General features: G+C 42.0%; 1 protein-coding gene across 1 annotated transcript; it reads right to left on the bottom strand.

The window, feature by feature from the left end:
- Nucleotides 1–35,537: 35,537 nt before the first annotated feature.
- P2RX2 (purinergic receptor P2X 2) lies at nucleotides 35,538–107,337 on the bottom strand. Its single transcript, XM_077461190.1, has 12 exons — nucleotides 107,038–107,337; nucleotides 106,682–106,832; nucleotides 104,651–104,722; nucleotides 99,657–99,732; nucleotides 98,164–98,260; nucleotides 88,998–89,078; nucleotides 82,804–82,936; nucleotides 65,343–65,470; nucleotides 55,365–55,455; nucleotides 48,805–48,870; nucleotides 45,632–45,709; nucleotides 35,538–39,282 (listed from the first exon to the last, which is right to left on the bottom strand). Exons 1-12 carry the CDS (start codon nucleotides 107,178–107,180, stop codon nucleotides 39,082–39,084), a joined length of 1,317 nt encoding a protein of 438 aa, XP_077317316.1. The 5' UTR covers nucleotides 107,181–107,337; the 3' UTR covers nucleotides 35,538–39,081.
- Between the last annotated feature and the right edge of the window lie 8,642 nt (nucleotides 107,338–115,979).

The following is a 115,979-nucleotide window of genomic DNA, read 5'->3' as shown; positions in this document are numbered from 1 at the left end:
TTGCTTACTGGGCACTTAAACCCCCCTCAGTCCCAGACCAATTTTCAGCTTTCAGCGCTGATGCACTTTGAATGACAATTGCGCGGGCATACAACACTGTACCCAAATGAAATTTCTATCATTTTTTTCCCACAAATAGAGCTTTCTTTTGGTGGTATTTAGTTACAGCTCGGAGTTTTATTTTTTGCTAAACAAACAAAAAAAGATGCAAAAAAAAAAAAAAAAAAATCATGTTTTAATAGTTTGTTATAAAATTTTGCAAACGGGTCATTTTTCTCCTTCATTGAAGTGCGCTGATAAGGCGGCACTGATAGGCTGCATTGGTGGGCACTGATGGGCTGCATTGGTGGGCACTGATAGGCTGCATTGGTGGGCACTGATAGGCTGCACTTGTGGGCACTGATAGGCATAGTTAAGGCGGCACTAATAGGCACAGATAAGGCGGCACCGATGGGCACAGATAAGGCGGCACTGATGGGCAAAGATGGGCACAGATAAGATGGCACGGATGGGTGGCACGGATAAGTGGCACGGATGGGTGGCACGGATGGGCACTGATAGGTACCACAGATAGATGGGACTGATGGGCACTGATAGGTGGCACTGATAGGTGGCACTGCTGGGCACTGATGGGCGGCACTGATGGGCACTGATGGGCGGCACTGCTGGGCACTGATGGGCGGCACTGGGGTGCAGCACCTTTGAGGCAGATTGGGTGGCACTGTGGGTGGCACTGTGGGTGGCACTGTGGGGTGGCACTGTGGGGTGGCACTGTGGGTGGCACTGTGGGGTGGCACTGTGGGCATTATGGGCACAGACGGGGGGCACTTACTTTTACTTTGTTATATTTCAGGATGGCACTGCGGGAGGCAGGTGGGCACTGGCAGGTGGCATGTGGTGCCTTTCATTGCTGGCCGTGATCGGGACTGATGTCCCGATCACGGCCGCCGGTGATCGGCTTTTTTTTTTCTCCTCGCGCTGTCAGCGCGAGGAGGAATAATAGCCGATTACCGGCTCGGTTCTATCACATGATCAGCTGTCATTGGCTGACAGCTGATCACGTGATAAGGGGTCGGGATCGACCCCTTACACGGATCGGTGATCAGGCGAGTCTCACGGACTCGCCGATCACAGAGCGCGCCGCGCGTGCCCCTCAGGGGGCGCGCAGGCCGCTCGTAACCAGGACGACGTCAATAGACGTAGTCCTGGAAATCTAGGTCCGCGCTAATGCCGTCATTCGGCAATAGCGCGGTACCCAAGTGGTTAAAGTAGCTCAGTGCCAAATAGCAATAAATGGCCTGGTCAGGAAGCAGGTGAAACCTTCTGGAGTGCAAGTGATTAAGTAACTGTTAAGATTTTTACAATTTTATTTTTATTTTCTTCATATTGTACCAAAAAGGCTTTCCTGTATACACTGCTATGCTGCTGAGGTACTGTCAACAGATTACCTATGACAAGGCAAATCATTTTAAAAAGTGGGAAACTTAATTAAATATAACATAGAAAAACGAAGAATGAACAGAAAATATGTTAAAGGTAGAAAATGTGTACTAAATGATGAAACATAGAGGCTTCCTCTGTTGGCATATTCTCAATACTTAACAAATCAGGAACATCACAGAAAGATCAGAATTCCTTTTATATATATATATATATATATATATATATATATATATATATATATATACTTGTTCCAAGCCAGTAACGTATATACGTCCAACATAACTGTATATTACTGTACTATAACCATATCCCTATGCCCTTCTATTTGGTTTGATATATAGAGCTTTATTAAAAAATTTACTAATTAAAGCAGTATTGAACCAAAAACCAAAAATGTAATGCATTGCAGCTTACCAAATCATTAGACGTTTTGGCTGCATTGGTCCCCCCTCCCCCCCCCCTGTCTTTTTACCTGGTGATCTGGCCAGTAACACACCTACTGCATTAGAGATCCCCTACTGTGGATGGAAGAGCACAGGGGGCATCTTTGGATAGCAGTATTGTCAGTATTGGGGAGTGTTAGATGCTTCAAATATTAAAATCTACTTGATCTCTAATGGTAATCTAAAACAATTCGATATGCTAAGAGACGAATTTGGACTCCCGGTCTCGCTATTTTTCCATTATCTTCAGCTTCGTCACGCAATTCTCAGCAGGTTTTACCTCACTTGAAGTGAACCTCTTTGTGGCCGAAATATGTAGCTTGGATCCCAAAAAACTGATATCTATATTCTATAATATGTTAATCAGTGCAGCGAGCAGGTCAGCTTATGCACTGGGAGTAAAATGCTGGGGCACTCGAAGATGAGGAATGAAGTGAAGCCCTAGACCATTGCAAACTGGTATTCCCCCAAATTTTCAGATCACCTCACACAGATATACATCACCCATCAGGCATACAACTAGAGAGTCTAGGTACAGACAGGACCAAACTGCCAACTGTCCCATGTGCACTCTTTGGGCACATTCTACCATCTGATCTGGGATTGTCCTAAGATGCAGGGCTTTTGGGCACAAGTAGTTCAATTCCTGCACAACACCATGGGCTTCCCCATCACATTAAACTCCAAATTGTGCCAACTAGGCATATACCCAGAACCAGACATCAACAAATTCATCAAGATATTCCTAAATGAAACGCTGTTCTCTGCTAGAAAAACCATAGCAAAACAGTGGATGAGGCCTACCCCACCTGAGTTTAAAATGTGGCTAATGGAAGTAAATAATGGTTTAAAATACAAAAAACAAATTTATCTACATAGAGGTTGTCCTTCCAAATATGGTAAAATTTGGGATAAGTGGTTACAAGCCCCAGAGACTATATAATGAAGCCCCCTCCATATACTTGTTTTTTTTTTTATATACAAATTGTCAAGCTCCTAATATCTCTCTCAGTGGAGTGGGAACCACGAGAAGGATGAATATTTGCTGTACCAGGCAAGCTATGTTTCTATATTTTCTGTCGCATTACCTTCTACTGTAAACCCCCTATTATTTCTAAATGCAATCTCCTCTCTACATGGGATGTCTTCTTCTATGCCTCATAATGTAACTATTGTCACCCTCACTGACATTTACTGTGATAATGTTCTTGCTGTATACTTTGTTGAATGTACCAATAAAAAGCTGGTTGAATTGAAAAAATATTAAAATGTAAAAGTAATTAGATGTAAAATGTCTTTCTACAGCAATAAGGTGACAGACCAGTGCTGCTTTGATGATATTTTTAGTAATAGCACATAACAATAACAGCATACCTATTTTCCCTTGCCTTTTGCTGTAAAATAAATTAGATTTGACCAGGATATATTATTAGCAATATTTACACTAGCGGGTATAACTGCAATTAATGGTCCCATCAACTTTGCTCTTGCCAGTCATTTGTGTAGGTTTTGCCAGGATGGGAGGACACATGGGATTTATATCTTAAGAGATCTTTCTGTAAACGAGTGCTGTAAACCTCCTGAGTCACAATGAAAGGTAGCAGCACTGGAAAGACAAATGATTATCAATTGTAACTAAATTACCATATTCAGTGCATTTCCAGGATATCATCACTTTCACTGATCTCAACCAGTTATTGAGAATTAAAATTTGTTTTAAAAGTTTTAGGGCCTGGTTTACTAAAGCTTTTCCTGTATTCTGTTGCAATTATCATTCTATGACCACCAAATTGTATCCTTGCTGTATGTGCTAGGGGAGTGCCCACAGGCTACAGCCAGGGACTCACCTGCACTCTGTATTTTACATATTCCTGACCACTGCACTCTGTACATTACATACTCCCAGCCCCAGCATTCTGTATGCTACATAGCTGACCACTGCACTCTGCACATTACATATTCCTGGCCCCTACATTATTTTGTACATTACATTCTCTTGGTCTCTGCATTCTGTTACATACTCCTGACCCACATTGTTCATTACATACCACTGTGCTCTATCAGTAGATTACATCCCTGTGCACTACTGTATATACACTATGTTGTACATTACATAGTACTGACTCACGCTCTGTGAATTAAATACTCTTGACCTCTGTTCTACATACACTTTGTTGTACATTGAATATTCCTGACCCCGACAACTCATTTTGCTATATTTTACATTACATATTTCTGACCAAATATTAGTGTCCCTGTACACATCATGCGTTGGTATGCATTGATCAACCCATGCCATCGCACATACATTGTAAAATGTATATATTAAAATAGGAGCAGTTTACACCACACTGATCTTTACTGCCCTGCGCTAAAGTGTAACCCGTGTAAATGCAGGTAAGTGCACCTCAACACGCATAATGGAAGTTGAAATCCCCCCTCCTGGACCATACCAGACCACATGCCCTCAACATGGGGGGGTGGGTGCTTTGGGGCATGTTGATGAGAACAAGGGCCTCTTCCCAACAACCCCGGGTGCTGGTTGTGGGGGTTTATGGGCAAGGGGCTTATCGGAATCTGAAAGCCCCCTTTAACAAGGGGCCCCCAGATCCCGGCCTGCTCCCTATGTGAACGAGTATGGGGTACATTGTATCAATATCCATTCACCAAACAAGTATCAAAATAAAATAAAAACAGTACACAGATTTTTGACAAAGTCCTTTATTAAAATTTAAGAATGTCCTGGAGGAAGAAGACATCACCAGTGGAGGGAGAAGAACCAGAGGAGGGAGAAGAACTGGAAGGAGAAGACAGACGTTGGAGCTACGACGGGGGACATTCTTCATTTTTAATAAAGGACTTTGTCAAAAACCTGTGTACTGTTTTCATTTATTTTTAACACTTTTTTTGGTAAATGGGTAGGGGTAGAATGTACCCCATACTCATTCACATGGGGGGTGTCGGGATCTGGGGGGCCCCTTGTTAAAGGGGGCTTCCAGATTCCGATAAGCCCCCTGCCCTCAGACCCCCACAACCACGACCGAGGGTTGTTGGGGAGAGGCCCTTGTCCCCATCAACATTCCCCAAAGCAGCCACCCCCCCGTTGAGGGAATGTGACCTGGCATGGTCCAGAAGGAGGAGGTACTCACTTATCCCCCCCTTTCCTGACGTGCCGGTTTTCATGCTTGGATAAGGATCTGGTATGGATTTTGGGGGGACCCCACATTGTTTTATTTTTATTTTGTCATGGGGTTCCCCTTAAAATCCATACCAGATCTGAAGGGTCTGGTATGTTCTTGGGGTGGACCCCACACCATTATTCAGGTCAATGAGCTGAAATCGTGCCCAAGCCAGACCAAAGTAGTGCAGGGAGCATTTTCAAAGTCGGAGTGACACTGGAAGTTGGAGCGCATGTGGGACCAGTGTGAACTGACCCTTACACATACTTTGGGGGTGTGAATGGTCCCTTAATTGTCTCAATGTTTGCTGGTTACTAAGTAGTCCCTAACTATTATAATGAAGTTCTTCTTTAAAGTAGGATCTGACAAAGTGTTAGTATAATATTCGATTTGCAGAAAAGCATATGCTATTAAAAAGTTTAATTTAAAAAGAAGATTGTGCTGAGTTTTATGTGTCTGTGAGGCTGTTGCTTGTGGTACAGTTACTAAAGTATATTTGATTGATACAAGGGCTGGGGCATATGTGTGCTGTACAAGAAGGCTCTAGTTCTATTTAATTATGCCTTTTTATGGCACCTTACACTTGCATTTACTTTGGCACTCTACACATGCCACATTGCTCTGTTCTGTGGCATTTTTGCCTTTGCACCATTTTCTGAATGTACTTAGTACTTAGGCAAGTATGGGGTTCTATACCTGGCCCTTGACTTTATTAAAGGCCCATGTGTTCCTTTTTATTTTTATGTTATCATGGCATTTGCATACTCCCTATTTATTACTGCAAAAATATTCTATAATGTAGTGTACTCTATTTATGCATAAACATGTGTAGTAAATAAATATTCATAAAAGACTATTAATGCAAAAAGGAGAAGGACAGTATAGAATTGACAGTTACCCCAGGTGCCCTTTATAGGTAAAGTAGTTTAAAGAAAGTATATTTTAAAACTGAAATAAAACCTATAACATTAAAAAGCAAAGTTTAGCTTATGCATCAGTTATTACAAACTTTACAAAGAATCACAGGTTTTAATTCATTAGGAAAATCAATGACACTGCAACATACCACACATAGAGGCATGTGTTGACATGCATTTTGTGTATTAACGCATGTTATTACAATGCACTTGTCAAACTGCAGGCCCTTAGAATAACTCATGCAGCTTAGCGAAGTGTCCCTCATGTCTGTAAAGACTCATGAAATAGCATTTGTGGAAAATGTTGTGCTTCTCATTGGTTGTGATACATTTTTGAAAAGTAAGTACAGGTGTATTATAACAAACTAGGTACCGAATACTGTTACATTGCTACTATCTCATTATTTTGACTTTTGGAATAGTGAGAAATTAGAGTTACACTGTAAAAGAAAGGCAATGTCCAGCACTCGCTTTGTATAAAGAAAAACGTAAACACTAAACAATATCACGCTCTATGCACACTACATATCCCATAGTCCCTAGTCCAACTTGGCAGTGAGGAAGGCTGGCTACATGAAGTCAGATAACAGCAGCTAAAAAAAAAAAAAATGGTTGAGGCTGAGAGCAATATAAATATATCTTGTATAGATTTATTTTCTTTAAAACAGAGGTTAATGTTACTTTAAGGACTCCTAGCACTATTATGTATAGGCAATTATATATGAGAATGACATCATTCTGTCGGACATTCCGATCGTGTGTGGACTTCATTTGACTTTTTCTTTATAAAATTCTGACGGACGGACCTATAAATAGAACGTTTCAAATCTTTCTGCCGGAACAAGTTCCTATCAAGAAAACTGTTCGTCAGTATGCTGTTCTGACAGACCAAAAATGACGTAAGGGCAGCTATTGGCTACTGGCTATTGAACTTCCTTTTTCTAATCCCGTCATACGTCATCGTGTTCTAAATGATTGGACTTTGGTGTGATCGTGTGTAGGCAAGTCTGTTTTGTTGGAACTCCGTTGAAAAGTGTTTCAGAGTTCAGTCCGACGAGAAGTCTGCTCGTGTGTACGCGGCATTAGACTATATACACAATTAGAATAAATGTCTTATCCCTACATGTACATATCAGTTCCAGGTCTTGGCTCCATTACATGCGCACTAAGGTGATCTGTAAGAGTGCCTGATTTGGAATATTACATCAAAAGCCTATGTAACAGGAGTGTAATTAGTTTATGGGAGCTTACGGTTATCAGAAGGAAATAAGGCACAGGACACAGTGAAATGGAGAAAATATCTGCTTAAATGAAATTAAATCTCAGAATTATCATGCCAGAGCAAGAAGCAACCGTAGCAGTTACTAGAGACTGGAAAGCACATCTAGATAGTGTCAGATTTATCCTCTGGTCAAATAGTTACACAGTAACTGCATTTCACACTAAGATAGAATAATAATACAAAATATTAAATAGAATAATAATAATAAATTATCTCTATCTATCTATCTATCTATCTATCTATCTATCTATCTATCTACAGGCGGTCCCCGGGTTACGAACAAGATACAAACTGTAGGTTTGTTCTTAAATCAAATTTGTTTGTAAGTTGGAACTGTACATTTTAAAGTGTAACATCAACCAGTGCAGTGATGTGGGATGTGCCGGGCGCTTCTATGTGTGCAGTTGTGTTATTTGGGGCTCTTGTGGCCATGCAGTACTGCAGTGTGGGATGTGTTTGGCGCTGCAAGATGGCTGCTCGTTGTTATCCAGGATCAGTTTGGAGTGCAAGCAGCCAGCACTGAGATCACACCACCTCCATTCGTAAGTAGGAGTCATTCACAACTCGAGGACTGCCTGTATCTATCTACACACACAGTGCACTCATAAATTATTCAAACCCCCTTCATAGTTGTTTAAATTAATTTTTTTTAAATGTTTGCAAATGTATGAAAAAGGCAAAGCTGAAATGCCACATTGGCATTAGTATTCAGACCCTTTGCAACAACACTTGAAATTTAGCTCAGATGCCTCCCATTTCTCTTGATCATTGCTAAGATGTTTCTATACCTTGATTGGAGTCCATTTGTGGTAAATTACGTTAATTGATTGGCCATAATTTGGAAAGGAACACATCTCCCTATAAAAGGCCTCACAGCTGACAATACATACTGTATCAGAGCAAAAGCCATGAGGTCAAAGGAACTGCCTACAGAGTTCAGAGACAGGATTATTGCAAGGCACAGATCTGGGGAAGGCTACAAAACATTCCCACTGTACTGAAGGTTCCCAAGAGCACAGTGGCCTTTACACAGTGGAACGACCAGGACTCTTCCAAGTGCTGGTCGCCCGGCCAAACTGAGTAATTGGGGTAGAAGGGCCTTAAGTGGGGTACACAATATAAGAAAATTTGGCAAATGATCATGTGATTTTCCTCGTTATTTCAGATAGTCAGAACCGAAGAACGAAAATTTGTACAAAAATTATTGTACGACAAAGGCTTTTTTTTTTGTTGTTTATTGTTTCTGATCATGCACAGTCTTTCTTTTCTGTTTTTCTTGTATGAAAATCGTAGGAAAATGGTACACATTAAACGAAAATCTAATATAAAGAAAATAGGGTAATCCCTTGCGCCACTAAGTGAACAAACAAATCAAATCAAATATATAAGTGAATAGAATATGCGTGAAAATTGCTCAAAAAAAATAAAATCAAATATAAGTGAATAGAATATAATCAAATTTAAGTGAATAGAATATATGTGAAAATTGCTGCTAGACCTATATGCTGTGTACACGCGGCCAGACTTTTCGACAGCAAAGGTCAGATGGAATGAATCGTACAATTTGACCGTGTGGGCTTAATCGAACCTTTGTTGTGTAAAAATCAGACGGACTTTAGATTTAGATTTAGATTTGAAACATGTTTCAAATCTTTCCGACGGACTCAAGTCCAGTCGAAAAATCTGTTCGTCTGTATGCTAGTCCGATGGCTGAAAACCGATGCTAGGGCAGCTATTGGCTATGAAATTCCTTATTCTAGTCTGGTTGTACGTCATCAAGGTTGAATCTGTCGGACTTTGGGCTGATTGTGTGTAGACAAGTCCGATTCAACGAAAGTCCATCGATACTCAGTCGAAAAGTCAGACGGAATTTAGTCCGTCAAAAGTTTGGTCATGTATACACGGCATAAGTGTACACAGTGCACAAAAAAATGGGTATAAATGTAATAGTGATCAGTGCAACTTCCTATAATTGAATAACATACACTGAAATTATTATTGTGACAAAGTCCATCAAAAAAAGCACAAAAATTATAATGATAATGATCGGTCAATTGCTGTGAAAAAAAATCCGTTTCAAACAATGTGCCAAATTTCGTGTGATCTACAAATCTTGTGAAAAACAATTCTTGTAATGAATGATTCTTCTATATGTGATCTTCTAGTGAACTTAATGCTCCCAGAGCTCTTACCTCAATGAGGAATATAAATCACCTTAACGATCTCCCTGGGACAGATCAAATCTCCATCTCTTGATCCCACAAGGACACTGTGGTTTCTGATAATGCTGGACACGGCTACAGGTTTTCCACCATTGTCTCCGACTTTCCAGGCTCCCGATTGTATGATGGTTCCAATGTTGTCAGATGTTATAAGGGGACAAAAAAAAGCCTCCCATAGCGTAAAAAACTTTTAACTAAACTCAATTTATTAAAGGCCAAAATGGACTCTTACATTAAAAGCAGTAATGGTGCAAACAGTTTGTTGTAGACAGCATTAGACACCTCTTACATCACTTCCTGGTTTGTTCAGTATATCCAGCCACTCCCTACGTGTTACATCACAACATGTGACTTCATCAGGAGACCCCTGATGAAGTCACCCAAGGACATCATATGACGTCCTGGACTTTCAGTGGGAATATCTGAATGATGCCTGCAGCTACAGGCATCATTCAGATATCCTTGTTTTTCTCCGGCGATTCTGTGCACCATAAGAATGATCATAGCGGCAGTTCCGCTGCTTGATTGTTCTTACAGGCGACAGGAGGGGATATTCCCCCCCTCCCGCAGCCACCCGGTGTTTCTCTGAGCTCTCCCGTGCCATCGGGGACCCGGAGAAGGAATTGCCCACGCCGGATGACGAACATAGAGATTTCCAGTGACCAGATCTCTATGACCGTTGGAGGCCTGGACGTGAAATCAAAGTGCTTGTAAACAAAGCCACGATTGTGGCTGTGAATGCAGGGAAAATTATTGCGCTAACCTTAAAAAAGTGAACCAAGCTGCTACACACGAATGTGACAAAATTCATATACAAAGAGAAACTATAATGTAGCGCTAAAAAAATGACACAATGAAAAGTGATAAAAAGCTAAATTAAATGGTGAGGTGACTAACATCCAAAAAAATAAATGTATATATAACATTAAAGTCCCAAGAGTGAAATAAATCAGTCCTTGGAATCCATGTGAAACTCGGATGTATTGATTCATACAGTGCGTGAGCCAAAGGATAATCCAGAAGACATTCAAGGCACTAACATCAGAACAAAGTATGGAAAAGGTGGGTACTCTTACCAGAGCCATGGGACCTGTATATGAGCACCAGGTCAAACGAGCATACACAAGTGGATCCTCAACTCCACAGGAACTGTACGACAAATCACAGATGGTCCATCAGCCGATAGAGGGGCTGTAGGTCTTCTAATCAGTAGAGGAGCGATCGACCCCATCTCAAAGGTTCCAATCTTCCTTCCAGAGGTCCCAATAAAGGAAAAACGGTCTCCGACCAATAACTCAACAATGAGGAAAAAACTCACGGAGGGAATCATATGTAAGACAAAAAGAACAACGGCTGGGTATTTCGTGTTGCTCTACTCCAAGAGGAGCCACTTGGTATGATGGGTCTTCTGTTCTCTGCCACAACTCTTTAAACCGCTCGGTCCCCTCTGATACACCTGGTTATAAGTTGAAGGCTGCTCTCACCTGTGTAAATTAGGCGTTAGTATGCTACCACTATTTGTGGTGTTTGAGTTGATCAGATCCAAGGAAAAAATGCCCCTGTCCCTGGTAGCGCGTCCTCAGAAGCGAACGCACGCGTTAGTCTCGCCCACATATGTAAACGCCGTTCAAACCACACATGTGAGGTATGCGTTAGAGAGCGAGAAACAATTCTAGCACTCGACTTCCTCTGTAACTCTAAACATGTAACCTGTAAAAAATTTGAAAGTGTCTCCTATGGAGATTTTTAAGTACCGAAGTTTGGCGTCATTCCATGAGTGTGCGCAATTTTAAAGAGTGACATGTTGGGTATCTATTTACTCGGCGTAACATCATCTTTCACATTATATAAAAAAATTGGGCTAACTTTACTGTCTTGTTATTTTTTAAATCATGAAACAGTTTTTAAAAAAAAAAAACATTTGAAAAATTGTTTCGCAAATACCATGTGAGATAAAAAGTTGCAATGACCGCCATTTTATTCCCTAGGGTGTCTGCTAAAATATATATATATATATATATATATATATATATATATATATATATATATATATATATAATGTTTGGGGGTTCTGAGTAATTTTCTAGCAAAAAAATTATGATTTTTACATAGAAGATGAGTGCCAGAATAGTAAAATGATAAGGAAAATACAGGCGCTCAAATTATATTATATAATGGTGTGCTGCAATCAAATAAACCACTCCTTTGAAGTGGAAAAAAATGTGACAAATTATGGATTGCTCAAACTACCCAAACAAATATAAATAATAAATCTATAATTGGTAATAATGGGTTATCCTCGCGCTACAATGGTAAATTCAAGAAGACTGGTATGGTTGCAGCAAAAACACCGGCAGAGGTGCAAACCCTCCCCTCAAGTGATAGTAAGTAAACAATAAATGGTGTTGCGCGCCACACAAAATTAATTAAATCTAATAACAAAATTGATAAATAATCGCATAAAATCTTAAAGACGCACTCATGCAATTAAAATTACTTTAAATTATAACTACAAACTTTTGTGCTAAAATTTATACCAAGTGATTAATAGGGTGTTCAGAATAAAACTTGTTCCTAGTGTTATTCATAAAAGAGAGATCTAAATGATCTATACAATCATAATAAAGTGCAAGTGAAGTAATACAGATAAAAACGCAAATCCTGATAATAACACTTCAAAAGAATCGTGACATCAAACAAATGTGTGACAGTCCATGAAAGTGCATCCAAGTGCCAACGTTTATGTAATAAATTCAAACGTTTACAGCTAAAAACAACGAACGGCTTCCTCGTTCGTACCCCGGACGTCACTTCCGGTGTCCTCCTAGGCCTTGAATTTATTACAGAAATGTGAGTACCCAGGACTTGGTCCTTTTTATAATAAAGTATTTGTGTGACGTACTTCACTATTGGAGCCCCTTCTTCTCTTTCTTGGGTCTGACTTGTGATCCTTTGCGGAGTATCTGGAGGAAAAGTTTTGGGGGCGCCTACACTGCATTTAGGATATACACCACAAATCATTGGAGTGTTCCTATACCTACTGAGGACATACATCCCAATTGAGGATACATCTGCTATATTGGAGCATATTGCTGTCTAACTGACAGCAGTGAGGTAAGGTACCCACTGCACTCAGTGTGTGAGCACCCACGTTTGAGGAGCTGCAAGATCACTGGTGGAACTATCCCGGGGTTGTTCACAGGATTAACCCTTCACATAGCACAGCGTGGATTCACTTTATTTTTTGGCATGAACTGAATTACTAGTCCTTTATGTTAATTAACCACTTCAGGACCGCCGTATTGCCAATGTACGTCAACACAATGGCACAGGCAGGCACAATCACGTAGATGTACGTGCCTGCCTTCCAGCGGGTGGGGGGTCCGATCGGACCCCCTCCCGCTGGATACGACGGTCCGGTTCGGTCCAGGAGCGCTCCGTGATGAGGGGATGGCCGTTGGTTTTCGGCCACCCCCTCTGGATCGCTCCTGGCCAATGAGAAGCTTCCTCCCACTGTGTATTGTTTACACAGGAAGGAGGAAGTGATGTCATTCTCCTTGGGGCGGTCTTTTTGACCGGACTACGAGGAGAAGACTAATAGTAAGTGTGCACCAACACTACACTGACATGTAGGTACACACAGGCACACAAACCCCCCCCCCCCCCGATCCCCCCCCCGATCCCCCCCCCGATCCCCCCCCGCCCCCCCTCCCCCCCCAGTCACAGTGTCACTGATTGCATTGATCATTTCTTTACTGATCAATGCATTCAGTGTCAGTTGTGACAGTAAAAACTGTCAGGACAGTTAGTGTTAGGTCCAGGGTAGCCCCCTATCACCCCCCAATAAAGATTTAACCCCCTGATTGCCCCTAGAGTTAACCCTTTCACCCCCTTTTGCCAGTGTCACTAAGCGATCATTTTTCTGATCGCTGCATGTGTCGCTAGGTAGCTAGTTATTTTTTTTAGGTTCACCACCAGATTTTTATATCGCTAGGTACCCCGATATACTACCCAATAATGGTTTTAACCCCCTGATTGCCGCTAGTTAACTCTTTCACCCCCTTTTGCCAGTGTCACTAAGCGATCGTTTTTCTGATCGCTGCATTAGTGTCGCTACAGTCGCTAGGTAGCTAGTTATTTTTTTAGGTTCACCGCCAGGTTTTTATAGCGCTAGGTACCCCGATATACTACCCAATAATGGTTTTAACCCCCTGATTGCCGCTAGTTAACCCTTTCCCCCCCTTTTGCCAGTGTCACTAAGCGATCATTTTTCTGATCGCTGCATGTGTCGCTAGGTAACTAGTTATTTTTTTAGGTTCACCGCCAGGTTTTTATAGCGCTAGGTACCCCGATATACTACCCAATAATGGTTTTAACCCCCTGATTGCCGCTAGTTAACCCTTTCACCCCCTTTTGCCAGTGTCACTAAGCGATAATTTTTCTGATCGCTGCATGTGTCGCTAGGTAGCTAGTTATTTTTTTAGGTTCACCGCCAGGTTTTTATAGCGCTAGGTACCCCGATATACTACCCAATAATGGTTTTAACCCCCTGATTGCCGCTAGTTAACCCTTTCACCCCCTTTTGCCAGTGTCACTAAGCGATCATTTTTCTGATCGCTGCATGTGTCGCTAGGTAGCTAGTTATTTTTTTAGGTTCACCGCCAGGTTTTTATAGCGCTAGGTACCCCGATATACTACCCAATAATGGTTTTAACCCCCTGATTGCTGCTAGTTAACCCTTTCACCCCCCTTTCACCAGCGATCACAGTATAAGTGTCACTGGTGACGCTGGTTAGCCAGTTAGTTATTTAGGTTCCCCGTCAGGTTTTTATATAGCGCCAGGGACCCCCATATACTACCTAATAAAAATTTGAACCCCCTGATTGCCCCTAGTTAACCCTTTCACCACTGATCACCGTATAAGTGTTACGGGTGACTCTGGTTAGTTTGTTTTTTTATAGCATCAGGGCACCCACCATTTATTACCCAATAAAGGTTTAACCCCCTGATCACCCGGCGGGTGATATCAATTAGGTTTTAGGGTCAGGGTCTGCGTCGCCCCAGGCAGCGCTAGGTTAGTGCCAGTACCGCTAACACCCACACACAAAGCATACACCTCCCGTAGTGCTATAGAATCTGAACAGATCAATATCTGATCTGATCAGATCTATACTAGCGTCCCCAGCAGTTTAGGGTTCCAAAAAAACGCATTGTTAGCGGGATCAGCCCAGATACCTGCTAGCACCTGCGTTTTGCCCCTCTGCCCAGCCCACCCAAGTGCAGTATCGATCGATCACTGTCACTTACAAAACACTAAACACATAACTGCAGCGATCGCAGAGTCAGGCCTGATCCCTGCCATCGCTAACAGGTTTTTTGGTAGCATTTTATATTTAAATCCGGAAGGCAGTGCTTGGTTTTCGGGGTTCCGTACGTAGCTAGGCTCCCAAAAAGTCCCCCACATGTGGTATCCCCGTACTCGGGAGAAGCAGCAGAATTTATTTTGGGGTGTCATTTCACATATGCCCATAGCATGTGTGAGCAATATATCATTTAGTGACAACTTTGTGCAAAAAAAAAAAAGTTTGTAATATTCCCGCAACTTGTGGCAAAATATAAAATATTCCATGGACTCAACATGCCTCTCAGTAAATAGCTTGGGGTGTCTACTTTCCAAAATGGGGTCATTTTGGGGGGTTTTGTGCTATTTTGGCATTTTATGGCCTTCGAAACTGTGATAGGTAGTGAGGAGTTAAATCAAAAATTTGCACCCTTAGAAATCCTGAAGGTGGTGATTGGTTTTCGGGGTGCCGTGCGCGACTAGACTCCCAAAAAGTCCCACACATGTGGTATCCCCATACTCGGGAGAAGTAGCGGAATATATTTTGGGGTGCAATTCCACATATAACCATGGCATGTGTGAGCAATATATCATTTAGTGACAACTTTTTGTAAAAAATTTTTTTTTTTTTTTGTCATTATTCAATCCTTTAGGACAAAAAAAATAAATATTCAATGGGCTCAACATACCCATCAGCAATTTCCTTGGGGTGTCTACTTTCCAAAATGGGGTCATTTGGGGGGGGTTTGTACTGCCCTGCCATTTTAGCACCTCAAGAAATGAGATCGGCAGTCATAAATTAAATGCTGTGTAAATTCCAGAAAATGTACTCTAGTTTGTAGACGCTATAACTTTTGCGCAAACCAAAAAATATACGCTTATTGACATTTTTTTTACTAAAGACATGTGGCTGAATAAATTTTGCCCTCAATGTATGACTAAAATTTAGTTTATTCGATTTTTCTTATAACAAAAAGAAGAAAATATCTTTTTTTTTCAAAATTTTCGCTCTTTTTCCATTTATATCGCAAAAAAAAAAAAAAACGCAGAGGCAATCAAATACCATCAAAAGAAAGCTCTATTTGTGGGAAGAAAAGGACGCAAATTTCGTTTGGGTGCAATATTGCATGACCGCGCAATTACCAGTTAAAGCAGCGCAGTGCGAAATTGCAAAAAGACCTCTGGTCCTTAAGGTGTTTATTGGTCCGGAGCTGAAGTGGTTAAGAGACACTTTTAGGAACCCCCTCTTTTTGGATTATTGTCTTTTTACTTTTTGATATATATTTTTTTACATATTTTTCTATATTCTTTTATTGTGTATTTATTTTTCTCTTACACAAGTTTTCTGCACACACGTTGGCACTTGGATGCACTTTCATGGACTGTCACACATTTGTTTGATGTCACGATTCTTTTGAAGTGTTATTATCAGGATTTGCGTTTTTATCTGTATTACTTCACTTGCACTTTATTATGATTGTATAGATCATTTAGATCTCTCTTTTATGAATAACACTAGGAACAAGTTTTATTCTGAACACCCTATTAATCACTTGGTATAAATTTTAGCACAAAAGTTTGTAGTTATAATTTAAAGTAATTTTAATCGCATGAGTGCGTCTTTAAGATTTTATGCGATTATTTATCAATTTTGTTATTAGATTTAATTAATTTTGTGTGGAGCGCAACACCATTTATTGTTTACCTAATAAATCTATAATATATAAATATCTACTGGTATCAGCTGTACTCAGTATTATACATGAATCACATGCAAAACCGTGATAATACCAACTGTGTTATTTAACTAAATTACCTGCTATTAAGTGCTCCAAATCAATCTCAAACAAACATAAAAACCCTCAAAAAAAAAAAAAAAAAAAAAAAAAAACAAGAAAAACCCCCAATGAGTCCGTGTATAACCTCAATTCCAAAATATATGTGTGAAATGGGGTGCAACTCCCCATCACAATTCAGAGTGAAAAACGAATAGGCCCGGTATGGAAGTGGTTAAAAACTGATCACACTGTGCATAGGAGAGCACATCTGGTCAGTTCTCTAGCCTGCTCTCGTCCAATGATCAGACTTGTCCTGACATGCCCCCCCCCCCCCCGCCCCCCCCGCCCCCCCCGCACAGCCATTTACTAGGAAGCTCAGTGAGCAGCTGCCTCTCGTCCCCCAGCTAATATATAGCTGAGAACAGAGATTATGTATCACTTAGGAAAAAGGGAGAAAAAAATTGTTTTTTATTTTACATTTTGTTTATATCTATACATAAATATATATATATTTTAAATCTATACATAAATATTTTGCCTTTCACTTCTATTTTAAACTGAATTTGTTGTTTTACTCTGTGATTGTTTACAATCACTATAAGTATATGTGATAGTTCAGTTTTTTATTTTTATTAAATTCACAGACATTTCTAAAATTCTGTTTTCACTTAAAGTGGAGGGCCACCCTGAAAAAAAAAATACATTAAAAATGAGAATAAAATCAGAAAAAAAAAGAATTTTTTTTTTTTTTAACTTATCAGAAATGCCTGTTGCTAGGCACATCGTCCTAATCTGCCTCTTCCTCCTCCGCGGAGATCTTCTATCTTCTCTCCTCCGTGGGGCGTCTTCAGGGTAATGGGTCGCGCTGTGTTCTGGGAACTGTGTGTCCTAGAACACATCGTGCCCCATTCACAAAGCGCTGCACGACTCGCGCATGCGCAGTAGGAAACGGGCAGTGAAGCCGCAAGGCTCCACTGCCTGTTTCCCTTAGCCAAAATGGCGGTGCCGGGACCCGAGAGCCGAGGGATGGGTCAGCCTCGGGCGGCCGATATCGCGGGCACCCTGGACAGGTAAGTGCTTATTAAAGCGGAGGTTCACCCTAAAGTGGACCTTCCGCTCATCGGAACCCTCCCCCCCTCCGGCGCCACAATTGGCACCTTTCAGGGGGGAGGGGGTGCAGATACCTGTACAGTACAGGTATCTGCACCCACTTCCGGGATAGCTCTCTGCGGAAAGGGGCGTAGATTACGCCCCTTTCCGCAAGTGCCCCGCTGCCTGCTGGGAAACACACAGATCCCAGAGGCAGCGGGGACCGTCCTTATTGAGCAGCGCGACTCGCGCATGCGCAGTAGGAAACCGGGAAATGAAGCCGAAAGGCTCCATTTCCTGATTCCCATACCCAAGATGGCGGCGGTAGCACCCGAGAGACGATCTAGAGATCGGCTTCAGGTGCCGACATCGCGGGCGCGCTGGACAGGTAAGTGTCACTATTTTAAAAGTCAGCAGCTGCAGTATTTGTAGCTGCTGGCTTTTAAAAAAAAAAAAAAAAACGCGGAGTCCTGGCGGACTCCCGCTTTAAAAGTCAGCAGCTACAGTGTTTGCAGCTGCTAACTTTTACGTTTTTTTTTTTAAACTGTCCCTCCTTTTTTTAAGGGGTACTGAGTGTAGATTAATGAGAAAATAAATACAGTTAAACAACCGTAGTATCAAGCTGCAACATAACAAAATTGAAAAAGTAAATGGGGTCTTTATGAATGTACTGTATATGTATATTTGGGGTGTAATAGATTTCTCCATAAAAAGGACCTGTCATGCCCATGCTTTCACAAGAGATGTTGTCCATCACTTGTGAAAGCAATAAAGTTGATAAAAAATAAATAAAGAGAAAATGTAAAAAAAAGTTTCATACAAAATAAATAATTAGAAAAAAAAAATCCCCCCGTGTAACTCTAAATTGGTAAACTGTATAAGCTTGTAAAGTGCCACTAATGGAGATATTTAAAAAAAGAAAAAAAAAAAATATATATATATAGATATAGATATAGATCTAAATATCTATATCTATATCTATATCTATATCTATAGTGTTTGGGGGTTCTTAGTAATTTTCTAGCAAACAAATACAGATTTTTAAATGCAGGAGAGAAATGTCAGAAATGAATTTAGCCTGGGGGGAGGTGGTTAAACACTAATTGAACTACACTGTTGAAATCAGGTCCCACATTCCTAGTTCTGATCTGCATTTGGGCAACCAGTGGGTGGCAGTGTAGGGGTTAAGTGTTCCTAGGGGTGTGTTACTAACTGTTGGGGGCTGGGCTTTAATTTAGTGAACACTGATCTCCTGATCTCTGCTCCAATCACATGGAGCAGAGATCAGCATCACTAGTTGCTAGGCAGAACGGGGAAATGCTGTTTACAATGGCATTTCCTCGTTCAGCCGCCCCGTGAGACGATCGCGGGTATGCCCGCGGCGATCGAGTCCGCGGGACACGCGACCGGACTCACGGGGGTCCCGACCAGCACGCGAGTGCGCCGCCGGTGGAGCACTTGCGATGGCAGGGCGGAAAATTTAAAGGGACGTACAGGTACACCCATTTGCCTGCCCGTGCCATTCTGCGACGTACATTGGCGTGCGCTGGTCGGGAACCAGTTAACAGCATTGCTTCAATACATTCATTTAATCTGCCACCAGTTGCTTGGCCTATTTCCTGTGTAGTGTTTTAATGTAGCATACTAACGCTTAAGTTCCACAGGTGTGAGCGGCCTTCTACCTATAACCAGGTGTGTCAGTGGGGACTGAGCAGCTTTAAGAGTCGTGGCAAAACAGAGAACCCATCATTATCAGCGGCTTCTGTGGGAGTAAGTGCTACAAATAATTTGTAAAAATGCTGACGGTTGGCAATACTGATCCTATTCAACTCTGAGTAGACCAGGCATCACTAAATGGCGGACTGTGGGCCGAATCCGGACCCATTAGCAGCTCTATATGGCCTGCAGCCTCGCCAAATAGTTGCCTGAGTGTTCTCTCCCCTCTGCCGGCTTGCCTGCCCGCCGCTACCGCTAACACCGGATTACATGCGAGGCGCGGCAGGTCTCTCCTTTACATCATTGCATCACTCCCCCTCCCCACACTGCCCTACCTTATTCACACAAGCCTGGAAGCGCTGCAGGTCCAGACAAAGGGCGGGACTTTTTAAGTTTCAACGCAGGTGATTGGTTGCTAGACAGTGGGTCGGTCCCAGCAACCAATCACCCCGCCTTTAACTTGGGGTCTGTGATGGAGTGGGGTCTGTGATGGAGTGTTGTCTGTGATGGAGTGGGGTCTGTAATGGGAGGAATCTGTAATGGGGAGTTTGTGATGGAGTGGGGTCTGTAATGGGGGGGTCTGTGATGGAGTGGGGTCTGTAATGGGAGTGTCTGTGATGGAGTGGGGTCTGTAATGGGGGGATCTGTGATGGAGTGGGGTCTGTGATAGATTTTGAAGTCTTCATGGCCCAGATGGAGAAGGCTTTCAGGAAAGAGATTGAGGACTTGCAGGCTGATACTGACCATATTGGAGGATGGGTGGAGACTCTAGAAGCCACGGTGGAGGACATGCAGCCCACCTTATAAGCCCTTCAAACACGCTGTACAGCACAAGACCAACATATTGACTCCCTACTAGACCAGCTTGATGATGTGGAAAACAGGAGCTGCAGGGTCAATATATGTATACGAGGCTTGCCTGAAACCACAGGGCCAAGAGACATTATCCCCACCCTTCGAGGAGTATTTACACAGATCGTGCCCATCATGCCCTCAGACCCCCCCTCTGATGATCCAGATAAACCATGGGACATTATTTGCAAGTTGCACAAATATACCCTAAAGGAATGCATTATGTACCATGTTAGAGGGGTTTGCTACGTGGACTTTGATGGGGCCAAGCTGTCTTTGTTTCCTGACCTGTCCAGATGCACGATAATGCAACGCAGGGCTCTTAATTCATTACTGGAAACCCTGCAGAATGCTCACTTGGTCTACCGCTGGGGATTCCCCTTCAGTCTTTCGGTTACTAAAGGGGGGCAACAAGTCACCCTACAGAATAAATCAGACCTGCCCATGGTGGACATTCCTGATTGGCGCTCCTCAACGGCTATCCGAGTTCTGGCTTGTCCAGAACCTTGGCGACAGGGTCGTCGCAGACGCCGCAGGCAACACCAGGATGATCCCGCTGGCACTGCTAGGCGAGAACCGCCTGCCTCCTCACCTGCACACTGAGTGTTATCCGATCCCAGCTCTCAAGAACTTAGGGGCCTTTTTCCCCCTGTTGCTTCCATAATCTCCTTTCTGTTTTATTTTTTCTTTGTCCCAATGAGTTAATTTTTTTTTTAATTGCAAAGGTTCTTAATTCAGATGTTGCTTTTGTCGGGACTGTTTTTTCTGTGATCATGCACTAGAGCGGGTCCCTTAGCAGGGCTCCCCCCCTTGATGTCTCCCCACTCACCCCCCATAGGTGAACTCCTGGGAGTTATACCCCTCGGCCGAGGAAATCCACGGTATATGGTTGACCTAAACCAGGTGTCACTTAGGGAAAAATTATCTGACTTACTAGAAAAGTGGACTAGGGATAGACTGAGATATGTCTCATAAATTTTATGAGTTTGGCAACAAATGTGGTAGACTTCTGGCTAGGGCCCTTAAACGGCAATGTGCATCTGGCCACGTCCATGAATTGCAAACCACTACGGTCCCTCCAACGGAAATTCCCTCTAAAATCACAGCCGCATTTCGGGAATACTATGCCCAACTTTATCAGCTTCCTGACACACTAGCGGGCCACACACCCTCGCATAAAGCAGAACTTATATCACAATAAGAAGCCTTGGCCCCTCAAATATCGGCACAATTCAGCGAGCAGCTCGATCGGCCTGTGGCTGTTACGGCTGTTACGGGCGCTTCACTCCCTAAGGAGGCACTGCTAGCACATATCGTGGTCCTCCTGAAAGATAGGAAGGACCCATCCGTTCCTAGCAGTTACAGGCCGATCTCGCTGTTGAACACCGACATTAAAATATTGGCGAAAGTTTTGGCCAATCGACTCAAACCTATCCTACCCACAGTAATTCACTCGGACCAAACGGGATTTATAATGGGAAGGGAGGCCAGGGACAACTCCAATCTGGCTATCCAGCTAATTCACTAGGCGGAACAGCGGTGTCCCCGTTCACCCTATCTTCTACTGTCCACAGACGCTGAAAAGGCATTCGACAGGGTGGACTGGGCTTATCTCCAGGCGGTGTTATCCAGATTGGGTCTGGGGCACAACATGCTAGGCTCCCTATACAGCTCCCCGGTAGCCCAGGTTAAAGTGAACGGGATACTTTCTGACCCCTTCCCCTTGAGGAACAAGACAAGATAGGGGTGCCCCCTATCCCCCCTGATATTTGCCCTCACCCTGGAACCACTACTCAATAGGATACAACCCAACCCCGGCATTAAGGGACTTACGGTGGGGTCGACAGAACACAAACTTTCGGCATACACCGATGACGTTTTATTTTACGTCACTGAGCCACTGGTTTCCCTTCCCAACATTATGCCGGAACTACGGAAGTTCCACTCTCTTTCCAATTTTAAGATCAATTACAATAAATCGGAAATATTCCCTCTGGCCATCCCCCAGTGATGCGCTCCCAATTGCAAGCATCCTTTTCATTTACATGGTGCACTGTGTCCTTAAAATACTTAGGTATTTACCTGTCTACTAAATATGCACAATTATATCAATAAAAAACAGGAGTATCTACTCAAATATTTGCGTACATGCACCTGTCCCCAGCGCTCATGAATGAGACTAAAACTCCCACCACGGGATAACAATAAAAACTTAAAGCGGGGTTCCACCCTAAAGTGGAACTTCCGCTGATCGGAACCCTCCCCCCTCCGGTGTCACAATTGGCACCTTTCAGGACGGAGGGGGGTGGAGATACCTGTCAAAGACAGGTATTTACACCCACTTCCGGGCATAGACTCCCGTGGGAGTATACGCCATTTCCTGTACTGCCGCGCTGTCTGCTGGGACACACACGGGTCTCAGAGACAGCGCGGACAATTCCTATTGCGCTGCGCGACTCACGCATGCGCAGTAGGGAATCGGGAAGTGAAGCCGATTCGCTTCACTTCCTGATTCCCTCACCTAGAATGGTGGCGGCAGCAGCCGAGAGCCGAGCGATCGATCGGCCTCGGCTGCCGGCATCGCTGGAACCCGGGACAGGTGAGTGTCCATTTATTAAAAGTCAGCAGCTGTAGTATTTATAGCTGCTGGCTTTTAATATTTTTTTTGTAGGTGGAATCCCTCTTTAGGCAGCTATTATATATATAAAAGCAATAATATAACTCAATGTGGTTGACCTAATTACATCAAATCAAACACTAACAGCGCTTTTACTGCATATTCAGAGAACTACCAGTCCTCTGTTGTTCCCACCATGCAGTTGACCTTGGTCATTCCTTTGTTAATGATTGCTAATAACCAACAAAAATACAAATGAATGAATAAATCACAGTTCAGTATTAATGAGTCCAGGATAAAGTAAATAGCAGGGTCCTTTCCAAGTGTCTGTGTAGTAACAACATGCGACAGAGATGATCTTCCCGTATAGGGATGAGCTTCGAGTTCGAGTCGAACTCATGTTCTACTCGAACATTGCCTGTTCGCCTGTTCAGCGAACAGTGAACAATTTGGGCTGTTCGCAGCAAATTCGAAAAGCCGGAACACCCTATACAAGTCTATGGGAGAAATCTAAAGTGCTAATTTTAAAGAGTAATATGTAAGTTACTGTCCTAAAAAGTGTTTGGGGACCTGGGTCCTGCCCCAAGGGACATGGATCAATGCAAAAAAAAGTTTTAAAAACGGCCGTTTTTTCAGGAGCAGTGATTTTAATAATGATTAAAGTGAAACAAGGGTCTGGTATGGATATTTAGGGGGACCCCCACATCAATTTTTTTCAAATTTGACAGGGGGTTCCCCTTAATATCCATGTCAGACCTGAGGGGCCTGGTAATTTAATTTAGGGGAACCACCACGCTTTTTTTTTTTTATCAATGAATGAATGAATTGTCGGCTAATACAGAGAACACTCATTGAGTGTTCTCTGTATTACGGGGAGCCGACAATTTAGCCGCAAGTGATTTTAAAAGACTTTTTTTCCTGCACAAATGACACTTTGTGCAGGGACAGTTCTAAGCACCAGAAACATGTGCCCCTTCACAGGCATACTATAGATACCCCCCAGCTACGAAATTTAAAGGAATATTACACTTTTATTGTTTCACTTTAATCATTATTAAAATCACTGCTCCTGAAAAAACGGCCGTTTTTAAAACTTTTTTTTGCATTGATCCATGTCCCCTGGGGCAGGACCCAGGTCCCCAAACACTTTTTAGGACAGTAACTTGCATATTACCCTTTAAAATGAGCACTTTAGATTGTGAACGTTCGAGTCCCATAGACTTTAATAGGGTTCTAAAGTTCACACAAAGTTTAGGTCTGTTCGCAGGTTCTGGTGCGAACCGAACAGGGGGGTGTTCGGCTCATCCCTATTCCCGTATCAAGAGATGTGAGTAAAGACAATCCTACACCTTCACCACTTTGCACCTCTATGTGTATCCACACAAATGGCAGCTTACCAGAAGCTGACTGTTTAAGAGCCTATCTCCGCTGCATGAGCTCCTCCTGTCTGTTCCTGTCTCCTCCGTTTGTATTGCACTCGTTGTGCATAGGCATGTAAAAGATGCAAGGGGTCTAATATAGTGTTATATCCTTTATTAACAATAGCCCTCTCCCCCCTTAGTAAGCGCATTTTGTAAGGGGGGAGAGGGCTATTGTTAATAAAGGATATAACACTATATTAGACCCCTTGCATCTTTTACATGCCTATGCACAACGAGTGCAATACAAACAGAGGAGACAGGAGGAGCTCATGCAGCGGAGATAGGCTCTTAAGCAGTCAGCTTCTGGTAAGCTGCCATTTGTGTGGATACACATAGAGGTGCAAAGTGGTGAAGGTGTAGGATTGTCTTTACTCACATCTCTTGATACGGGAAGATCATCTCTGTCGCATGTTGTTACTACACAGACACTTGGAAAGGACTTTTGTTGGTTATTAGCAATCATTAACAAAGGAATATTGCAATGAACCAAGGTCAACTGCATGGTGGGAACAACAGAGGACTGGTAGTTCTCTGAATATGCAGTAAAAGCGCTGTTAGTGTTTGATTTGATGTAATTAGGTCAACCACATTGAGTTATATTAATGCACAATTATATACATGTAACTTCGCTCTCCTAATTAACAAAATTAAAGCGGATCTCTCGCAATGGGATTGCACCACCTTTTCGTGGATGGGCCGAGTCAGTATCCTGAAAACTAATGTGCTGCCAAGAATTTTGTTCTATCTTCAGATGGTGCCTATAGCGCTTCCCAGATCTTTGTTCTCAGCTTTCAACAGTCTGTTTCTAAGATTTTTATGGCAGGGTGGGATGCCCCACCTGGCTCTCCGCACAATGCAACGTCCAAAGTGGTGTGGGGGATTGGGAGTCCTGTCCATACGTAGGTACTACGAGGTGGTGGCCCTACAGAGGATTCTTGACTGGCAACACCATACTGCAACAAAATCCTGGGTACCCCTTGAAAAGTTCCTAGCTGGTCGTAACTTGTCACATGCCCCATGGCTCCCCCGGGATTGCAGAGGTCTCTTGGACTTTGTGTTCCCGGTCTCTGTCCACGTGCTGAGGATAAGGGATACACTGAATACACGGGAGCAGTTGTCACAACCAGTATCTCCACTCGCGCCTCTAGGAGGCTTCCCCTGGTTCACTCCGGGGGAACATCTCTGCTGCTTTGGCATGCAGGCAAGGGACGGGGAGACACCATGTGGGAGGTTCATACATGAACAAGGCCTAGTCTCTTTGGACTGACTACCTTCCCAATTTGGCCGCTTCCTGATGGACGAGTGGCGCTATAGACAATTACAACACAGTCTGCCCCACCGTGTTAGGCCACCTTCCTCTATGACTCCATTCGAAAAGCTGTGTAAACCTGCTGATCCCTCATTCAATTTCAGTACTATACGAGATGTTGCAGTGTGCAGAATCCTGAGATAAGCCAAAGTACATACGAGAGTGGGAGAGACCTGCAGCATACGTTTACAGAGGCCCAACTAGACCATCTGTATCAACTGACTCACAAGAGCTCAGTGGACACTAAGATGCAAGAAAATAGCTTTAGGCTACTGACCAAGTGGTATAGAGTTCCAGCAACTTTGGCTAAGATATACCCAACAGCCTTGGCTGTATGCTGGAGAGGCTGTGGGCTTCGCGGCACCTTCCTACACATTTGGTGGGAGTGCACGCTGCTGCGGCCCTTCTGGCAAGATATCAGGATACAGATAAAAACTATTTTAGATTTTGACTTGCAGGACTCCCCAATGGAGTTCCTGTTGCATGTGCCGTCCATTCCTCTAAGCCTCTACCGTAAATCTATCCTCCCTGAAGTAACTGATCAACTCAGTCTAGTCTTATTATTATCAGTTATGTATTCCTTTGTTTAGTCCCTATAGTTCAGCTAATCTATCAATCTATTACGCCGAGCACATGTTATTGTTAATACCACAATGCTACCACCCTTGGCTATGAAATCAATACACGTCTAAAGGTCAATTAAATCTTATTTATTTCCCAAGGAAATAATACAGCGTGCATAAGGTATCAATAGAAGTTACAATAATACATAGCATACAATCAAAGTACAATATAAGCCATACTTATCGGACCTTCGCCGCTAGGCCTCATGATGGAATAAAAAAGGGCAGAGCTCAGGTCGCAACCCTTTTTGTCAAACATACCTCAGCCATACCACACCCCATAGCCCATCCTACTCTTTCCCGTAGACCAATCAGCGTCTCTGGGGCGTCTCCTCCCCCAGGCTAACAGTCCTGCCATACTTGGCCTCTGGGGGCAGTGTTTGCCCATGAATTGCAACTGCTCCGACTGGATTGCTATCTCGTGGCTTGATCTCGGACGCCCCACCAGCTGTCCCCTGTTCTTGCAGACAAGCCGGCGCCATATCATCTTTGAAGTTCAGTACATTCCAGGGGGGCTGAATAGAAACTCATTCTGCTATTCAAATTGTGTCACATTCCTTGCTTTCACACACGTGAAACTGCCTGGCATCACTATGGCTGAGTTCGGCTGTACAAACAGCTGTGTAGATGTATAATAATAATTCCTGTCTGATTCCAACATATTCCGCTTTGCGCCTAAAAGGCGCATACCACCCTTCTTCAGACACGGCTCCTTTTGAACAGTCCATAACTGTCTTAACGTGTGTGGTTCCCCAACATGTGCTTCCGAACCAGTACCTGTGGCACAGTCCTTAGCTTGTGTAACGCGTGGTTGTTTCCAACGAGCGCTCCAGAGACATCTCTTATGGAACAGTACACAAGTGTCCTTTTTCAACGTGTGGAGAAACAGGTCCTATGGAGCAGTCCATAATTGTTTTACCACGTGATGTTTCCCAACACGTGCCGCTTTGCCACTGAGTGACACATCTCCACCATTCTTCAGCGACAGCTTCCATGTCACCATTCTGCATCTTGGGTATCTTCAGGATGGCAGTACAGGAAAGGGGTGCCCATTCATTCACCATTCACCAGCACCCATTCAGAGCGACATATCACCCAGCTTTCAGACCCAGAGTCTTGAGGAGGGCCTTTCTTGCCCATATTACTAGCCCACAATACCCATAGGTCACACTCTACCACAAACATAAATCAACTTATTACCATAATATATACATATATATGTATTACGCACCCCGCTCCCAACCTCCTATAACCTTTTACTGTAACTACGGGTCGGGATTAGGCAGGCTTGCTCGCAGCGGCGTTGCAGGGCTCTGACTTGGCAGCAACGTCTCCAATTTGTACACAGAGAGCTCACTGTCAAATCGTCCCTCAACTTGCATAGACAACTGGGAGACCCTTCTAGATAAATATCGCTTAACTACACATATAAGTTTACAACAATTACCAAACCCACACAATTCCACCCCTGTACCTGGATTTCAGAGATCATGCCCATTGTGTACCATGCACCTCTACCTACGGTTAGGTTCAAGGAACCCTCGAGTCCCATGACTAACACTACACCGGTATTCTTTAGGACAAAGAAACAAAAACTCGCCTATGTCCTAAATAATACCTGGGTGCCTTCTTCCCAGCAATGACCTCTCCATCCAGAATACAGAGAGAAATAACTTCCCAACATTACTCGTTCATCCCCATGTATTGATCTGGCCTACAAAGGACATCATGGTCATGCTTCCGACAAAGGGCAATATCAACCTGCCTCCAGCGTTCATCTTCTCTGATCACATGTGTGATATAGCCTCAAATGCAACAAGATAGAGTCCCCAGTCAGTAAGCCCATTGATGCCACCAAATATACAGACCAAGTCTGCACTTCTGTATATGAGAACATACAGCATAACACCTTTCACAATCCAACTTAGTACCACCCATACAGGCATTCGACCACTACTTTGGATTAGTATAAGCAACGTGTTTTGGCAAAATCTTACTGAGCGGTGATGCTAACTCATCAGGCCACTGCCCCTCATACAGAGATGGTACAATCAGCTTGATGTTGGCTGATATTTCCACCTGCCACAGAGTGCGCGCCAGAGCCAATGACAGATTTCTGTCTTCCCTACCAACCTCTCAACATGGTTGACAAAATCCAGAGCCACTCTAACCTGAGTGTTTCTGTGACTTCATTGAATGTTATCAAGGATACCACCAATCTCCCGGGGTAACAAAGTCACGCTCCTTCTCTGAAGCTATGGCTGTGAGTTCGTTCCTCAGGAGGCTGATGTCCCCTCCATTAACAACACCCATCCCAGCTATTGTTCCCCCCCAATATAGTGCTGAATACATCCCTCCTCTTTCGGGTTACTCCTCAGAAATAAGCATCCTGCATGGACCTCATTCTCATCTCTGGGAGTAAGTCACTGGTACAATAACCGCACCTGATTCAGTGTATACTCAGCACATATAGGGTGATAGGTTTTTGTCAACCACCATGAGATGTTGCAGCACCATGTGGTGAAGTCCTACGGTACCCTGGTAGCCAGCGTTTGTTCCCTTTATTTTAACAGAGCATGCTCCTGTGTGTATTCACTGGCATTATCTGTGCAGGGTTTCAACCTCTCAGGTGAGACACCAACCGGGCGTATCTTCCTCGTGTCTAGTTCTGGTGTCCCGCATGTCCTGTAACCGAAAGCTTCTCTCTAGGACCGCTAGGATTGAGACACCACCCCTACGAGGAAGTTTTCACCCCATTGATGTGTCACCTGGCACCCTTTAGTCTGATCCACAGCTACCTTATTATGCATAAGCGCCAGTATGCCTCCTGGGTACCTGCACCATATTAACTCCGTTACACCAATACATGTAATACATTAAAACCTTTCTTCTTTCAATTCCTCCTTCCAACAAAAAACCACATATTTTACATTTTCATGTTTTGACGGATTGGATGTGTCATAACTCTTCCCCAACCTCCAACCCATTGCACATGTATAAATAACATGTTTGCATTCATCAGGAGAGACTTCACCAAAAATATTTCACAAGTTCTCTTGCTAGGCACAGTCTTTCAGATTCAGCATTAGCACCAAATTGTCCATACGAAAAAAACAGGTATTAATCTGAATCTTTCAGTTTTCCTTCTCTCCTGATGTTTATTGGAACTAATTTGTGGTATGGTGTGGCACAGACAAACTGCCAACCAGATGATCATCTGTCATCCATGTTCCAGAAGCCTCTCCAATTCTCGCTCCACTTGGATTCTGGAAGTGAAAAACAAGAGCAGTATCAAATTCTTATCCACAATATCTGCTCGCTTACCATGTTTACTTATAGTTCCCTCCTTGGAGCCCAGGACCTCAGTATTCCTGGCTTCTGCAACTCTGACCAAACTATCCAAACAACCATGACCTCTTTAGGCTACACCCACTGTAAAATGGATCCCCATGGTATGATCAAAAACGTTTAAAACTGAACGTCAGTGTTGCTTCTCAAAAACTTCAAATTTTACAAACTAAAAAAAACAATGCATCTATCTGTATCTTTACGATGTATGCACTACCCCTTTTCAGGTGACTGGTTCTAACTGAGGGCATTGTCAATTCCCCCCCTTTCAGGTGGATTAGACCTACTACTTTTCCACCTGAATAAAAATATAACTAACATAGAGGACTAAACCAATATCAACAAAAAAAAATTTTTTAGAAGAAAAAAAAATAAAAAATAAATAAAAATGAAGATAAAAATAAATTTTTTTTTTTAAAAATTAAAAATCTGGCCATGATCACACAAACAACATGACAAGACAACCATCATAAAACAATGACAAACACTCAACTTTTAGTTAACAACATCCATGGACTTTTCTCCTGCAAAGAGTGCTTATTCCAATCTGAAATACAATTAGTTAATGGGGAAAACAAAAACAAAACAAAGCATATGTATCATCACAACATTTTAGCTTCATTTGTAACTCTTTTAGTACTATTATTTTTCATTGTTTGCAAACAATTACTAACTAATGAGCTCATGGTACCATGCGATAATCGATTATGCATTTACACTAACCTAACCCATGTTCTGCTATATTTTACCACTGTTGTTACTTTGAGAGACCTGCAAACAAATGCAAATGTCCGTATACGAACCAGATTAACTTCTTCCTGGTCTCTGGAAAAAGGAACACACAAGTGATTACACACAATTCTTATGTTAATCAGCAGTATTGGATACTACTCAGGAAAAGTTTACAAAGACTGACAATAAGAGAAGAGTAAAGAAACACAAGATTAAAAAAACTCATAACAGAAACATCTTTTAACCACACAAAAGAAAAACCACAATACCAATTCAGGGGTTTATCCCTAAAAGTACAAAACAAAAAAAAATGTATATCTATATCCAGGTCCTCTATCATATTCTGAACTTGAAACTTACATCAAACCTTTTTCATAGCCGGGAAACATTGACCAGAATATTCTTACCATGCTTGCAGCTCACTAAGTTCTGCTAACATTGTTTCCCCCAGTGCTATATTTGAGTAACCATGCGTCTATCTCCATTTTGACTCTAAGCAACTGTCCTACATATTGCTTTTTAGTTTCTAGACCCCGCATTTGCGTTTTACACGGGAAATGGGTTTGATTACTATGGGTTCCATGCTGTGGATGGCTACCCCACCTGGCTGAATAACACACATGAAGCCTTGGGGTCGTTTTCGGGTATAATTTCCTTTCGATATCATTATTCGCCGCCCGACAATATTTTGAAATGTGACCCCCCCTTTTACACAAAAAACATTTTAGTTCTGGTTTCCCTGCATAGGCCATTTTTTTAGCATATGGCGCTGGAAACCCACATTGCTGGATAATATTACTGCGATTGGAATGCACAGACTTTACACTTTCGTTGTCTGAGGAGTCATCCGAAGTGTCAACTCCTGAGTCAATTTCAAGTGCAGTTATCCCACCTTTATTTGCTTCTTCCACATCGATTCCCATCACATTACTATCATTTGCAGTGATAATAGCACACGGGTTTTCTTCATATTTCACTTCTGGCTTTTCTATACACTGAGCATGTGTGGAGGGTACCTCCACTATTGCACACTTGGAGGATAATTCCATTATGGCTGCTTGTGCCTTAAGCCTTGTGATACCCTGCAAATTCTCAGCCTCCCTTTGATTCAAAGAGGCAATGCAACTTTCTCTCAATTTACACGTTTGTTCTAATTCATCTAATCTCTGTTGCAATACACATTTCTCAGCCACTAATTGTTTAATCCGACTACAAGCATCCGCATCAGCCTTTTCAATCCTGATTGATATATCACTTACCTGTTCCATCACTTTTTCTCTATCAGCAAACCATTCTAATTCTTTTTGTTCCGCAATTTCTTTCATTCTCATTAACATGGATAAGGCATTGGCCATTCTCTGTTTCCTGCCTTTTTTTGATCTATTAAATATGCGACTGTTATGTGTATTACATTGTTTTAAAAGTTCATTAAACTGATATGTTAATTTACCTTCGTGAGTAAATTGAAATCTAATCCCACCATGCTTGCTAATGAAACCTTCAATGGCTTCCATTGATATGCTAATTAGCCTATCCACACTAGATTGCTCAACCAGTTGCTTAGACAAAAGAAAACAGATAACAAATGGACAAAAAAAAAAAAAAAAAAGATACGAACCGTTTAAATTTCCAGTGACTTGTGGTTCTACAGCATACAAGACACAAGGCACACTCTTAATCAATGCCTTGGTCTTCTATTGGACCAGAGCTATTTCACTCTCACGTGTGTAGAAATAAAAACCTATATTTCCCCCACTTTTTCCTCAAAGATGTATGGTAATTCCTGCCACTCTCTAACCAACACTGTGCATTAGCGATACACTAAACAATCAGATACCAAACACACAAAGACACAGAGGAAGCTGTTTAGAAGCTAGCTTTGACCTGTAGTCCCACTGCACATACAGACAAAAAAAAAAAAAAAAAAAAACAAATACAAATCCGTTTACCCACGAATTTCTTTAGGAGAACACACTCTTATTCAATGTCCTTCTACCCGATAGCAGGTCATAGGGAATTTCTTTTGGGACAGAACGCTTTTTCACAATCACGTGGATATTTCCACTTTTCCCTCAAAATTGTATGATTTATCCTGTCAATCTGCGGTTATATCACATAACCAGGGATGATCAGTCCCTTATCTCGCCAGTGCGCCAATTTACCCTCTGGTTACAGTTTCTGCAGCAAACACAACAATAATGTACATATATATATATATATATATCCGTCACAATTCTCACCAGGTTTTACGCGTGCGTTTATACCAGTGAAATATCTCACAGAATTTTCCTGCTCATCCAAGCGTGGTTTCAGAATTCGCGAGCCAGCGCCAATATTGTCCACACTAGAGATGACTTTCAGTTCTGGGTGTCTGAGCATCTGTGCTTACAGGGACTCAAACAAAAATACTTTAGATTTTTGTGGATTCTGTGTAAAAATAAGTTTTACACGCCTTCTGGGGTGCCAAATGAAGTAACTGATCAACTCAGTCTAGTCTTATTATTATCAGTTATGTATTCCTTTGTTTAGTCCCTATAGTTCAGCTAATCTATCAATCTATTACGCCGAGCACATGTTATTGTTAATACCACAATGCTACCACCCTTGGCTATGAAATCAATACACGTCTAAAGGTCAATTAAATCTTATTTATTTCCCAAGGAAATAATACAGCGTGCATAAGGTATCAATAGAAGTTACAATAATACATAGCATACAATCAAAGTACAATATAAGCCATACTTATCGGACCTTCGCCGCTACAGAGCTCAGGTCGCAACCCTTTTTGTCAAACATACCTCAGCCATACCACACCCCATAGCCCATCCTACTCTTTCCCGTAGACCAATCAGCGTCTCTGGGGCGTCTCCTCCCCCAGGCTAACAGTCCTGCCATACTTGGCCTCTGGGGGCAGTGTTTGCCCATGAATTGCAACTGCTCCGACTGGATTGCTATCTCGTGGCTTGATCTCGGACGCCCCACCAGCTGTCCCCTGTTCTTGCAGACAAGCCGGCGCCATATCATCTTTGAAGTTCAGTACATTCCAGGGGGGCTGAATAGAAACTCATTCTGCTATTCAAATTGTGTCACATTCCTTGCTTTCACACACGTGAAACTGCCTGGCATCACTATGGCTGAGTTCGGCTGTACAAACAGCTGTGTAGATGTATAATAATAATTCCTGTCTGATTCCAACACTCCCCCACCTTCTGAATGCCGCCCGGCATCTGATTCCCATACACTGGAAGTCAACCCAGGTCCCGGGGAGACCCGAATGGGTACGTGTACTCAATTTTATTATGGCGGCAGAGGAATGGATGGCAAAATGCAAAGATAGGTACGATACATTTTATGCTATATGGGCCACCTGGATACATTATACATCTTCTAAAACTCAAACAACATATGTTGCCACGCTGGGGCAAATAGCTCAGTATACCACATATGATTGAAAAGGATGAGACCAAGGTATCCCATTGTCCCCGAACTCCGATGCCAGCTGATGACCCAAACCTACCACTGTTAGCCCTTGTACACACGGTCGGAGATTCCGTCGCAATGTGTCTGATCGGAGCATTTTGTCGGATATTCCGACTGTGTGTGTTCTGCATCGGACTGTTTCCGTCGGAATATCCGTCGGACCAACTTTTCCAACTTGCCGGAAATATTTTCCAGCAAAATGCTCCGATCGGACATACTCCGATCATGTGTAGAGAATTCCGACTGGACAAAGTGCCACGCATGCTCAGATCAAATTCCTAGACCAAAGCTATTGGCTACTAGCGTGAACATAGCCCCGTCGTAACGAAATAACGGCATCATGTCAGATTTTCTGACAACTTTGTCCGACTGTGTGTATACAACAGTTTCTGACAAAATCCGTCGGACAAAATCCGACGGATAAAATCCGACGGATTTGGTTGTCGGAATCTCCGACCGTGTGTACAAGGGCTTATACTAAGCGATAAGTTATAGACATGCCCATTCCTCCCCCTCCCCCCTTTTCATACCTGTCACTTTGGGTCATGCGAAAAACAATAGGTGAAGTGCTGTACTCCACAACTAAACCATAATTCTGTTAAGCGATAAAGGTCCCTGAATCACAAACCCCCCTGAGGTGAGGGAATAACTTGATGAAGTCATATGGAACAAACTGTCTATATGTATCAGGGACCCTTTTCATGCATGTAACCCGAAGCCCCTTACTGTTGTCTTCTTTTATTTCTTGTAACAGTTATGTCGCACTCTGTTTTTCTTCTGACAAAATAAAATAAAGATTATATAAAAAAAATAAAACGCTACAAGTAAATAATTATTATTACTGTTTTTTATTTAATAAATATTCAGATGCAGTTTTAGTAACAATTGCATTAATCCATATAAATATCTTCCCACAGACAACACAGTTATCCACAACTATTTCTTAAAGTTCACAAATGTCAAAGTACAATGCAGTCTTTGCCTAAAACTCTACCAAAAGCATTAGCTCAGTCTTAATACTAACATGATATCAAAGGTATTGAATTACACTATTGATACTGTAGCATTTATAGAAAAAGCTCATTTTATAATTTTAGATACACCATTTAAATTATGGTTTACAGATGTTCCTCTGTATATAACTGCTACTAGCAAACCAATGACATTGGTACCGACGTCCTAATATATGCAGAGTAAACAGATTTCCAAAAAATAAAATAAAAAATCTAAATTAAAAAAAAGAGTTTCTTTATAACCCCACTGTGCAAAATTAAAGGCATTTCCCAATATGGAAAGCATTACTAAGGCTAGGAGCTGCAGCTTACCCTTGCAGAATAAATGTTTCACCATAACACCCAATAACTCCTCACGTGTGACAGTAGGCTGATTTACAACTTTAGAGCAAAAGTGAAGAAGTTGCACTTTGCAACCAATTCCAATTTTTGTTTCATTTTTCAACAGAATGAAAGGTAAATCCTGATTGGTTGCTCTATCTGCCTTCGCTGTGGTTTAAGTAAATCAGCCCCACTGAAAGTTAGCAGATGGATTGCTAAAATTTGTGAACAAATGACAGATGTATGATTCTCTGCTTCTGTCCAGGTCTGAAAGAAATCTATTACTCCAGAATAACATATACAGTATCTCACAAAAGTGAGTACATCCCGCACATTTTTGTAAATATTTTATTATATCTTTTCATGTGACAACATTGCAGAAATTACACTTTGCTACAATGTAGTACTAGTGAGAGTGCAGCTTGTATAGCAGCGTAAATTTGCTGTCCCCTCAAAAAAAACTCAGCACACAGCTATTAATGTCTAAACTGCTGGCAATAAAAGTGAGTACACCCCTAAGTGAAAATCTCCAAATTGGGCCCAATTAGCAATTTTCCCTCCGCCGGTGTCATGTGACTCGTTAGTGTTACAAGGTCTCAGGTGTGAATAGGGAGCAGGTGTGTTACATTTGGTGTTATCGCTCTCACTCTCTCATACTGGTCTTTGGAAGTTCAACATGGCACCTCATGGCAAAGATGACCTAGGCCAGTGATGGCGAACCTTGGCACCCCAGATGTTTTGGAACTACATTTCCCATGATGCTCTGGCACTCTGCAGTGTACTGGAGCATCATGGGAAATGTAGTTCCAAAACATCTGGGGTGCCAAGGTTCGCCATCACTGACCTAGGCTATACAAAGATTGCTAAGATCCTGAAACTGAGCTGCAGCACGGTGGCCAAGACCATACAGTGGTTTAACAGGACAGGTTCCACTCAGAACAGGCCCTGCCATGGTCGAACAAAGAAGATGAGTGCACATGCTCAGCGTCATATCCAGAGGTTGTCTTTGGGAAATAAACATCTAAATGCTGCCAGCATTGCTGCAGAGGTTGAAGGGGTGGGAGGTCAACCTGTCAGTGCTCAGACCACATGCTGCATACTGCATCAAATTGGTCTGCATGGCTGTCATCCCAGAAGAAAGCCTCTTCTAATGATGATGCACAAGAAAGCCTGCAAACAGTTTGCTGAAGACAAACAGACTAAGGACATAGATTACTGGAACAATGTCCTGTAGTCTGATGAGACCAAGATAAACTTATTTGGTTCAGATGGTGTCAAGCGTGTGTGGTGGCAGCCAGGTGAGGAGTACAAAGACAAGTGTGTCTTGCCTACAATCAAGCATAGTGGTGGGAATGTCATGGTCTGGGGCCGGATGAGTGCTTTCGGCACTGGGAAGCTACAGTTCATTGAGGGAACCATGAATGCCAACATGTACTGTGACATACTGAAGCAGAGCATGATACCCTCCCTTCAGAGACTGGGCTGCAGGACAGTATTCCACATGATAACGACCCCAAACACACCTCCAAGATGACCACTGCCTTGCTAAAGCAGCTAGAGGGTAAAGGTGATCCAGACCTAAACCCTATTGGGCATCTGTGGAGCCTCCTCAAATGGAAGGTGGAGGAGCGCAAGGTCTCTAACATCCACCAGCTCTGTGATGTCATCATAGTGGAGTGGAAGAGGACTCCAGTGGCAACCTGTGAAGCTCTGGTGAACTCCATGCCCAAGAGGGTTAAGGCAGTGCTCGAAAATAATGGTGGCCACACAAAATATTGACACTTTGGGCCCAAATTGGACATTTTCACTTAGGGGGGAACTCACTTTTGTTTCCAGCGGTTTAGACATTAAAGCAGAGTTCTGACCGAAATATGACTTTTAAGATAAAAATAACCCTAGAATACTCATGCCTCGTGCAATGTAACAAAGGTATGCTGTAAACTATGCCCAGTTTTATATTTGTGCAGCATCGTTTTCTTGCACAGCGTGACCACCTCAAGAGTGGGCATCTGAAGTCACAGTGTCCTTTTTCCTGGATTCCGTGCATGCTGGCTACCTAGCATGTACCTGTCGATCTTGCGCATGTGCAGTGCGGTATGGCAAGCTGACCAAGATTTTCCATAGACACCAATGTTAAATGTTACTGGAATAGTGCCATGCCAAGCTGACTATGATTTTCCATAGACACCAATGTTAAATGTTACTGGAGCCATGCCATGCCAAGCTCACCAAGAATTTCTATAGACGCTAATGTCAAATGTTACTGGAGCAGTGCCATGCCAAGCTGATCAAGATCTCCCAGGAGCCAATGCAAAACCGGAAATTACGCACGGCACCGTGGCGGCTAAAGGAGGAAGTGAAATTAGATGTAGGCATAAATCATGTAAGTGAACAGAAAAAATAAAAAGAAATTGCCAATTTATTTTAAGAATGCACATTAGTACTGCATGGTGGGGAATGAAAAATGTGGGTGGAACTACGCTTTAATGGCTGTGTGTTAAGTTATTTTGAGGGAACAGCAAATTGACACTGTTATACAAGCTGTACACTCACTACTTTACATTGTAGCAAAGTGTAATTTCTTTAGTGTTGTCACATGAAAACATATAATAAAATATTTACAAAAATGTGACGGGTGTACTCAATTTTGTGAGATACTGTATACTTAAATACTGTTCTGCTTTTTACATTTTTTTATATCTTGAATTAAACAACCCAGTGATGAAAAATACCGCTTAAATAACTGCCTTTTAATATAGATCCTTAACCTTCTATATGGTAGATGCATTTGAAGCTCTTTCAATGACCATTTATTCTGCTAATTAGAAGATCACATATTTTCCACAGGATGATCACTTCAGCATGTCGATATTTTATCCTATACCTAGCTCAGTCCAAAACTGAATTTTGAAGAATTTTACTTTTGGTCAATGTTTACAATTCAAACGTCATGTTGAATGTACGGAAACATAGCATGTATTCAGAGTGTAATGACATCTATAGTTTATTATTTTGCATGGAAGTTCATTATAGGCACTCTAATACCACAAGGATTCTTATAATTGATTTAAGTACACATCTCGGCACTTACAGACAAGAAGAAAGAAGTAAGGGAAGGGCAGTGAGCAAATAAGGAGGTAATGGAGGTAAATCTGAGACCACAAAGTCCAATCCTTATAATAATTACTGTGAAATCTTGTTATCTACTAAGAGAGATCATTACTCTTCACTTCCCTGCTCATGGATCCCAAGAGAGACATGGAGTCCAGTACTTAACAAAGAGAAAAGAATAGAAGCAGAGTACATAAAAGGCTGTTTGATATAGTATCATAAAAAATTAGGGAGTGAAGCCAGCGAACTGCAAAATAACGGTCCTACAAATTATAAACGCAAAAAGATTACAAAAGAACATCAGAGTTAAAGGAAAACACAGGTTATTGTCGAGAATGAGAACCCCACGTAAGTACTATGTATCCTGCACTAGAAAGATAACAGGTGGAACGTCAAGATGCTAAGGATGGGACAGACCTTTTTTATTTTTTATTTTTTATAAATCAACCCTACTGTAAAATAGGCTATGGGTGTGAAGTTAGAAGAGAATTGTTTGAAAAAGAGAAATAAGAATGGTCATCTCCTCTCATTAATGCTGGTGGTCCATTTTTAAGTGCACTATTACTACTGTCTCAGCCCAGAGGATTACAGTATCCTTTCTGACTCATCTGAGTGCTCTTTTATCCTTATATCCAGCCCCCAATACTTGTTAAATAGTTCATTTTTCTCATCTGCAGTATGCCTCCCTCTTCCACCTTCAGACTCCTCAGCCTTTTGATGGACTGTACATAGCTCCAGTCCTTTTCCAAAATGCTTGCAATTTCCTGAGTTTTATGTAAATGTTTTCCAGTAAAACATTTTGGCCAACAGTTCAAGAGGCAATAGAGGGACTTGGTGTGAAATATCAGCTCCCAGGTACAGACTCTGTCCTCTCACTCCATGCCTGTTGTTGTCCATTTTCCTGAGTGTTGCTTTCAACTCTTGGGCTGTTGTCCTTGTATGGAGGGTCATGATTAGTACAGAGAGATTCAGAAGAAGCTGGCGAGTCTTGTGGGGAGCTGGCTGTAGTAACTGTTGCAGTATGGGTCTCTTCCAGTTTCCAGACCTGCAGTATAATTAAAATATGAATGCTGGGTCTGTGTGAACATTACATTGATAATTGTAACCCAAAAACTTTTCTGTTTCAATAGTTTTTATTCGTTTTTAACAAGTGGCTAACAGACAAGGTTATTGCAGAAGTTAGCTCACAAGGAAAGAAAATAAGAAAAAAAAAAGAGAGCTAACACAACACGAGTGAATAAGTACTAAGGGTCCTGAAGATGTTCCCCACAACTATGGGGCATCCCCTGGACCAGAGGCGCCCCCTGATCCATGCGCCTGGACCCTAATCTACATGCAGGGTGCATGGATTCCAATGGATTATTTTTTTTTTTTTAGGAGTACATAATTAGAGCACAAGGCTCTAATTGGCTTCAAAAAAGGGTAGACTCGCGGCACGGAGCACTCATGGACTTTCTCGGAGCCTCTGGCCAACGCTCTTACTAGATGGTGTTTGGACTGTAGCTGGAAGAGGACCTGTCACTGGCAGCAGACCAAGGTTAGTGCATGTAGCCCTGTGTGTCACTTGTCAGATGGCACCAGGCTGAATAGCTGCCCAGTGCCCTGTCTAATTAGCAATCTGTGCTGGTGACAGAAGAGCTGTGCCTTTCATCTGGGACCTGACCGCTGAAATTGGGGCATGGGTTATGTTAAGTTGGGCATGCACGGATCAGAATGAAGAAGAAAGTGGGTTGCCAGCAGTAGGCATCCCATCCTGCCACTGACCCCTGTCATATGTATACAAGTGATAAAAGGGAATGGGAACTACTAATAACATTGTATACATTTTTTAACAGGTCATCTTCCAGTCCACTCTAACATTCTTCATTATGTTTCTATAACATGTTGGATCAGCAAGGATCTATAGGAACTGAGCAAACAATATGGATCTTTATTAACATACATGATTACTGTATCAATACTTTGAGTCATATAGCATTGTGCAGCTGTGCCTAGATCTGCTGGCTTCACATATAGAAATATATGTCTGTGGCTGGCGATCAATAGCAGAATCTGGACCATTACTTGTAAATCTGAATTATCTATCAGTGTCTCTGACATTTTATCCATGCCAAAACTTCAACAACTGCCCCTTAACTTGTGGATGGAAATTTTGACATACATAAAGCACTTCGCCCTGAGCCCACCCAGTTGTGTGACAATAGCCAATTAATATTCGCTATTGTCTTCCTGATTCTCCTCCCAGCCAATCAGGAAGCTTGTCCTGAGATCGGATTGGCCTAAGCGGTCTCAGGACGCACTTCCTGTTCAGCTGGGAGGAGAAGCAACAGCCAGGCTCTTCCTTCCCCCTGCCTCCTAAGGTTAGTCCATCAAAGGGCTGTTCCCGTCTGCCCTCCGTCCAGGATTTTCAGTCTGCCTTTGTTGCCAGCCTTAGGTGTAAGTTCCTGCAAGCACATTTGTGATCTGCAGGGAATCCCCAGTTCTGCTATTTTTAAGGAGATTGCTAGCATTTTGTTTGCTGTTCCCCACCCCTCTGTGGGACTGCTTTTGAATATCCCGAGTAGGGATGAGCCCACGGTTTGAGTCAAATGTAAGTTCGACTCGAACATCGGGTGTTCGTTTGTTCTCAAACTAACTGAACATATTGGGCGTTCGCAGCAAATTAGAGCACTGCAGAATGCCCCATAATGCACTGCGAGTTCGCAGTGCATTGACGTGTGAGGATTGGCCAAAGCATTCCCCCTGACCTGCATGCTTTGGCCAATCACAGCGCACTCTACTACGAGAGCCCCACACTATATAAGGCTGCTTACACTGCGGCCACATATATGTGTGTGGACAGAGATAGATTGAGCTAGATTAGGCAGGCAGGTTAGTTAGTGGCGTGCAGGCAGTGTACAGTGTCTTGCAAAAAGTATTCACCCCCCTTGGCTTTTTGCCTATTTTGTTACATTACAGAATTTAGTTCAATGCTTTTTTAATCTGAATTGTATGTGATGGATCAAAACACAATAGTCTAAGTTGGTGAAGTAAAATTATATATATACACACACCTTTTTGAAAGGCCCCAGAGGCTGCAACACCTAAGCAAGAGGCACCACTAACCAAACACTGCCATGAAGACCAAGGAACTCTCCAAACAAGTAAGGGACAATGTTGTCGAGAAGTACAGGTTTAGGTTATAAAAAAAATATCCAAATCTTTGATGATCCTTAGGAGCACCATCAAATCTATCATAACCAAATGGAAAGAACATGGTACAGCAGCAAACCTGCCAAGAGACAGCCACACACCAAAACTCACGGCCACACACCAAAACTCACGGACCAGGAAAGAAGGGCATTAATCAGAGAAGTAGCACAGAGACCTAAGGTAACCCTGGAGGAGCTGCAGAGTTCCACAGCAGAGACTGGAGTATCTGTACATAGGACGACAATAAGCCATGCACTCCATAGAGTTGGGCTTATGGCAGAGTGGCCAGAAGAAAGCCATTACTTTCAGCAAAAATCAAAATGGCACGTTTTGAGTTTGGGAAAAGACATGTGGGAGACTCCCAAAATGTGCAGAGGAAGGTACTCTGGTCTGAGGAGACTAAAATTTTACTTTTTGGCCATCAAAGAAAACGTTATGTCTGGCGCAAACCCAACACCACAGTGAAACATGGTGGAGGCAGCATCATGCTGTGGGGATGTTTTTCAGCAGTTGTGACTGGGAAACTCGTCAGAGTTGAGGGAAAGATGGATGGTGCTAAATACAGGGATAATCTTGAGCAAAACCTGAACCACTCTGTGTGTGATTTGAGGCTAGGACGGAGGTTCACCTTTCAGCAGGACAATGGCCCCAAACACACTGCTAAAGCAACACTTGAGTGGTTTAAGGGGAAACATGTAAAAGCCCAGACCTCAATCCAATAGAAAATCTGAGGTCAGACTTAAGGATTGCTGTTCACAAGACCAAACCATCCAACTTGAAGGAGCTGGAGCAGTTTTGCAAGGAGGAATGGGCAAAAATTCCAGTAGTAAGATGTGGCAAGCTCATAGAGACTTATTCAAAGCGACTTGGAGCTGTGATAACCGCAAAAGGTGGCTCTACAAAGTATTTTTTTATATTTATTTTTATATTTTTAAAGGGTGAATAGTTATGCACATTGACATTTTCTGTTATTTTGTCCTATTTGTTGTTTGCTTTACAATAAAAAAAAATCTTCAAAGTTGTGGGCATGTCCTGTAAATTAAATGATGCAAATCCTCAAACAATCCATGTTAATTCCAGGTTGTGAGGCAACAAAACACGAAAAATGCCAAGGGGGGTGAATATTTTTGTAAGGCACTGTATTTTATATATATATATATATATATATATTGGGGTCCCCCCAAAGCACCTTGTTACCATGTTGATGGGGACAAGGGCCTCATCTCCACAACTTCTTCCAGGTGCCTGTGGGAGTCTGCGAAACAAGGGGGCCCCCAGATCCCAACCCCCACATGTGAATGGATATGGGGTACATGGCACACAATACCCATTCACCAAAAAACGTTTCAAAAAAGTAAAAATGACAGAAGATAATTTTGGACAATTCCTTTATTAAAGAGCACCCCAAAGCAGCCTCTTCATGTTGAGGGCATGTGGCCTGGTATGGTTCAGGAGGGGGGATTCTCGCTCATCCCCCCTACCCTGGCCTTCCAGGTTGTATGCTTGAATAAAGGTCTGTATGGATTTTGGGGGGCCCCCCTACGTCTTTTTTTTTTTACATTTTGGTGCGGGATTCCCCTTAAAATCCATACCAGACCTCAAGGGTCTGGTATGGATTTTGCGGGGGCCCCCACGCCATTTAAAAAAATAACTGGTGTAGAGTTCCCCTTAATAACCATACCAGACCTACAAGACTTCCTGTGCTACTCTGTGCTTATGATATGCTACGTATTCCTTGGTACTGGTGCAGTGCACCATTGTGGGAGGTGCTGGATAATACAGTCCAATCTCTCTCCTTAGAACACACACAGCCAGGCACACATGATTTTTTTCATTTTTCTACAAGAAGTTCAGAAGGTTCAGAAACAGTCTAAGGGTTCTTTTTGTTTTGTTTTTGGATTTATGAAATGGGATAGGAAAAGAGACCATGGGATACCCTGAAAATAGTGGAACTGGATAACTTGAAGACTCCTCAATTCCTGGCTGCACTGCATGAACTGCTGGTTACAGTGTACAAAGTTGCTGGCTGCACTGTACACACTGAATGTCCCACAGAATCTCTATGCTGCTGGTGACCTGTACTCTGTCTAGAGGTAAAAGCTTCACACAGCCACTTTCCTTCAGCATTGGGGTCTTTTGCTCACATGACCACAGGATCATCCATTGCCTCCTAATGATATCCATCAAGCTATTCCCAGCGAGGGAGATGTAGACTCACACCACCCTAGGACAGCTGGACTCTTTCCCACCAACTTTCTCCTGGCTCTATCCAGTGAGCTTCCCCCAGACCCAACTTGATCCCTGGACACGTATCAGCAGTATCTGCAAATAGTTTTCCTCAAGGCTTTTTCTAGGGTCCTGCAACAGGGGGCAGAGCCCTACACAGGTGTCTCCTCCTGCAGGACTGGACAAAGGAACACTGCCCTTTGCTGCTCAGGCCCCAGACTGTTTATGGGCTTTCTCACCACCTTCTGGGCACACCTCCCCAGGGATTGACTGGAGTCCCATAAATATTTAGGCAGCCTGCTCTGTTCTTCCAACCACTATAGCGCCCGAATCTTCTAGAAGACAGGGGAAAGTAAAAGAGCAGCAGCCTGTGAAACACTAAGCAGCTTTAATTATCAACCCCCTGCTCCCCTGATTACATGGGAGCTGGGCTACATTTACCTAGCAGCCTGTGCTACACTAGAAGGGTGCTACATCGAAATGCCGCAAAAAGAGTCATGCTGGATGCAGTAGGTGTTATCCTGGGCTGGCCTACAATTTTTTGTTTACCAGTGTCCATTTCTCTTGTGGAGGGCAGTTTAACCTGACAGTGCAAAACTTCAAATGTCTCCATGAAAAGGATTTTAGACTGAGTACAAAAATCCTATTTGATCCAGATTGCTCCCACGACACAGGGATTACAGAGCATTTTGGATCTTCTAAAGGCAAACCACAGCAAAAGCTGTTTTAATCAACACTCTCTCTCTCTATTTGAAAATATGTACAGAGTAGTCTGAACAGGCAGGAAGGCTTGAGAGCCCATGACCTATTTAGTCGTGTATGTATATCTAAATTTGAGCTTTTTTAGAAAGTATTCATATTCAGTATTTAATATTAGTGCACAAAAGGGTGATGAATAATATTAATGTTAATAATGATAGTCACTCCTTAATCTTTAATACCAACATTTCAACAATTTTAGAGCACTAACGACACTTTAGAACCTAAGAAATAAGCAAAAAGCCTACTGAACTTCATATTATGCAAATCTGGTTGCAAACCATCAATTGTGTTGCGCTCCCAAATAGAGCAAAACAATTACTGAATACACAACCTATATCTTAAAGGCAGGTATCGTGAATATAATAGTGTAAATAATAGTGTAAATAAAAACTAAGAGCAGATAAAGCAAAGTGCATACGTGCATAACATATCTAGATGTTAAAATTAGGCTTAAAAATAATAAACGAGTAATTCATATGTCAACGACAATAGTGCTGTGGTAAAAACAGTGATCCACAAAAAAGAATACAGGCTGCTAAAGTGCATGTAGCAAAACAGCTTCAAAACCAATTGGGTTTAATCAAAGTGACCAATAGATAGTCCAATCGTGAATGGTATAGTGAAATATCACAACCAGATGCAAATAAATTGTGCAGGTGTGTGTTCACAGTGCCAAGCCAACTCTCTCCGTTTGGGTGATCTCCACGTGTTAATACTGGGCACACCAGGTAATTACCTTACTGCTGTAAGGTATACAGCAAAATAGCCTCTAGTAGGGAACACTTGGATTCAGGAGAGAAACAGGGGGAGCTTCACACTTCTCTAGCGTCACCGTCATCCATCAAAATCCTCCGTGGATAATGTCAGCATATACACTCAGGGAATAGATAGAATCCACCATAGTGTAGTAGATTTAAATAATGTCAAGTTTATTCAAACAATATTAAACTACTCACAAAACTTAGGGGGGACAGAGCGCACAGCAAACAAACCAACGAGCGTACCGCTCAGGTGTAGACGTCACTTCCGGTATCCTACGCGTTACGTCACTTCCCGTGGACATCCCAGTTGAAGTCACGGGAAGTGGCTCCCCCTGTTTCTCTCCCATTCAGATAGAATTTTGCTTTTTATTCTTTATATACAGCGCAGGAGCCCCTATATACACAAACCATCAATTGTGTTGAGTTCCAATTTGTACAATGCTATCTACTCACCTTGTCATATTTTCGCAGGCTGTACATGTGATCTTTGTTCATGAAAGTCAGCAGTATCCAGTCACAGAAGACAGACCCCTAATGGAAGTTGAATAAAGAAAATCTACTAAACATTGATTCACTTGGGGATTGCTATCAATGCTCACCACTAAAATATATACCATGGCTTACAGAACATCCAAAGTACAATAGGTGGGGGTCATAATGAAAATGAATACTTCAAGAATAGATCATGTGTGGATAATAATAGCACAGAGAATCTAATATGTGGACATGTTATAAATATAAAAGCAGAAGAGGTTAAAGTGAACCAATAATTTTTAAAGCTTAAGTGTAGACCGATATAAAGACCTTTTAATGCAGTTACCTATTTAATCAACCGCTTAAATGTATTTTTAGCCTACTGTAATCCCCTGCACATCTTTATTTAGACTAGTAGAGGTATGGCCAGAACTGTAAGCCATTTAGGCTTTATTACCTTTTGCAGTGCTGTGAAATGAACAAATGGCACTCGCTGATCAGAAAGGTCTCTGTTTCTGGTAAACATATCGTACAGTAATGCCGCGTACACACGATCGGACTTTCTGGCAGACTTGGTCCGGCGGACCGGAATCCGTCGGACAATTCGATCATGTGTGGGCTCCAGTGGACTTTTTTTCCCAAAAGTCCGGCGGACCTCTACCGAAAGTCCGTCGGGAAGACCGTTGGACCTAGACTGTTGAAAAGTCTGGTCGTGTGTACACGGCATTAGAGCACAGATTGGAAGGAGTGGGAGAACCAGCTTTGCTTCACAATTCTTGTTTGCACCAGAAAGAATGCTTATGTTTTTCCACCAACTTTTTCACATTGGAGATTGTGGTGGATGGTGTGATTCAATTTCACTTGTATTTATATTGGACATTTGTTTGTGTATATTAAAGCAACATTGTACAAAGATAATCGGCATTTAGATTTTTTTTTATTAACCTAACCACTTGCCTACTGGGCACTTTTACCCCCTTCCTGCCTAGGCCAATTTTCAGTTTTCAGCCCTGTCACACTTTGAATGACAATTGAGCAGTCATGCAACACTGCACCCAAATGAAAATTTTAGCTTTTTTCACACAAATAGAGCTTTCTTTTGGTGGTATTTAATCCCCACTGGATTTTTATTTATTTTTTGCTTTTTTGAAAAAAAGAAAGTTTTTGTCAGTAAATTTTGTAAATAAGTAATTTTACTCCTTCACTGATGATCGCTGATGAGCACTGATGAGGGATCACTTATGGGTTCTGATTAGGTGGCACTGATTGCCTCAGTCTGCTGATTGCCTCAGCCTACTGTAATCCCTTGCACATCTTTATTTAGACTAGTAGAGGTATGGCCAGAACACTGACACTGATAGGTGACACTGATATGCAACACTGATGAGCACTGATAGGCGGCACTGAAGGGCACTGAGTAGGTGGCACTGATGAGGAGGCACTAATATGCTCACTGATGGGCACCAATAGGTGGCACTTATATGTCGCACTGATGAGCACTCATGGGCACTGATAGGTGGCACCGATGAGCACTGATAGACAGCACTGATGGGCAATGATAGCCGGCACGGATAGGTGGCACTACTGGGCACTGATAGGCAGCACTGATAGGCGTCACTGATGAGCACTGAAATGCAGCACTGACTAGCATCACTAATGGACACTGATTGACATCACTGATGGGCACTACTGGGTCTGTACTGTAATCAGGGCACTGATGGTCATTGCCCTGATTACTGATAAATGGCACTTCCTTGTTTGCATTTGACAGGCTGTGATTGAACACAGCCGATTACATAGGTAAAGAGCCCCATCATTGGCTCTTTACTGAGATTCAGAGTCGCGCCATATCCTAGAAACACCGCAAGACCAGTGGTTCTTGGGCGCCGTCATATGACGTTGTCCCAGAACGAAAGCCATTTTACTATACAGCGGGCGGAAAGTGGTTAATTTATGGTTTTAAATGTTCACATGTGCAGTTATTTTTCCATATATGATTTAAGTGTGCACTATTTATATTTTTATTCTTGTACTCTAATACAGGAGATGTTTTACTGGCCAGATCACCAGGTGAAAACAGAGGAAAAAAGCCTAAAAATAGAAATCTAATGTAGCCACCACATCTAATGATTGATAAGTTGCAATATAATAAATTTTTGGTTTAGGGTTTAAAATTTGAAGTTGGGGCACTTTACATTTAGGAATTAGAATTTGTTTTGCCTAAAATACAGTTCAAACTATTCTGGTATATGTCACCTATTATGATACAAACAAGAATGAAATGTAGCAATAACCCCCAAAGGAGCTGCTGGTTTTATTAGGCTTACAGTTACCTTCTTGACTGCTTCTCCGTCTAGGGTTTCCCGTGGTAAATGGGCCAAAGAAATGTGGAAACTGACACTGAATCCACCCAGCTAGACTGCGTTCTCAAACCTGCCGGCGGCGACACCTGCGGTCAAGGAGAACCCAGTGCAACCCAGCCAGACTGGTACTGAAACCATATATTTAGTAAAATTAGCCCCAAAACCCAACTATGGTTTCAGGAGAATTAACTTTCAAAAACATATAGCATATCAGGAGCCAGCGCTACAAAAATAATATAGTTTTAGAACCATGTAGCTTTACTATTACCTTCTAAATGTGGGACCTGACCAATATGAAGGCTTAATAATCGGACAGTTAATATAGCGTCTCCTCCTGAGCTCTTCAGCTTTTTTTTTCGTTAAGCCCAGTGGGTTCCACGAACAAAAAACCTGCTAGTGTGTACTAGGCTTAATGCTTGGTCTTGGTCTCCTACTGTGGTCTCCTGTGAAACACTGTATCTTCACATCATACTGTCTGGTTAAAATGATGGAATCTCTGTGCTTTTGAAATGCAAGTCTCATTATTTTTATTTGGTGAGTCTCTTGATCATGATCATTTTCCAAAGAGCCAGCATGCGTTCTCTATGTAATCCAATAAATGGGGGTACCTGGTTCAGATACAGTATAACTCCAACAGTAACAATTTGTTTTTGTTTTCCCCAGCCTCAGGGTGTAAATTAAATGATATATACAGTATTCCATTCTACTGTACATTGCTGCTTGTTGGGTGAATAAACTTTAAAAAGTTTGAACAGGTTATACTTATACAGAAATATGGTTTATACTTACAACACCAATAGATGTCAGGGCAGTGGCCAGATTAATGATAGTTGGGATGAGACTAAACTTGCCAGCCTGCAGGATAAAAGATTTTAAGAGATGTTAACATTTGTTATGTTACTTTGTGTTTTTGATTTTCTCCAGATTCAATTTTTGGGGCACACTTTCAGGGATCTACCTCCTTCTTTTCAGTTTTTAAAGTAACTGCAGGAATATCCTGTGTGTTATAATTACTCGTTATAATAGGTTAACATGCATATTTTCGTCATCTTAACCACTTAAGGACCGAGCCGAGCCTCTTTTTTCTAGAAAATTACTTAGAGCCCCCAAACATTATATGTATTTTTTTCTAACACCCTAGAGAATAAAATGGCGGTCGTTGCAATACTTTCTGTCATACCGTATTTGCGCAGCGGTCTTACAAGTGCACTTTTATGGGAAAAAACACATTTTTGAATTAAAAAATAAGACAACAGTAAAGTTATCCCAATTTTTTTTTTAGATTGTGAAAGATAATATTACGCCGAGCAAATTGATACCTAACATGTCACATTTCAAAATTCAAAATTTCTTATTTATTTTACTTTTCATTTTTTATTTTGACAGTTTAAAAAAAAATAATTTGGTAACTTTTATTCCTATTACAAGGAATGTTAACATCCCTTGTAAAAGAAAAAAGCATGACAGAACCTCTTAAATAAGAGATCTGGGGTTAAAAAATAAAATAACAATTCTCCTTTAAGAACTATGGGCGGAAGGGACATTTGACGTTGCTTCCGCCCTCCCATGCCATGGAGCTGAGCAGGGGCCATCTTCCCCTCAGTCAGTAGCTAGGCACCCACGGGAGAGGATGCAATCGTCTCCGCCGCTACTGGGGGGTCCAGTAAGCAGCGGAGACGACTGAAGCACAGCAGGAGGGGGCAGGCACCTCTTCCGCCGCCAATAAAAGTGATCTTGTGGTGAATCCACTTCGGAGACCACTTTTATCCTAAAGAGAAACACACGGCGTTCTTGAAAATACCAGGGTTATGGCAGCTAGCTGTTGCCATGACCTCGGTATTTAGCGCCAAAGTACAGATGTACGGTACGTTGTTTTGCGTGAAGTGATTAATATTTATTTTTCATGTGTAATTTATAAATTATTGCTAAAATGCAAAAATTAATTAGGGCTTGTTCACACGTGCGTCAATGCCCTGTGTTTATGAGGCATTTATTCAGCATTTTTAAAGCCTCATAACAGCCCTTCAATGCCTGCCATGAATATTACAATGGTACCACACAGCAATCTTTACACGTTACGCGTTGTGTTGTGTCGGGCTAAAAATTAAGCAGCATGTCACTTTCATGAGGCATTAACAATTGTCAGCCATCTAAATTGCAATGGTATTGCTCTGTAATTGCACCTTAAAGTGGCTGTAAACTCTCTAAAAAAACAAACAAAAAAAAAAACAACCTGCAAGACAAAGGATGCATACTAGCTCATTATGAAATACTTACCTTAGAACAATGCTGTCGCAGTGGTCCTTGTACACCGTAATTTCCTGGTTCACAGGCTCTGGCGCTCTGATTGGATGGAGCCACAATGATGTCAGTCCCATGCATGCGCGCGGGTGCCGCCGGTCACGGCACAGCTACTGAAGAAACGTCACGAGCGAGCCGTTACTTCAGTGCACATGTGCCGCGATATGGTGAATATCTCCTAAATGGTGCAAGTTTAGGAGGTATTTACGGTACCCACAGGTAAGCCTTACTACCGTAGGTAAAAGTGGTAGTAAAGGGTTTATAACCACTTTAAAGGAGTTGTAAAGGCAGAAGGTTTTTTTTATCTTAAAGCCTTCTGTGCGTAGCAGCCACCCCCCCCCCCCCCCCCAGCATTCCCTAATACTTACCTGAGCCCCATCTCTGTCCAGTGATGTCAATGAGTCCCTCAGCCATTCGGGACTCTCCTCCTGATTGGCTGAAACACAGCAGTGGCATCATTGTCTCCCGTGATTGTCAATCAGGAGAGAGAGGGGCGGGGTCAAATGGCAGGTCCATGTCTGAATGGACACACAGAGCTGTGGCTCGGCTTGGGTGCCCCCATAGTAAGCTACTTGCTGTGGGGACACTCAACAGGAGGGAGGGGCCAGGAGCAGCGAAGAGGGACCAGAGAAGAGGAGGATCCAGGCTGCTCTGTGCAGAACCATTACACAGAGCATTTATGTATAACATGTTTGTTATTTAAAAAAAAAAAATCCCTTTAACGGCTCTTATAAATGTTATGGTGCGTTAGTGAAGCATTTATAAAGTGTTAGTTGGGCACTGGGAGAGAGACAGTAGAGGCTCCTATATCCCATAATGTACTGGAGAGTAATAGAGAAATAGTTTGCCAGAGAATCTTTGAGTGCCCATATCTCAGTAATTTATAAGGAAGGGAAAGATCCAGCGTCTTGCGGTAACTATAGACCAATATCACTTCTAAATATAGATTTGAAAATTTACACTAAGATCATAGCTACCAGGCTAGCAGAACATCTTCAACACCTAATACACCTTGACCAGGTAGGCTTTATCCCCTCTAGGGAAGCAAGGGACAGTACCACTAAGGTGCCGAACCTGATACATGTTGCGTCAACCACAAATACCCCATGTATATTTTTAAACACCGATGCCGAAAAGGCTTTCGACCGGGTGAACTGGTCATTCATGTTCACAGTTCTCAGATACATAGGTTTAGGAGAAGTAATGCTCAATAGAATAACCGGAATATACTCCAACCCGACAGTCCAAGTGAAAGCAGTGTCCTGTCGGAATCCTTCCCAATAACGAATGGGACAAGACAGGGATGCCCACTGTCCCCTCTCTTGTTTGCCCTATCTTTAGAACCATTCCTGGCCACAATCAGACGGAACTCCGATATACAGGGGGTGACTGTCGGGCAGTCGCAACACAAGATATCAGCTTATGCGGATGATTTTCTCTTTTCGCTTACCAGTCCAAGAGTGTCCCTGCCAACCCTGCTTAAGGAATTTGAGATATATGGGAAACTGGTCAACCTTAAGATAAACCTCTCTAAATTAGAGGCTATGGGAATATCAATACCACAGCACACGCTTCCCACTATAAGATCAAACTTCCAGTTCAAGTGGAAGTCCTCCACCCTGACTTATCTAGGGACTAACATCCCGCCCAATCTCTCCTGCATATATGAGCAGAATTCCCCTCTCTATTAGCAAAAGTAAAGCTGCTCTTGGAATCATGGCACAAAGGGACTCACTCTTGGTTTGGAAGGTGTAATTTGCTGAAAATGTGCATACTGACAAAATTTCTTTACCTCTTCCAAGCCTTGCCGATTAAAATACCACCCGCGTACTTTAAACAAGTGCAAGCTTTATTTACTCGCTTTATATGGGCACACAAACAACCACGTACCCCACGCGCCCAACTCTCAATGCCAAAACACTATGGAGGCTTGGCGCTACCTGATGTAAAGAAATACTACCAGGCAACCCAGTTGTGCAGGGTTGTCTACTGGTGCCATCATCAAGAATCTAAGTTATGGGCACAAATAGAACAACACCAGAGCATCATCCCGCTGAAGACCGCACTGTGGTGCAGCGACTCACTAGCCATAGAGACAAAAGTACGCCCTCTGATAGGCAATACCATCCGCCACGCCTCTCAGGCGACATTAAAAAACGCCCTAACAACCAAAACATCACCATTAACCCCGATTCTGGGTAACCCCAAATTCTCCCCAGGAATAGCAACCACACAATTTCAGACATTGAGGAACTCTAACCACACCACAGCTTCTCAGTTTGTGTTATGGAATAGGTGACCCTCCATCTTAGAACTTATGGACCCTATAGGTCCATTTAAACTTGACTTCTGGAATGCTGCACCAGACCTATGACTATATTCAAAGAATATTGTTCGGAAACAGAACCGTTACCATGGTTTTTTTCCAAAATGTACTCACTTCTGAATACACCGACCCAGCAGCCACAACTCTCAGGTATTACAAAGTGGGAAGTAGATCTAGATCGCATATTTATGACATCCCAAATTCAAAACATGATACAATTCTCCCTCAAATCATCGCTGTGCATGAAAATACAGGAGACAAACTACAAAATTTTAACGAGGTGGTACTTAACACCTAGTCGCCTGCACATTATCTTCCCGGACGTACCAGAACAATGCTGGCGCTGCCGAGAAGACAAGGGAACAATGCTTCATATATTTTGCCCCAGGCTGGCAGCATTCTGGACTGCGGTCCGGACCATATCCAAAAAATTTACAGAGTTCCAGATCCCGACTGACACAGCATTCTTCCTATTGCATGTATCGACTATATCCACCAGAAAATATAAAAAGTCCCTACTACGTCACCTGACGAACGCAGCTAAGTCCTTCATTCCCTTACTCTGGAAACAACAAACTCCTCCAACCACAGCAATGTGGCTGCAAAAAGTTGAAGATATAAACAAACTGGAAGATCTGATACTGACAGCCCAGGACAGGCAAGAAGCTGTACAAGAAAATACTTGGGATATTTGGAACATGTTCATACACTCGGAAGAAGGTAAAGCCCTCTTCGGATCCTGAGTCACTATTAACATAGCACACAGATTAACTTCCCTGAAGCGCCGCCCCCCCTTCCCCTGTCCCCCTCTACTCCCCCTCCCCTTCAATCCCCCCCTTTTCCTATTCCTATCTTACTTCTTCTTCCTTCCATCTCTTCACTTCGACCGCAGCATCTAACTCACATATCTTGCTCTTTCCGTAAGAAGTCTGCTTAGGGTTTTAAGATGTATGATACCCTCTGATATTATGGACTACCCTATTAGATTTATGCAGCACAGCGATTACCACACAAACTAAGAAACCCTCCATGAACATCTGAAATGTTACACTGTACAAACAATTTACTGTAATGTATGACTAGGAGGCTGCATTTTCTTTTTTCTGTTGAAGTTACTATTGTACTTTCTGGGGCTTTACCCCAAGCTTGAAAATTCAATAAGAAATCATATTTGCAAATAGAGAACAAGGACAGACTAGCCACTCTAGCCACTTTCTGTTTGGTAAACCATTTACTTCTGTGTGCAGGCAAAAGCATCATGCCAGCCAGCAATACTGACAGTGCCAGGTAGAAATGGAGGCATTAAGCATTATTGCCAGTGGCAAAGCTTTTTATGTCATCAAGGTTGAGCTGGACCAAGCCAAATGTCAAAGTATACAAATCCATCTTTCAGAAAATTCACAAAAATGTTTGCTATCATATCAGAACCTAACCACACCTCAAAGTAGATAATTTCCTCTACATCAATACCTTTGAGCACTTCCCACTAGAAACACAACTTTTCCATGGGCATTTATCAAGCATTTTTTAAGCTTTTTTGACGCTTTATAAACACAACGAAAACACATCATAAATACTATTGGTGCATTAATGAGTATTGCTTCATTCTTTGGAACTAACCCACGTGTGAACGGTCACATGGGCTTCAGCTTGTATAGGAACAGTGTGAACAGCAAGCTTTTCCAAAGCATTTTAAGAGCATTTACCAAGCTTTGTTGAAGCTTGTAAAGTGGCCTTCACCTCCAGTTTGTAAATTTTTGTCAAAATTTTTGGGCTTTTTTTATTTATTGGTGTAAAAAAAGAACACAGAGGTGATCAAATACCACCAAAAGAAAGCTCTGTTTGTGGGAACAAAATTATAAAATTTTATTTAGGTACAGTGTAGCATGACCACGCAATTGTCATTTAAAAAGTGACAGCTCTAAAAGCTGAAAATTGGCCTGGGCAGAAAGGGGGGGGGGTGCCCTGTATTGAAGTGGTTAAAGTTCCAATCAGCAGTTCCATTAGGATCTTTGTATAACATTTTCAAACAGGAGCTGAAGGGCACTTTAAAAGTTTACTAAAACTTTCATAAAAGATTACTGTTCACACTGCTCTTATGCAAGCTGAAGCCCATGTTAAACAGGACTTAGGAACACTGTATTTTTATTGTTGCCCAACAATAAGTAGGATCGCTATTTTCTATTCCCATGTTTATTATGACTATCAAAGACTGAAAGGCAACTAAATCTGCTTAACATGGACAAATACATTCCAGTGTAGGCCTAGGTGCTGATACTTGACTATTGCTCATCCCATCAAGAGGTTCGCTGGGCAGTGCATGTTGGATGAACTCTAATAAGGCAATACGATGTACAGTATGCAGTCCCAGTTTATCTCTGCTTAAGCTAAAATAATCTTCCACTAGATGATCTTCCTAAAGGTCAGCATGATTCAAACTTTTCAGTGTCCAAACATTGTCAAAATTTAAAATGGTAGCAACAGTCCTTTCCTTTTGTGCTTGTGTGTTGTACCCTTAAGTTGAATTAGGTGGACAAATAAATCCTAAACAAGAAAAAAAGTTAACCAGAGTAGATGATAGTAAACATTAATAGCAATGTTTTTAAAGCTGTATATAACGTTGCATAAAGAGTTGGGAAAATTGAATTTTTTTTTATGTACAACTGCAAACTTCTAGTGCCAGATATTGACATACAATGTAAAAATCTGTAAGCATAGTTACCTGCCCATGAACAATGACATCAATGCGAATCCCATATACTTTAATTAGCGTGCGGGTTTCTGTGCCATTCTTGAAGTAATACTTGGCAAACCTGAGTTTTGTAACAAAGCCGCAGAAACGAAGGTCGTAAACAGGATGTAACAAAGGAAGGAGAAAATCAGAATGTAGAACAAAAATAAGTATATTATATATATTATAAGAGCAATAAAAGAGCAGGCTCCTTATGGTGCCTCTTTAAAGCATTAAGGTAGTTTGTAATCTTTGAATGCTTCATATATAATAACGTAAAAAATTTGTTCACCCCAATGTAAAGAAATAAAACGAACTAATAAATATAATCTTTTGGTCCGTTTTAGGTCCGAATTCAGCCCAAAATTCAGGCTGAAATCGGCCCTGAAATGGTGAACCAGGACGCAACGGACCCTTGCTGTGAACTGCAAGCGGCTCATATGTGAATCTAGCCTTAAGCTCAGCGTTTAGAGGCAGAAAAAAAAAAACCTTCTGTTTTGCATTTTTGAGAGTGGTTTCCTGAAAAAAATAAAATTAAATAAAGGCTCCTAAACGCTAGTACAAAAATGCTCAAAATGTACGTTTTTTTCCCCAAGAGCACTGGTGTTTTTTTAAGCCAGTGTGCATGGACCCTAACTGTAGACTTACAGTTCACTCTGAAAAGAATGCCTACAAACAGAAAATGCATGAATCCCACTTCTTCATGAGTTGCCCCTGACTAGAGAATTAAGGTTGGTCATAGATATTATGGCTGGAAGATCTGACTGTCAAATAACAATAATTAGAACTATTGATGAATGTAAGCATTCCTGCTGTTATCAACGGAGCCTGCATTTTAATGAATTAGACTTCAACCCCTAACGTCTGAAATGAAACCTAATTTGTCAAAGTGGCTGATGAATCAGCATGTTTTAGTGAATGCTGGCGTTTCTTTTCTGCAGCAGCTAATCCGATTCAGACTTGTAGAGCAGGTTTCAGTCCAAACAGAGGACAAGTTTAAGTTCTTTGTAAGAAAACATTGGGGGTTATTTACGAAAGGCAAATCCACTTTGCACTACAAGTGCACTTGGAAGTTCAGTAGCTGTAGATCTGATGGGGACATGCAAGGATAATAAAAAAACAGCATTTTAGCTTGCACATGATTGGATGATAAAATCATCAGAGCTTCCCCTCATTTCAGATCTACCCCTTAGATCTACAGGGACATGCACTTCCACGTGCATTTTCAGTGCACTTGTAATGAAAAGTGGATTTGCCTTTTGTAAATAACCCCCTTTGACACGTTATCATTTTAATTTCAGGGCTGAAGATCTGCCTACATTATGGCACTAGTATGCAAACTATGGGAAGATACTGTATATCACACTGCAGATCTGCTCAAACACATGTTTGCCCTGCAGTCCAAAATGCAATTAATCCAAAATGAGACAGACTATCTTCCATCCAGTGGCATAACTATATCCAAGCTGCTATGAAGCCTTGGGGTGGGAAGCAGACCCCACTAGGGAGGCAACTTAAAGCGGGGTTTCACCCTAAAGTGGAACTTCTGCTCATCGGAACCCTCCACCCCTCCGGTGTCACAGTTGGCACCTTTCAGGGGGGAGGGGGGTGCAGATACCTGTCTAAGACAGGTATTTGCACACACTTCCGGGCATAGACTCTCACGGGAGTCTATGCCTCTTCCTGTCCCAGCGCGCTGTCTGCTGGGACACACACGGGTCCCAGAGACAGCACGGTCCATTCCTATTGCACTGCGCGACTTGCGCATGCGCAGTAGGGAACTGGGAAGTGAAGCGGCAACGCTTCACTTCCTGATTCCCTCACCTAGAATGGCGGTGGCAGCAGCCGAGAACCGAACGATCGGTCTCGGCTGCTGACATCGCTGGACCCTGGGACAGGTGAGTGTCCATTTATTAAAAGTCAGCAGCTGTAGTATTTATACCTGCTGGCTTTTAATCATTTTTTTTTCAGTGAAATCCCTCTTTAAAGTTTAAGTAAACCCTAACAATTAACTTTTCCTTTTTCTATATTTTTGTATGCTAAATTTACCATTGGAAGTGTTTTGTTCTGTTTGATAAGTGCCAAAAAAATATCTGTTGATTGTTAAAGAAGGCCTGTGAGCTAATAACTTATTATGCAAAAAGAGGGACTATGGAGATGAGAATGGAGGTTAAGGGTGGGTGGGATTTCGAAACTAAAAAGGGAAATTCAATAAAGCATTATTTCCACTTTTCTGGTGGTATGGCCCCTTAGAAGGTCCTGCGCCAGATTCAAAAAGCCATGTCACGAGTTTCAATAGCTTTACTGAAATGTGTGGTAGCTTCAGGTTGTTCCTAATTGTGGTGCGTTTACCGCACCAAATTTAAAAACAATTGCCTTCAGTTCTTAGATAACGAAACTGGGGATAATTAGAACCAACTGTTCGCATCTGATCATTTTGTAGCTCGAAGCTCCAAAATGCCCAGCATCCAAAGGCCTATGATTTTATATTTGAGCGTAGTCTCACTTATAGCTAGAAAAATTGCATGAGCTTCTTTTGAGCTACAAGCTTCAAGCATTTTCTGCACCAAAACCTTTCAAGGGGCATGACTGAAAAAATCTTGCAAAAACTCACATAGTAATTAGCTATTCATTGGCTATAAAGAATAAAAAAGAATGCTAAAGCCTCAGACACAAAAATTCACAAAAACAACTGTAGAAATGTTGAGTGTCTGTCTCTGTACACTGTGTAGTAGCCGATAGACACCTAGAAACCAGTGAGGCTGACAATGGGCAGTGCCTTACAGGGAAGCTTAGAAATCGGGTCCCTATCAGGTCTGCTCTTTCCTTGTGACAGCAAGCAGTGAGCAGATTCTATAGCCAATAACAGGCTGTCGGCTTTGGATCTGCCTGCTGTCAATCACAGGGAGAACAGATCTGATGGAGGAGTATTGTCTTCGACTTACCATCAGGCTCTGTCTACCCAGATTCAAATTGCTTGGCTGCTGCACTGTTTGTGTGATAGCTGCAACACTAGGGAGTGAGCACTCCAGTTTCAGTGTTTCACCATACATTCTGCTTTCCAGAAATTTATGTAACTCTCTTAAAGGGGTGGGCCTGCGGAAAAAAAAAATTGTAAAAGTCAGCAGCTAAAAATGCTGTAGCTGCTGACTTTTAACCTCCCTGATTTTTGGTGCTGAAAGCGGTACAATTATTTTGCATGGAAATTTGGCATTTTATATTGTAGGCCTGTAATTCTTAGGAATATCTCACTTAAATCTGTCCAAACCAGTCTAGTAGACATCCCGGGTATAATAAAGTTTGAAAATTATCATAATTAATAATAATTAATAAATAATTATAATCATAAATTATAATATAATAAATAACTATAAATAATTATAACAAATAATAATATAATAATAATAAAAATTATTCAATAATGGATTAAAATCAAAAACACAGAAATTTGCTCAGTTGCAGAATTGTCGCTGTCATTAGATTTAGTGTTTGATGATGAATTTCATATACAAATCACTATCGCTCAATTCTGTAAGTGATTCTAATATATTATCTCTGTTTTCTAGTTGGTCTAAAACCACTTTTGACATAAAGGGACACTTTTTGGTTGCTATGGACAATCTCCAAATTCCAGCCAGAAAAAACTGTATTTATAATATAAAAGTGCATGCAGGGCACTGGACAGACCACTAGGGACAAAGGGGATGTGTATTTTTTTTATACAGTACTGTAATCTGTAAGATTACAGTGTACTGTATGTAGTGTGTGTTTTTACTTTTTTGAATTTGGCGCCGTACTCCGTCCCCATACGTCGCAGCGCTCGCAGGGAACGGAGCCCGGCGGAATGCGGCACTGTGTGAATCGAGCGAGGAGACAGCTCGCACACACAGCGGGGAGACATCGCAGGATCCAGGGGACAAGGTAAGTAGCTTTCCCTGTATACTGCGATGCAGCCTCGAGTCTGGCTTGGGGTTACCTCTAATGGTACTAGAATTCCACCCCGAGCCAGACTCGGAAATACCGCCAGGGGGGTTAATAAGCACTTACCTTTCTAGGGTGCCCACGATGTCAGCCGCCCGAGGCCAACCCGTCCCTCGGCTCTCAGGTCCCGGCACCGCCATTCAAAGTAAGGGAAACAGGCAGTGGAGCCTTGTGGCTTCACTGCCCATTTCCTACTGCGCATGTGCGAGTCACACAGAGCTTTGTGAATGGGGCTCGCTGTGTTGTGGGACACAGTTCCCACAACACACCGCGCCCCATTCCCCAGAACACAATGCAAGGAGAAGACAGAAGATCACTGCAGAATAGGAAGAGGCAGATTAGGACGATCTGCCTAGCAACAGCCATTTCTGGTAAGTGAAAAAATTTTTTTTTTTGCAGCCTTTCGTATGCATTTTTTTTTTTTTTTAGGGTGGACCCCCCCTTCAAAAAGTACATGAATCTGTCACCCGCACTGACATGCAGAGGTACAACAGAATTCCAAAGAGTGTCATAAACACTCCTTATGAATTCATCTGACTGTCAGCTCAAACAGGAAGGTAGGAACACACTAGGCTTGTGCAATTCGTTTCGTAACGAATCGAAATTCGGCCGAATTTTGCATATTTCGGACATTCGGAATGCATCCGAATGTCCGAATAAAAAAAAAAACGAATTACAACGAATACGAAAGAAATATAACGAAGGAATTCGAATGAATTCAACATGATTCGGTAATTCTTTAAAGATCTAATGAAACAAAAGGTCAGCTCAAAGTAAATCTTATAGTCCAATCAGCTAATTAATTTTGTGCCGGAGGTTGGATTACCGGCAAAGTGCATTCCTGAGAACTGAGTGAGAAGGGTGTTGTGTTGTATTTGAGCCGAGGAGAAGAGACGTTGTCATTGTGTGTGTTAAAAGATTCAATAAACAAAACGACTTTCCAAACTACGAATCATTATCACGAATGTCTATACATACATAAATAGCGAATTTCAAGGAATACGAACGAATGAATTCGCCACTCTACGAATAATAACGAATTATCCGAAAATGTATTAACGTAACATAACGAATATAACAGAACGAAATGATGTATTTTACGAATGACAACGAACCGAAACTAAACAAAATTTTCCGTTGTGCACAAGTCTAGAACACACTATATATAATAAATTCTATCCCCCTGTTTTAAAAAAAACAGTCCTCCTTCTCATTTGCCCTCAGGAATACCCACTCTGTCTGTAACAAGCTCACCTCTGTACATGACCTTTTAATCTCCCATCACCTTTAACTACTTGCCAATGCCATTATTGAAACCTGGCTTTAAGAATCCTGCTGTCCTCTTCTATGGTGGCCTTCACTAGACTCACTCACCCAGACCCAATGGATAAAAAGAAGGTGGAGTTAGATTCCTTCTATCCCCACTGAGCACTTTCCAAATCCTTCCTACACCTCCTTCTCTATCCCTCTCCTCTTTTAGGACTCACTGTATTTGTCTGTTTTCTACAATTTCTCTGAGGATTGCAGTTATTTATTGGCCTCCTGGAACGGTATCACGCTTTATTGATGACTTCTCTGCCTCTACTTTCTCTCCTCTGAAATACCCACTGTCATTCTTGGCAGGAGCGGACTGACCATTCGGGCACTCGGGCACTGCCCTAGGGCCCCATGCCACTAAGAGGCCCCATCAGGGTTGCCAGCCTCAATAAAACCAGGGACAGTATGTAAAAATCTGTGTTTTAAAAAAAAATCCCAAGATTATAGCTGCCCGCCTCTCCTGTACCTTTTCAGTGTGTGTATGTGTATTCAGAGGCGTACTAAGTAGGGGGCGGGGGGTGCGGGCCGCCCCAGGTACTACACACTGGGGGGGTGTCAGTCCGGCACCCCCCTCCGTGATTATATCTGTGGCAGCACTGCGGGATTAGGCAGCAGCGCAGTGATAGGCACAGGCAGGGAGAGGAGAGGTGAGCTATCAAGTTGTGATGCAAGGGGGAGGGGGTGTGCGGGGGGGTGCAGGGTGACAGCGGTGCACCTTTCATCCCCTCCTCTCTCGGCCGCGGGCTGTCTGTCTGTGCGATCACGGATGTCCCACAGGCACAGCCGAGCGGCCGCCTCCCCCTCCTCTCTGTTTATGTGTAAACAGGGGGAGGGGATCTGCTGAGCATGTGCCGCTGTGCTGATCTGAGGTACTGAATTGGAGGGGGGGGGGGTCTGCACTGAACGGGGGCTACACTGAAGAGGGGGGGCTGCACTGAAGAGGGGGGCTAGATTGAAGGGGGCTGCACTGAAGAGGGGGCTGCACTAAAGGGGGGCTACACTGAAGAGGGGGGCTGCACTGAAAAGGGGGGTTAGACTGAATAGGGGGGCTGCACTGAAGGGGATCTGCACTGAACGGGAGCTACACCAAAGAGGGGGGCTGCACTGAATGGGGCTACACTGAAGAGGGGGGCTGCACTGAATGGGGGGCTACACTGAAGAGGGGGGCTGCACTGAACGGGGGATATACTGAAGAGGGGGGGCTGCACTGAACGGGCAGCTACACTGAAGAGGGGGGGCTACACTGAAGGGAGTCTGCACTGAACAGGGGGCTACACTGAAGAGGGAGTCTGCACTGAATGGGGGGTCTGCACTGAAGGGGGTCTGTGTAACATGCAAGGGGTCCAGAGCTGCAGGGTGTTGTGTAATGTAAAGGGGCCCAGAGGTGCAGGGGGCTGTTTAATGTAAAGGGGCCCAGAGGCACAGGGGGAAGTTTAAAGTAAAGGGGCTCAGAGGTGCAGGGGGCTGTGTAATGTGAAGGGGTCCAGAGGTGCAGGGTGTTGTGTAATGTAAAGGGGTCCAGAGGATCAGGGTGTTGTGTAATCTAAAGGGGTCCAGAGGTGCAGGGGGCTGTGTAATGTAAATGGGCCAAGAGGCGCAGGGGGCTGTGTAATGTAAATGGGCCAAGAGGCGCAGGGGGCTGTGTAATGTAAATGGGCCAAGAGGCGCAGGGGGCTGTGTAATGTAAAGGGGCCCAGAGGTGCAGGGGGCTGTGTAATGTAAAGGGGCCCAGAGGTGCAGGGGGCTGTGTAATGTAAAGGGGTCCAGGAGGGCAGGGTGCTATGTAATGTAAAGGGGTCCTGAGGTGCAGGGTGCTTTGTAATGTAAGGGTGCTGTGTAATGTAAAGGGGTCCAGAGATTCAGGGTGCTATGTAATCTAAAGGGGCCCAGAGATGCAGGGTGCTGTGTAATGTAAAGGGGCCCAGAGATGCAGGGTGCTGTGTAATGTAAAGGGGCCCAGAGATGCAGTTGTGGAGAGGGGTTACGCAGTGCTGACAAAGAGAAATTGAAGGATGCGGGGGGGGGGGGGGTGCCAGATGTAGGATCCACCCCGGGTGCCAAATGCTCTAGGTACGCCCCTGTGTGTATTCTGTGTGTGTGTATTGTGTGTCTGTGTGTATACTGTATGTGTGTGTATACTGTGTGGCCCCATAATCTATTGCCTGGGGTCCCCATAATCTCCTATTGCCTGGGGGCCCCATAATCTCCTATTTCCCGGGGGCCCCATAATCTTCTCCTGTTGTCCGGGGGGCCCATAATCTCCTATTGCCCGGGGGCCCCATAATCTTCTCCTGTTGTCCGGGGGCCCCCTAATCTCCTGTTGCCCGGGGGCACCATGAGTTGTCAGTCTGCCCCTGATTCTTGGTGACTTTAACATCCTTGTTAATGTTACCAGTCCCGCTACATCTCAACCTCTCAACTTAACCTCATCTTTTGACCTAACAAAATGGACACAAATTTCCACTTACTCCAATGGTAATACTCAAGACCTTGTATTCTCCCATCTCTGCACTCCTGGCAACCTCACTAACACTCCCTTTCCTATCTCTGATCGCAATCTCATCAGTTTTATGGTGTCTTTGTCTTCAACCACCTATCCCTCCATGCAGAAAATGTTTACCTGATGAAAACTTCACCTCTTTAAACCTTCTCTACTGACCACCTCTCTGACAAAATCTCATCCTGTCCTGCCCTAACCTGGCCACTTCTGTCTACAACAGCTCATTCCCACTGGATGTATTTGCTCCTCTAACTACACGCAGAATCAGATCCCCAACCGTTACAACCTTGGCAAGCTGACTATACCAGAAATCTCAAGAAACATAGCCGTGCTCTTGAGTGACTAAGGAGTACAACTAAATCCCTGCAAGACTTCACCCTGTATAAATCTGCCCTCCTAAAATACAATTCCTGCCTCCATGCTGCCAAACAAAGCTACTTTGTCACTTTACAGATATCTTCCCTACTTAAAGTGAAACTTAAGACAGAAAATTAAGTCCTGCTAGATCACATCACTTCATTCTTAAAAATAATTGATTATACTGTTTAAAATCCAATAATACACTCTGTCACCCTGCTCTGCACATTCTTAGTTGCTCACTATGCCAAAAATGTAGAGGCCGATTTGGTGTAAATATTTCCCCTTGCTCAGAGGCTCTGGGCTTCAGCAAAATGGCAGCCTCCAGCAAGAAGAAACAGGAACAACGCTAGAGGCAATTTACAGCACAAAATAGTTTTTGTAGCATAACTATTATTGTTAAATGTATGTTTCTTGTTAAAGGGCATTCTATTTTTATCAAGTTGTTATGGGTAAAGTTCCTCTTTAACATTTCTTGTCTATCACTACATTCATTATTTTCCTCTTTTGACCCTGTTACTTTAGAAGAGGCTACCAAACTTTTCTCAGATGCCAACCTAACTGATTGCCCCCCGGTATGGAGCAATACACTGTGAATAATAGTATAAGGCTGCTATCACACTTCAGAACGTGCACCACACCTGCAGAATATATTAGAAGTCTATGGCAAAGTGTAGCTAATCCAGGAAATGTACAGTGGAAGCTCCGCTTATCTGTCTCCTCTCCTCCTCTGGTGCCACATTTGGCACCACTTGGGGGGGGGGGGGCGGGTACCTGTTTTTGACTTACTTCCTTTGGACCTTGCTGCGGCAAGGTACGTTAAAAGCCCGGTACCTCTCTTCCTCCTTCCGCTGCCTCCGGGCCAGTAAGAAAGCGCAGGGTGCTTCACGCGTGCGCAGTAGGGAACTGGCAGTGAAGCCACAAAGCTTCACTGCCGGTTTCCCTTACCGACTATGGCGACAGCAGCACCGGAGAGATGATGGAAATGTCGGCCGGGTGCCAACATCGCTGGATTCCAGGACAGGTAAGTGTCCTATTATTAAAAGTCAGCAGCTACAGCTACTAAGTAAATATAAAATGAATTCCCTGCACTGCTACTGTGGCAACTTCTATCCACAGCACTGGTCCCTAATAGCATGCTGATAGCTCTCCCATTACCTGTCCTTGATTTAGATATATTTTATGTTACATTACTATGTAAATATACTATTTTTCAAGTCTCACTTGACACTGCAGGGCATCCCAGAAATAGGACACTATGGGGCCCTGCAAATTGTAGCTATGCCCTGCTCATATCCCAGTGTGATGAATAGAATCCTGCACACACTCTAGTGCCGCATACACACGATCGGAATTTTGGCCAGCAAAAGACCAATGACAGCTTTTCATCGGAAAATGTGACCGTGTGTAGGCTCCATCGGAATTTAGCTGGCCGAATACCCGCCAGCAAAAATTTGAGAGCATGGTCTCAATTTTCCCGATGGAAAAACTTTCCGATCGTGTGTATGCAATTCCGACACACAAAAAACTCATGCATGCTCAGATTCAACTACGAGATGGAAGATATTGGTTACTGGCTATTGAACTTCCTTTTTCTAGTCCCATCGTATGTGTTGTACGTCACTGCATTCTTGGCAGTCGGAATTTGGTGTGACCGTGTGTAGGCAAGACAGCTTGAACGGAATTCCGTCGGGAAAACCATCAGACCTTTTTCCGACCATAATTCCAATCGTGCGTACGCGGCACAATGCTCTGACTGCATAAAAGGATGCTGTGGTTTCTCTCTCAATATATTATGAACTTCATCCACCAACCTGTAGTTGTAGCCTGTGGACACATTATTCTGCAGATCAAGGCGTCGGAAGGAATACTGTGGACGGCACTTTGATGGATGTAAATCTAAGTTGCAGTTCCAGTTAATGATCACTCCAATAATGCCTCCCTGCAATAGTAGACACACGCCTTAACATTAAGGGCAATAAAAGTAGTTATAAAAGCATCAATATTCTCTGCAGAGAAAGACAGTTGCTGGAAGCATAGAGAAATGTATACACCTTATTAACCTACTTTTCTAAACATGAACTAAATGTTCAAAGTTTGGACTCTGCTTTATACTAGCCATATGCACGTGGCAATTTTCAGGAAATATATACAGTATATACGTATGTGTATTTTAAATATATTTCACCCTTTCTGTCCTATCAGTCTTCAGCTAAGAAGTGAGGGGCATTCTAGCATCACAGTGACTTAGAGGAGCAGTGAACTCTGGGTAGGAGTTCCCTTTGACATCTCAGAACTAAAACTATATTTGGTATTAGACCAAATATGGTGGATTATGTGAGTTTCAATTTTAAAAAGTGTATTTTGTTTATTTTACCTTTTTATTTGCTTGCACACATTTGCAGCTGGTAAGGGATCCAAAGGACCCCTAACAGAAGTGTGTGTGGGGGAGGGGGGCTAGAATGAGCTGCGCCCTCCCAGATTTCAGTTGTGCCCCCCCCATCCAAAGCCAGGGTCCAAAACCCTCTATGGTGTCCTGTCCAAGTATCCAGTTATGCTATGCCGCTTGTCAACAGCACATAGGGGCGGCGCCAGGAGGGTGCATGTGTGTGCTAGAACACCTCCATTTCACAGATCAATTTTTTTTGTGGCCGCCTGTAGCTCCACCACCCACAGCACCTCCTGCCAGTAAAGTCAGCTATGGTAACTGGTTGCTAGGACTGCCTGTCATCTTAGCAACCAACCAAGTGCTTGCTCTGCCACCAGTATTCAGAGAGGAGGATGGAACTTCCTCCTCCAGACCCTAGGCCAGTGCCCTGCCTCCCGGCATTCTCGTGTAGCTGCTGGCTGCACTGAGAATGGAAAGCAGTGGACTGTGTTGCAGGGGGGGTAAGGAAACTCTACAGACCCTGATTTAATGTTGCAGGAAACTCTGGGGACCTTTATGTAAGCAGAAGGGTCATGGGAAGCCTGATATAAGGAGAGTGACTCTGAGGACCCTTATGTAAGGGTGGGTGACTCTGGAGATCCTGATGTAAAGGAGGAGACTCTGGGGACCCTTTGTGGGGGATGACTCTAGGGACACTTATGTAAGGGGGGTGATTCTGGGGACCTTTATGTAAGAAAGGGTGACTGTGGGGAACCTGATGTAAGGTGGGAATTACTCTGGGAACTCTGTAAGTAGAGAGACTCTAGGGACCCTAATGTGAGGTGAGGCGGGACTCAGGAGACTCTGATATAAGGGTGGAGACTCTAGCAACCTTGCTTTGGGGGTGGGAACTATGGGAGTCCTGATGTAAGTGTGGGACTTTGGGGACCCCAATGTAAGGGGGGGCTTTTCAGACCCTTATGTAAGGAGGAGGGGACTCTGGAAACCTGATATAACTACCTGATATAACTAGGGAAACCCTGGGAACCCTCCTTTGAGAGAATGACTCTAGGGACCTTGATGTAAAAAGGGGGGTTCTGGGGACCCTGATATAAAGTGGATGGCTCTGGGGACCCTAATGTAAGGGGGGGGGGTGACACTGGGGACCTTGTTGTAAGGAGAGGCTCATCCTGGTGCTGCACACTACAACCCCTGGCAAAAAAAATATGTAATCAGCACTCTTGGAAAATGTTCATTCAATTGTTTAACCACTTAACAACCGCCCTATAGCCGAATGACGGCTACAGGGCGGTTTCTTATCTCTGGGAGGCCGTCATATGACGTCCTCCCAGAATTCCGCTCTCGCGCACCCCCTGGGGCGTGCACTCGAGAGCATCCGTGACCGCCGGGTCATAGCGGCCCTTTACCACGTGATCGCTCCGTCAAATGACGGAGTGATCACTTGTAAACAAACCGGCGTCATGTTAGGATGCCGGTTCCTCCCTCCCCCTCTCTGTACCGATCGGAACAGCGGAGGGGGAAGAGATCGGTGTCAGCAGCGATGTGGGCTGCATCTGCAGTGCCCACATCGCTGCTCACCGAAAATTAACCCCTCAATTCCCTGCCAATACTCTGCAATACCCTGCCATTACTCTGCATTACTCTGCATTACTCTGCAATACCCTGCATTACTCTGCAATACTCTGCATTACTCTGCATTACTCTGCAATACTCTGCATTACTCTGCAATACCCTGCAATACCCTGCAATACTCTGCATTACCCTGCAATACTCTGCATTACCCTGCAATACCCTGCAATACTCTGCAATACTCTGCATTACCCTGCAATACTCTGCAATACTCTGCAACACTCTGCAACACTCTACAATACCCTGCAACACTCTGCAATACCCTGCAACGCTCTGCAATGCTCTGCAACACCCGCCAATACCCTGCAACACTCTGCAATGCTCTGCAACACCCGCCAATACCCTGCAACTCTCTGCAATGCTCTACAACACTCTGCAATGCTCTGCAACACCCACCAATACCCTGCAACACTCTGCAATGCTCTGCAACACCCGCCAATACCCTTCAACACTCTGCAATGCTCTGCAACACCCGCCAATATCCTGCAATGCTCTGCAACGCAATACTCTGCAATGCCATACTCTGAGATACCCAGCCATACTCTGAGATACCCAGCCATACCCAGCCATAGTCGGTGATACCCTGCAATACCCAGCCATAGACACCCCCCCCCCCGCCGCCGCCCTCCGGTGCTTCTACCGACTCACCAATACGATCAAATCCAGAATCTTTTTATAAATTTTTTTCAGGCTTCCCAGCTTAGAGGTGAGATGCGGGGTCTTATTGACCCCATATCTCACTGTAAAGAGGACCTGTCATGCCATATTCCTATTACAAGGGATGTTTACATTCCTTGTAATAGGAATAAAAGTGATCAAAAAATGTATTTTTGGGGAAAAAAATGTCAAACTAAAATAAATAAAGTAAAATGAACAATAAAATGTATTTATTAAAATATTTTTTTTTAAAAGCGCCCCTGTCCCCATGTGCTCGCATGCAGAAGCGAACGCAACGCGAACGCATACGTAAGTCCCGCCCACACATGAAAACGGTGTTCAAACCACACATGTGAGGTATCGCTGCGAACGTTAGAGCGAGAGCAATAATTCTAGCCCTAGACCTCCTCTGTAACTCAAAACATATAACCAGTAAAAACAATTAAATCGTCGCCTATGGGGATTTTTAAGTAGCGACGTTTGGCGCCATTCCACGAGCCTGTGCAATTTTGAAGAGTGACATGTTAGGTATCTATTTACTCGATGTAACTTCATCTTTCACATTATGCAAAAATTGGGCTAACTTTACTGTGTTTTTTTTTTAAGCACAAAACTATTTTTTTTCCAAAAAAAAGCATTTGAAAAATTGCTGCGCAAATACCGTGCGAGATAAAAAGTTGCAACGACCACCATTGTATTCTCCAGGGTCTTTGCTAAAAAAACATATATAATGTTTTGGTATTCTGATGGCGCTCCCTGCATGTTGGGCCTCTGTATGTGGCCACATTGTGTAAAAGTCTCACACGTGGTATCGCCGTACTCGGGAGTAATAGCAGAATGTGTTTTGGGGTGTAATTTGTGGTATGCATATGCTGTGTGAGAAATAAACTGATAATATGACAATTTTGGGAAAAAAAAAAAAAGTCAAAAAAATCTTGATTTTGCAAAGAATTGTGGGAAAAAATGACAACTTCAAAAAACTCATCATGCCTCTTACTAAATACCTTGGAATGTCTTCTTTCCAAAAAGGGGTCATTTGGGGGGTATTTGTACTTTTCTGGCATGTTAGGGTCTCAAGAATTGAAATAGGCCGTCAGTACTTCAGGTGTGATCAATTTTCAGATATTGGCACCATAGCTTGTGGACTCTATAACTTTCACAAAGACCAAATAATATCCACCAATTTGTACTTATTTTTACCAAAGATATGTAGTGGTATAAATTTTGGCCAAAATTTATGAAGAAAAAATTACTAATCTGCTAAATTTTATAACGGAAACAAAGAAAAATTAATTTTTTTACTGAATTTTCTGTATTTTTTCTTTTATAGCACAAAAAATAAAAAACCGAGCGGTGATTAAATACCACCAAAAGAAAGCTCCATTTGTGTGAAAAAAAAGGACAAAAATTTCATATAGGTCCAGTGTTGCATGACTGAGTAATTGTCATTCAAAATGTGAAAGCACCGAAAGCTGAAAATTGGTCTGGTTATTAAGGGTGTTTAAGTGCCCAGTGGTCAAGTGGTTAATTGTGTAAAAAACAAAACGAAATTACAGACATGCCTCAAAACTATTTTCATTTAATATTCCAACCTTCTGGCGTTAAGAAACACTTAAAAAAATAAAAAAAATATAGAAAACTGTGGTCAGTTGCAACTGTTTTTGCAGATCAAGAAGAGGAAAATAATATGGAATCACCATGTACTTTGCAGTACTAAAACAAACATCTGCATCAGATTACATCCTGAAAAATTATGTCCAGATTACCAAACATCCTTTCAATTGATGGCAAAATGTATCCTCTGCGTCACTTTCAACTGATCCCTGAACTCTGCCTCACTTACTGCTGACCCCTGCCCTCCACCCTGCTGACCCCTACAATGCCCTTCTGATCCCTGCCCTCTGAACACTGCCCTGCAAACTAATAGCCTCTGTACACTGCCCTGCAAACTAATAGCTTCCGTACACTGCCCTGCAAACTGCTGACCTTATCCTTTGCCCTGTTTAACCCCTGTACACTACCCTGCTAACCTCCCATCCTTTGCCCCCCTGACATTTTTTACTGCACCCCCACATCAGACAGGCTATATCCGGCCCTGAGTTAAGCAGGTAGGTAGGTCATCCAAGGGACAACCCCCCCCCAACACGCTTTTGTCATCACCATCTTTTCGTGCATTGGTAGTGCGGAAGAGCTTAGTTCCTTTCAACACTAGGCACAGACTCTTTGCCAGGGGTACACCTTTTTGGGCAACTCCTCTCAAAGAAACCCAAATGTTGAAGGGCAAGGAGGCTGTTGTTAACATAGCTGGGGACCTTATCTTGGAAACAGGGCTGCCATTAGGGAGGTACAGCTGATACAACTGTAAGGGGCTCTAGGGCCTGAGGGCCTGCCCGGGCCAGCTTCTGCTGCTCTCCATGTCATTGAGTTCAGACATCAAGCTCTTTATTGCTACCTCTGGCTACTATGTGCATGTGCACCCCTCATGTGAGCTGCCTGTACTGCGCTGCTCTGTGTCGGCAACATGTCAGCTTTGTGAAAACGAGCTGGGACTAGGTAGGAAGATTTCCTTCACAAGTAGGGACTGTGAAGGAAAGGAAGGGGGCTGTTTGTGTACAGGGAGGGGCCAGAGGTTTGTGTGTTTACAGATTTGTCTATGTGTGGGGCTGACATATTTATACAAGAGTGAGGGGGCTGGCATTAATACAGGATTGACGTTGGGGGGGCTGAGTGCATACAGGTGAACTGGCTGGTGTGTGGATTCGGTGGGATGGCCCGTGGGCAAGCCCTGGAGAATGTTGGTGGTCGGGGGAAGCCCAGGCCTAAAGCTGTGTAAGGGGCCCAAAAATTTGTGATGACTGCCCTGCTTGGGAATATCAGTGTGCATGCCTGATGTAGCAGGTTAGTAGTGACAGGAGCAAGGATGAGGGGGGAAAGGTTCTGCACTATGTGACATTTGCTAGCTGGGCACTGTGTATGAACAGAAATGCAAACTTTTATTCATGTATAAGTATACAATATAGAAAGCCCACATCAAGAAACTTCCTTTAGCAATTAGCACCCAGATAAAGAAAATGTAAAATACAAATTAACTTAAACACTTATGGCCATATCCAACTAGCAAAATATATTTTGCTTGCTTAAATATGGAACTGGGCCCAAACATTTATCAAGAACTGCAAGTACATATATGGAGAAATGTACTAATTAAAGCAGGAGTCTCAAACTGGCGGCCCTCCAGCTGTTGCAAAACTACAAGTTCCATGAGGCATTGCAAGGCTGACAGTTAAGAGCATGACTCCCAAAGGCAGAGGCATGATGGGACTTGTAGTTTTGCAACAGCTGGAGGGCCACCAGTTTGAGACCCCTGAATTAAAGCCATATTGTTATAGTTACAAGTAGTTGGTCACATTCAACTGGAATTGTTCTTTAATGTTGAAGTTGTTTTGTAGCTGTAGCTAAGCCACTTTCTCTATTCTAATGAGTATTAGGAAAATATTCCAGCATTTATATCCCCAAAGGTAGCATTGACACCTAATCCATTGTGATGGAATGTCCAGTACCCAGCCTAGGTGCCTCTGTTAAGATAACACTTCCTCCAGTCTGGAACAAGGTATTATAGCTGAATACTGCACCCAAGATACTAGACCACACTAATGTGCATACTGGAACTCAAACTAACTTTATTGTAAATTCAGACAGAATATATACCATGCAAGATCAGATAAGCGTTTGATCACATACTGTAACCTAACAATACTAACTGTAAACAGGAATATAATTAACATAGTTAAGGAACAGCCAACATACACATAATGCTAATCCACATCTAGCAACTAATAGCTGACAGTGATATAATTAACATGAACTAATTAACAATTAGTCACTTAAACAAACCTAGATACCTAGACCATTCAGCACCCAGCCCACAACCCTGATGAGTACCCGCTATGTATGTAAATTTAGTTTTTGCCCGAAACTGTAGTTAAGTTTTGGGGTTAATTGTGCAAAATTATGTTTTGGCATCAGTTTGGATGGCCTGTATCAAGGTTCTGCCTGGTCATAGGTGGGGCTTGCATCTGTGAGAGGCATTAGAACGCAGTCTGGTTGGATGCATTGGGTACGCATTGGGTACTAATCTTACTAATCTTTCTCTCTGAGCCAATCAGTGGGCGTGTTGATTCCGCTGTGTATTCCGGGAGAGGGTACTTAAGGTGCTGAAATCACGTGATTCTGGGTTCTGGTCCAGAAGTTTTTGCTGACTCCATGGTCCTGGTCCTCCTGACCAGCCCCCAGGGGCCCTCATGGCCTCGGGTGCGGATCCAACCATTTCCGAGTCTCGGAACTGGCTAGTCCGAGGCACAGTAACTGGAAGGAGGATTCTAAGGTGTTCCGGTGCTGTCTCGGGTTTTGGAAGGCCCAGCAACTCGACAAGCAACCAGGGGAGGACTCTTCAGTAAGAGGGCCACGCACGAGGCTGGCTGCTCGGTAAGAGCCTGGAAGCTGAGCTATTAAGGACATTAATTGAATCTGCATTTCTTATGGTATAGCCGGACCGGCTGCAAGATTCTGGTACAGTAAGAAAGTTCCTACCTCTATCCTTCCGTTTGCAACTAAGTTTTCAACTAAGTCTGTGGCAGAGACTTTGCTAAGCTAAAATTACTCGCTGGCTGCTAGTATCTATAAACAAGGATCTATCTAAGGCCGCGTACACACGCGGGGACTGTTCGCCCAACTTTGTCCGTCAAACAGTTTCAGCAAACAGTCCGCTCAAAATTAGCATGGACGGACATGGCCACACACGACGAACGAACAGTTTGCTGAAACCGTGCGCGATGACGTGTACAGCACGTACGACGGGACTAGAAAACGACGTCCTATACACTGCAATGCAAACTTCGGCGTGTAAATCCTTTCTGAGCATGCGCGGAACTTAGTTTGACACACGAGGGGACTGTTCGCTGAAACAAAGTTTCAGCGGACAGTTTTTCGGAATTTCCGAAAAACCTTGTTTAGCGGACTGTTTGCTGAAACTGTCCGCAGAAAGCCCACACACGAGCGGACTGTCCGCTGAAACACTGTTCAGCGGACAAAGTTGGGCGAACAGTCCCCGCGTGTGTACGCGGCCTGACAGTTAAAGAATCCAGTTGTGAGTGGCTATTCCCTGGATTATGTAAAGAGAGACTTTTATTGAAGTCAGCAGTTCCAAAGTACCTGAGCTATACTTCATCTTTATACCCTCTATTCCCAACTGAGAGACTGAGTTCTGTTTAACTGTTTTATGCAAATAAAAACCCTAAATAGGAATTCAAGCGTGGTCTCCGCAGCTACTGGGCCATCAACCCTGGGAACCCCTAGACAAGAACGACGAGTTATGAGCTGGAGGAGGTAATTGGTAAGCCCAGAAAATTTAAGTTCCTCCTTCGGGGGTCAGTGCTACACCTGGATATAAAAAAGTACATTACACATTATCATAAGCATAAACACATTATCATAAGTATAAACACATAACCATCCCATCGTTCGATAAAATTATAAAGTGGACACAATATTAATCACCTCTCCAAGAAATAAGCAGACAGACAGAAACAATAGGTAACTCAATTAACCACTTCAATACAGGGCACTTATACTCCTTCCTGCCCAGACCAATTTTCAGCTTTCAGTGCTGTCACACTTTGAATGACAATTGCGCGGTCATGCTACACTGTACCCAAACTAAATATGTATAATTTTGTTCCCACAAATAGAGCTTTCTTTTGGTGGTATTTGATCACCTCTGGGATTTTTATTTTCTGCTAAACAAATAAAAAAAGACAGAAAATTGGAAAAAAATATGTTGTTTTTTTTTTTTGTTTCTGTTACAAAACTTTGTAAATAAGTATGTTTTCTCCTTCACTGATGGGCACTTGAGGCACAATGATGAGGTGGCACCAATGAGATGGCACTGATGAGGTGGCACTGATGATGGACACTAATATGGGGCACTGATATGCAGCACTGATGGGTACACATAGATGGCACTGATGGGAACTGAAAGGCAGCACAGGTGGACACTGATAGGTGGCACAGATGGGCACTGATAGGTGGCATGGATGGGCACTGATAGGTGGCACTGATGTACACTAATTTATGGTACGGATGGATGCCAATCAGTGCCAAACGATAATGCCTGCCAATCAGTGATGCGTATTGTGGGAACTGATTGGCATCCATTGTGGGCACTAATTGGCATCCCTGGTGGTCTAGGGTGGCATACCTGGTGGCAACATGCCTGGTGGTCCTAGTGGCGTCCTTGGTGGTCCAGTGTGGACATCCTCGGGGGGCTGCGCTGATAATAAATCAGCACAGACCCCCCTGTCAGAGCAGCTGATTGGCTCTCCTCTAGTCTCGAGAGAGGAAAAGCCGATCAACGGTTCTTCCCGTTTACACTGTGATCAGCCATGATTGGACATGGCTGATCACATGGTAAAGAGTCTCCATCAGAGATTCATTATCTAGATCGGTGTTGCAGTGTGTCAGACTGACACACTGCAACAACGATCGCTGCGATGTGCTCCCCCTGGGGCTTGACATCCTGGCGACGTCAGGATATTGAAACCCCTTTGCCGCTGTCATTTTGCTATATGGCGGGCGGCAAGTGGTTAACAATGGGAATGCATACCTAGGAGGCACACAATGGGAGAGACATATTTAACAATAAACATGTAACACTATAATAAACAGACTATAACAGGAGATCCCAGCTCAACTCAGACTTTCTGGCAACAGGATTCAAGAAGACACCCAGGGCTGTCTAAATCTCATTTACCTGCTTCCTTTTCACGTACATCTGCTCACTGAGGGCAGTGGTAATGGCATTGATCATTATGGCTTCCTTGACTGTTAAATGTAATAATATTCTCTTGCATTATATAGCAGGACATCTTCCTAAATACTTGTAGCTCCCTCAAATGCAGTCCCCCCCAAAAGCCCCTGTCCTGGTTGGGTCTGTCACATCCACCTAACATAAAAAGGAAGATGGCCAAAAACAGAATGGGAGGTGTGAAGATTGTGGAACCCTGTTCTAGTTACATAATCATATCCCTGGCATCAGAAATAGGTTTCCACCCTTCACAGGTGTTATTCATTGATATACGTGGCTAAAGGAGTGAGTTGCTGTCAAAATTCTGGGGTAGAGATGTTAAAACTGCATTTTATGTGAAAGACAAATGGTTTAGAAGGCCCCAACCCCTGCTTAAAGCAGTATTAAATCCAAAAGCAAACATTTATTATATTGCAGCTTACCAATTCTTAGATATGATGGCTGTATTAGTTTCCTTTTTTTAGGCTCTTTCTTCTATTTTCATCTGAAGAAGAAAAAAAGAAAACTAATGCAGCCACTACTAATAATACTACTCTAATAATTGGTAAGTTTCTATATATTACACTTTTGGTTTTAGGTTTAATACTTCTTTAAAGATGGTTTATCCAAATTGATGTACTGTAGATGGCATTTTGTATGCGTTTTGCAGTTGTCCTTCCCGTGTGAAATGTGCACCTTAACGTCCTAAAAAATATGTCCCTTTTCCTAAGGCCCCTTTCACACTGGGGCTGTGCGGGCATCGGCGGTAAAGCGCCGCTATTTTTAGCGGCGCTTTACCGTCGTTTTATCGGCGGTCTGCAGCCCCTACCGGGGCGGTTTTAACCCCTGCTAGTGGCCGAAAAAGGGTTAAAACCGCGCTGCCCCATTGATTTCAATGGGTAGGAGCGGTTTAGGAGCGGTGAATACACTGCTCCTTTCACCGCTCCAAAGATGCGGCTAGCAGGACTTTTTTCACCATCCTGCTAGCGCACCGCTCCAGTGTGAAAGCCCTCCGCTACACAGGCACTATCTTTAGCGCTGTAGCGCCTGAAAACCACCCCAGTGTGAAGGGGCCTTAAGGTGTAGGAAAACTGTTGATGCTTGTCCTCCTATGTTGGGTCACTTGTTTATGGAGAAGTTGTTTTGTCTCCCCAATGTACAGCTCTTTGCATTCCTCACTACACTGAACTATGTATACCAAATTATTTTGATTATGTTGGAGTGTTGGGCATTTGGATGTACAAGCTTTTGTCTCTGTGTATTGATGGGCTTGATAGACACAGGAATGCGATGGTTGATAAATTTGAAAAAAATATAGGTGCCTTGGCTCGATACACCAGGTCTTAGTTCTCTACACTTAGTAATCAGCAGAATTCTTTAACTAGCCGTTTTCATTTGTGTCAGTGCTTGAATGACCTGGATAAATGCTCCTCTTCATAGATTGTGAACGGTGGCACTTGCTCAGAAGGCTTGGCATTCTGTTACCCATCATGGCAATTTGTGTCTGTACCATGGAATGGTGTAAACGGTGTGCTTTTCGATACTGTTTTGACATTGATTGCATATACATAATGGTTCCTCTGGAACTGTAATTGGTTTGTCCTTATTAACCACTTCAGCCCCGGACCAATAAACACCTTAAGGACCAGAGGTCTTTTTCCAATTTCGCACTGCGCTGCTTTAACTGGTAATTGCGCGGTCATGCAATATTGCACCCAAACGAAATTTGCGTCCTTTTCTTCCCACAAATAGAGCTTTCTTTTGATGGTATTTGATTGCCTCTGCGATTTTTTGCGATATAAATGGAAAAAGAGCGAAAATTTTGAAAAAAAAAGATATTTTCTTCTTTTTGTTATAAGAAAAATCGAATAAACTAAATTTTAGTCATACATTGAGGGCAAAATTTATTCAGCCACATGTCTTTAGTAAAAAAAAATGTCAATAAGCGTATATTTTTTGGTTTGCGCAAAAGTTATAGCGTCTACAAACTAGAGTACATTTTATGGAATTTACACAGCTTTTAATTTATGACTGCCTCTCATTTCTTGAGGTGCTAAAATGGCTAAAATGGCAGGGCAGTACAAACCCCCCCCCCCAAATGACCCCATTTTGGAAAGTAGACACCCCAAGTAAATTGCTGATGGGTATGTTGAGCCCATTGAATATTTATTTTTTTTGTCCTAAGGGATTGAATAATGACAAAAAAAAAAAAATTTACAAAAAGTTGTCACTAAATGATATATTGCTCACACATGCCATGGGCATATGTGAAATGACACCCCAAAATACATTCTGCTGCTTCTCCTGAGTACAGGGATACCACATGTGTGGGACTTTTTGGGAGCTTAGCCGCGTACGGGACCCCGAAATCCAAGCACCGCCTTCAGGATTTCTAAGGGCATACATTTTTTTCTTTTACTCCTCACTACCTATCACAGTTTCGAAGGCCATAAAATGCCAAAATAGCACAAAACCCCCCAAAATGACCCCATTTTGGAAAGTAGACACCCCAAGCTATTTACTGAGAGGCATGTTGAGTCCATGGAATATTTTTTTTTTGTCCCAAGGGATTGAATAATGACAAAAAATAAAAAAATAAATTTTTTTTACAAAAAGTTGTCACTAAATGATATATTGCTCACACATGCCATGGTTATATGTGGAATTGCACCCCAAAATATATTCCGCTACTTCTCCCGAGTATGGGGATACCACATGTGTGGGACTTTTTGGGAGTCTAGTCGTGCACGGCACCCCGAAAACCAATCACCACCTTCAGGATTTCTAAGGGTGTAAATTTTTGATTTTACTCCTCACTACCTATCACAGTTTCGAAGGCCATAAAATGCCAAAATAGCACAAAACCCCCCAAAATGACCCCATTTTGGAAAGTAGACACCCCAAGCTATTTACTGAGAGGCATGTTGAGTCCATGGAATATTTTATATTTTGACACAAGTTGCGGGAATATTACAAACTTTTTTTTTTTTGCACAAAGTTGTCACTAAATGATATATTGCTCACACATGCTATGGGCATAAGTCAAATTACACCCCAAAATAAATTCTGCTGCTTCTCCCGAGTACGGGGATACCACATGTGGGGGACTTTTTGGGAGCCTAGCCACGTACGGGCCCCCGAAAACCAAGCACTGCCTTCCGGATTTAAATATAAAATGCTACCAAAAAACCTGTTAGCGATGGCAGGGATCAGGCCTCACTCTGCGATCGCTGCAGTTATGTGTTTAGTGTTTTGTAAGTGACAGTGATCGATCGATACTGCACTTGGGTGGGCTGGGCAGAGGGGCAAAACGCAGGTGCTAGCAGGTATCTGGGCTGATCCCGCTAACAATGCGTTTTTTTGGAACCCTAAACTGCTGGGGACGCTAGTATAAATCTGATCAGATCAGATATTGATCTGTTCAGATTCTATACCACTACGGGAGGTTTACGCTTTGCGCGTGGGTGTTAGCTGTACTGGCACTAACCTAGCGCTGCCTGGGGCGACGCAGACCCTGACCCTAAAACCTAATTGATATCACCCACCAGGTGATCAGGGGGTTAAACCTTTATTGGGTAATAAATGGTGGGTGCCCTGATGCTATAAAAAACAAACTAACCAGAGTCACCCGTAACACTTATACGGTGATCAGTGGTGAAAGGGTTAACTAGGGGCAATCAGGGGGTTCAAATTTTTATTAGGTAGTATATGGGGGTCCCTGGCGCTATATAAAAACCTGACGGGGAACCTAAATAACTAACTGGCTAACCAGCGTCACCAGTAACACTTATACTGTGATCGCTGGTGAAAGGGTTAACTAGGGGCAATTGGGTAGTATATGGGGGTACCTAGCGCTATAAAAACCTGGCGGTGAACCTAAAAAAATAACTAGCTACCTAGCGACAGTAGTGACACTAATGCAGCGATCAGAAAAATGATCGCTTAGTGACACTGGCAAAAGGGGGTGAAAGGGTTAACTAGCGGCAATCAGGGGGTTAAAACCATAATTGGGTAGTATATCGGGGTACCTAGCGCTATAAAAACCTGGCGGTGAACCTAAAAAAATAACTAGCTACCTAGCAACACTAGCGACACTAATGCAGCGATCAGAAAAATGATCGCTTAGTGACACTGGCAAAAGGGGGTGAAAGGGTTAACTAGCAGCAATCAGGGGGTTAAAACCATTATTGGGTAGTATATCGGGGTACCTAGCGCTATAAAAACCTGGCGGTGAACCTAAAAAAATAACTAGCTACCTAGTGACAGTAGCGACACTGATGCAGCGATCAGAAAAATGATCGCTTAGTGACACTGGCAAAAGGGGGTGAAAGGGTTAACTAGCGTCAATCAGGGGGTTAAAACCATTATTGGGTAGTATATCGGGGTACCTAGCGCTATAAAAACCTGGCGGTGAACCTAAAAAAATAACTAGCTACCTAGCGACAGTAGCGACACTAATGCAGCGATCAGAAAAACGATCGCTTAGTGACACTGGCAAAAGGGGGTGAAAGGGTTAACTAGCGGCAATCGGGGGTTAAAACCATTATTGGGTAGTATATCGGGGTACCTAGCGATATAAAAACCTGGCGGTGAACCTAAAAAAATAACTAGCTACCTAGCGACACATGCAGCGATCAGAAAAATGATCGCTTAGTGACACTGGCAAAAGGGGGTGAAAGGGTTAACTCTAGGGGCAATCAGGGGGTTAAATCTTTATTGGGGGGTGATAGGGGGCTACCCTGGACCTAACACTAACTGTCCTGACAGTTTTTACTGTCACAACTGACACTGAATGCAGTGATCAGTAAAGAAATGATCAATGCAATCAGTGACACTGTGACTGGGGGGGGGATCGGGGGGCGATCGGGGGGGGGATCGGGGGGGGGATCGGGGGGGGGTTTGTGTGCCTGTGTGTACCTACATGTCAGTGTAGTGTTGGTGCACACTTACTCTGTGTCTTCTCCTCGTAGTCCGGTCAAAAAGACCGCCCCGAGGAGAATGACATCACTTCCTCCTTCCTGTGTAAACAATACACAGTGGGAGGAAGCTTCTCATTGGCCAGGAGCGATCCAGAGGGGGTGGCCGAAAACCAACGGCCATCCCCTCATCACGGAACGCTCCTGGAGCGAACCGGACCGTCGTATCCAGCGGGAGGGGGTCCGATCGGACCCCCCACCCGCTGGAAGGCAGGCACGTACATGTACGTGCTTGTGCCTGCCTGTGCCATTGTGTTGACGTACATTGGCAATACGGCGGTCCTTAAGTGGTTAAACACCTTCTTTGACTAAAAAAAATCTTCATGTTAAAGGGGTGGGCCAGTGAAAAAATAAATAAAATTAAAAGTCAGCAGCTACAAACACTGTAGCTGCTGACTTTTAATAAGCACTTACCTTTCTAGGGTACCAGCGATGTCAGCCGACCCGTCCCTCAGCTCTAGGGGCCCGGCGTCGCCATTCAAAGTAAGGAAAACAGGCAGTGGAGCCTTGCAGCTTCACTGCCCGTTTCCTACTGCGCATGGCGAAGACGCGGAGCACTTTGTGAATGGGGCTCGCTGTGTTGTGAGACACACAGTTCCCACAACACAACGCGCACCATTCCTCAGAAGATAACGCGAGGAGGAGAAAACAGAAGATCACAGCGGAATAGGAAGAGGCAGATTAGGACGAACTGCCTAGCAACAGGCTTTATTTATTTTTTTTGTAGCCTTTTTATGCATTTTTTTTTTTTTAGGGTGGTTAGTTTGATTTTCGAATCAATAGTGAGGTCAAATTGACATTTGTTTTTGACCACAGTGATAAGAAGATTTGAAGGAACAGGATGGAAAGTTTTTCTTGATCAGACAAATTTCTAACAGAGAATGTGGTCTTTAAGTTAATTTACTCCAAAATCATATAATAAGGCTGGGTTCAGACCACATCACAGGCCGGTTCACAGCAGGGGGTCCGGTGTGTCTCTGATCACCATTTCAGGTTCGATTTCCGCCTGAATTTTTGGCTGAATTCGAGGGGAGCCGTCCCTGCCGGGAGAACACAGTGATTACTGCTAGGGGCTATAATAGCCCCTAGCAAATATCGCATGTAAAATCCAACAGGCTGGTTGTACCTGTGTTGTTTGATCAATTAATTTGGGTACAATCAGCCTGCCCATGCATGGTTCGAATCATGCCTGGTCCCTGCTGAATTGGCTGATATTTAAACTGTCTATAGCTTGCTTTAGAGATCAACAGCAGGTCTTTATCTAAATGTCATGTTAGTTGGAAATGAACATTAGCCACTTCTGGACCAAGCCTATTTTTGACATTTGTTGTTTAGCAATTAAAATCAGTATTTTTTGCTAGAAAATTACTTGGAGCCCACAAACATTATATATATATATATATATATATATATATATATATATATATATATATATATATATATATATATATTTATATATATTTAGCAAAGAATCTTTGCTAAAAGATAAAATGGCGGTCGTTGCAATATTTTATGTCACACGTTATTTGTGCAGTGGTCTTTAAAATGCTATTTTTTTGAAAAACATACACTTCACTGAATTAAAAAAAACTAAAGTAAAGTAAAGTTAGGCCAATTTTTTTGTATATTGTGAAAGATGATGTTATGCCGAGTAGAAAGATACCTAACATGCTCCGGTTACAAACTACAGTACTAAAAAAGCTCCATAGGCGACGCTTTAAAGAAATTTAACAGTTACCATTTTAGAGTTACAAAGGGGGTCTTTTGCTCTTGCTCTGACGATCACAGCAATACCTCATATGTGTGAATTGAAAACTGCTTACATTTGCGGGCACGACTTATGCAAGCGTTTTCTTTGGTGCGCAAGCAAGCAGGGACGGGGGCGCTTTACATTTTAATTTTTTTTCTTATTTATTTATTTCTTTATTTTTTACACTATCTCTTTAAAAAAAAATCTGATCACTTTTATTGCTGTCACAAGGAATGTAAACATCCCTTGTGACAGTAATAGGCAGTGACAGGTAGTCTATTTGGAGGGATCTGAGGTCTAAAAAACCCCAAATCCCCCCTTTGCACTTTAAAGTATTCAAAACGGCAAAATCGGCAGACGAGTATAATGGAAGTGACGTCCCTTTCGGGTCACTACATTGGAGACCCGATCAAAGCCAATTCGGTTTTGTTCAGGACTCCGGCCAGCCGACAGACGTGCCAGCTGGTCACTTGGGTCTCCTGGTGAGTCGGGAGACCCGGGCAGAGCAACAGAAGGTGACTGGCTGCTGAGCCGCATCTGTTGTTATCATCAGAAAGCTGACCGCCAGCTCTAAAAATAGCACCGGAGTGAAGCCTGCAGGCTTTACCTCGGTACAACCACTTCCTCCAAACAACGTACAGGTACGTCATTTTGTGTGAAGTGGTTAAGGCAAAACTTTTTTGTTTTAGTTTTGGACAGTGGAGATGGATTAGAACCCCCACATTTTGGGCTGTCCCCAGAAAATGAATAGAGGGGGACCTAGAGGTAATTTCCTTCATTTGCAGGAATTTCCTTTCACTTCCTGTTTGGTTATTAGACAGGAAGTGAAGGGAAATCTCTGCAATGGGACACAGAAGTTGTGCCTATAGTTCTACTTTAAGATGAAAAAAAAATTGTAATATAAAGTATATGCAAAAAAAAACTTTGTCATTATTTGGGGATTCATAATATATTATAAATACATGAATTGGGCATTAATTGCACATATTAATTTTGATATGGTACAAACGTGTTCTGTAAAATTATATCTGACCTTATATGCTATTTCAGTGAAATTTACACCAGCTTCCCCCACAATAAAACCCATGGTGAATATTGGACAGGAAGGAGAGTGCGTAGGGTGGTAAGTACAGTTCTTTAGAGCGTTGTTGCCTTCAATGTTTCCCCTGTAGGGAAGAAGAAAAGACGGCATGAGTGAGAAATTGCATAGTCCGACTAATAACACAACAAAATAGAACTGGATACCATAATGCTTATTAGTATTCAAGCTTTATGCTTCAACCATGTCTTTATTGTCCATTAAATTCCAACATTATCAAGATAGTTTATGTTTGTGTTTTTAGTCCATAAACTACGACATTTAAAAGACAATTAACATATTAGAAAATCTGTCACTGAAAACAGATGATTTGCTTTTTATGGTTGTCCTATACACTGTTAGATGCACAGTTAAAGCCTAACTCTGAACATAAATAAATACAATACCAATGACCCCCCGAGAACATATTAAATACAGTGAGTGTATGTTTTTTGTTTTGTTAATTATAAAGCTAAATACCTTCTTTGCCCAGTTCTGCTGTGTGGTCACATGTCCTCAATCTAAGAAATACAATGGGAGGGGCTGAGATTTACCCTCTGACTTATGCACGCTAGCAGAGGGAGGACAAGTGACCACACAGCAGCACTGGGGGCAAAGAAGGTATTTAGATTTATAATTAAAAAAATATATACACACTGTACTTAATATGTTTCTGAAACAGAGAGGGCAAAAAAATACAATAGATGTTACGGAGGCATGTAATATGACCACGCTATCGGGGATCAGCAGCGGAGATAAGTGTGGTCAGTATACACAGGGGGACATAGGAACAACGAAGTATTGCACAACACAGAAAGGGACAATTGATATGCCAAAAGAAATGTTCTATATCTCGTGCCTTAAAGGGACAGGAGCATGTTTTTTCTCTAGGGGTGCAACCACTTTAAAGTGGTATTAAAATAATTTTATTTAAAAAAAATAACAAACATGTTATACTTACTGGCTCTGTGCAGTGGTGTTGCACAAAGCAGGTTTGATCCTCCTCTTCTCAGGTCCCCCACCGGCGCTCCTTGCCACTCCCTCCTGCAAAGTGCCCCCAGAGCAAGCAGCTTGCAATGGGGCTTCCGAGCCATGGCTCTGCATGTCCATTCACACATAGAGCTACGGCTCGGCCCCACCCCCCTCTCATCATTGGCTTACTGGCTGTGATTGGCAGCAGTGGGAGCCAATGGCTCTTGTGTGCATCGATAGACGAAGATCAGGCTCAGGTAAGTATTAGGGGGGCTGGGGGAGATGCTGAACATTGACGGTTTTTACCTTCATGCATAGAATGTAAAAAACCTTCAGCCTTTACAATACACTTTAATAACTCTGGGTCTTCTTCCCCGCTTCTTCTAGTTGTGACCACCAGTACCATGTAGCTGCTCTTCATCTCCAACCCATCTTGTTACTGCCCTTCTAGTTAATGTCGTATTGCACATTGTAGGACCAATGGCAACCACTGGTCTTATACTGGTCATGCACTGGTCTTATACTGTAATCCCTTCATACAGGGCCGGACTTTCAATAGGGCTTGACGGGGCTCAAGCCCATGGGCCCCGTCCAATAGGGGGCCCCGCGAGCCCCGCAAGCCCATACTTTGCACTAGGCGTCTGCGCTATAGCAGGCTACAGCGCGGACGGCAGTTGCCGGGAGGATGTCTTTGTTTACTTCCCCTGATGCGTGCCACGGGCGCGCATCAGGGAAGTTCTGTGTCGGCAGTGTCCCTTGGACACAGCCAATCACAGATCATGCTAAATGGCCAATCACAGCGGCCATTTAGCACTGATCTGTCCAATGATAGATGATATCATGAGATCATCTCTCATCGCCGACTCTCCCCCTCACAGAGACAGCCTGTGAGGAGGGAGAGCGACGTGCAGCCTGTCACTGTGAGTAAAAAAAAAAAAAAAACAATGTAAAGTGCTGTCCCCAGTGCCATCTGGCCCCAGTGCCATCTCTCTGTCCCCAGTGCCACCTGTCCCCAGTGCCATCTCTCTGTCCCCAGTGCCACCTGTCCCCAGTGCCATCTGTCCCCAGTGCCACCTGTCCCCAGTGCCACCTGTCCCCAGTGCCATCTGTCCCCAGTGCCACGTATAAGTGCCACCTGTCATCAGTGCCACCTGTCCCCAGTGCCACGTATAAGTGCCATCTGTCATCAGTGCCACCTGTCCCCAGTGCCACGTATAAGTGCCATCTGTCATCAGTGCCACCTGTCCCCAGTGCCACTGCCATGTATAAGTGCCACCTGTCTCCAGTGCTACGTATAAGTGCCATCTGTCCCCAGTGCCACTGCCATGTATAAGTGCCACCTGCCCCCAGTGCCATCTGTCCCCAGTGCCACGTATAAGTGCCATCTGTCATCAGTGCCACCTGTCCCCAGTGCCACTGTCATGTATAAGTGCCACCTGTCCCCAGTGCCACGTATAAGTGCCATCTGTCCCCAGTGCCACTGCCATGTATAAGTGCCACCTGTCCCCAGTGCCATCTGTCCCCAGTGCCACGTATAAGTGCCATCTGTCATCAGTGCCAGGTATAAGTGCCATCTGTCATCAGTGCCATCTGTCCCCAGTGCCACCTGTCCCCAGTGCCACTGCCATGTATAAGTGCCACCTATCCCCAGTTCCATCGGTCCCCAGTGCCACGTATAAGTGCCATCTTTCATCAGTGCCACCTGTCCCCAGTGCCACGTATAAGTGCCATCTGTCATCAGTGCCATCTGTCCCTAATGCCACCTGTCCCCAGTGACACATATAAGTGCCATCTGTCCCCAGTGCCACCTGTCCCCAGTGCCATGTATAAGTGCCATCTGTCATCAGTGCCACCTGTCCCCAGTGCCACCTGTCCCCAGTGCCATCTGTCCTCAGTGCCACCTGTCCCTAGTGCCATGTGCCATCTGTTATCAGTGTCACGTGTCATCAGTGTCACGTACTAGTGCCATCTGTCATCAGTGCCACGTATTAGTGCCATCTGTCAGCAGTGCCACATATTAGTGTCATCTGTCATCAGTGTCACATGTCATCAGTGCCGCATTTTAGTGCCATCTGTTATCAGTGTCATGTGTCTTCAGTGCCATGTATTAGTGTCATCTGTCATCAGTGTCACGTGTCATCAGTGCCACGTATTAGTGCCATCTGTCAGCAGTACCACATATTAGTGCCATCTGTCATCAGTGCCACGTGTCATCAGTGCCACATCAGTGTCACGTGTCATAGTCCTGGTGCTCCTGGGCCTTCAAAAGTGTAATAGTTAGTCAACAAGTTAGATGTGTAATTTATGCTCCTAGAACACGTGACGGCGCTCCCTGCATGTTGGGCCTCTCTAAGTGGCCAGGCTGTGGAAAAGTCCCACACATGTGGTATTGCAATACTCAGGAGGAGTAGAATGTACAATTTATCTTGCACTACTTTGTTCAATGAGTTATTTTGTTATATTCTTGCAATTGATTTGTTATGATTGCAACCTTACAAGGTAGTTGATTGTTTTTCAATATGTTTTCCAGGTAAATAAGTGTTTTATGTTCTCATTCTGACCAAGATATTTGTGCATTGCAATAAATACTTGATCACTTTGAACTTTTTTAATCATTATTTATTTATTGGAAAAAAACTTTTCAAGCTTCAGTCAGTAATAGATTATTACTTTGTTTAGCATTTAACACTGTCTACTGTACCAGTCACCTTTTAAAAGTAGCTTGGCACTTCAAATAACGATTGGATCGATTATATTGTTACGGCACCAGATGGCGACAAATTAATATAGAAGGTAAGGCCCGAACAAAGCAATTTCAGCATATATACAAATAACTTACTATACAATTCATGCACAAAAAAAATCACTGTGTATATTAGTGTATTGTGTTCACAGCGTGTAACAGTCCCCAAATGCATAAAAATTATTTTCAAAATTAACCTGCGTGCACAAAAATGAATAACACTTCAATTCATAAACAGCAAAATACCCACAATGTGTAGCAGTCCCACCTTACTGTTCACAACATGTGACAGTTCTAAATCTAGACTCACAGTACCAGTGAATGATTCCAATATTGAAATCCAATACCTGAAAGCATTGACCTATATGGATAAATAGGTCACACTGCACCTTCCCATTTAAGGGGTCATAGACCTCCCTGATAACTCCAAACTTATTTCTGTGCCTCCTTCATATATGGTCCCTCTGGTCTGTTATAATAATTATTCTCCTCCCTGGCTAGATCTCCAGGGTATAGCTCAAAAAAATAGAACGATCATTGTGCTTTCCATTTAAAATCACCAAATTCTATTTAAAAATAAAAAATACACTCAATTTTAAAAGTGCACAGTCCTGGTACACTACAGTATTATGACATATTAAAAGAGCATTGCTCACTTAAGAGAACTTCCGATTAGGAACTTGCAGCCTCAAAATACCATACTTCTCGGTATGCATGATGACGTTATAGGCCCCCTTACGCCTTTCATCACTCATCGCGTGATGTCCAAAAGGGTAAAAAAACATTCCATGCTGTAAACACTGGTATATGTGATCTTTTGTGCATGAATTGGATAGTTAGTTATTATTTGTGTGTATATTGAGGTTGCCTGGTAAAAAAAATTAAGCACGCGGGTTGTATACATTTTTCTTAGCATTTTCTTTACTTTCGATTTTCCTGTTGGGAATATATGTATTACTGCATGGCACTATTTATATATTAACCTTAGCTTGGTGGTGTAGGAACATATAACAGTGCAAGGGGCAACTCACAGTAAGTTTTTTTGTGTACTATATTAACTGTGCAGAGGGTAATTTTGCTCAATTATTAGTTATTATTATTATTATACAGGATTTAAATAGCACCAACGGTTTACGAAGCGCTTTACAACATTGGGGTAACATATTCCATTTTTGTTGAGCAGAGGAATAAAGCACTGGCTTCTGCAAGACCATGACTTTCCTCTGTATCAAATCATTATTATATTCTTTCCTCGGTATTAGATGATTATTATATTCTTTATCAGCTAGGGTGCATTGTTATTAATGCCTACTATAAATTGTAATTCCAATCAATCCTTTTTTGGATTCCTTGAATGTAGTGTAATCATCGTAGTAATGTCCCTACTAGCAGGATTAGAATGCACCTAGTACAATGCAACATTATATGACACAAAAAGATGTAAGTGGTAATATCTTTAAAATAAGAGAAAAAACCATCTATGACAGTTGTCACTTAAACAAGGTTTTCCCTCTACCCCTGACAAAGGCTTTAACCCTTTCCCCCTTTACCTAAAACTAGAAAAAAACATTTTTCCCTAGAGTTATACTGCCTTTTTGCTGCAATGGTAACTATTATTGTGGTGGTAACCATATTGTGCTCTGTAAGATTTGCTGGCACTATAATTTACTGGTGAGTTAACACATAACAATATTAGATTAGTACAATAATGCAAAATTAGTTTACTTGATAGGTAAGGAGTTAAGATGTACAGGCATACCCCACTTTTAAGTACACAATGGGGTTTATTTACTAAAGCTGTAAAGTGCAAAATCAGGCTCGCTTCTGCATAGAAACCAATGAGCTTCCAGGTTTTATAACCAAGCTTAATTGAACAAGCTGGGGTTAGAAGCTCATTGGTTTTTATGCAGAAGTGAGCCTGATTTTGCACTTTTCGAGCTTTAGTAAATAAACCCCATTGTGTACTTAAAAGTGGGGTATGCCTGTAAACTGTATTTTCAAGCATGTTTGCAACTTTTTTTGTTAACATAATTCAGGCAGACCACTCATAGTACTTTGATCTTGAAGAGATTAGTGGCCATGGCATGCCCCGGCAGACAAACCTAGGACCCTGTCTTCTCTGTTCATAGTTTTTACCCTGGGGGCATGATGAAGCATCCGTCTATTACAAGTGGTTTGCTAATCATTTGATTTGTACTTTGAATTTTGGCAGCTATCATTTATAGCAATGCTTTACCATTAAGAGCCACTAAGCAAATTGTAAACTTACTGCCTGGTGCTCAGTAACAATCAGATTCTATAATTCTTATTAAGTGCTTTGGAATGCACCTAACATAGCACTCTAAATAACACACACAATATGTACAAGTGTTTTTGGACAAGAATTTGTACAGGCAGGAGGTGAGCTTAAGAATCATCGATTAAATAATCTTACTTGGAGAATCTGAACTGAGGGAAATGGATGTTGTTCTTGATTAAGATGGTAAAGTTTGGGACAAACTCTTGCAGAGATTCACTAGAAATAAAGACACCAAAAAATTCTCTAAATAAAAAAAGATAGTCAAATACAAAAGCATAAAATGTTTTTTTGACAAGTACATATAGTTGTATTTACAGTAAAAAAATATATGCTAGTAACAAGATACAATATTAGAGAGATCTCTGTGTATATAATATTACATATATACTGTATATATAAAATTATATATAATATATGCATTATAAATAATATTATCCAGAGCCTCACTGTAGTACAAACAATTGCAGAGTATAAAAACCAAGGAGGGGCTAATTGGTCATTAGTAGGGGAGCATTTCCTTGGGGATTCCTGAGCTCTGGTAAGGCTATCTTGGCGGCTGGATCTCTTCTTCCAAGAACACCCCCAAATAGTCCAACTAGACAGCAGGAAGGTAAGAACCGGAGGGGGCAAGTCAGCCTTATTACTTTTACTGTGTAATAATCGATCAGCATGTCTTCATGTGTATCTAGAGGGGTTTTCTGAACTGGACCCCAGGACCATTCAAGTAAAGTTGGTGGGGAAACCCATGAAGAAGAAGAGGAGACAAAGGGTAAAGGGACAAGTAGAAATGGAAGGGTGAAAGGGGCGTGGCCTGAAGCTGCATGGAGTAAGCTCCAGCTGCGCGCTATCCCAAAATGCGATCCTGTGGGACTAAATAATCCTCTAACTCAGTACAGACTATCAACACATATCAGAGAAGACACCGTGCCAATGTCGCCTCCGAAAAGAGCTCTGGGCGCAATTGCTAAACTTGGTAAATACTGCAACGACGACCAAGACCCAGCAGGGGAAGATAGCGCCGCATCCAGCTTGGGGGAAGAGGTTCCACCCTCCAGAGACACGGCTCGGATCCTCGATGCCGTCTCCCTTTGCCAGACGACTCTCACATCCAAGATCGAGGAGGTTAAGATCGACATCTCCCTCATCCGCCAATATATGCACAAACTGTGGGAGAGGGTAACCGAGGCAGAGTGCAGGATCAGACAGGTGGAGTATGACATCCCCCCTTGCAAGTCACCACTGAGCGGCTTCAACATCTGCTAAGCGTCATCCTCAGTAAACAGGACGATATGGAAAACAGACTCTGCCGCTGTAACCTCAGATTTGTGGGACTGCCAGAGAAATGGAAGGGTGAGATGCATAAAGTGTAAATAGGGTAGGAAAAAAAGAGAAAAAAATAAATATATTAATGAGAATGAAAAAACAAGTTTGGAGCGCGATAGTTTAAAAAAACTATTAGATGAGCATCTTAACGATCACAACATACGATATACTGTTGACATAAACACACACATACGCACGTGCACATGCACACACACCACAGATTGAACTAGATGGACTGGTGTCTTTTTTTCAACCTTACCGACTATGTAACTATGGGGCTCCAGGAAAAGCCTATACTAGGTGGCTATCTGTCATCTCTGGGAGTATAATCACCAAACTGGCCCTGAACCCGACCTCTCTCCACAGTAATACTCAGACAACAACTATGAGTAATGGCACTGTGCTGCTCTCTTGTCGTCTCTTGTTTATGAGTACATTTCTTAGTGTTGTACATGACCCAGGGAAAGGTAACGCCCACTAAGGAACCCCAAGTTTTATCAGGACTTTTTGTCAAGGTTCAGCCCACACCAACCTGTACGAGAATTGTTTATGGTACATGTGTTACCTATGGTTATTACTGGTATATAGAATTCATAATTATTTATTTAGGGCACATAAAACACAGCATAGGATCAACTGAAAATGTAGTCGTAACAGAGGGGATAAGAGTTGTGGAGAATGTGTGAAAGTCATGTGTAGCTGGACAGCGTGATACAAATATCCAGAGTAATAGTGTTAACAAGCTTTCTTGGAAAAGAAGATTCAATTTTCTGGATGTTGATCCTTGGGGAAATGTCAGTTACTTCATCATTGTGGTGGTTTATTGCTTTCTCCCTAACGAATAATGATAGTTTAACTATTGATGCTGCAAGTTTTATATAAGCAATACAAGTCTCCTATAACTATAGAAAACTGGAAAATATATTAAAATCTAGGATATGTGACAGTATATATAAAAAGGGGGAACCTTAGAGAATTTGAGAAAATATGGAGGCCATGGGCGAATTAAATGGGGTACCCTATCTGACTAGGAAGGAGTAGGAGAGAGGCAGGATTAAATATAAGGAATGTTAGGCAGATCCAAAACTATACCATGAATAAATTATCTATAGCCACATTGGAAAATAGGGAAGTAAATCTGCAGTAGAATAATAAGTTAAGGAGGAGCGAGGGCTTCAGGGTAGGGAGGGAGAGGAGGGAGGGGGAAGGGTTAAAAGTGGTTGATATGTAAGGAAACATGGAATAAAGAAGATAAGAAATATTGAAAGATAATGTGTTTGTAATACTGACATATTTTCTCTTTATTTATGTTGTTTTGTACCATGATGATTTGTATGTATGAAGGAAAATGGAATAAAGAATAAATAAATTAAAAGAAATCTAGGATATGTGCTTACATTCTCTTTTTAAGCTGTTAAGTAGCATATACTGTTCTGTAATAACAATAAAAGAGTACAAAAAAAACAAGCTCCCTAAGTGCAATGCCCATGGTAGCTAATTACAGTCATCTTCGTGAATTTTGATTGGTTCACTATAGATTTTTGCACTTAGTGCTTTGCTCCATTACTTTTCATTAAATAAAACAGCTGAGGTTGATTCCATCTTCTTAGATTTTCTGCATATTAATAATAAAAAAAAAAACATACTGCAAGTAATGAAAAATAACCATTGATGTGCCAGAAATATACAAGGGGTCTTCAAAAAATGTCTGCACTTTTATATACATAACTCAGTTTAAAAAAATATCTTTTAGTATGCTCCTTCGTAGTATGCTCCTACCTCTATTTTGACATGACAACACAGCTCTGAATTCCTAACCATGCGGTGTCAGCCCTCCCTACTTAATTTCTGATGAATTACAAAGAGCACGGGCCTGTCCTCATCTCCTCTCACTTCATCTCCATAACTCCTGCTTGTGCATAGACAGCACATGAAGTTATCAGCTCACAAGATATCTGGCAAAATCAACAGGTATTTTTATACCTATCAAACAAATAACAAAACACTTTCAACTGTATATTTAGAGCAAATAAGAGACATTTTTGTTAGGATGATGATACATACACTTTAAAGAAGAGTTAAATACCTGTTCTATGATATTCTCGTTCAGTGTTCAAATGTTATTTGCTAGTTAATATTTTGTTTCTTAAAGTGGACCTTCAGTCATTTTTTCACCTTTCCATCTATTAAATCCTCTGCCCTTGTTGTTTTAACTTTGGATAGTAAAACACTTTTTTTTCTGCCAGTAAATACCTTATACAGCCCACTTTCCTGTTTCTTATCTGGTAAAAAGCCTAGGCTTATGACACCATGCACCGCTCTCTCGCTCACTCTTGTGAGAGTTTTCCAGGAGGGGGGGTGAGTCATAAGAGGGCCAATGAGAGCTGCAGGGCTGCAGAGCTGGAGTTGTGCCTATGTGTGGATCCAGGAAGTGAATGGGCAGCAACTTCAGCTGCCCACGGTCAAAATTGCTGCAGCCAGACTCTGTGGAGGGAGATTTCTGCACCATATTTGGCAAGTACAGAATGACAGTCTATATAAAATAATATGCAAAGTGGTTAGAGGGAAGCTTCAGAATGGCAAAAATGTTTTTATTACAAATTATGTGAGCAGACTGCAGTTTTCTTTAACCACTTCAATACCATGTACTTTCCCCCCTTCCTGCCTAAGCCAATTTTCAGCTTTAAGCACCGTCTCTTTTTAAATGACAATTGTACGGTCATGCTACACTATACCCAAACTACATTTTTATAATTTTGTTCCCATAACTAGAGTTTTCCTTTAGCGGTATTTGATCACCTCTGGGGTTTTTATTTTTTGCTAAACAAATAAAAAAAGGCTTAGAATTTTAAAAAAGAAAACCGTTTTTCTTAGTTTCTGTTATAAAATTTTAAATAAGTAAGTTTTCTCCTTCGCTGATGGTTAAAGAGGCATTAATTTACACTGATGAGGTGGCACTGATGATGGGCACTAATATGCAGCACTCATGGGCACTGCTAGGTGGCACTGATAGGTGGCACTGATATGCAGCACTGATATGCAGCACTGATGGGCATTGATAGGCGGCACTAATGGGCTTGCATAGGTGGCACAGATGGGCACTTATAGGCGATACTGATGGGCAATGAAAGGCTGCACTGATGGGTACTTATGGGTGGCACTGATGGGCACTGATAGGCGGCAATGATGGGCACGGATGGGAACTGATAGGTGACACTGATGAGTGGCACTGATGGACACTGATAGATAGCACTGATGGGCATCACTAATAATAGGGCACTGGTGGGCATTAGTGATTGGCACTGATTGGCGTCCTTGGTGGCCATGGGTGGCATACCTGGTGGTCATCAGTAGTGGGCATCCCTGGTGGTCCTGGTGGCATCCCTGGTGGTCCTATGTGGGCATCCTCGGGGGGGGGGCTGCGCTCATAATGAGAGCAGAACCCCCTGTCGGGAGAGCAGCCGATCGGCTCTCCTCTATTGCCCTGTACACACGGTCGGACATTCCAACCACAAAATCCATTGGATTTTTTCCAGACGAATTTTGGCCAAAACTTGTGTTGCATACACACAGTCGCATAAAGTTGTCGGAAAATCCAATCGTTCTGAACAAGGTGACATCAAACACGTACGTTGGGACTATAAACAGCCAGTGGCCAATAGCTTTCGTCTCTTAGTTTATTCTGAGCATGCGTGGCACTTTGTCCATCGGAATTGTCTACACACAATTGGAATTTATGCAATCGGATTTTAGATCCTGCTCTCAAACTTTGTCCGTCGGAAAATCCGGCAGAAAAAGTCTGATAGAGCCCACACACAATTGGATTTTCCGACAACATAATCCGATCAGACATTTTCCATCAGAATTTCCAACCGTGTGTACAGGGCATATCACATCTGTCAGAAGGGACTGGTAGGGATTTTAAGGGAATTCAAAATTCAAAAAAGACAGCATGGGGTCCCCCCAAAATCCATACCAGACCCTTATCCAAGCATGCAGCCATGCAAGCTGGGAAAGGGGGGGGCAAGCCAGTGCCCCCCCTAAATTATAACCTAAATTATACCCTGCAACATGCCAGACCCTTACTTGAGCATGCAGCCCAACAGGTTTAGGAAAGTGGGGGGATGAGCGAGCCACATACCCTCAACATGGGGGGGTGCTTTGGGGCTCTGCCATCCACCCCAAAGTATCTTGTCCCCATGTTGATGGGGACAAAAGCCTCTTCCCAATAACTCTGGGTGGTGGTTGTGGGGATCTGTGGGCAGGGGGCTTATCAGAATCTGGAAGCCCCCTTTAACAAGGGGCCTCCAGATGCCCTCCCCTGTGAATGAGTAGGGGTACACTGCATGCAAGTGTTATCTTCCAGTTTGCAAAATTAAGGGCAGCGTATTTAAAGAAAGGCTGAAAGTTGAAGCGAAGGACCTCCAAGGTGATATTCTCAGAAATATTGACTGTGCCATGCACAACACAGGAAAGACATGGGGAGATTAGAGAACTGAATGCATGGCTAAAGACCTGGTGTAAGAAGGAAGGATTTAGGTTTTTAGAGCACTAGGCTGACTATTCATTTCAAAGATAGTTTGCACCTAAATGGAAGGGGGTCTGCTGTGCTGGGGGAGAGGTTAATGGGAAAGCTGCAGCAGTATTTAAACTTGGATTGAGGGGGTAAGGTGAATTTGATTACAATGGCAGACAGGTCAGACAGGGGCCAGTCCCTATTGGTGGGTGGAATGGGGAAAGATAGGGGGAGGGCTATGGCAGATCATAAGGAGTTTCCCATGTTACAACCATTGGAAATGGTATTATTTGCACTATAGCTTGTACTATAGCTTGGCTATAGCGCTTTCAACCACACATAAAGAGGTTAAGTGAATTTCAGAATTCCACGCCCTGACATGCTTTGTCATATCATGGAATCCCATGATTAAGTCGATATGACGAAACATGTCGGGGCATGGCTGTACGGCAATCACGTGTAACATTTGACGCTGCAAACTGAACAAGGAAGTGGAGATCTGTTCTGAGCCTGAGGGGTGGGTGAGAGTGAACCTGTTATCTGCATACCTCGGGTCCGCCGTGACCACTATACACCGCTGCTACAATTTGTTTGAAGTGATGCTATGATTTAAATTTTTGCGTTTAAAGAATTTACTTGATGTGAGTTTAATGATTGAAGATTTTTCAGAGTGTTTTAATTAAACTGGTTTTACATTATTACACTATTTGGAGGACTTTATCATTTACGTGGAGAGATCTGTGTGATGTTATGGTTGGATTCTGAAATTCACTTAACCCCTTTATGTGTGGTTGAAAGCGATATAGCCAAGCACGAGAGTGCAAGGCATTGGAAGCTGGTGAGTGCATTATCTGAAGGGTGCGGAATCACTGTCACATATTGGTGTGGTGGAAGAATTGAGAAGATACTACACAAAGTTTTAACATTGGAAGAATTTATTTATGGACTTTTTTTCTTAGATAAATTTGTTCTTTATTTCTTCACACTAATCACAGGGTGATTAAATATTAATTGATGCATGTTTAGTAATTTACATACATGTTTCACTTTAAACATTGGATTTAGCGCCACTATTTTTATCTCATTTCTGTTAGAGGTTTAAATATTGTTCACATAAAAATTGTTCACACTATTGTATTATTTAAAGTGGCAGCTGTATAGGTTTAGATCTAGTCTATAGGCGCAGTGGTAGGACTTCAAGTGTAAGCATAGGGAACTTGCTGACCATCGTTTTTTTAACTTCAATGCAATTTGGCAACTGCGTGGCAAATGAGGTTTAATGTTGATAAATGTTATGGATTCGGGGGCTAAAAATATTCCTGCATCTTACATACTAGGGGTAGAACAACTGAGGGAATCAATGATAGGGAAGGATCTGGGTGCTCTGGTAGATCATAAGCTTAACAAAGGCACACAATGCCAAGCAGTGATTTCCAAAGCGAGAAACATCCTTTCTTGTATTTATAACGGTATGGACTCCAGAGAGAGAGAGATATCATTTTACGCCTGTACAAATCATTAGTAAGACCTCATCTGGAATATGCAGTTCAGTTTTGGGCACCAGTTCACAAAAAGGATATTGGGGAATGGAGAAAGTGCAGAGAAGGGCAACCAAACAGATAAGAGGCATGGAGGAGCTCAGCTATGAGGATAGATTAGAGGAACTGAATGTATTCTCTCTTGAGAAGAGGAGATTAAGGGGGATATCATTACCATATATAAATACATAAGTGGTCCATATATTGAAATTAGTGTTGCATTACTGTATTCACTTTAAGGTCATCACAGGAGAAAAGGGGGGACTCTTTACATCTGGAGGAAAAGAGATTTAATCTCCAAATATGGAAAGGTTTCTTCACAGTAATTGCTGTGAAAATGTGGAATAGACTCCCTCAAGAGGTGGCTCTGTCCAGCTCAGTAGATTGCTTTAAAAAAGGCCTGGATTCTTTCCTAAATGTACATAATATAACTGAATACTAACATTTAAAGGTATAGTTGATCCAGGGAATATACGATTGCCTCTTGGGGGATCAGGAAGGAATTTTTACCCTGCTGGAGTCAATTGGATCATGCTTTGCTGGTCTTTTTTTGCCCTCCCCTGGATCCACCGTGGGTATGGGATTGTGTATATAGGATTGTAAAATGTATTTTTTTCCCTTTTATTGGTTGAATTATGATGGAATTTTTTTCAACCAGTCTAAATATGTAGCTGTATTCCTGCTCACCCCTTAATGAGGGCTGTAATACATTACAATATAGCCCTGGTGAAGGGGGTCTTTTTACCCCTAAAATTTATTTTTATTTTTTAAGAACTACAAATATTAATCATATTTTTGGCTATACAGAACTCTCTTCTCTATTTATTTGCAAACATTACTCCATGGATCAGGTTTACGGTCATGGTACACTAGCTGCCTATATATAAAAACAACTTCTATGCCCAGTTGGGATACTTACCTACAGACCCAATGCCCCTCCACCTCATTATCTCCCCAACAATGTCCAACCTTAGGATGAACATGTCCATGTTGACGAGAATGTAACATATGATACCCTTTTCAAAGATGTAAAGAAGTAGTACATGTTCGTGCCGGTTCACACTGTGGTGGCTTCAAAGTTGTCTGACTCTGAAGCCACGGCCTCAGCATGGCTTGCAAGCCATTTCTTTAATAAAAGTCAATGCAAGTCCCATCCAAAGTTGCCCCTAAGTAGTACAGGAAACTTTTTCTAAGTTGGAGTGACTTGAGTTGCTCCCATTAGAACAGTTCCATTGCACTGTATGGAGCACAACTTGTCAGGCGTCTAAGTCACCTGACAGGTCGCCCCAGTGTGAACACATGCACAAAAAAGCAAAAACATTTTCATAAATAGTGCCCTACATTCCTTCTTTGAGTTTAAAAGTTACCTAAACTCAAGAACAAAAACACAACCTATATTCTGTAAACTATCAATTGCCCTGTCCCCATGTAATGGAAATTGAGATATAGTCATGCTTCTAGTTGAGGACAGCCTCCTAGGGTGACACTTTTGGCTCCCTTCATAGATACAGTGAAGGAATGATAAGACAGGAAGTGTGTTCTTTTCAGGATTACCAGATGAAAATAAATCAGAATAAGCCATCACACCAAGGACCAAGCTATAATACAGTATATTCAATTTTTGGTTTTGGGTTAAGATATACTTTACCTCCTATAATTGAAACTAAAAGAATCAATATCATTACTTTTCCTATCTTTTTTGTTTCCATCAGTGCATCATTGCATAAATTTAAAGCTATCGTTTTTTTTCATTCAGTGTCTAGGCAATCATATGTGGCATAGTTATTGTTTCTGACATCTCAATCTGTTATGATCACGCATGGTATGCACTGCTGTCCATCACAATCATGCATGGTACATTTTGGTTGTAGTTTCTCCACTCATAAAGTGGTGGTTTAACAATGAATTTGGAATTATCACTAACCTGGTCACAGTTTCATCCTCTAGTGGACACCATGCAAAGATTTCACAGGTCTTCAATGATCCACGAGTAGAATTTACACAACGTCCAGTCTGTATACCTACCAAAGGACAAAGCTGACATCAGTGGGATCAGTTTTACATAGGAAATCCTATAGGCTTTGATTAATTCACCCTGAAACACCAATAGCTAGGCATCACTCTCTAAACTATTTTTATTGACTATGACTGATTCGTTTTACTATTGCTTGTTTGGGATAAATGTTTGATGTGTTTCTTCATCTAAAATGATTTTCTGTTTTCTTTTTTTCTCCTGCCTGTGATTCTCACTCACACACTTCCCAGCTTCTATTTGCCCTTCATTACAATTTCATTCATAGTTACATATTTCTGTACCTCGTATCTTAAGACTATTATGGGTCCTGTGTGGTTCTCATGCCATGTATATTTGTATATGAGCATTAAAGTGTTTAAACGTTCTTAATCATGAGAAAAGGTGCTTTAAAACAAGCCCTCAACAACTGCAGCCTTGCAGCAGCAGGCACTGTGGAGCACTTCATTCTCAGAGTATTTAAAAGACACTTTAAATTTAAAATTCCTCAAGCAGAAGAGTCTTGTCAGCCTGCCAGCCTTTCTAATAAACAAGCAATAGATTCTGTTGATATGGACTCATGCACATGGGATGTACAGATGTACAGCCCTGAACACAGTCTGCGTCTACAGGCATAGATCCCCACATGTATGTATGCATATGCTTGAGTCTGTGTTCACTAGCACACAGCCACATCCTGTCATTAATTTGTAAGGACAGTTGTTCCCAATATCTGTGACTCCAGAGGAAAAAGATATATGACAGTTTTTTTTTTTTTTTGGTGTATATCCCACTGTGCCAGAGTGCATGAGCTATAAGAAACTGACTGAAACCTGATTTTAGAGTCTCTTTTGTGATGTTTTGAGGATGAACTACTTCACAGTACATGCAGCTACAGAGGTTAGTGAGAGCTTGATTTAAAATTCTTTTACTGTTAAAAATATGTAAATATTTTATTGTGCATAGACTGAGCATAGATACACTTTCATAGCTTTTAAACATTTACTGCATATAATTCAAGTATCCTAAATGAAATGTCATGGCTGATAACTGTGAATTACTGACTAATCTTATCCAGTAAATATACTTTTTCAGGTACTTTAACATACACATTAGGCAATAAAAAGAAAATTGTTCTTACTTGTATTTTAGGCTTATTAATGATTAATTATACCAAGTATTTCTAATAACTGAATAGAGGTGAAGAGCTTTTGGATAACAAATTTTTACAAGAAACTGTTGGAGTTCTCATAGGGAAGACTAATCCATTGCTGCTGGGCATAATGAGTCAATCCCATTCTCAAATTCACAAGCTCACTGCCTACAATTCCCATATATTGAGGTCTTGGTAGTAATTACACTTCAGGCTGTAAAGATAAAAAATGACCACGTTTCTGGCCACTTACCATGGCCTAGTACGTGCATGTCTCCACTTTTGCAGTCATCAGCAGTGACACACCTGGCATCAACTACAGACTTACTCTGAAAGATACATTAGACAGATAGGGAAAGCATTTAATTTAGAGAAGAGATACAAATAATATTGTATAATTTGCCCATTTGCCCAGTTACCCACAGACAACCTAATAAATTATTTATATTTAATTTTTTTGTGTCTTCATGGACACAAGTATATAGGCTTCAATAAGATCATGTATCGCCTCTGGCCAAAAAACCGAAGCTACAAGGGCGATCACAGCGTGCGTGGTGACGTAAATTCATTAGTGAGTTATATGTGTTCATTTACTTATTTCTAGCATGATTTTTTTGCACAGATATATACAGTATACTGTTTTATTTATTTTTTATTTTTTTGCTAAGATATGTCATTTACAGTATATTTTTGCACTTTTTGAAAATATCGATTTGCACTGTTGCCATTTGTTTGCACATTGATAGCTATTGTTTTAGGAGGGGAGGGATATTAATAATTTAAACAAACATTGCACTGTAGTACATTATATTTTCCTTTAATAGCGCTGTCTTTTTCTAAATTAAATCTTTAGTACTCTGGAAATCCTTAGGGCCGGTTCACACTGCAGGCGCGGCGAGGCGTCTCCGACTTGCCTCGCCGCGACCTGCGGCGACCTCAGCGGCGACTTGCAGATGACTTCTGTATAGAAGTCAATGCAAGTCGCCCCCAAAGTCGCCCAGAAGTAGTACAGGAACCTTTTTTCTGAGTCGGAGCGACTCGAGTCGCTCCTCTCATAACGGTTCCATTGTACAGAACGGGGGCGACTTGCGGGAGCGAGGCGAGGCGAGTCGTGTCGCCTCGCATCGCCCGCTGTGTGAACCGGCCCTTAGTCATGTACTGTATTTGTAAAAACAAACATACGTTTAGAAATGTATAAACTATTTTTAAAAACAAAATGTAATCGAAATCATTACAGTTTCACTTTAAAAAGCTGCAAATCACGATGTCCAACCTGCGGCCCAACACAAAGTTGTAAACGTACCTAAAAATTTTGATTTTTTTTGTAAAAATGCATTTACATTGGCAAACAATTTGTACAGAAGAAAAATTTGAGTGTCTGAAATTTTATAAGTTTTATTTTCCGAAAAGTAAAATCTCTTTCTCTCCACAATCATGCCATATTCGTGTCATCAATTTTCAGCAGCACCTATATTTGTGAGTAACTATTTTCAAGGATGAAGCACACAAAGGGCAAAATTAGAACCACACTATCTGATGAACACCTTGAGAATTTATTGAGTTTGTTTATCAAAAACAGTGTCAATTATCGAACTAGTTTAATGTTGCTCTCTTTTACTTTTGTAAAAAAAAAATGAATTTTTATTACTCAAATAGGTACATTATCTACATTATCTCAGTCATATCATATCATATCAGTGATCGTTAACTTGTGATCTGCCCGACTTTTTCTGCTCATCAGCTGTCCTTATTTTTTGTGGCCCGAGAAAATTCCTCTTCTTCCAATGTGGCCCAGGAAGGTCAAAAGGTTGGACACACCTGCTGCAATAGTTTCATCCTGAAAAGTCCTATCCTCAACCACAAACCCCTTACCAGTCAAGTGACAAATCTATATCTAAAAAAGAAGTGCCAAACTGTAAAATACTGTAAAAGAATGGTAATGTAGACAAATGTAGGATTTTACACAGTAAATTAATATCTTTGTAGAAAGTCAAAAGCTAGACAACCCTTGATCTTTGAAACTAATAGCACTGTCACATTTTTCTGCCAAACATTTTACCCCATCTAAAAGCTTAATAATAAACCAGTTTTTTTGCAAAAAATCGTTAATGTGGTCTTTGTTGATGGGCTTTTGTTCACATCAGATTGGCTTATGGGAATGCAAAATATGCAGGTCAAAAGGTCAACTGTAGGCCAAATAAAACTGTCAATGAATTTGGAATGATCTCAGAAGTGTCTCAAACTGATGTCAAACCTAAATTTAGGTATCACCATATTATCTTAAAAAAAAAAAACAATGAACTATTCCAAAAGTAAACCACTCTTAAAAATAAAATATACAAACATATAGTAACAATACATAGAACATTATTGGCAACTTTAACTTTATTATTAAGTTGATCAGTAAATGATATTAGGAATACCAGGTTACAAAACCTGGTCTTAGCATAACATTTTCCCTACTAATAAGCTGGTGCTGGTGTTTTCTTCAGCACATCTACCCCACCTGTATAATGAAACCATTAATATAGAGGGAAGTGTCAAAAGCTTCTGATGCCTGAGGAAAGTTGAATCAAGCCTGTACACCCAACGATCCACTGAGGTTTATGGCTTAATTAAAAGGCTGTACTAAACCGCTGAGCCCACATGTAGAACCTCTTTACTCCATGAAAAAATTCCTAGTATTAGCTGGTATGAGGAGTTTTAAGTATGGGAGAAGCGAACATAGATGTCTTATTGACAAGAAGTGAAGTGGGAAGAAGAGACAGATATATTCAGGGGCTACAGAGTCATCGCAAGTTTGTCCTCAAAAGCTATATTGGTGGGGGTAGATGTATGGGTGATAGTAAATCACCATGCATACAAACTAGTGACTGTGCGCCAGTGAACACTATCTGGCTTTAGAGTTAACACTTAGTTAAAGCAGAGTTAAACTCTCTCAAATGACATTACCTTTTTGTAATTTTTATGCCACTGCTAGAAATGCTGGAGGAAGGGGGGATGGGGAGTTTTCCAAATTATTTCTCTATAAAATAAAGCATGGAGACATTGATGGATGGGTGAGTTTGGTTTGAGTATTAAAAATATCCTCCTCTTCTTGGGTCCCCTGCCAGGGTGCTTAAGGCCCCTCCTCCTTGACTAGTGTCCGCAATAGCAAGCCGGTTGTCTACTGGGGCACTAGTGTGTGCCCTCTCCCGAGCCCCGTTCTATGTGTCCATAAGATACATAGAGCCATGGCTTGGCCCCAGCTATCTCCTCATTGACTCACTGGCTGTGATTGACAGCAGTGGGAGCCAATGGCTCTATGTCTCAGCCAAACAGGAGAGAGAGACCTAGGACAGCCGAGGTTCCCATGCATATCAAGAGGGGGCGCAGGTCAGTATTAGGGTGGGCTGTGGGGGGAGCAGCACACAGAAGGTTTTTTACCTTCATGCATAAAATGCATGAAGGTAAAAAACCTTAAGCCTTTACATTCACTTTAAGTTCCACTTCAAATGAGAAGCAAGGCACGTACAAACAGAAAACACAGGGGAGGGGACACCTAGTTAAAGGCTGCCTGGCCTATCAAAGCCCTCAGCAAATTTCAGAATTGAGAATTGAGCAGAAGCATGTCTACCCTATGTATGTGGGGCTAAGTACGCTGGTGCAATGTAGTTGTTTCTAATTGGCATACCAACATACCTTCCGACAGACATGTATTGCAGTTTAGCATAACCTTTGGCAATACAGTGATGTGTGTTGTGCAGTGTGCTGTCAAATTCTTTTTTGCATGCACTATTTCTTGGCAGCACACTGTAACATATTATTGTGAAGCTGAGTGTCAGAGAATGACTTGGGGTGCCATTCAGAATGACTTAAGGTGCATTGCAGTGCATGTTGTTGCGTGAACAGACCCTAGGTGGAGTATTTGCTGTTTTGCTCAAGTGGGAACTGTCATTGGGGATTTCATTATACAGAAAATCCGACAACTTCATATTTCTACCAAAATGTGTGTTTTTCAAGAAAGGGAAAGAGGTAATTGTATCACTTCCTCCTCCATGTAGGATAGGATCGGTTTATGTAATGTGAGGAGGATAGGTTTGACATGTATATGCTGTGTTGGTAGAAGGGGCTCTATCTTCTTGCCACACCTATTCTTAACCAATTGAGTTCCAGGTGCTGTTTTACAATGGCACAAAGAAAGTGGCTTTGTCCCAGCACCGTTTTAAAACTGATGAAAATGATCAGCTCCAGGGCTTCTAATACTTCTACATATTGCACCTTAGGAGCATGTTGTAGAAGAGAATGTAAGCGCTTCTGCATTGTGTTTACATTGGGAGTGTAGTGCATCATGGCATTACTGATAGTAAAGAGGATCAGGCTGCAGCAGTAGATCTTTGCTATTGTGAGGTATTGCTGGTCAATTACTATTAGAGGATCCTGATTACCACTGATCAGTTCCAGACTTCCTATTAAGAAAATAAAAATAGTATAAAAAATATAAAAATAAATAAGTATAGCATGTGTGTAAATATACATCTTACAAATTAAAAAAAAAAATGTTCGCTCCCATTCTTAAACTCTGGGTCGCAACAAAGATGTCAGGTAATCTGGATAACTTTTGTGTATACTGCACAAGCACAATGCTCGGGTAAGTAAATGCAATATTGTATTTTGACTTAAAACCTTTGATAGGTAGAAAAAAGTGCAGGATGCATTTAATGAACCTGACATCTCTGGTATAATAACTAAGAGCAGCCAGTTACGTCATCGCAGGACTGAAAATAAACCATTAGTCACTGACCAAAATGCTCTAAAAGCACTTCACAGGGATGGAGGAACTGATCTAAACAAATAAAAAAAAACTGAAATAGTGCTTATTTTTCAAATGAAGAAAATCTGATACATTTAAAATAATGGAATAATCTACCTATTTTCTGAATTTTTTTTTTTAAATATAAAGCTTTGTGTGTCTTTTATCCAAAACTACTGAATATTTTATCCCTTCTATAAAATGTCCGCTTATTTATAACATATGCTGCTTACCTTTGGATGCTCATCCCTGCCCTCTACCATTTCTTGCCTTTCTTCCATTGTTCTCTTCATTTTGGCATAACTATTGTTATTTTGACATAACATTTGGAAGAAAAATGTACTTTCTCTCTTCTAGAATCAACTTTACTATTGTTTTTATACATCTTGCTATATGCAATAAAGACAGTCTGAACATATAAGTTGTATTATCATAGCACCCAGTAGCTCTCTCACCTCGGGGCAAATTCCCAGTGTCTGAAGTTTGGTGCTTTCTGTCCTAGTTATGATGGTGAAGATGCTACCACCCTAAATCAAAAAGAAAAAAATAAAGTGTGACAAAAGTTATAAGTAGTTTTTCTCAGTAGTATTCATTTTTCACAGTACCAGTCACCACAAAATCAATAGTTCTACTTTAATAAATACTAATGAGCTGTACAACTCATTTGTCTCTTGTACTATCAAGATCTATGACATCCTGTATAAAGACTGCTAGGGAACGAGAACAAAGATTTTCATTTTATGCTTTGGTAGTCAAGAATGAGTCCAGGTTTCTCACTCTGCTCCAGCTACTATACATAGAACTATATTATGCTTCTATAAAGTATTGTACATTGACCCAATGCACATAGGACGTTTCAAAAAACTCTTTCTGGATGTCGGATTGCTGGCAGAAAAATGCGGCTTTAAAAACTTGCTTTTAACAGCATTTCTTAAACGCATTTATGAGCGTCAGCATTTTTGTAAAATTACACCAAAAAAACAAGAATGTAAAAACGCTGTTTAAAACGTGTTTATGCGCCTTTATGAGCTTTGTGCATGTTTTACAGCATTTTTTGTGATCAGAATGTCATAATATGTGACACACAGAGGGTTATTTACTAAAGGAAAATCCACTTTGCATTGCAAGTGCACTTGGAAGTGCAGTCGCTGTAGATCTGAAGGGGACATGCAAGGAAAATAAAAAACAGCATATTAGCTTGCACATGATTGGATGATAAAATCAGCAGAGCTTCCCTTCATTTCAGATCTAAATAACCCCCACAGATAAGTAAATAACAAATGGTGAAGAGAGAATATATTCTTCTCCTGTATGTCACCTTTAGATATCCAGGTTTTATTTTTTTAAGGGCATACCTGTGCAATACAATATACAAAAGTATATAAAAATGGCAACAGAAAAACATTCTTGGATTTATAACAAGAGGTATCATTTCTAGGTACACTGCATTATATGCTATTTTATACTTTTTATAATTATATACTATACTTTTTTTCCAGAATGATGGGGATGAAGCATGTTTATTTTGCAAAGTAAATTTTCACCTAGCTTAGTAAATGAGGTAAAGTGAAAGTTCTCATGCTTTGCTCCTTTAGTAAATCAAACCTATTGCCTTCACCAGCACAATTCTCTTTTACCACCTCCACAATTTTCCTAGTCACTGTTCAAGCTTCAACATGAATTTCACAAACTCTGTAAGATATGCTCTGGGAATAAACAAGTAAATGGTTTTTATAAAAAGTACATATTTTTATTGCCACGAGAAAAGAAAGTTACAGTAAAAATAATTCACAACATTTTTTAGTTTTTAAACATAAAGGACTTATTCACACAGAAGTGCAGGGGCCATACAATATGAATAACCTCCATAAATACTCTCCCAAGCCCAGCAGCCTTGGCTTACAGTCATCCATTGAGATGCATTAGAAGATGTGGCTATACGGCAGTACGCAGTTGTGCACCAGGGGTTTCCTGCAGTACAGGCATGGATGTATGCTCCAGCCACGCACTGTCTATGTTCAGGACATACATTGGTGTGTGCAGGTGCTTTATGCCACCCTCAGCACACAACCACATACAGCCATGTCTTCTAATGTATCTCAATGGGTTGCTGCAGATTCCACATAAGTAATTTTGCAGAATCTGCATGCTGTACAGCCAATGCGCATTTGTGTGCATGATGTCTTAGTAATTTTCCCCCTTGAGATTGGCATTATAAAGATGCTTTTGGGCATTAGAAAACAATTGCTTGATTTGTCTATTTAGTATCAGTTTAGAGAGTGTATGTATATCTGTAGGCACCTGCATGACCATGGCTGATGCTACCTGGCCAAGCCTACTTGTGGGGGGGGGGGGGGGGGGGGGCAATTCTTTCTTTATAAGCTAAAACATGCACATTTGCTCAAAGCAGGTTTTTGAAAAGTTCTTTGCTGCTTTTGTGGAATAGTAAGTCCATATCTCTATGAATGCTCTCAAATAAATCTTACCTCGGGGGGTTTCACATACTCCGCTACATCCCAAATCCTCTTGGCTCCCCTAGGGGCTTTGGACATGGAAACCCCTTTGACTTTGGTGATGACAGCACTTTCTGGGCCAGTCTCCCGTGCCTGATACCCTTTCTGGACCACAAACACATACCTGTCAATAAATGAGCACAGCTCAATGCCAAGTAATATTGCACTACTATATAAAGTTCTGTTTGATCTTATTTTGGGAAAAAATAGTTTCTTTCCCGCTATCTAATATGAACTAAGGCATGATCCAGCCATACATTTTATTATAGCGAAATGCATTCTTTGACATTATTTGGTTTATTTTTTAAGTCTCATGCACTGTCACTTACCATGCAAAGTAAAGAATGATTAGAAGCTGTAGCAATCTGTAGATGGTGCCAAGATGACGGTTCTTCACTACAATCACTTTGGGGGTCTCGTACTCCCACAGTTGCCCCATCCATGTCATTGACCGGCTCCGGCAGCCTGTCATGGGCCAGTGTCCTGTCCACGGGCACAGAGTGGCACGTGGTCCCAATATTCTTGTAGAAACACAGAATTTCAACTGCTTTGTCCAGGAAGATAACAAAGGACAGTGTAAAGTATTCTGCAGTGATGCTTGAGTATTGTTGGGTTCCTCCTCCTGAGAATGCTTGTAAAGTAATTAGTGCTGATCTCCACTGGAACACAGAAAACAGAAGAGACAGAAAAGCAATCAATAGTTTTGCAGCCAGAACATTGGTGCACTCTAGTGGTAAACTTGGAGAATACAATATGCTCAGATAACAAAACCCACCAGCTTTATGTACTTTTTTTTTATAACAGTGTGGCTGTAATTTTTAAATTTCATCAGACTCCCCTGAAAATAACTGTCGCTTTTTTTTTTTTTTTTAAATAATGATACTTATGCTGATGGTTTAGCTTTGTGAATTGATCCTAATGTCACTTAGATTTTGTTTATTATTGTGTATTTATTACATATTTTTATATAAGTGCACCACTTTGCATACAGTACATTCACAACAGCCCCTGCCCTAAAGAAGTTTACAAGTTAAGCTTCCTATCTCCCATGCATACAAATTCTATGGCCAATTTGGAAAGTAGCCAATTAACCTACCTGCATGTCTTAGGAGTGTAGGAGGAAGCCCACACAAGCATAGGGAGAACATGCAAACTCCATGCAGATAGTGAGTTGACTAAGATTTGAACCAGGGACTCCAGTTCTGCAAGGCAGGTGTACTAACCACCAAGCCACTAAACACGTAAGTAGGCAAATGACAAGAACATATTCATTTACTACCAATTTAATGGAATACTTAAGCTCCACCATAAATTATATGATATAAATAAGAAAAAATTTCAATTAAAATATGACTATAGAAAATAGGTTAAATAAGTCCTGATGCATTATACCAAGAAAAGAAACCTGTCAACGCTTCCTGTGTAAAGGTTGCCTTTGAAATTGTTTTAAAATTTGTTGTGTAAATTGTTTAAAATGGTAATACGCTGTCCATTTATCATTGTGACAGTTTTTTTTATTGTAAAACTTGGTTTGGCCGTGTTTCAGGTGTTAGCAATTGTTTTGTTACTGCAAATATAAACAATATGTTTGGACAACTGTGAATTTTAAGCCATACATGGATTGATATTCAGCCAGTTCAGCAGAGACCAGGCAATATTCCATCCATGCAGGGCAGCCATCAGAAATTTTTGGGGCTTTTACACAGCTTCAGTGCTGGGCCCTCCGGGGGCCTGGCCACCAACATTCCCCAGGGTCCATCCACTGGCCGTCCCACTGAGTCCCTCGCTGCACCCATTTTTTATTTTAACACCTCCGACCCAGCACCATCCATCCCTCGCCACAATATATCCCACCTCCAACCAGCACCATCCATCCCTCGCCACAATATATCCCCACCTCCAACCCAGCACCATTCATCCCGCTCCACAATATATCCCCACCTCCGACCCAGCACCATCCATCCCTCGCCACAATATATCCCCACCTTCGACCAGCACCATTCATCCCGCTCCACAATATATAGCCAACTCCGACCCAGCACCATCCATCCCTCTCCACAATATATCCCACCTCTGCCCAGCACCATCCATCCCTCTCCATAATATATCCCCACCTCTGCCCAGCACCATCCATCCCTCTCCATAATATATCCCCACCTCCGCCCAGCACCATTCATCCCTCTCCATAATATATCCACATCTCCGACCCAGCACCATCCATCCCTCTCCATAAAATATTTTTTTGTTTTTCAGAATGATTGGGGGTGGTGTAGTGGACAATGCCAGTAGAGCAGTGGACGGTGTCAGTAGATTTTAGTTTTTATTACTTTATCTATTATTTTTGACAATTTTGTTGTTTATTTTTTAATCATTTTTTAAATATTGTTTTCACAGTGCTTCTGGGGAAGGGTGTGGGGGTGGAGTTATGTGGCAGTGGACAGTGGCAGTAGGGCAGTGGACAGTGGCAGTAAGGTGGTAGATGGTGGCAGTCGGTTTTTATTTTTATGTATTGATTTTTGTACAATTGAATTTGTTTTTCATTTTTTTCACAATGCTTTTTGGGTGGAGGGGGTTGAGGCAGTGGACAGTGTTGGTACGGCAGGGGGGAGTGGTGTCAATAGTTTTTTTTTGTTTTTTTTTTGTTTTTTTTACAATTTATTTTTTTATAATTGTTTTACAACCTAATATTTTTATATTTACTGCATTTTTTTTTGAATCAGCCCTGTTGGTGGGTGTTAGGGTTATGCTTTAAGTAAAGATTATACTGACATATATTTTAAGTTGCATGGACAGTTTCTGTAAAGGAAGGTAGGAAGTTTCCTCCCATTGTTATCTGACCTGTGGGAAAATGTTTTTGTTTGAATATTTTGCTATTTTGCTATTCTAAGGTCTACTTTTCTGAGTTTGTTATTCTTGTTGCATACACATCTGTTTCCTTTATGTAAAGGCCTGTGGTTAATTGTTTCTTGTTGACTACTGTATTATTGTACTTTTTCCTGTTATGCATGATTATGTTGTTCATTATATATAGAATATGACGTGTATAGGATAAAAACATGATATTGTAATATCCTGTTACATACTGTATTTAAGACAAAAAAATGTGGAATTAAAACTAAGTGACCATTCACCATGATCTTGGGTGTAAGTGTGTTGTTTCCAGGGTCCTGACGTCTAGACGTATGGAATGGAAAGATATGCCGGCAAAGGTTTGTATAGATTACATAGACAGATATTATAGAAGGGGATAAAACCCTTAGGTAGATAGATACAGTTAACTTGTTGCAGTTCTGGGATAATCTTTTAGCATAAAGTAATATTAGGGAATATGGATATGTACCATTAACTTATATATCAGGTATAATACCCTATTAACTGATATTAGAAGTGTTGGGTTGAGGTGTTGCCATCGGGGGACAGGCTGCTTGGGCGCATACTGTTGTTACCGATTGCCCCCCCCCATTTCAAACCGAAGCCTTGAGCGCTTAGGTAGTGCCAGAATTAGCGCTTGGGCTGGGGGAACTTGTGCAGATATTGTTAAACCTAGGCAGTAAAGGTAGGGATTAGGTAGGGATTAGAAATGTTTCCTTTCATTTTAGAGGTTTCTCCCTTCCACACACCCAGACATCTTTTAGGTAATAACTTTTTACTCGCTAATTGCTTATTTATGCTTGCATATAGAACATTGTTAAGTAGATGTATTATTCAGTCTCTCAAAAGATTATAACACTCCCTGCCCTTTGCGTACACGTGAGTGCTAATCTGCGAGAGTCAGAATGGGGTATTTTTTGATTGTGCAGCTCTTCCGACTTGATGTGTATGTACAGTAGTTGAACAGTTTAGAAGGCATTATTTCAGTGCCAGCAGGTTTTCCTGCTTGTAGAATAGTTGTACATTCAAAGGTAAATAGGTCTGCTTGCATAATTTGCTCTTTTTGTTTACAGGATGGGTAAGGGGAAAATTCTGCACTTACCATCGTTTAAAGTGTTAACATTTTCTAAGGCACGGCGTAAAATATTACAATAACATAGATTGTTTTGGACTTTATTGACAACTGGGTTTTTTGTATCGAAAACTGGCCTTAAAGGGATTGTAAAGCTTTGATTTTTGTTTTTTTAAATAATAAAACATGTCCTACTTACCTCCACTGTGCAGTTCGTTTTGCACAGAGTGGCCCTGATCTTCCTCTTCTGGGGTCCCTCAGCTGCTCTCCTGGCTCCTCCCTAATCGTCGGAGAAGCGCTCTCCTTGGTGAACACCCATGCGGGTGCGCTCCGGAGTCCTGCATCTGTGTCCATTCACACAGAATGCCGGACTCGGCCCCGCCCACCAGCAACGCATCATTGGATTTGATTGACAGCAGCAGAAGCCAATGGCTGTGCTGCTATCAATCTATCCAATCAGGACATGAGACACCAGCTAGAGCTGGTATGCTCGCTCCTGGCCGAAGATTGTCAGCATTCAGGTAAGTAAAAAGGGGGGGGGGGGGGCTGCACCAACACACAAGGTTTTTCATATTCTATGTATTAAGGTGAAAAACCATGAGGGTTTACAACCCCTTTAAAGCAAATGTTAGAATGAAACACCAGACAGCTAATGGCCTACGGAGAGTAGCCAGGAGAATTCCTACACAGAGCACTAAGAAACATAAGTCTCCACTCTCCACATTCTATTCTGGCCTAAACCAAATTAACTATATCCTTGCTGACTTGGAAACGTCACAAGGAGATACCACAAATGTGGGGTACCTGGAGAAGGTTTGGAGAGTTTCAGGGTTAGTTCAGCAGGTGTTGCAGGAACACATGTATTTAACGGTCAGACTAAAAGATATAATTATGAATGCAATTAGGGAATCCATTTCCCTGTGTGCAAAATATTTTGCAATATTAGAAGCACTCACACCTACTGCTTTGGTAAATGTACCCCAGGCTGATATATCCATTACTCCAGAAATAGGGATTTTTGTTACCCCCTCACTAAATTTAGATGGTTTTGAGTTTGGGAATACTGCATATGTCCCTCAACAGCTCACCATGCCAGAACCTGTGCAGCATAATTGCTCGTCTTCTCCTACTTCAAGTAGGATGTTGTCCCCACATATCAGTGCTCAGGAGCATCCTGGACCAATTACTGCCCCACCTCAAGAATTTTTGGTTCTTGACAGAGTTATCCCTCTTGATGAAAAGGGACTTTTACAAGTACCCCAAACCCTAGTGAATCTGGATTACTTCCTTGTGCAGGAGGATGTTGCTATCCATCCAGTTCCAGTACCTTTCATAAGCAGCACAGGGACGGTAATGCACCCTTGTCCCGAGCCTCTCTTAAGGAGTGAGGAATTTCTTTCTACTTCCGATCCAAGAATGGACTTAGTAAGATTGACAACACCATTTGGGGCAGATGATCATGGGGAAAGGTGGGGTCCCCACATGAAAGCAGAATGGGTGCAAGATTTTGTAAACCACTTTGTTGATCTCTTTAGTAGTTAAGTCCCGCTATTGCTTGCACTAGGGACACATTGTTTAGGATATGCTGTTGTTATTAACAATAACCTCTTAAGGTCAGTTGCCTGGAGTTCAATCAGTACAGCTGGCAGTGCTGATGCCTCTAATGCTGCTCTCTTGCAGGTTTGTATCATAGGAAAATGTATGATAATTTATGTGTACATGAATTTATAGTATGCTTTTGCCACTGCTATGGTTTTCCTAATTTTGTTTTCAAACATAGTAGCCATTATCAAATGTTCAGCCCATACCAATAGACCTGTTTAATTTGAATGGGAAATGGAAAATATGACGTAGTTTCTAAATTTTATGTATTACAAGGTACCTAAACATGTTGTAGCTACTTCCTCTCCTGAGGAACCTAATCAGCTAAAATTACCAATTTTAAGAAACTTGCAATTGCACATTGATAAAAGTACAACGAAGGGCAAAATCATAGGTGTAAGGCTTATATTTTGAATGTCACTGTTGCGTTCTGCCTTAATTTTACATATTGACATGTCTCGTTCCCTCTTTAAAATGTTTTTTTTGAACATGTAGATACTGGCTTAGCTGTTCTGCAACTACCAAATCAAAATGAGAGGTTTGGGTTATTTTGATTGATTTCTTGTCAAGCACATGAGGTATTATATGGTGGGTTATTTTTTTTCTGCTAACGTTTTGTATGCTAAAATTATGAAATACTAATCGCTCATGCTAAAATTTTATAAATATACTGTATTGACTTAATGCAGTTTTCATATTGCCTTTACAGACTGTTATGGACTACTACCCTTCATGATTGTTTTAAGTCCGGTTGGGTATCAGGAATTTGTTGTCTTATTGATGCAACTTAGGCCGCGTACACACGCGGGGACTGTTTGCCCAACTTTGTCCGCTGAACAGTGTTTCGGCGGACAGTCCGCCCGTGTGTGGGCTTTCAGCGGACAGTTTCAGCGAACAGTCCGCTGAACAAGGTTTTTCGGAATTTCCGAAAAACTGTCCGCTGAAACTTTGTTTCAGCGAACAGTCCCCTCGTGTGTAGGCTTGTTCGTCAAACTAAGTTCCGCGCATACTCAGAAAGAATTTACAGGGCGGAAGCGCTCGGTCTTGTAAAACTAGTGTTCGTATTGCAGCTAGCATATTCGTCATGCTGCTAATTTTGTGTTTTTTTTAATATAGCCCGTTCTTTTCTTCTTCGTAATGCAAGAAAAGTGAAGTAGCTTTGCTGCTTATATTCACACAGAGTTATACTACATGTTTTTATTCATCCTCATCCTATGATTAATCTTCCAATTATAGCAAAAATATATTCCCAATTTATATAAAAAAAAAAAAAAAACCAACCCAAAAAAAAAAAAAAAAAAAAAAATAATATATATATATATATATATATATATATATATATATATATATATATATATATATATATATATATATATATATATATATATCTATATATATATATATTTCAGAAAAAAAAAAGAATTTATCTATTACTATATATTTTTGGAACTACCATTGTCAATTTTTTTTTTTTTTTTTTTTTTAAGATAGACACATTATATATATATATATATATATATATATATATATATATATATATATATATATATATATATTTATATATATATTTATTTATTTATTTATTTATTTCAGAAAAAAAAAATATCTATTACTATATATTTTTGGAACTACTATTGTTTTTTTTTTTTTTTTTTTTTTTTTGGGTGGGGGGTTTGAAACAAGATGGACTTGCATTTTTTGGGCCAAGCAGGACTATGCAAGTAGAGATAGATAGATAGATAGATAGATAGATAGATAGATAGATAGATAGATAGATAGATAGATACCCAAACCAGCATTTTAGCCTACACATGATTGCATGTTCAAAATCAACAGAGCTTCCCCTCATTTCAAATGTTAAGCCTCAAATTTACAGCGAATGCACTTCCAAGTGCACTTGCAGTGCTTTAAAAATTGCACTTGAAGTTAGCATATTTACATGAACATGTGTTTTGTAAATAACCCCCAGAGTCTTTTGACATGTATCTGCCTACTCACAAATAAACTTTGTTTTTTTAACCCAAAATTATACAAAAATATTGATAAAAAAAAATAAAAATAAAACATACAAGATTTTTTTGCAATAATAAATTTTTATTTTTCCTCAGAACCAAAAAAACAAAACAAAAGGGAGGCAACACTGGAGACAATTTTGACGTTTGTGAAGCCTTTTGTCCCCCAGGCACACATCAAGTGAGTGGACACCAAAATTCCGAACCTGCGTAGCATGTACATAGGGAGCACAACCAGGTCCTAGAATCCCAAAGACCAGGAACAGCAGCAGATGAGATCTATGTCCCCAGACTGTGGTACTACAACAGCCTGCGTCTTCTTTCAGAGCAGACTGAAGCCAGGCAGTCACTTGCGACTCTTCCGTCTAGCCTTCCCTCCACGCTTCGCTGGAGGCTGTGCCTCTGGTGGTGGAGTTGTGGTAGGAGGAGGAGGAGGAGGAGGAGGAGGAGGAGGAGGAGCAGTAGGGTCTGTTTTGTAGAGCTTAGTGGTGGGTGTGAGCTCACCCTTCAGACCCAGTTGTATGGCATCAAAAAAGATTGCCTCACACATGTTTCTTTGGGGTTTGTCCATTTCTTGGAGCTTGCTAGCCAGATAAGTGGCATAGGCCTCCTCAGGATTGGGGGGTTTGGACAAAATCTGTGTGGCTCGCTGTATCAGCACCAAGGACTCCTCCTCTGTACGGCCCATCCTCCTGGGCCTTTTGCTGGCTAGGCGGAGGGGAGGGACCTGGCTCTCAGTCCTACTCCTGCTGGGCCCAGCTAGCTCCTGCGTGTGGCTGGTCCCGGCCTCATCCTCCATACCACTGGTCCCGGCCTCCTCCTGGGTGAGCTCATCCTGTGTAAAAAAACAAAGCAATCAATAACTAAAATATGTCTATATTTAGAAATCATCAATCACTAACAATTTTACAGTTCTCACTTGCAAATACATTTGTCTTGAAATACAAAAGGCTATCATTTTGACACCATCATTTTTCCATCAGTTCATTAAGATTTGAGCCACATTTGTGTAAACTACTGTATCCTTCTATCTAATTTAATTTGTGATGAAATCCTAGATTTGGAAGCAATTCAAACATTGAACTTGACATCATTAATATTTGAGCAATCCAAATGTTAGAAACTAAAATATACCTGGCTCCAGCTGGGCGCATCAACCTCGTCCAGCAAGGAAGGGTCTGGATCTTCCAGGGATGGCTCACCTGAGGCGGAGGGAAGGGTGGAGGGACGGGTAGACGGAAGAGTCGAAAGTGACGGCCTGGCTTCTGACGTGTCATCCAGAAAACGCAGCCTGTCATAATACCACAGCTTAGGTACATAGACCTGACCTGCTGCTGATCCTGATGTTTGGGACTCTAGGATCTTTCTTTGCTCCCGCCTATATGCGCTACGCAGGTTCTTAATTTTGTTGTTCACAAAATTAGTGTCTGCCTGGGGGACTCGGGTTTTCACAAACGCCAAAACTGTCTCCAGTGTCTTCTTCCGGGCAGCACGGATTGGATATTGGGGGTGTTTTGTATCCCACAGATTGCTGTGGGACTCCACTAAATCTAGAAAGGTGGAGAGGAAGGCCTCCTCTTTAAAGGGGTCTGCAGTATACTTTTGCATTTTCTGAAAAAAAAAAAAAAAAAAAAGTCAGACCAAATGCACACTATATTGTGACAATGTAGGCGAGACACACACTACTACACACGCTACCCCCCCCCCCCCCACA

Source organism: Lithobates pipiens, unplaced genomic scaffold (assembly GCF_037356315.1).
Source record: "Lithobates pipiens isolate NorthernLeopardFrog02 unplaced genomic scaffold, aLitPip1_a1.2 Scaffold_3, whole genome shotgun sequence".
Taxonomy (NCBI): domain Eukaryota; kingdom Metazoa; phylum Chordata; class Amphibia; order Anura; family Ranidae; genus Lithobates; species Lithobates pipiens.
This window is presented reverse-complemented; position numbering and strand designations above follow the sequence as displayed.

Excerpts from the sequence above, each read along its gene's own strand:
- P2RX2 (XM_077461190.1), bottom strand. The coding sequence starts at position 107,180 with ATGACAGGCTGCCGGAGCCGGTCAATGACATGGATGGGGCAACTGTGG. Across the intron at positions 104,723-106,681 it reads AGTATGTGAAACCCCCCGAG|GGTGGTAGCATCTTCACCAT; the intron begins GTAAGATTTATT and ends TTTTTGATTTAG. Across the intron at positions 39,283-45,631 it reads GCCTGCGAAAATATGACAAG|GTCTGGAAACTGGAAGAGAC; the intron begins GTGAGTAGATAG and ends ATTATACTGCAG.